This window comes from Canis lupus, chromosome X (genome assembly GCF_003254725.2).
Source record: "Canis lupus dingo isolate Sandy chromosome X, ASM325472v2, whole genome shotgun sequence".
In the NCBI taxonomy this organism is placed as follows: Eukaryota; Metazoa; Chordata; class Mammalia; order Carnivora; family Canidae; genus Canis; species Canis lupus.
Genome location: NC_064281.1, coordinates 107,197,585 through 107,324,000, shown reverse-complemented (window position 1 = coordinate 107,324,000; position 126,416 = coordinate 107,197,585). Strand labels below are relative to the sequence as shown.

General features: G+C 41.1%; 1 protein-coding gene and 1 pseudogene across 1 annotated transcript; one reads left to right on the top strand and one right to left on the bottom strand.

Moving 5' to 3' along the window:
• Positions 1-35,443: 35,443 nt before the first annotated feature.
• ADGRG4 (adhesion G protein-coupled receptor G4) lies at positions 35,444-121,107 on the bottom strand. Its single transcript, XM_049107841.1, has 22 exons — positions 121,071-121,107; positions 118,550-119,164; positions 98,179-104,040; positions 97,115-97,209; positions 95,020-95,108; positions 92,665-92,745; positions 90,666-90,826; positions 88,774-88,906; positions 87,132-87,250; positions 77,669-77,885; positions 76,405-76,567; positions 68,207-68,341; positions 63,002-63,121; positions 59,004-59,049; positions 57,346-57,449; positions 55,319-55,440; positions 52,483-52,751; positions 48,950-49,028; positions 45,848-46,128; positions 40,063-40,164; positions 38,948-39,115; positions 35,444-36,516 (listed from the first exon to the last, which is right to left on the bottom strand). The coding sequence occupies exons 1-22, from the start codon at positions 121,105-121,107 to the stop codon at positions 36,389-36,391; spliced, it is 9,126 nt and encodes a 3,041-aa protein (XP_048963798.1). The 3' UTR covers positions 35,444-36,388.
• On the top strand, positions 59,892-60,710 carry LOC112668494 (protein SET-like; annotated as a pseudogene).
• Positions 121,108-126,416: the final 5,309 nt, after the last annotated feature.

Genomic DNA, 126,416 nt, shown 5'->3' with positions numbered 1-126,416 from the left:
TCAGTCCCACCCAATTCAAGTGCAAAAGAAGCCTTTTGAACAAGAAGGAACTAATAAGGGCTTCCAGGGCCAAAACTGTAGGACCTCCAGCACACTCACTGGCACTGGAAACTTAGAAATTTGGGCTTTGCCAACTACTAAATCTCAGTACAAACCATCTTGGAAGAACAGTACATCTTAGAATTGGCCTTACGCATAGCCTGATGGACACACTGCCAAACCAAAACTGTTAACAAGATAACTAAGATTTCACACGAGATGCCCTTAATTCCCATGGGCCTTTTCTCCTGGGTGATCCCTGCCCTCCCCTGCACCTAGGGATTCCTCTCGCTTTTGCCTGTTGCTGGGTAAGAAGACCCACTGGTTAGAAGGCTCTGTGATGTTCAGGCAGAGGAAAAGAGAGTAAGTGCCTGGTCTTCAAGACACACACACACACACACACACACAGGATCTTACCTACAGGATTTTTGAATAATGCTGGGTACTCATTGTGGTGTGGGGCAGAGATTGGGGGAAAGATTAAAAGAATCAGGGCAGTTTGTCTTATAAGGGACTTATTGGGTGAAGGGAGTACACCTAGGGCTTCTGACAGTTTCTGACGTGACAGATGTAAATGGTTTGGTCAAATGTCATTTTCTAGGAGTGACTACTTAACTAAGCTCAACTCCATTTTCCTGCCAGTTCATCCATGACATTTGCTTCACCCTGCCAGGACTCTTGGAAGTATCCTTGAACATACGTGGTGCTGGTTTGCCATGTCTAGCTAAGTATGTAAAGCCCACCTGCTAGCAGGAGGGACCCTGGAAAAGAGGCACACCCAGGAGAATTTATTCAGAGTTGTTTTCAGGAATATGATGGGAGTGGGGGAAGAAGGCTAAAATACCCCAGTCCCTTAAGCTACCTCTTGAGTCAAACACTTTGTGAGGATAAAACAAAGTAACAGTGTGTGTAAAGGATTTACTACAGTGCCTGGCAGGTAGTAAGTAGAACCTTAACAAAATCTAGTTACACAATTTGGTCCACAAAGATGAGAATTACGCCACAATGATCAGCAGGTTGGACTGGGTTTACAGTGATTCTTAGTTCTCACTATGACCCAGAATCATCTGGGGGAGCATGTAAGAGATACCTATGCCTAGGCCCCAGCCCCAGAAGCTCTGAATCAATTGATCTGCTTTGGGTCCTTAGCATCTGTATTTTTAAAAATCTCACAGTGATTCCTAAAGTGCAGCAAGGGTTGAAAACAATGTTAGGGCCTGAAGATATTGCTACCGCTACAGCGAGGGGTCAGATTATTATAGCCTAGGAAGAAGGGAGCCCTGAAGGCCCTGGATATGAGCCAGAACCTTCAAAAGTAGGAGTAGGGGGATGGTAAGTGACCACATGTATCAAACCACTGGGTGTTCCCTTTTCCTTCCTTTTGTTGTGAGGTATAGCATTGTGTCAATAGAATGATACCCACAGTGTTTTTTCTCATGCTTTTCCCAGTTGAAATGCCATCTCATAAGATACTTTGGGAACCCACTGGTTAATTGAATGAATAATTCAATCTTCAGGAAATTAGAAGCAGCAAAACATCCTTTTTAAAAAAATTTCTACTTTGAGCTCAAGATGTTGCTTGGCAAATGCATTTGAGAATATCTTGTTTATTTCTGAGTCCACAGCATCTATTCTGGTGACTTACACAGAGCAGGTTCTCAGTAATTATTTATTGAACAAATGAATGAATGAATGAATGAATGAAATGAACATGGCTCCCATGCTGATCAATGGAATTGAGCTTATCTGCTAAGACATATTCTAGTTTAGAAATGCATACATGAGAGGCAGGTCTCTTGTCTTTCTATTAGAGAGCTACTGTTACTTTAAAATAAGTTATTGCAACAAAGAATTCTCATGTGTGCTGCCTCCCTCAGAAGACTTGAGTGAAGAGGAGGTAGAATTATGACTCTGAGCTGGTCTATCAATAGTTCTGATACTTCCTCCTTGAATATGTGCCACTAGATCTGTGCAAGCTTGCATATTGATTATTGAAAAACTACTTGGGTCAGAGTGTATACAAAATACCAAGGAATTAATGAAGAAAGCTTGTAAGATTATTGAGTTAGTAAGGTTGCAGGATATGAGATCAACACGCAAGATTCCTTCACATCCTTATGTGGTAGCAACATACATGTGGAATTAAATTTAAAATATAATACCATTTTTAATCACCCCAAAGAAAGGCAATACTTAGATGTAAATCTAACAAAATGTGTATAGGATCTCTATGCTGAAAATTATAAAGTGCTGATATAAGAAATCAAAGGCTTAAATAAATAAACATATCTTGTTCATGGATTGGAAAACAACGTAATAAAAATGTAAATTCTCCCCCTAGTTGGGCTATAGGTTTAATACATTTCCTCTTTTTCTTTTATATAGGTTCCATATCCAGGGTGGAGCTCACAACCCTGAGATCAAGACCTGAGCCAAGAACAAGAGTTGGACACTTAACCAACTGAGCCACCCAGGCACCCTACTTAATGCATTTCTTATCAAAGTCCCAGCAAGATGTTTTGTACATATAGACAAGATTATTTCAGAAATATATGTGGAAAGGCAAAGAAACTAGAATAGTTAAATTAGTTCTGAAAAAGACTAAAATGGAAGGAACCATTCTACCTAATATTAAGACTTATAGCCACAGTAACAAGACTGCATGGTATTGACAAAGAAAGAGACACATAGATCATTGGAACCAAATAAGGATCCTAGAGTAGACAAACTCCAATATGACCAATTGATATATATATATATATGATATATATATATTTATATATATATATTAAAAAATATATATTTTTATGAAGATGCAAAAGCAATCCAAAAGGGGAAAGGATAGCATTTTCAACAAATGGTGCTAGACCAATGGGAAGTCTGTATACAAAACCAAAATGGACCTCAATGTAAACCCCATGTCACATTCAAAAATTAATTCAAAGTGAATAATAGATTTAAATAAAAACATAAGATCCTTTAAACATTTTTAGAAGAAAGTATAGGAGAAAAATCTTAGGGTCTAGGAATAATAGGCCAAGAGTTTGAGACATAATGATAAAAGCATGATCTAGAAAAGGAAAAACTTAGAAAGTTGGACTTCCTCAAAATTAAACCTTTTCTCTGGAAAGACCCTGTCAAGAGAGTGAAAAGACCGGATAAAGACTGGAGAAAATATTTACAAACTGGATTCGTTTACTAAGGTTGCCATAACAAATCACTGCAGACTTGGTGGCTTAAAACAGCAGAAATTTATCATGTCACAGTTTTGGAGGCTAGAAGTCCAGGACAGAGGTGTCAGCAACTTTCTCTGAAGGATCCTTCTTTGCCTCTTCCTGACTTCTGGTGCTTGCTGGCACTCCTTGGCACTCCTTGGCTGTAGACATATTGCTCCAATCCCAGCTTCCTTTGTCACATGGTCTTCTCCTTATGTGTCTGTGCCCAAATTTCCCCCTCTTATTGGACACCCATCCTAATCCAATATGACCTCATTTTAACTTGATTATATCTGCAAAGACCCTACTTTCAAATAAGGTCACATTTATAGGTGTTGGGGCTTAAAACTTGAACATATCTTTTTGGGGAATACAATTAAGTCGATGACATAAACCATATATTCAATGAAGGGCTTATAATCATGGTATATAAAGAACTTTCAAAACTCAACAGTAAAAATGCAATGCATCCAGTTATAAAATGGGCAAAAGACATCAACAGACATTTCACCAAAGAAGAGACATGTCTGGCAAATAAATGCAGGAAAAAATGTTGAATACTACTAGCCACCTGGGAAATGAAGGTTAAAACCAAAAGGAATGATCACTACACACCTATTAAAACAGCTAAAATAAAAAATAGTCACAGTGCTAAATGCTGGTGAAGATGTGGAGAAATTGGACCACTCATGCACTGCTGGTGGGAATGTAAAATGGTACAGACACTCTGGAGAACAGTTTGTCAGTTTCTCATAAATGTATTTATTTATTTTTAAGATTTTATTTATTTATTTGATAGAGAGAGGGAGGGAGGGAGAGAGAGAGAGAGAGAGAGAGAGAGAGAGAACAGAAGGAGAAGGAGAAGCATGCTCTCTGTAGAGTGAGGAGCCTGATGTGGGGCTCAATCCCAGGACCCTGGGATCATGACCGGAGCCGAAAGCAGATGCTTAACCTACTGAGCCACCCAGGCACCCAAGTTTCTCATAAATTTGAACAGACACTTAAACCATATGACCCAGCAATCACACTTCTGGGCATAAATAAATGGAAACTTCTATCTACACACAAAAAAAGTGTGCACTATTATTCATAGCAGCTTTACTTGTAATAGTCAAATATTGGAAATGTTTAAACATTCTTCAGTGGGTGATGGTTGCACAAATTCTAGTACATCCGCACAGTGGCATACAGCAATAAAAAGAAATGAACTATTATTGATACACACAACTTGGATGGACCTCAATGGTATTTTATGTTTAGTGAAAAAAAATCTCAAAAGGGTATATGCTATCTGATTCCATTTATATAACATTTTGAAATGACAGAACTTTAGAGATGGAGAAGAAACTAATGGTTGCCACAGGACAAAGGATGGGGGTTAGATGCAAATCCACAGAGGAAGCATCAGGGAATTATTTTATAGTAATGGAAACAGTTCTGCATCTTTGTAGGAGTGGGCAGGAATCCATACTTGGGGTAATATGCACACATAAGTGAATGCAGGTTTAAAAATTCTGAAAACTGGGGCGACTGGGTGGCTCAGTCAGTTAAGCATCCGACTTTTGATTTCAGCTCAGGTCATGATCTCAGGGTTGTGAGATCAAGCCTCAAGTCCAGCTCCACGCCCAACATGGGACCTGCCTAAGAATCTCTTTCCCTCCACCTCTGCCCCTCCCCCCACTGCTCACAGGCACGTCCTCTCTCTCTCTCTCTGTCTAAAAAAATAAAAATAAAAATTGTGAAAACTGAATCAAGTCTTTAATCTAGTTAACAGTATTACACCAATGTCAATTTTCTGATTTTGATATTATACTACAGGTAGATAAGATGTCACCATTGGGGGAATCTGGGTGCACGGTATGCAGCTCTTTCTACTCTTTTTGCAACTTCCTATGAGTATATAATTACTTCAAAGTATATATATATATTTAAGGCCTGCATGCTAGGTGTGTGGATTCTATTAAAGTATCGTAATCATATTTAGCAGGGTGATCAGAGGTGTTATAAGCTCCAAGTGGTAATAATAAGGATTTACTGAGCACTTAGTATGGATGAGCCACTATGCTAAGCATTTCACACTCATCCCATTTGATCTATCCCAAAGCTGGACAAAGAAGTAGATAGCATGTCACCTGCCTTTTATAGATTAGGAAACTGTAAATCAGAGAAGTTCAGTAACTTGCCCCAGATCACAGAGTTATAATCAGCAGAACTAAGCCTTGAATCTAGGTCTATCTAATTCCAAAGCTTGTGATTAAAAATGCAATGCTATAATGACTCTGTAGTTGGGCAGTTAGGAGACCAAAATGAGGCCTCATGTGTCAAGTGCCTAGCTCCGTGTCTGGAACATAGCCAACACCCAGTGACCAGCGTATTTTTCCTATCATCATCTTCATCACTATTATTTGCTAACTGTGATCTTACCCTTAGCATTGAGGGGCATCTCTCTGGTCCTGAATAAGTGCCAGAAGAAAAGTCCAATCCTTACTGGTAAAATAATAAAAATGCCTACCACACAGGATTATTGTGCATTTTGAGTAAAATTAACTGTGATGATATATGTGAAAAGTGCTCTGTAAACAGTGAAGCTCGCTGCATGCTAGCTGCATTGCATTTTGTTCTATTACCTTACCTCTAGCTTGGCAGCTAAAAAGCTTTTTGCCTCTCAGCCATGCTGCAATTCACAAGCTCATCACCCTGCTCGCTCGCTGTGTTTCTATGGCATCAATCACCATAGTTTCTAGATTCTCTGACAGAAATATTAGGTGAAAGGCAGTTTAACAGAAGGAATCAGTGAATTTGATTCAAAGAACTCCATTCTCTCTACCTTGAAGCAGTGTTTAGCTGAGCAGCAGAGGGTCACATATTCAGTGCTTTCCCATTCACCACTTCCAGATTCCTTTTGCAAAACTTAAAAATAAAGTGATGAATTTAGAGTTATTTGTGAGGCTTTCAATAATTGATAGGTTTCTCTAAAATTAACTTTGCTCCCAGGATAGAATTTCACAATGGTTCCTTTACATCAGGGGTTGGCAAACTATGACCTATGGGTCTAATCTGGCTTGCCCTCTGTTTTTGTATGGCCCTCAAGCTGAGAGTGGTTTTTTAAAAATATTTTTTAATGTTTGGAAAAAATTTTTTTTTAAAAAAGAATCCTACTTCATAACACATGACAATTACATGAAATTCAATTTCAGTGTCCTTCCATAAAGTCACATTGGAACATAGACTCCCATTGTTCAGGCGAAACTGAGTAGTTGTAAAGCTGAAAATATTTCCTATCTGATCCTTTACATCTAAAGCTTGCTGATCATTGCTCAATAAAGAACATCAGTGACCTGATATGGAGGCCAAGAAAGGCTAAGTAGGTCTACACTCAACCTACATTAATCCTCACCCCTGCCCCTACACATCGTTCTCTTCACACACACCCACTCCCATATTTTTAAGCATACCTCTCTTCCGCACTATGCCACAAGCTCTTTGGAGGGAAGGATGCATTTTGTCTTTCATCTTTGTATCCCACAAGGTGCTCAACACAGTGTTTCACTCTTAAAGTAAAGAAGATCTATCTAAATATGCCAGAATACCCAAAACACAAAAGAAAAGTAATGCATTTGACTATACAATAAGACGGAATTTCTACATGGTAAAAACCACCTAAACAAAATCAAAAGACAAACGGGGGGGCCGGGGGGTTAATATTAGATAAAGAGCAGATTTCCCTAAAGGAATAGCTTTAACAAGTGAATAGGAAGAAGACCAACTAGCCTTACAGAAAAATAGGCGCAGGTGAATGAGTAGTTCACAGAAGAGCAAATACACATGGCTATTGACATACGAAAATGTGTTCAGCTTCAGTAATAATAAGACAAATGCAAATTTAAATTTCACAATGATACCATTTTCATCTATAACACTGACAAAGCTTAGTGGCACATTTCATTGACAAGGGTCTGGGGAGACAAGCACTCGCATGCATTGTCGGTGGAAGTATAAATTTTCTCTATATAAAAATACTCATCCCTTTTGACTCAACACCTCCATTTCTAGAAGTTTATTCTACAGAAATACTCATGTATGTGTTCAATAATTTACATACAAGGCTAATCACTGCAGCATTTTTTATAACAGCAAAATATTCGAAATGACCAAAATATAAATAAGCAGTTGGCAGGTTAAATAAATGATGTTAAATCCATACAATAAAATATTAGGCAGCCATTAAGAAGAGTAAGGGAGTGTTTTACAGACCAGGGGCAGGAAAAATGGTAGAATTTTCTCATATAATCTTTCATAAATTTGGAATTTGTTCCATGTGATGCATTACTTGTACGAAACTAAATTTATTATTTTTTTAAAGTAAATTTTTTTTTATTGGTGTTCAATTTACCAACATACAGAATAACACCCAGTGCTCATCCCGTCAAATGCCCCCCCTCAGTGCCCGTCACCCATTCACCCCCACCCCCCGCCCTCCTCCCCTTCCACCACCCCTAGTTCGCGAAACTAAATTTAATTCTTTAAATGTGTGTGGATACTTTCGGGGGTTGTTTGCCATTCCTTATGCTTATGGCATACATTTCTATCTATTCAGTAGTTAATGAAACCCATTAAAAATGTCTATTTTGAAGGGTAAGGACTTTTTTTATTCTTTTTTTTAAAGATTTTATTTATTTATTCATGAGAGAGAGAGAGAAGCAGAGACACAGGCAGAGGGAGAAGCAGGCTCCATGCAGGGAGTCTGACGTGGGACTCGATCCCGGGTCTCCAGGATCAGGCCCTGGGCCAAAGGCGGCGCTAAACTGCTGAGCCATCCGGGCTGCCCAAAGGGTAAGGATTTGTTAATTTAGGAAAGAGTGTAGACTATTGGACAAAAATGTTAGCAGATAAAAATTGAGTCTGGGGCTTTGCAATGAAAATCAAGATTTGTGGAAATATAAACACCTTTTCATTTAGTCTCAGCACTGATGAATTTAGGCAAAACCTCTCACTTATAGTGAATCATTAATTTTGACAATAGAAGTGTAAATAGGACCATAAATAGAATTTCCAATTATTCTCCTGTGCCAAATACATCAGATAGGGTTTAATTATGACATATTTATAATGAGCAATATTTCTCCCTTATTTTCTGCATCCTGTTCTGTGCAGCCTAGTATTGATCACAGGAGAATGAAGGACTCTGTCCCTCCCCACGTCTATTTGGTTTGTCATCCTTCCAGACAAATATCAAAGAAATTGGTATCATTAATGACTTCTGCATAAGCTAATGAAATGAGAAAAATTCTTTATTCTCTGAGTGTATTGTTTCTAGGGATGGCATTTAATTTAAAGCACATCTATACACATATAAAATTAACTGTTGGGGCGCCTGGGCGGCTCAGTTGGTTGAGCGACCAACTCTTGATTTCAACTCAGGTCATGATCTCAGGGTGGTGAGATGGAGCCCCACGGGGCAGCTCCACGCTGAGTGGAGAGTCTGCTTGAGATTCTCTCGGTCTGCCCCTTTCCCCACTCTGTCTCCCTCTCCCTCTCTCTCAAATAAATAAATAAAATAAAAATAAAAATTAACTGTAATAATAGTGATTAATTTTACTTATGCTGGCTACTATATCTGAACTTCCTTGAGGTCCAGTGTATGTCTCCAGTATCCAAATAATATACTACATGATTTTAAAACTCTAGGACTCACCACTGCTTTCCAAAGACACTAACAATATCACACCCCATCGTAAGTGTTGCTTCCAGTTTGCTGGGCCGCCTTCCCTACTAGTTAGTGTGCTCTATGAGAGCATGGATGGTGCATTTTGTCATCCTTTCAGCTTCCTGCTCTAAGTTCCCATAATTGTCGCCATAGGAAAGATATTCAGTTGGTTGTCACATGAATGGATAAGTACCTCCTCCCTGTTGTTTTCTGCCACATTTTAAAAAGCAAGAGTAGAGACTTTATTGTGTAGGTTTTGGGGTAGAAGTAAGGGCAGAGAGCAAGCAGGATTCACCAGGAGTGCTTTATTATGCCTTTGAGCCATTGACCAACTATGCCCTAAATCATGTGGTCTCCAACTATGGACACTCAAAAAGAATCAAGTACAGGAACCTGAAAGAATACATAAGCACTAAGTTTGAACCTCTGCACTCTTGGCTCCCACACTGATTGGTGCCTTGTTAATTTTGTTTCAGTTTCTTGCCACACTATAAACCAGAAGTGGGCAAACTGTGATGCATGCCTGGGCATGTCACTTGTCTTTGTAAGTAAAGTTTCATGGGAATGTAGACACATCCGTTTATTTATGTCCGCGGCTGTTTTCAGTTTCATTTCAAATGTTTTCATTTCAGCAGAGCTGAGTGGCTGTGACAGAGATTGTGTGGCTCACAAGCCTAAAATATGTATTATCTGGCCCTTTACAGAAAAACTTTCCTAATTCCTGATATTTCTGCATGTTCATGTAACTAAGGATCCAGAGGAGGGTACATGCCCTCAACAAATAACTAATGTTTACCTGAACTCCACTATGTGCCAGACACTAGGAATTCAAAGATGATGAAGATCCTGCGAAGTGTTTGTACAAGAGCTACTTTCAGCACCAAGGGAAGTACATATTCTCCTTCCCGATGACAAGGTAAACAATGCTGCATTTGGAATCTAAATGTTACAACGAAGAGCCACCAGACATAGGATGGAGATCTGAGGCAGACTCATCTGTTCTGCCCCTCACGGAAGCAATTACATACTTTCTAGAAACCTGGAAAATGTCACTCATTCCAGCTGAGATATACCGAACTCAACAGACCAATGTACTGGGAAGCACCTTGGACTGAAAGTGGGGAGGCTCCTAGCTCTGCAGCTAATTCATACAGCATGTGTTATATGCCAGGCACATGTATCAACTCATCCAATGCTCATAAAAGCTCTATGCATTAGGGGCTTTTTAAAAATTGAAGTTTAGGGCAGCCTCGGTGGCTCAGCGGTTTAGCGCCGCCTGCAGCCCAGGGTGTGATCCTGGAGACCCGGGATGGAGTCCCACATCAGGCTCCCTGCATGGAGCCTGCTTCTCCCTCTGCCTGTGTCTCTGCTTCTCTCTCTCCTCTCTGTGTATTCTCATGAATAAATAAATAAATAAATCTTAAAAAAATAAAAAATAAAAATAAAAATTGAAGTTTAATTCACATATGATATTATATTAGTTTCAGGCATGCAGCGTAGCAATTCAACAATGTTATACATTTCTCAGGGCTCCCCATGATAAGTGTAGTTCCCACCTGTCAACAAATAATGTTATTACAATATTATAAACTATATTCCCTGTGCACCCCCACTTCACACATAGGGAAACTGAGGTGCAGAGAAGTGAAGCAACTTGTTCAAATCACACAGCTAGTAAATGGGAGTAAGGATTTGAACTCACATCCTCTGGCTTTGAGGTCTGGGCTCTTCCCCATTGGTACTGCCTTTAACTGATTCTCTGACTTCGGACAACCTACTCCATCTCCCTGAGCCTCACTTTCCTCATCTGTAAGATGAAACTGTGGTCTTGATCGCTCAGGTGCTTATAGCTGTAGTATTTGAGGATTCTTAGTTTTAAGAGACATTTACATGTACATAACACTGTTGCAATGAAAAAGGACAGTATAAGATACACATTATCTATTCAGTGAACAATTAATGAGTCTCTACTATGTACCAAACTGTTTAAGTCATTGGGGATACAGCAGTGAACAAAACAGAAAGCCCTGCTCTTGTGGTGCTCACATTCTAGCAGAGTGCAATAATGATTCTGACAAAAGCTGGTAGACCACTGACATTGTGCTATGTCATTTACATGGATTATCCCTTTTAATCTTTACAGCAGTCATGAGCCTTATTGTATAGATGAGAAACTAGACTTGGAGAGGCTAGGTACTTAGCAGAGGTCATGGCTAGTTAGTGGCAGAGTCCAGATCTATCTTCTTGCAGAGTTCACATGCTAGCTCATGTTATGCTATCTTCCTTGTCAGGACTTCATAACAAATTAACTGGCTAACATACAGTTATAGTGAACTGGCTTAAAAAGAATCTCTTGGTGCTCTGATCATTTTTTAAAAGTGAAGCAAATAATCTGCAGAGTCACATCAGAAACTCTGAGTTGACCAGCCAGAACACAAGGATTCCTTTTTTTTTTAAAGGATTCCTATCTATAATGACCCCTGGCCTCTTGAGGGAAATCACAAAAGGGATTCAGAGATGGACAGTCCCCCTCATTAGGATTAAAATTCTGAGCTAAAGCAGGAAGGCAAAGAGTGTCCTCACCTCTGGTAGAGTGGGGTCATGCCCCAGGATGACAGGGGGGTTATGCTAAGAGAAAAGAGAGAGTAAGAAGCAAGCAAACAAGAGAAAATACTTGTGGTGATTTGGGTCTTGAGTTTGAAGTCATCAAAGAATACATTGTGACCCAAAGTGGTCTCAATCAAAGGCTTTCCAGCCCCAATCCCAGAGGAATTACAGAGTGTACTGCAAAGCAGAGAACTGGTAGTCCTGCAGTTTCAGTGGCAAAACTGTACAAGGTCTCAGAGCCCAATTTTGTGAATGTCCTCAGGTTTGGTGGGACATTAAGAAATGATGTTTACAAAACCTGAATAAATTTTATCCTTAGTGGACTTTAGGAGGTCTTTAATACTTGTAGGTCTCTAGCTAAAATAAAGCTAAAGGCTATAAAAGTATCCAGTGACTTTAAAACATTCCATTGTACAGATGTCTTAATCTATTGTTGCACAAGGGATTCAATTGGCTGGGTAGATGCTAGGATTTGGCTCTGTCAGTGGGATGTACGTGTAGGGAAGGTCATTCAGGTTTGAATCTAAGTAAGGACTCAGACATGCCTACATTCTTTGACCTCATGGAGACCTGTAATCCGCTGCTCCATTGCCTTTCCTCTCAATTCTTAGCTTTCTCTCAACCTCTCTTCTTCTGCTCAGGTTCCACGAACCATTATTATAATCTCTTCTTTACAACTTAACAACCCCTGGGTCTCGTTCTCTCTCTCTCTCTCTCTCTCCCTTTCTCTCTCTCTCTCTCTCTCTCACCCCTCCACTCCACTGTAGTGTTCATCTGGCAAAGCCCCAACTCTGATTGAACTCCGCACTTGAGCCACTAAATATTTCTGGACATAATCACAGAATTGGGATGCCTGCCTTCACTTTCAAGTCATGATCACAAAGACCGAATGTCACTTAAGCCTATCAGGTAATCCTGGTACATTTCCCTGGTAAATTAATTTTCAGACTCTCCAGAATAATTATATCATATTATATCATATCTTCTCCTCTCTTTCCTCAACCCTCCTACGCTCCTTATTCTAAGCTGGTGACCTCACTTTGTATTTCATTGAGATAATTGAAGCCATCCCGAGACATTCTTCCCTCATATTCTTATAGGTCTCTGCTCCTCAGAGAGGCCTTCTGTGGATACCCTTGAAAAAATAACCACTTCATTTCCCCATGCACACAACTACCCACTAACCCTTTGCCCTATTTTATGGCTCTTCATAATGCTTCTGTTTCTGAAATTCTATTACATATGATGTGTTTTAAATTCTTTATTATATGTCTTCTCCCTTGGAATGAAAACTCCATGCTATGAGAGTGGGGACTTTGCCTATTTCTCAGTATCCTCAGATATAGCCCCAAACAATGCGTGGTATGTGTTCATTGAATGAATGAGTCTTCTCATCACCAAATCCATGATTCTCGTCTGCAACTGACTCTCCTTCCTCTTGATATGATGAAAGACATCTCCCTCTTCCTAAAAAAAAGACTAAACTCACCACTTGTGACCTGAATCCCAACTCTTCCCACCCACTCACTCCATCTCTAGTAGCACATTCCCATTCAGCATTTGAACATACTCTATTATCTCCCTTCTTAGAAAAATCATATAACTCCACATCCCTTCCAAGATTTTCCTGCTTCCTTTCATGGCAGAAGTCCTTTAGAGTTGTCTTCACATGTGCTATCTCCAATTCCTGACCACCCACTCAGCCCATCTCATTACCCATACTCAGCCCACCCATCTCATTACGCCATTGAGACAGCCTTGAATAATTTTGTCAACAATCTTTGTGTTCCCAAATTCAATGAACACTTTAGAGTCCTCAAAGTACTTGACCTGACAGCAGCATGCAAGACCATTGACTACTCCTTGAAATTCTCTCCATTCATGATGTCTATGAGTCATATCATACTTTCTGCTTTTCCTCCTACCTTACTGGTCATTCTTTCTCAGTGTCCTTTGTAGGCTTCTTCTTGTCTATCTGACCTCTGAATGTCATGATTCCTTAGAGTTTGGACCTAGGCCCTCTTTGTCTATGCACACTCTCTGACCAGGTGATATTATTTGGTCCCATGGCTTTAGGGACCATCTACGTGTCAATGAGAGCTCTTGGAAGGCATTAGGGCTTAACATCTCCATTTTAATTTCCCCTTCGATAGGGTGTAACAACAGAACCAAAAGAGAAGAGACATCTCTTCTCCCACTGGGAAGCAGAGTAGCATAGCTTTGGTATGCTAGATGCAGTGGAAGATAGTCATGACTACTACATATTTTCTATCTGGTGCTTTTCAAGATATTGACGAGTGAAGGAGAGGCAAAATCTGTGTCTGCCTCTGACTTGCAAAAGAGCTTTTCACTACTTGCCCAGCACTACTAATAAATAGAAGAGAACATTAGTCGCTTTGCAATCATTATTTACTTGAGGAAATTTTAAGGAACATAGTCAGTTGGCAAAAAAAAATAGTTATGAGTTAGTACATTTAGTCCATTAGTTTGCAAAGCTTTCTAAACAACTCAGATATGATTAGATAATCACTCTAAATAAGTGTGGCCCTCTACTCTGATCCATTAGCAGTGGCTTGGGATTTTAAAAACTGATATTTTCAAGTAAAAGTTTCTGTAATTTTATCAAAGGACCAATTACCTGGGCCACATTGTCTTCCTTAAGACAAAGGAATAGGGCCCCTGGGTGGCTCAGTGGGTTAAGTGTATGACTCTTGATTTTGGCTCAGATCATGATCTCAGGGTCCTGAGATCAAGCCCGTGTTATGCTCTGCACTGGGCATGGAGCCTGCTTCAGATTTTCTCTCTCTCTTTCCCTCTGCCCCTCTACCCCTGCTCTCCCTCTCTCTCAAAAAGAAAAAAAAAGACAGAGGAGCAATCATGTCCAACAAAAGTCATTGCCAGTGCTATTAGATGAAAGTACAAGAGAGTATCAAAACTTTTTTTTTAAAGATTTCATTTATTTACTTGAGAGAGAGCAAGGGAGAGCACACGGGTTGGGGCGGGGGAGAGGGAAGGGGAGAAGCAGGCTCCCTGCTGAGCAAAGAGCCTAACATGGGGCTTGATCCCAGGATGCTGGGATCATCACCTGAGCCCAAGGCAGATGCTTAACTGACTAAGCCACCCAGGCACCCCGAGTATCAGACTTCTGTGCAGAAATCCAGGGGTATAGTGACAGCTCCCTTGAAACTATGGAGCCTTAAGAGATTATTAAAGTAACTCTGGCCAATGTAATAGGCATTTCCTGTTTAAGTCTACAATATTTTCTTCTGAGCTTTTTATTTATTTATTTATTTAAATTTTAGTTAACATACAGTGCAATATTGGTTTCTGGAGTAGAATTCAGTATTCATCACTTACATACAATACCTGGTGCAGAGCTTTTTAGGTATACAAGGGGTGGAGGAAGTTTGGGGACATGTTACTGATATCTTTGGGCATCCATCACTCCTGGATCATCTCTTGGGGATAATATCAGATAAATTCATGGGAATGTGATGGTCAATGGTTGTTGTCTAACTGATGTCAGTTACAGTACTAAACTTTTAAAAATAGATTTATTTATTTATTTTAGAGAGAGAGAGGGAGAGAGTGTGTGTGTGAGAGCAGGGGGAGGGGCAAATGGAAATAATCTCAAGCAAACTCCCCACTGAGCACAGAGCCTGATGTGGGGCTCCATCTCACAACCCTGAGTTCACGACCTGAGCAGAAACTTAGAGTCCAACTCGTAACCTACTGAGCCCCCCAGGCACCCCTATAGTACAGAACTTCTAAGTAGAGATGACCAATGACCTTTATACTTACTTCAATCTGTGAGATCTCAGAACTACTTGGTCTTCAGCCATCCTAATACTGGTCACCTTGGGGATAACACTTTAAGAATAGAATTGAGAATGTAGATATCAGAAAAAGCATAACGAAATGACAATGATCACAATAACAACGACAATGACAAATACTTACTGAATAGGCATTTTGTATTGGCACTGCGTGGAATGCCTCATGTGCATTGTCCTATTTCATCTCCACATCTCCTATGAGGTGAGTGCTACTTATTGACTCCATATTAGAGGAGGAGACATTAAAGCTCCAAGAGATGAAATGAGTTGAGTTCATGGGACTAATATGTGGCAGAGCCTGAATCCAAATCCAGATCTGTCTCACCCAATCCCACACTATGAGGGCACTTTTGTTTCTCCCTTATACCCCGTTCCTTGAGGACAGGGATTTTTTATCTTGTCCTATTTATCTTTGTGTGAAGTGAAGCTATTGCTCGATGTTTAATGAATGAATGAATGAATGGATCTGAATGATGGGCTAATGAATGAATGATAGAGGCAAACTGTGGCACGTAAATCTCTAAAACAGCAGATAAGACCAACTCCCCCCGACCCCTGCTCAACAAAAACCTGTTTTATTTGCACACATCTTGTTTCCCAAAAGAATTTGTTGTAGCTTGAAAGTCATGTATATTTAAATCAGGGCAAATATAAAATTAGGACGTTGCTGAAGAAGACAGCAAGTGAGTGATTTTGTTGTAACAACTAATCTCCTAGTTTAACAGTAAGAAATAAAAATCCATCTTCCAAATCCCATTTTCTGCTTTTTCATTCTTGACAGAAGCACACTAGTTTCAGCTCGGATACACAGGATACGAACACACATTGCCCTTTCCATTAAATTTTTGTTATTCCTTTCTCAGAGCTAACTGGCAGCATACATAGGTGAGAAAACAAATGGCAAGTAGAGATGAAGAAGAGAAGTGTCAAAAAGAAATAAAGACTCAAGGAAGATGAAGTAACCTTTGCCCGCTGGGATATGCTGTTGAGTGAGTCAGCTGGTTTTAAACCTAACTTCCAAACCAACTTCATTTAAACCAACTTCTAAAGAGGAGTTGAAGGGGCTTACTGTGTGTGCGTGTGTGTGTGTGTGAGACAGACACAGACACAGACACAGACACAGAAACAGACACACACATCCAGAAAATATATATCCAGATCAGTTAGAGGAAAGATAGAAGGAAACATCAGCAACTCCTTCAGGAGAGGAGGAATGGGGCAGGGACTGTAGGAAGTTACCACCACAATAATTCATAATGGCTACAAATCTCTCCTTGTCTAAAAACATGGCACTGAGAATCATCAACTCCATGAGTTGTCTCTCAGAAGGAGGACGGCTCTTTTCGAAGCCCTCCCTGACCGTGGCCAGCACCCTTTGTGAGCTGTGATGCATACCCACAGGGTTGGCTATGACCTCAGGGTGGGATGGGGGATCGAACATTGCCAGCTTCACGCTTCCCACCCACTGACCTGCCCAGCCATGGACTTTGACAAGTGGTAGATAAGAAACATACCCACGAAGAACCATATTTCTAAAGCAAAGATTAATATTTAAAATACAAACGTTTCGATTATTTACCTTGGCTTCCTTTTTAAAAACAAATTCTTGAGAATTACAGTGATGGTTTATTTCACTTCTCAATTAAGAAAACCTTTGCAGAAACAGGGCAGTAATAACTGAAATTTTCTATTTCTTAATTAACTTTCCCCATTGCCAACAACTTAAACCTAATCCCCTCCTCCCCAGAAAGACAAGTTACAGCTAATGCTTAAACACTCATCTCCCCCTCCTAATTGCTGTGTAGGAGTACTTCTGTGATTCTGGAAGGAAACTTCAGTGAATAAATGAACGACTCTCTCATTTGCTATTTGGAAGTTATAAAAATTACAAGACATCATTCCATTATATTCTCTCATTTCCTTGTCATTGGAAAAGGTTCCAACCTTTCATCATATTAAAAAGCAATTATCAAAATGTTTTATTCCATAATAAGTTTGACTACTAGGAAAGAAAGTATTCCGAAATCAAAATAAGGGGGTTCTTTTTAGCATATAAACAGGTGAGTCAACCCTCCAAATTTAAAAAAGAAAATTTCTTCGGAACTTGGTGTCTTTACTTTGGTGTCTCTCTACTGCCTGTTCCCCGTGCCACTGTGTTTGTGTTACAGACATTGTCCTCTTGCCCACTCTGCCAGCCAATGGAGTCGAGTTACACTTCCTTCCGAAGTTGGCATGCCGTGCTATTCACCGAGGTAAGCTGTGCTGCTTTAGAAAGAATGTGGAGAGGACTCGCTCCTGTAGCTCGTCAACCAGTCGTGGGCTCTGAAGCCACCTCAGGCAGGGCACCATTCTTCCGAGCCAGAGAGAATTACAAAGGGATTTAAAGATATGCCACCTAACCCCTTCGTAATAATCCTTAACATTTGTACAGAACCTTACAATTTACAAAGGGCTTTCCCCTAGGTTATCACTTTTGATCCTCACAATAAGCCAGAGAAGCCAGTACAGCAGGTCTTGCCAATCCTCATTTGATAAGTGAGGAACCAAGGCTCAGAGGGTTTATGCGTCCTGCCTGAAGTCATGAAGTGAGTAAAAAAGGAGCCAGGGCTGGAGCTCATGTCCTGTGATGAAGAGTACAGTGCTCTTTTACATCCTGCTGCTCCCTTCATATCAACAAATGCAGGGCACACATGACAGTGGCAGAGCAAAATCCAATTGTACACAGAATCATCAACCTGAGTGATGGGTCGGAAGGGAGCGAAGGACAAAGAGCGCAGCGGGCTGGGCTATCACCCATGGCCAAGGCGGCTAGACTATATGGCACCTTTGTATGAATTAGAGAAAAGGTGCTTGCTTCTGGTGGGTGCGGTCCCGGGGGTGCGAGGAGCTTCCTGAGGCTTTGCGGGTGGCAGAGACAAAGGGTAAAAGTGCCCTTTCCTTCCAACACATGTGACCAGTACCAGGGTGCAGGGCTTGGTGAGCAGGGTTCAGATTTTAACCCTCACCATCCTCCTTAGCTGGCTAACTTGGTAGCAGGCATCTCTACCTGATGGTACCTGGCAGTCCTGATTCCAATGACAAGAAGGCCTGAAGATAGGGAATGCAAGCTAAGTCTTCACTGCTCAAAGTGGGATCCTTGGGCTAACAGCATAGGGTTCGCCTGGGAGCTTGTTAGAGATGCAGACTCTCAGGTGCCCCTTCTAGATCTTTCCAGACTGCCAGCCTGAGCTGTAATAAGATCCCTAGCTGACCTATGTGCCCATGCAAGTACGGGAAGCTCTGGGCCACAGATAGACAGGAGGTAGGCCAGGAACAGGATTTCTGCGAGTTGCTGACGGGTGAAGAAGTGATTGTACAGGGAATGGCAGGCAGGTTAGTCCGGCTGCAGAAGAGGGTGCTCAGGAAAGAAAAGCCCCTGGCCCTCCGACATTTGGCTTGCAACTCTGTTCAGCATTAGCTTTTACTGGTCTCGTCACCCTGCTAGAGCCATCTTGGGTGCACTAAGCCCTGTACGTCTCATAGTCCCAGTTCTCGAGGAGGTCACTATCTCAAGATAAGAGAGAATGTCCAATCCAATGCAACGAACACCCCCAATGAAGTGTACAAAAAGCGCTGGGGGTGGGGGCACGGATGGGCAGCAAACACCTCTGCCTGTGATCTTCAAGGTGGGTGTTGAAACCTTAGGTTGCTCAGACAGAGAAGGGTATCTCTCTAGGCAGAGGTGTCCAAGGCCCCTGCTGACCTGTAGACCTTTTTGTGAGCACTTGGTTTGGGGATTGTTCACTCTCCTTCCCCAAAATCCAGGCATAGTGCTGGGGCGAAGGTGGGTGGTCAATGTTGCTGTTAACTCAATTTAGGGCTTGTTAACCCGCAGGCCAGCTGAATGAGTATCTGGCTTGGGGGGTGGGGAGGAGCCATGCAAACGTGGGCTGTGGAGAGACCTTATAATTGCCCAGGAATGAGGTAATTAAGATCTGCATTTGGGTGATGCCTGGAGAAATGAGGGAAAAGTCTAAGAAATACTGTAGGATGCCAGGATCTCTCATCTGAAAGAAAAAATGTAACAATGAGACAAAGACATTTTTAAAATACACCTTTGTTAAATCTGAATACTCCTGAACAATGAGCTGAGCGAACCGCAATCAGATCCATTCTCTCCAAATGGGTTGAGTGGAGGGCGCTGGGAAAGGCCGCTGTCAGGAATTAGACCTGCTTTTTCCAGCTCGCTGCAGGGTTCCATTTTTGCTCTGGGTGAGAGAATGGGCATTTTCTTTTTACACACCTCCATTGCACAGAACAAAGCAGGAGTCCCCTGAGTGAAGTCCAGCCATTAGTCTCCCTTTTAATGATCTGCATAATACTTCCGGGGAGGAGCGGAGGGAGGCTGTCCCAGGCCGAGGAGCCAGGGACCCAAAGGAGCTCCTCCAGGCCCTGTTAGCACAACGCGCACATTGCAGCCCACCAGTCGGGGGGCCTCCTTGTACTGAATATTCAGTAATGTAGCATAATTGGCTTGGAGCCTGCATATACTGTAGGTTGAACACAGATGGCGTTTTCTACAATATAAGAAATACATTTCAGAAATATAAGTAAGTTAGACTCTGCTCCTTAGCGTAAAAGATGATCAGACATTGGGGGAAGGCCATGTAGTTCAGTGCGGTTGCAGTCAGCAGATTTGGGGGCCGGCTGGGAGGGGCAGGAGGGACTTCGAGGGGAAAAGATGTGGAGACCCTGAATTCATCAATGATACCTGGAGAAGAAGAGGGGAGGGAGTAAGGAATCCGGAGTCATTTCAGAACTATGGAACAAATTAGATGTGGGCAGCCAAATGTTGGAGCCACCAGAGATGGACTCCCAGCTGGGGCAGAGGGGATGAAGCTAATGAGTTTGGACGTGAACACATCGAGTTTGAGGTATCTATGAGTCATTTAGGTACAGGTGTCCAAGAAAAGTTGGAAATATTGGGCTGGACTTCAGTAGAGAGCTTTGGGCTGCAGATACAGACATGAAAAATACAATCCTCTTGCCTATAAGAAAAGCCTTGGAGGTGAAGTCTCTCTCCCAGGGAGAATACACAAAGCAAGAGAATGAGAAGAAGGAGAGGGCCCTGGGAAAAGCTGAGAGAAAGCCAGGATTGAATAGTTGTCAAGGAAGCTGAGGGAGTATGATATGTCAGCATGGAGGGGTCGTCACTGGTTTGGAATGATGGGAGAGATTGGAGAGGATAGAGGCTGAGAGGGAGTCATCAGATTGGCCAATCAGTTCATAGGTACCCCATGATCTTTGCGAGAACAATTTCAGTGGTGCAGGGGACCATGGAGCTGGGTCGCAGGGGAAGGAAGAGTGGGGACTGTGAGGGGTTTGGTGTTGGCAGAAAGAAGAGGGAGCAGTGACAGGACAAGGAGCCAGGATCTGGGGAAGGATGTTTAGTGTGCCCACGCTTTGGGCCCTGTGAGCAGAGAGAGACAGACTTGCATCACAAGAGGTAGGTCGCTGAGAGGGTAATGGGAGGGTGTGTGTTAGAAAGGAAGAACTCCTTCTATTTGAAACAGGAAGGAATTGGGGCACCAGGGTGGCTCAGTGGTTGAACATCTGCCTTTGGCTCAGGTCATGATCCCAGGGTCCTGGGATGGAGTACTATGTCAAGCTCCCCACAGGGAGCCTGCTTCTCCCTCTGCCTATGTCTCTGCTTCCCTCTGTGTGTTTTTATGAATAAATAAATAAAATCTTAAAAAAAAGAAACAGGAAGGAATTCACAAATAAACACAACACAATAGAATGTGGTGTTTTGGAATACATCCTCATCATCGATAGAAATATTAGTGCCTGGAAAATTAACAGAGGAAACGTGCAATCAGACTTGGCTGTATCAAAGAATAACTAATTCAAATCACTCATGCAACTGCTCGCCAGTTATGCCTAATGAACATACGGCACCCTCACTATTCTGTGTACCCATTCGTACTCATCAGGTTCACTTTGTTTTCAGTTGTGTTTTCTTTCACAACTCACTTCTCTTCAGGACTGCACAATCTTCATAACCCATAGCTTATGTAATGTTTGTTCACCATCTTTAAAAAAAAGGTTTAGAGGGAGCATCGGCTTGGACAGAAAAAAAAGTCTCAGATGTCAGTTTACTTCTCTGGCACTTAACTTGGCAATTAGGGGATGAGAGAGGAAAAATATTGTATATACAGGAAAAAAAGGAGGCAACCTTATGGCCTTGTGATACTCAAGAGACATGCTGGCTAATAGAGAGGCTTGTCCCATTTTGAGAGAAGATTGTGTTTTCAAAAGAAGCCTTTTTCTTAGGCCTTTGGTAGTTACATATAATTACGATATCCTAGGGAACACAAATGTGATGAAAACTCAGCAGATGTGTTCTTTGGAGGTCATCTTGAGAGATGCGGTTTGATGTGCACTACAGCAAAACTTATTCTGAGATTTGTGTTTGTTTGTTTCCCTCACACAGTGACTTATCTAAGACATGAGTCTAAGACATTAAAGTCTGTATTATGTAAAAAGGTATCAGAGCATGCTTTCGATTCTAGTATAAAAAATGTAAAGATAGTAGCTGCCATTTATTGAGTACCTGCTATGTGACAGGCATGTTACATGTATTGTTTCAGTACACAAAATCTTTCTGTTGAATCTCTTAATTTTTTTTGATAACATTGAGAGAGGGGTGCCTGGATGGTTCAGTGGGTTAAGCATCTGCCTTTGGCTCAGGTCATGATCCAGGGTCCCTGGATTGAGCCCTGCATCAGGCTCCCTGCTCAGTGGAGAGTTTGCTTCTCCCCCTGCACCCTCTTCCTCATGTTCTCTCTCATTTGCTCTGCTCTCTTCTCAAATAAATAAATAAATAAATAATCTTTAAAAAAAAAACACTGAGAGATAGGCAAGATGATGAATCCTGTTTGATAGAGGAGAAAGTTAGGGCTTCGTCTGCCAGCTACCACCCATTTCTTTGTTCCTATTCACAGCACATTTGAAGAATTAAAGAGCTGTCTCTATTCTCTGTCTCCACTGTTTTTCTTTGAGCCACTCCAATTAGGTTCTTGCCTCCACTACTCCGTAAAACCTACTAGGTAAGTCACCAATAGCCTTCGCATTGCCAGCCCAGGGGCCAGTTCTCAGTCAGAGTCTTTTCTTGATCTATCGGCAGCATTTGAGATGTTGGATCACTCACTCCTTGTTGCAGTCTCTTTCCACACTGTCTTGGTTTTCTTCCAATATCTCTGACACTCTTTAGTCTCCTTTACCATTAAGGTCCCTCTTCTGACTTCTCCATGCTGTGGGGCCTCAGGACTCAGTCCCTGGGACTCTTCTCTTATTTCCACTCACTTCTAAGGTGTTCTAATCTAGTCTCAAAGTCACCTCTATACCAATGACTCCCATTTTTATCTTTCACCCTGACTTCCCACTTGAACTTGTGTATCCAACTTCCTACTCAACATTGTCTCCACTAGGATTTCCAATAGACTTCTCAGTGTGTCTGAAACACTGCCCCTGACCTTTTCCCATGATGAAAAAGTAAGAAAAAAGAAAAACCTGCTCCAAACTATACCCTTTATCAGATGTAGGCAGTATCTCCATTCTCATTGTCCAGGCCAAAAACCTTGGGTCATTCTTGGTAGCTTTCTTTTTCTTAATCACCATAACCAATCTGTCCTGAAATCGTAATGGATCCATCTTTAAAATATATCCAGAATTCAACCATTTCTTGCTGCTACCTCCTTGTTCCTTGATCTTGCCAGGAATACCTCTCCTCATCACAGGTAGCCATGTGGCTAATTCCCTTTTCTCTTTGTTCAGATGTCACCTTCTCAGTAAGACCTACCCTGGTCACCCCACTTAATAAAGCTGCCACCTGCACCCTCTCCTCAGCAACCCAATGCCCAAACATCCTTCTCACCTTCTCCTTTAGCCCACGACACCACCTTCTACCACATCACATAATTTACTTACTTAGTGTGTTAATTGTTTGTTGCCTACTTCCCCCTACTACAAAGTCTGCTCCGTGAGGGCAGGAGTTTTCATCTGTTTGGTTTGCTACCATACCCCCAAGGACCTGGAATAGTACCTTGCATATCGCAGACCCATTAATGTTTGTTGGCTCAAATTAAAAACCTTAAGTATCTTGCCTAAGGTTGGTTACATGGTGATAGGTCTCATATCTAAATTCTGGAGTCTCTGATACTAAAGCTTATGCCCTTGAGGACTCTATTCCACTATATCCCATTGCTGCCTAGAATAGTGGCTCTCAGCAGGTGTGCCCTGAACCCTTCTTGTGTGCCAAGAAAGGAACGTAGTTTTGCTACAATTGAGCATACGAAATGTTATGATGATGGCTATCCTAAAGGACATTGAGTTGAGTAGGTCAAGCAATATAGAATGAACTGGAATTCAATTTGTTGCAAGGAGGAAGATGCATAGGGCAACACCAAACAGCATTAAACAACTGTTGCAGAAAAGCATCACCTAGGTCTCCAGAAAGCTTTCATGTTTACTTATCTCCTGGGTATATAAGTAAGAGTGGCAAGGACAGAGAACTGTTCTACTCAAACTGTGACCCAAGGTTGACATGTGTTGAGAAGCACATCGATAAACATCATTATGCTTCCTCAGGCCCCGTGAGGCATTGTTATAAAGCAGAAGGGATTGCATTGTCATTATTACTGACTTGCTTAGTACACTTTTGAAACCCCTTGAAGCATGCTGTCAAAAATCCTAGTATTCAATAGTATACCATAAATTAAAAAATAAATAGTTGAGAATTAGTGCAATCAGCTAGGTTTCACTGGCTCTATGTTGACAGGTCAGGGCAGAATGCTTTTTTCCTGCTTTTATTTTTAAACTTAAGAAAAACATGAGGGAAGTAGAAATGACAGGATGGAGTTGAATTCATTGAAGAAACAAACAACAACAGCCAAACACAGGAAAATTCTCCTGAGTGGATACATATGGTCAGTAGAAGGGAGCACTGGGCTCAGGAGGCCTGGATCTAGTCTAAGTTTTGCAGCTGAGGGTGTGGCTTTGGCCTGGTCATTTCTCTTCTTGGGGACTCAGTGTCCCCATCCATAAAATAAATGGTGAGGGGAGGGGAGCCCTACATGACCTGCACACTCTTCTCCAGCTCCCTCTCCTGGGGGAGCCTGTTATTCTGGTTTGGAGATAAAGGTGTTGCTTGAAACAAAGTCTTCTGAGAGGCTAGGCGTTTGTTTCTGTATCTCTGCATTTAGTTAATGGCTTAGGTGCAGAGGGTGGAGTAAATCAAACCCAGCTCGTGACAAATTTATCATCTTTGGTATTTGGTTTTATTTATTTATTATTGCCTGTCATCCCCGAGACCCCATTTACATTCTCTCCTCTCCCTCACTGGCAACGTTTCTCTTCTGCTTAATTACTCTATTTTTGTTTGTGTGTGTTCTTACAGAGTATGTATTCTCACTTTCAGTAAATGGCTTTTTAACTTCTGTAAATGATATTGCTATATATATTATTCTGTCTCTTGCTATTTTTTTTGTTTTACCCAGCATGATGTTTTAAAAGCCTAGGCATGTTGCTCTATGGACATCGAATCCCCTGTTTCTAAATGCTGAAAACTACTCCAGAGTATGCATCTAACCACATTTTTCCTCTCCACTCTCTTGGTGATGAATACCAGATTGCCTCTGACTTCCTGTCACCATAAATAATGTTGCAATAAGAAACTTTCCAATTTAGAACAGAATTGTAGGTGTGGAAGTGAATAGGAAAGGGGCCACTTCTGAGCTGTGACCAGAATGGCAAACTGCTTCTGGTAGGACCTCCTTTGGGTGACTGGAATGACATGCAAATGCTTCAGCTAGGGAAGCAAATAGAATTGAGGGTCTTGCGGTGCCAAGAAGCTATGGGATTAGGTTTTCCGCACTGAATCTATCAATCTAGTTTGTCAGAGATTTTGACATTGGTTAGACTCTCTACCTCTATCCTTACTCCCAGGAGATGGCCTCCCATGATCCCACAAAGGACGCAGACCATGGTCCTTCACTGCAAGTGGAGCTTTAAGGAGGCCTACAGATTCTTCTGTTTCTCTCAGCGCTTCCTCCTGTTCTCCATCTTATCACTTCTCCCCACACTCTCAGCATGTTCTATCACCTCCTACTTTGTGGAGAAAATAGTAGCTATCAGATGAGAGCGCCCTTGGATTCCTTTTACCAACTCTATCGGTTTGCCTGCATCAGCACCCACCATCTCCTTCCTTCCTTCCTTCCTTCCTTCCTTCCTTCCTTCCTTCCTTCCTTCCTTCCTTCCTTCCTTCCTTCCTTCCTTCCTTCCTATAGATCCCATCCCCTCCTTCCTTGCTCTAGTGGCTAAATCACACCCTGTCTTCCTCAATATTTCAGTCTCTACACTTCTACTAGCTACTTCCCATCACCATGTCAATGTGTTCAAGTCTTTCTGATTTTAAGACTACATTTAAAAAATCTCTCTCAGGGCACCTGGCTGGCTCAGTCAGTAAAGCTTCCAACTCTTAATCTCAGGGATGAGTTTGAGCCCCACATTGGGTGTAGAGATGACTTAAAAATAAATTCTTTTTTTTATTTAAAGATTTTTGTTTATTTATTCATGAGACACACACACACACAGAGAGAGAGAGAGAGAGAGAGAGAGAGAGAGAGGCAGAGACACAGGCAGAGGGAGAAGCAGGCTCCATGCAGGGAACCCGATGTGGGACTCGATCCCGGGTCTCCAGGATCACACCCTGGGCTGAAGGCGGCGCTAAACCGCTGAGTCACCAGGGCTGCCCAAAAATAAAATCTTTTAAGCATCATATTAAAAAATCTTTCTGAAAAAAAAAATCTTTCTCAACCTCAGTCCCTTCCAGTGACCATCATCTCTACCACTAACTCCTGCAACTTAGCAACTAAATTTATTGAAAGAGCTATATTTGCCCCCAAACTCACACAACCTCCTGGATGTCACCAAAGCTCTCTTGTCACTAAATCCAGAACACACATTTCTCTGCTTATTGTATGTCCATTTGCATCAACATTTGTCACCATTGAGTACTGTGTCCATCATGAACTTCTCTTTCCTTGGCTTGCATGACACCATACTCTTGATTTTCTTCCTACCTGTCTAGCCATTCCTTCAAGGTATGCTTTGCAGGTTGATCCATTTCTGTCTGCTCCTTGATGTTCTTCATTTCTGGGCTTTGATTGCCATCCATATCACTGAATCTCGATCTCCACCCTGATCGCTCCCCTCTGCCCCATCACCTGCCTTCCAGACATCTGCATCTCAAAACCAGATGTCTGAGACTGAATTCATCATCCTTCTCACCAACTCCCCCCCCTTTCAATCACCTCACTATTATTATCTTAGTGAGTGAATGGCATCGTCAGCCATTTGATTTCCCAAGCCAGGGAAACTCATAGCACTGTATATATTGCAATCATTACCAAAAGTGTAAATTACAAAAGATATAGAAGCTTGTTATAAAAATGAAAACAGTACATAAGTATTTAAACTAAGAAGTGAAAGCCCTCACCACTTACTCTCCCCAGAGGTAAGCCTCTATTGACAAGGAGGTATGTGCCTTTATACACTTATCTTGCTGCATGTATATGGATAGCATTCACACACAGTTTTTGTTTGTACATGTACTTTATTATACTATATGTGCTGTTTGGCAACTTGCTTTTTAGCATAAAAATATATCGTGGATATCTTTATATTTTTATTCATATTGATATAATTTACACACAGAGAGAGAGGCAGAGACACAGGCAGAGGGAGAAGCAGGCTCCATGCAGGGAGTCCGATGTAGGACTCGATCCCGGGTCTCCAGGATCACACCCCGGGCTGCAGGCAGGCTAAACCACTGCGCCCCCGAGACTGCTCGATATAATTTATTCTTTTTACCAGCTGCATCCCAGATTATGTATGCCACATTTATTTACCTATTATGATATTGCTGGACTTTAGTTTATTCCCAGTTCTTACCATTTCAGGGTTTCAGTGAATGGCTTTGCCCATGGACAAAAGTAGATAAAGGGGATTAAGAGGTACAAACTTCCAGTTATAGAATTAATAAGTCATGGAGATGGAAAGTACAGCAGAGGGAAGACGGTCAATAATATTGCAATATCATTGTATAGTGACAGATGGGGACTATACTTATCATGGTGAGCACTGAATAATATAATACATAGAATTGTTAAATCACTATGTTGCATACCTGAAACTCATGTAACATCATATGCTAATTACATTCAATTTTTAAAAAAGATGAACATATAGAAAAATAAATAAAACTGAGAAAAACCTTTGTCCATTAATCTTTGTATTCCTGTGCTGGATAGAATGTTAGAAATGGGATTTCTGGGGCAAGTATATGTACATACTTTTGGATGTACATCCATTTGTATGGATACTGCAAAAGTACCCTCAAAAAAAGTGTGTGGCTTTTTTCTTCTCACTTTTCAACTGAGACAGAGCATATGCACAGTAAATGCATAAAGCGCACTTTTTAAACTGTGGAACTGGATGGACTTCTCTAAGTGTATATACCTGTGTGACCACCATGTAGATCAAGATATCCACCATTTCTAAGCACCCCAGAAGTTCCCTTTTATGCCGTCCCAGCACATATCCCTCCCCTAGAGATCACCACTGTCCTGACTTCTATAATTATCAGTTATTTTTGCTTATATATAAAATCACGCACTATATTCCCTGTTGTGTCTGGCTTCTGTGACTTGACATATAGTTTATATTTATCCATGTGGTTATGTGTATCCAGTGTCCATTCTTTTGTTACTGTTACATAGTACTCTATTGGATGAGCATCCCAGTTTGTCTCTCCCTTCACTTTTTGGTGAGTAATTTAAGTTGTTTCTACTTTCTTGGCTGTTATGAATAAAGTGGCTGCAAACCTTTGTGAGCAAGTCTTTTGGTGGACTTATGTTTACATTTTCCTAGGAGTGAAATGGCTGGCTCAGAGTGTGTTTAACTTTTTATTAGAAGCTACAAAATAGTTTTCCAAAGATGTCACACCTGTTTGTTGTCCCACGAGCTGTGTAAATTGGAACCCCCACTCATAGTGAATGAGAGTATCACACACTGGATTGTGATGCATACTTCACTTTCTGTCTCCCCGAATGATTATAGGAACTGTGTCTATCTTGTTTGGTATCTATCAGGGCAGATGCTCAATAAGTATTTGTGGAATTGAATTCATAATTAAGTGGCTACTGTGTATTATGCCTAAAGGTCTCTATCACACAATTTGAAGAGTTAACATATGTCACTGTGGACAAATTGTTACAGGTGTGGATGTGTCATTACCCTAAAGATGGTCCCAGTTTGTTATGGGTAGAACTGTGGCTTATTCACTGTTCTATCTTCTATGGCATAGAGCTGGGCGTAGAGGAAGTGCCTGTAAATGCCCAACATTCTATACGTGGTACGATAATGGGTAAAAAGAATGTCAGACCTTCCTTAAACCTTTACTCACTGTCACTTCTGGACTGGGGTTGAAAGGAGGCAGAGAGGGATCCCCTTTTACCACTCATTAACTACATAGCTACTGGCCCTCATATTGGAAATATTCCCCCCAACCTCTGGTCCACAACCTGATTTCTGTTTTTTTTTTTCCCCACATGTATAAGGTGATGTGTTGCAGCATTTATTTGAAAGAGCAGAAGTTTGGAAACCATTTTTAGGGAACCTGCTTTGAAAAGTTACGGTATAGCCATACCATGGAATACAATGCAGCCTTTGAAAAAAGGAAGCTCTTTGTGTCCTGATGTATTGTTGAATGTGACACGACAAAAACAATAACAAAAAAGTCAAGGTGCAGAAGAGTATGCCTTGTACACTACCATCTGCAATCAATAAAGGGTGGGGAGAGGACTTGGGAAGAATATTTTCTGGATGGAAGACAGCTAGAATCTGAGCCAGCTCACTGTGAGTCTTCCACAAACTCATTTCTTCAGTCCATGAAAGACCCAGATGATGCTGGCTGGGGAAGTCTGACCCACAAAGTATCCCCCTCTGTCTCTACTCCCAAAAGGGCCAGTGTATGAAGATTGGATGGAGCCTGTTACACTAGGTCTTCATTCTTCCCCTGTAACTGTTTCTAAAGTTTTCCATTCCTCTGGGAATTTGTGGGCTGAGTAATTTTTAAAATCTTTCTTGCATGAACTAGGCCTTCATCAAAATTCACTGCAACTCAGATTCATTTCCATTTCTAGTCCCATTGCTGCCTACAACCAAGCATGATGGATGAGTTGGCTAACATTTTAAAGGCAAGAATGACATCCATCTACCTGTGTATCTATCTACTTGTCTGTCTGTCTATCCATCTACCCTTCCATTTTATCCATCCATTCATCCATATAACCATCTATCCAGCCTGTCCCGACATGAGTGCCTCCACCCTGTTAATGGAGCATATCCTTCACTCTTGCCTGTTCCCCACATCTAAGTGTTATGTATGGGGTGTAAGCAAAAATCCTCAACCTCATTTTTATGATGAATACTAGGTTAAAATAAGTAAATCTTGGAAACTTGGGAATTTGCCAGTCCCAAGTTTTTGTTTAATTTACATAACTATTTGCATAGGATTGCATATGTTAAGGAAACATCTGTAGTTTTCTTATATATTTAGATGAGATGAATTTTCTCAATATTTGAAGTTACCACTTACTCATGTCTTCTGGGTCTTTTTTTTTTAAGATTTTATTTATTTATCCATGAGAGACACAGAGAGATACAGAGAGAGAGGCAGAGACACAGGCAGAGGGAGAAGCAGGCTCCATGCAGGGAGCCCAATGTGGGACTCCATCCCGGGTCTCCAGGATCATGCCCTGGGCTGAAGGCAGCGCTAAACCGCTGAGCCACCCGGGATGCCCCTGGGTCTTTTTTTTAATATTCGCACCAGAGTTCTCCAGTGCAGGGCCCTGAGTGCCATATGCCTCCCCCTTTTCTATGAACCTCACTTTGAGAATACCCTGCCAATAGTATGGTGAGCTGGAGAATGGAAGCAGGATTCCTTCTCATTTCCTTTTCAGACAACCAAGCCCTCCCTAATCAGAGCCGAAGGATCCTAGAAGTTGGGATCACAATATATTTTCAGATATATGGGGGAAATTTTAGAGAGCGATAGAGTGAAGCAGCTTTACTGAGGAATGTAATGAGTTGTGAAGTCTTCTGGAGAGATGTGGCAACAACATAGACAACCAAGCTCGGTTTTATATATTGATTTTCCTCAGAGTAAGGTCAACCTGTGTACCTAAGATCTCTTAAAGTCACCATTTATAACAGCACTCTTCTCCATCATTCTGGGATGCTTACTTTGAACTCTCAACATGTCCTGATATACCTTAGCCTTTAAAAAACAAGAGAATACATGAATGAGGCATGGCCGGGATTAGGGGGGCAGAATCTCCTCTTCCAAGCATTGTTGTACCCTCATTGAAGAAGTATGTGACTGAATGAGCCATTCACTCAAACAAAATACATTCAGTCCTGTATTGTGCATAGTGAGCAAATGTGCAATTCCCCCCTCTGCCACCTACTAGTACATTCTTAACAGCATCCTCATTTTTTTTGCAGAATGACTTTTCTCCCGCTGGGGGTGTTCTTGGTGGGATAGTAAATCCAAGCTCCTATCCTACCACTATCAAGACCAGGAGGCTTGGGACGCCTGGGTGGCTCAGCAGTTAAGTGTCTGCCTTAGGCCCAGGGCATGATCCTGGAGACCGGGGATCAAGTCCCACATCAGGCTCCCTGCATGGAACCTGTTTCTCTCTCTCTCTCTCATGAATAAATAAATACATAAAATATATTTTTTAAAAAGAATGTATGTAAAACCAAAAGTCTCCCTGAAGGTTTCTTCTGCCACATTTCTCATCTGACTGCTTAGTACAGCATAAAATTTAAGCTCAGCTGATCAGAAGCAGTCTCGTGAGACTCTGAATCTTAAACTGACAACATGAGGATAGAAGAAATTACTTTATTTTTCTCAGGTTTGATGCCCTTACAAGATGTTTGTTGGCTAGGAAGCTACCTGTATGGTTCCTGATTTGTAGACCTCTTTTTTTCAAGCCCTGTTCTTTAACCTTCCCATAAATTATATGAGTTCCCCAAACTCTTTCCACCAATTCTCTTCCCGTTGGGTAACCAGAACTGACAATATTGTCAATTTAAAGACATTTTGTTTGTTTCTGGCCACCAAAGAACCTTTAATGAAACATTGTGCCAAGCACTGACTGTATAGTAATTGACAAGGCAGACAAGGATTCTGCCCTCATGAAGCTCATGTATGAGTGGGTAACATAGGTTTACTTAGCACTAAGATAAAAAACCCTAGGGATGCCTAGGTGGCTCAGCGGTTGAGCATCTGCCTTTGGCTCAGGGCGTGATCCCAGGATCTGGGATCTAGTCCCTCATTAGGCTCCCTGTGGTGAGCCTGCTTCTCTCCCTGCCAATGTCTCTGCCTCTATCTCTCTGTGTGTCTCTCATGAACAAATAAATAAATCTTTAAGAAATATTTAAAAAAAAAAGAAATCCTAGATAAGGGTCACGTGAGTGGCTCAGTGGTTGAGTGTCTGCCTTTGGCTCAGGTTGTGATCCCAGGGTCCTGGGATCGAGTCCTACATTAGGATCCCCTCAGGGAGCCTGCTTCTCCCTTTGCCTATGTCTCTGCCTCTCTCTGTGTGTCTCTCATGAATAAATAAATAAAATCTTAAAAAAAGAGGGATCCCTGGGTGGCGCAGCGGTTTGGCGCCTGCCTTTGGCCCAGGGCGCGATCCTGGAGACCCGGGATCGAATCCCACGTCGGGCTCCCGGTGCATGGAGCCTGCTTCTCCCTCTGCCTGTGTCTCTGCCTCATTCTCTCTCTCTCTCTCTGTGACTGTCACAAATAAATAAAAATTAAAAAAAAAAAAAAAAAAAAAAAATCTTAAAAAAAGAAACCCTAGATAAGGAAGTCAGCTATTGCTTTCATATATTCTGTCATGTAGACCATTCATTCATTTATCCATGCATATGATGAATATGTATGGTGTCAGATATTCTAAGAATGAATTTAATCCATCTCTTTGTTTTGTCTAATCAACAGAAGTATAACTAGGTCTTTTCTCCGTTGCTTCAAACTCATCATGTCCCCTAAATACTTGAGGGTCAGGATCAGAAAGACATCGATTAAGCATAGGCTTGAGCCGTCAAAGATACAAGTCTTACCTCCTCTTACCCTTCCAACCAACAACCGTCCCATATTTCTGGGTTCAGGGGAGGCAGACCATCTGGACCATCACACATGGTCACCATCACCTTTGGGACTTCTGACAAAACAAGTAAAGATTCAAGTACCAGGCAGGAGCTTCCTCAAACTTGGTCCAGATAAAGTTTAGTGCTGTTTAGCATTTTTGGGCTTGCCCACAGGGTGTCTAAGACACAGCAGAGAATGAGAAGACAGAGCCCATACCCTGAAGCTCCAAAGGGCTTTTGTAGATTTTCTGGCGCCTACTTCATACAGAGCATTTGCCTGTGATATTGAGAAATGAGATCCTGCCTTACCAAAGCTGCCCCCTTCCAAACCTAGAATACTCCATGTTGGGCTGGCGAGACTGGGAACCTCAAAACGGCCACCCTAGGCTGGCAACCTCCCAATAATGCCGCCTTGCTGCCCCACCCCCATCTTCCCACCAATGCCGCCTTGCCACCCTACCCTAACTTAGTTTACAAGACCTGTAACCCTTGCCCTAATCATAATGCCGTCCTGTCCCCATCTTCCCGCTGAAAACTCTTTTTTTTCAATGTACAATTTATTTATTTATTTTTATTGGTGTTCAATTTGCCAACGTATAGCATAACACCCAGTGCTCATCCCGTCAAGTGCCCCCCTCAGTGCCCGTCACCCATTCACCCCCCACTCCACGCCCTCCTCCCCTTCCACCACCCCTAGTTCATTTCCCAGAGTTAGGAGTCTTCATGTTCTGTCTCCCTTTCTGATATTTCCTACCCATTTCTTCTCCCTTCCCTTCTATTCCCTTTCACTATTATTTATATTCCCCAAATGAATGAGACCATATAATGTTTGTCCTTCTCCGATTGACTCATTTCACTCAGCATAATACCCTCCAGGTCCATCCACGTCGAAGCAAATGGTGGGTATTTGTCATTTCTAATGGCTGAGTAATATTCCATTGTATACATAGACCACATCTTTATCCATTCATCTTTCGATGGACACCGAGGCTCCTTCCACAGTTTGGCTATTGTGGACATTGCTGCTAGAAACATCGGGGTGCAGGTGTCCCGGCGTTTCATTGCATCTGTATCTTTGGGGTAAATCCCCAGCAGTGAAAACTCTTTATAACCAACCCCCTTCGGTTTGCCTGGGCATGACTTCCCCCAGCCCAAGACTTTCCCGCTCTCTTCCTCCGCTGTGGGCTGCGGAACCTCGCCCAAGAGCGCGTCCCATTAAAAGCCTGTTTTGACCAACTTTTGCCTGGCCTCTCTATTCCATTTCACTACCAATCGGATTAAACCTGACACTCACCTTCAGCTTGACTAAACACTGCATCAGTTCCTGTCTGTGAAGCACTACTCTTCCACTGTATCCTCCCTACTTCGATCATTGTCTATTCTAGTGTGTGTATCTGGTCTCCTCAAGTGGATGGTAAGCTGCTGGAGGTAGTGACCTATGGATGACATATCTGAATCTTTCTCTCCATATTATGGCTCAATGAATACTTGGGGGTGGATTGTTGATTGAAAGCAGCACAAAGGTTCTAGGGTCTCTTTTCTATAATCATGCGGGCCTGCCTTCACACAACGTCAGCCATTTTGTGGGCCCAGGAACAGCAAACCAAAGGATGCCCAAAGGACGCTTAATCAGTGTTTCCCCTAGAATTTCAAATTGTCTAATTTGTGGAAAACCCATGCTTTACTAATTAGTAGGAGGAGTCATGACAGGAATCATGAACTTTTCTATGAAATAATTTTTCTGTTCTTGACAGCATGTCAGGTCATTAGAGACAGGCTGTATATTCATCACTCCAGCAGGAGCAGAACAGTCATGGGCACTTTCACAGCCAAAATGATTCTCCAAGTCAAAGCATTTGCAGAATGTATATATTTTTAGATCTGTTCATTATATTGAAGTCCTGTCCCTAAATTTGTTTTCAAATGAAGGTGAAAATATTGTCAGTTCAAAGACATTTTCCAACATTCAAGACACAATTTGTTCATTATTTATGTTAGTCCTTTCACACACATATGCACACTCACACACTCACCTTCTTTAACAAAAAAGTACACATATAGACCCACAGATAACAATGGTTGTGAGATTACCTCAAAAACAAAATTTCGTAGGCAAGGGAACTGACTCTGAGGCAGGTATCTGGAGGCCTAAGGGCCTGCCTACCTTTTTTTTAATGTTACTTCAGATGGTAGAGGGGACAAAGGGGAGTCTAGGAGCTTCATACCAGTGCCTGGCGCCAGTTCTCTGGTCTATTTCGTAGTCAGCATTAACTCTTGCTTACAGGATCCAATGTGATACCGCATCCAATGGGGAGATGCGGCCGGTGGGCCATGAAAGGGTGAGAGGTAAGTGGATGTGCGTTATAAAGAGAAAGTGGTTAAGATGTACTGTGTTTCACTGTGTTAGAAAATGCGTAGACTTCATGTAAGTCTCATTTGAACTTTATAATGAATGTACTATTACGTTATTTCCCTGAGTCTCAACTCTAAGAAGTGACAAAGCTGGGATTTGAACCTAGCTCTGCTGTTGCCCCAGCCCACTAGCGGTACCATATGTATTCCCAAGGATTATGGAGGATTTGATTTATGGTGTTGAAACCAAAGAGTTCACTTTTCTTTCTCATTGGAAAGGTCCAGTTTCCATATTTATGTATGTATTCATTCATTTATTGTATACATATTAATATATTCTCTCAATACAATATTCAAAGATATCAAGAGGTAGAGAGTGAAAAGTATGTCTCCCTTCTTCCCAGATACCCAGTTCCCCTTCCTGAAGGCAACCACTGATAATCAGTTGCTTGTGTATCTTTCCAAAATGTTCTTCTCCATACTTCTTGCTACCCAAGGCCAAATGTGAGCAACCTGCCTGGCTAGGAAGGCTCAGTAGCAATATTTGGGAAAGGATTAAGAAGGCCACACACTATGCTTACCCACAGAGCAAAAAGCAGGCAGAATTCATCCTCAGCGCTCACTCTGTTGCCTCTGGGTAACTCTTTTTCACTTCTATCCCGGCACTGTCCAGTTCACCCTGACTTGTCCTTTCCTCCCTAAGGAGAACCACCAGCTTCAAACAGCTCTTGTTCTGTCACATTCCTCAGAACCCTGCTTGCTGTCCCCTCAGGGACTGTCTTGGCTAAGAAATTCATCCCCACTAAGGAGTTCACTGGTGTCTATGGAATGATGAGCCACCCTTTTCACAAAACATGTTTACATGTCAACAAGGGGATTCAATCAAAGAGTGACTTGAATAATGGGGATTTCAGATGCTTTGTCATGACAGGCCAACAGGGTATTTTTTTTTTTCCAGAAGGTATGACCTTGTGACTCTTTCTACTTCCCCTGTGGGTGTCAAGCCCACTGGATATCCGAAAACTTTGGCAGCCTTATATTATTTCATTCGCAGTGCAGTGAGGACCCTGAACTTGATCCTTTTCTTTCAGGATAGGGACATTTAGAATTTTTGAAACAAAATCTCCAGTACTGTAGACATGCGTCCCATAATATATTATAACCATAAGCTCAAATCTCATCTGGAAAAAGAAAGAAACAGCTATAACAAAGAATAGGAGAAATCTTCTGACTTTAATATCCACTAAATGCTATTTCACTATGCTCCTTCCAAAATAATATTTAGAATACAAAGTTGGAGCAGATGGCTTCACAAACTCAACATTTTCCCTAATCTGGAGCTGGGGGGAGGTGGGTATCTCTGCTGGGAATTATTCAAGAAATCTCTGTTTGTGAGTGGAATTCATTTTGACTTCCACAGGTAATATTCTTCTCACATAATTAGGCACAACTTCGCAACTCAAGGGAGAGAAACAGTAGGGATCTTCATCAAAGTCACCTGCGTTAAAGAAAGAAAAAGGACATTCTCAGCAGTGGCACTGGGGACTTCACAGATAGTAGAAGCATCAGATAATTTTTACCAAAAGAAGGAGTGAATAAGAGGAATTAGGAAGTAAAGGTTGTGGTGTTTTCCTTGGGTAGTTTCTACAGATCCAGAGTAAATTCATTCATCCTGACAGCACCGTTTAGGCAATTACAAGTGCATATGTTCTTCCCGCATTGTTAATAACAGGCTGTGTTATTCATAGTAACCTTGACCTAGGGAAGGATATTCATGGACAAATGTTGAATGCCTTCAGGAAGGGACCACACAAACTGGTGACACACACATATCCACAGCCCCTGTGAATCAGATATTCTTGCTCAGAAGCCTTAGCTGTTTCTAAAGCCTGAGAGTGCCCAGTGGTACAGAAGGCACAGCTTCACTCTATGCTAATAGAAATTAAGCTGCCTGGCTCTGACTGTCTGTTGGCAACATCCAGACAGCAGATTTAGAACCTGTGGCCCAAGAGGCTAGACTACCTGCCCCACCAGCCAGGTCTTGGTCACAACTTCAGGCCCCTCAGCTCTCTGGATCTATTGCTTGGTACAACAACATTAAAATACTGGGCATGGGGACACCTGGGTGGCTCAGCTGTTGGGAGTCTGCCTTCGGCTCAGGGTGTGATCTTGGAGTCCCAGGATCTAGTCCTGGGATTGAGTCCCACATTGGGCTCCCTGCATGGAGCCTGCTTCTCCTTCTGCCTGTGTTTCTGCCTCTCTCTCTCTCTCTCTGTGTCTCTCATGAATAAATAAATAAAATCTTTTTTAAAAATCCTGGGCATAATATTAAAAACAACCCTAAAATCCTGGGCACAGGGGGCTACCATCTCCCCCCTGAGGAAAGACACGTACATTCAAGCCATATATTTGCTAATGAAACAATATCCCTCAGGGACAGCAGGAGAGCCAATACTAATTAACCCTTGTGCAAAACTAGTTCCCTATCAGCTTCAACTATTCTCTACTAAGCAGCTTCCACAACTCCTGCCCTCTGTTATATGCTATGGCTCCCCAGTGCCTCCATATGAGCAGCAGAGCATATCTGCAAGTTAGCTGGCCAGAGTGATAGACGCTTGTGGGCATGGAATGAGTCTTTCCATATGCACCAACTTCCCCATACAGAGAAGGAGCCTGAGACTGCACATAGGCCAATCAAGCCTAAACTAGGAAACAATGCTGCCCCACACAGTCCTGAAGCTGGTAGGCACTTTGGAGATTAACCATCCATCCTAGCATCCTCATGTTGAAGGTAGAGATAATGCAGCTTCGTGTAGGGGAGTGATGTGCCCTAGGTCACAGAGTTAGTGACAGAGATGGGACTTGAACCAAAGGACTTGAACCCTCATTTTTAAGAATATTTATTTATTATTATTTTTTATCATTTAAGTAATCTCTACACACAACATGGGGCTTGAACTCATGACCTTGAGATCAAGAGTCCCATGCTCTGCCAATCAAGCTGCCAGGTGTTCCTTGTTGCCTTTATTTTTTTTACTCACCATGCTGATTCCAGATTGGCCACAGCCCTTGGAAATATAACTGCTGTGTGGAATCAACATGATGTAAAATACAAGCTGATAAGGCAATTCTACCACCGGCAATGAGAAAGTGTGAGAATGACTACAGTCAGGCCACCAAAGGTGTTCTAGATGTGTGAACTGGAATCTACTTTGGTCCTTAAGAAAGGCAACCAAAGGTCACTGCACCATTGTCCAACTAGAAGTACACAACACAGAGGCATCACAACATAAGTCTGAGTTCCTAAGTCCTTGTTCCCTTTGTCTTTCTCTTCACTTCGGGCCTTTAGATCAATCCTTTCCCTACATTTTTCCCTCCCAACACCCACCTCCACCTCAACAACTGCCTCTGTACCTAAAAATCTGGCTTCCTGTGGAAGAAGCTGAGCCTCTAAGAGTGTCGTGCAGCACATTTGGTGCTCTTGGTGGTGTGTGATGTGCGCTAGCCTGAGAGCCAGGAAACCTGAGTTCTGGCCCTAGTTCTGCTGCTGATGGTGAGTGAGTGGCCATAAGGCATTTTCCTTTCCTCATTTAAGGTTCCTCCTCTGGAAAACAAGATCACACTAGACATTGTCTAAGGTTCCTTCTGGGTTTAACCATCTCTGACAACTGTTTTGAATTACACATGAATTTGTTTTGACCTTTAGTCTCTTCCCTCCTGCCCGAGTCTAATAACCCACCAGGTTTGCACATACTAAGTTCACTAGGTTCTTCTATATGCACTCTCTCAGCCAGGAATGAGCCCAGGTATATACATGCACATGTGCTTTTAGTTTTGAGGAGGAAGGATTTCCCAAGACCATGTATGTGGCCTCACATTAATTCAATATTTCTGGAATGTAAATGTAGACAATGTAGCTTTTTGCTCACCATTTGGGAAGCATATTTCCGAAAGAGTGCATTGTGCAGAGCCTAAAGATTTCAAAGTGGAACTCGTCATAGTTGACTTGAGGGATGGTGTCAACAATTTCTTCTGGAAGGTTTTCTTCAATCTCTCTTGTTTATACCCAACATGTAGCCCACACCTGCTGTCCCTGTCTGAAATGACACCAGAAAAGTTAAAACCATAAAACCCATCACATTCTACACTTAACATGGGAGAATTGTATGATGTGTAAATTTTACCTCAATAATCCTATTAAAAAATAACCTTAATGCACAGAGCATCTGTTCTAGGTACCTCAAGGAGTCAGTTTATCTATGAAGTTGTGAAAAGTAGATTCATACTGTGATGTGTGATACAGGCAGAGCTAATTCATTTACCAAAGATGCCTGCTCTCATTAGAGCCTGGCACAGGAACCAGCAGGTTATTGACATTCCCAGCATAAAGGAGGGAGATCTCTGTGCTACTTATAGCATAAAGGAGGGAGATTTCTGTGCTACTTATAAAATCTTCAAGTTCAAACATTTGCCTTCCCTAGAAGAAACAGACTGGGCTTTGCATTGAGGCTGAGAGAAGCCCTCTGAATTGTATGGAAGAGCCTTTTGACACATAGAAAATCAATTTGCCTGGACTGTAGATATTCTCAGAGGCAGCACCGGGGTTCACCACATCTCCTGCTGTGCAGGATGGTCCATCGCTCCATCCTGTAAGGCTTCTCCACTATTGCTCCTTGCTTCCCATATCCATTCAACCCACTATTGGCTATAGGCCAGAAAGCCCCTGTGACCCAGGGCCTGAAACACAGTAGGGCACTCAATCAACATTCTTTTTAATTGAGTTGAGATTGAGGTGACAGCCAGGACAAGCAATCCAAGGAATCTGGGCCAAAAGAGAAGCTTCACTAAGTTAAAATATGGCCCAAGTCACATTCCTCACTTGACTTCATTCATCTCAGCACAGAAGTACAAATCATTTTCATGACGTGGAAACAGCCTCCACTTTGATACCAATGCTCTCTGAACTCAAGTCAGGAGACAAGTTAATCAGATCAATTGTGTGAAACCTCTAAAATTCAAAACCTTACCCAAACTGGCATCTTACCAGAAGAGTTATCCAGTCGTAACCACCCACAACAGAAATGTATCTGCCACTGCTCCCGCACACTCTCCTTCATTACGCAGTAAAACATGAAAATGAGGAATCCTAAGTCAAAAGAAGGTCAGTGTGTTTCAGCTTCTTTTGCCAGTGGTCACCAATGCCCAGACCCAGGTCTACTCTTATTACCATAGATACTCCTCCTAAGGAACCCCAGGGCCATTATGGTTTTCTGAGTTCATCTTTCTAGCTTCCCTCTCAAAGGCAGTGATGATAAGAAGGTATGTATCAAGACTTCATATCAACCATAGTTTCCCCCCTGGGCTACTGTCTATCCTAAAGTTTGAGAGAGCAGCCCTGCAATGGTAGTCTACTTCTCAGATGGCTCTCAATGATCCCTACATCTTGACATTTGTATCCTTGTGTCATCTCCTCCTACACTGTATCAATAGAATATGGCAGAAGTGATGGCATGTCACTTCCAAGAATAGGTAATAAAAGACATTGTGGCTTCTCTCTATCTCTGATTACTCCCTCCAAAGGAATCCAAGTGTTATAGCTTGACGACACCCTGCAGCCCCGTGGAGAGGCTGACATGGTGAGGAAGTGAGGCTTCCAGTCCACAGCCACGTGAGTGAGGCTTCCTGGAAATGAATTCTCCAGAACCAGTCAAGTCTCTACATGAGTACAGCCTTGGCTGACAGCTTGACTGCAACTTCATAAGAGTCTCAGAGCCAGGGGGCACCTGGGCAGCTCAGTCAGTGAAGCATCTGACTCTTGATCTCAGGTCGGGTCTTGATCTCAGGGTCTTGAGATCAAGCCTTGTATTGGGCTCTGACATAGAGCCCAATTAAAAAAAAAAGAGTACCTGAGCCAGAACCACCCAGCTTAGTTGCTCCTGAATTCCCAACCCTTAGTAACTGGGTATGATAATAAGTGTTGTTGCTTTAGGCTGCTAAACTTTAGGAGTAATTTGTTACACAGCATTAAAAAACTAATACACATACTCTTTGGCACAATTACACTGTGTGGAATCCATAAATTTGGTACCTTCATTTCCCACTGCCAGCCTTGATTTTGTCCTGAAAGTGGAATAGAGAAGGGCTAAGGGTATCCACCAGCAGTGCTGGCCATTTCTCATTCCCACCCTTTAAAATATTACTCAGCTATTAGAAATGACAAATACCCACCATTTGCTTCAACATGGATGGAATTGGAGGGTATTATGCTGAGTGAAGTAAGTCAATCGGAGAAGGACAAACATTATATGGTCTCATTCATTTGGGGAATATAAATAATAGTGAAAGGGAATACAAGGGAAGGGAGAAGAAATGTGTGGGAAATATCAGAAAGGGAGACAGAACGTAAAGACTGCTAACTCTGGGAAACGAACTAGGGGTGGTAGAAGGGGAGGAGAGCGGGGGGTGGGAGTGAATGGGTGACGGACACTGGGGGTTATTCTGTATGTTGGTAAATTTAACACCAATAAAAAATAAATTAAAAAAATAAAAATAAAAAAAAATAAAAAATAAATAAATAAATAAAATAAAATATCTCCTTGGGAGAAAAAAGTAGGACTTGAGGTTTTCCTGATGACAAATGCTCTGGAGGGCCAACTGGATCTCCTGAAGTTTGAGGGTGGAATTGGCAGAAATAACTCCCATTAACAAAGCCTTTCTAGGTACCTCAAACTGAAATTCATTTTTCCCACTTCTGAGCTCCGATAGCACTCTGTTTCTTATACAACTTGCTTTTTGTGGCCACGGTCTCCGTGTGTTGCCCATCTCTCCACCCAACTGTAAAGTCTTTTCATCTTCATATCACTTTTCCCTTTGCCTCCAGTTCTATGTGTAGCAGCCCAACAGATGTTTATTGACTTGAATTCCAAGGCACTTGAGACACAAACTCTCACAGTTTTCTGCAACCTTCATATTATCTTTTTGGGCCTCAAAATCTTTCTTTTGGCCCAAGTGCAGTTTTCAACCCTTTGTTCTTTATACAAGGTTCAGCTTGCCTCCTTACTGGCCAGTTGTGCTGAAGTGAATGATTAGTAATGGATCAGAGTGGTCCTAACTCATTGCTAGTTGAGCACAAGTCATTAGTAAATGCCCCCAAAGCTCACTTCAGCTAGGGCATTCATGGAAGTCAAGAATCTTGGTTGAGGCAGGTGAGAGTCTCCTGCCATCCTGCCCCAGTTTGGCTCTTTCTCCTACCAGCACCATATTCAGTTTGGGAGGCTTGGTTTTATTTTTTTATTTTTTATTTTTTTTGAGGCTTGGTTTTAAAGTGATGATGACAAATAGAAGTATTCAAGCATAGAGAAGACTTGGAGTGGGAACACAAGGTGAGGAGATATGGTAGCTATAGTTGCAGATCTGAAAGGCCCGTCATGAAAAGGACAAATTAGGCTTGTTCTGTGTGGTGGCCAGGTTAGAACCAGGAGCAATGGCGGGGAGGGGAGCCACAGAACTACCACATGGTAACATATTGCAGCTAGTGTTTACTAAGTAATGACTATATCATAGGCATTGTGATATTAGTCTCATTTTTATAGATAAGAGACCTCAGAGTCCAAGAAGTCTAATAAATCTGACCAAGTCACAGGGTTAATATTGAGGTGCCAGTGTCAACCAAACATAGGCAGTCCAGCTGGGAAGCTCAAGGTCTTTTTTTTTTTTATAAAGGTTTTATTTATTTATTCATGATAGTCACAGAGAGAGAGGTGGGGGGCAGAGACACAGGCAGAGGGAGAAGCAGGCTCCATGCCGGGAGCCCGACGTGGGATTCGATCCAGGGTCTCCAGGATCGCGCCCTGGGCCAAAGGCCGGCGCCAAACCGCGGCACCACCCAGGGATCCCAAGCTCAAGGTCTTAAACACTGCACTATACATTCTACCCTCAGGAAAGGGTGATCCGGATAAGATGCAGAGCCGATTATAAGTTACAAGGTCTTAACCACTGCACTATACATTCTACCCTCAGGAAAGGGTGATCCGGAGATGCAGAGCCGATTATAAATTACGATATTACAATACATCAGTGTATCAAATCAACATGTTGTACGCCTTAAATTTGCACAATGTTAAATGTCAAATATATTTCAATTTAAAAAAGAGAGAAGTTGAATGCTCTGCTTTATAGAATGGTGAGCTCTCTGTCTCTGGAAAGTTTCAGGTAGAGGCATGTGACTTTCTGTCACTTGATGGAAAGTTGGATTGAAAGATCTTGGGTCCCCAGCCCCAGCCCTGAGACTCTCTGATTCTAGGTGGGAGGCAGCAATCTGGAGGCTAAATGGAATGACATGTCTCACTAACTCCCCCGAGGGCTTTATCTCCGTGTAACCAAACAACTGTGGTGATGAATCGAGCAGCACTCACTCTTTCGGAGCAGCAACCACCTGGAAGGTGGTGCAGCAACCTGGTGAGAGCAAACCCCAGTCTTGGAGCATGTAAAACTCCTCCAGCTTCAGCAGGAACAAGGGGCAACAGTGACAACAAGCACCTATTACCGTTCTGATTTCCTGCATGGAGTTTATTTTGTTCTCAGACTTAAAGGTTATTATGTGAATTCCAATGAGCTGCCTGCCAGCTCTCCTTCTCTGCCTGTCAGCTTTCCCTTTTCTTTCCAATAACAGATTGATTTGCTTACTCACTAGAACATAGGCATGAGGGAAGATGTCAGGTTTTTGTCACCTGCATTTTTATTTGTGCATCCCTCCTTCCCTGCACAGATTTTTTTCACATCTGACCATAGGGCAACCTCCTTCAGCCAAAATTGCAAACTTGCTATCTGTCTTTTAAATGGCTAATTTGTTCACTTGTTTCATTGCATTCCTGCTCTGAGTGTGCATGCACGTGTGTGTGTGTGTATGTGTGTGAGTTGAGTTTGAAACTCAAGGCTCTGCAAACCCCCTCTCTGTAAGATGGCACATTCTATCTTGTAAGGCAGGATGAGGAACTAAAAATGCTTGGTGCTTGGTTGACATAAAGCGTATCTGACAGACAGAGACAGCTTGGCTCTGTTGATGCTGGATCTGTGGGACTTTGGGCTTATTCCTCAGGAGATCCCCAGCTGGATTCTGCTTCTAAGCCATGGAGGCCTCTTGCTTAGATACTACTTCCCCTTTCCACCACAGGAATGGAGCACTTGTTGTTTTGAAGACATTCCTTCTTCCTTTGTAAGTTCTAAAACAGCTTTGCTTTCTTGTTCTTTTGTCAGCTTCCCTGTTAGCCCCTCTTTCCAGAGGGCGAGTGTGTTTCTTCTCAGAATTAGTGAATGAACTTATTGCTAAGGAAGAAGTCTGCCTGGGCATCTGGTTCCAATTCACTTCTGCACACATCCTACTCCCTGGCATTTGGTCTTTAAGCATTCCAATCAGAACATGCTTGGAAGTATCTGGTGGGGCAAAAGTTTCAGCTGATACACCTCATTGCTCTAAAATAAGATGGTTTCTTGACATGAGAGCAAAAATTGTGCCTTATTCTAGATTGTTCCCCCATCTCCCTGCAGCACCTTGCAAATGTCTGGCATCGAATAACTACATACCAATTCACATTCCCCAAGATTCCTCAGGGGTTAATAACCATACAACAAAGTGCTCTGAAGTTTTTAAAATACGAGGTTCAAATAAATTTTTAAAGGTTTTTTCCTCCCCCAGCAGAATTTCTCAGAGCTTTTACCACGATGATATGTATTGTGCCATTTTAAGAATGGGGGAATACAGTTTGCTGCATTTCCCAAACTTCTTTGACCATAGAACTCTTCTCTTGCTGGGGCATCCTATGGATCACCAGTGGACTGGAGTCTGGTAAAGAGGTTTATTGAGTGGGTAAATGGTTTGGAGTACTAAGGGAGGCCCTGATTCGATGCACTACCCAAGTTCACTCATAGCTGCCCCTGTGGCTCGAATGAACTAGGCCAAATTTGAGGACAAGAAGAACACGGAACAGAGTTTGAGACTCTCAGGAAATCATTCTGCATGTCTCTTCCTCTGAAGATTTGTAATAGGCAAAGTCAGATTAAAATGAACATCAACAATTAGTCAGAGGTATATTAACTGGACCCTTCTCTTTTACTTCTCATGACATCTTTGGCCTACCAATCAATTGCCTACCACATTACTATCATTTCCTTCTTTCACCAGAAAATGGGGATTAAATTAAAGAGCTATAGAGACATTAGTTTATGATCATCTAATCCAATCAGTTGTGGTGACTCTTCCAAGGTCAATTTGTAGCAAAACCAAGACTAGAACCTTGGCCTCTTGCCTTGACCCACTGCTCTTTACTCTTCATCTTCATTTCTTTATGACTCTCCAATTTCCTAGCCTGGCTTCTTCCCAAAATATTTGGATCTCTGTCTGATGTAGCCAAAGTCTAGGGGGTCAAAAGTTTAGTGTTTCTACTGTCCAGTAATTATTGTGTTCGACTGGATTGCGCATTTCAGAATGTCAACGTAAGTGCATATCTGTACACTTACGAGCACAATGTGGTGATTCAATAAATATTGTAGAATCACCAGTCAGTGTTTGATACAAATATTGCCAACTAACTGGAGTTGAGTTAACTCTCTGGGCTTTTCTATATATCCCAAAGTAAGAGTGAGCTCATTTAATGAAGTCCTAATATCTGGGTAATATTTCCAATGGCTGCCTGTCAATCCATTGATAGTAGAGGCCTCTTGGAGTATCTTTCCCTCCTCTCAATCCCCAAAAGGTAAGATTATTTTCCAAAGCAGCAAAGCTTTCGTGGTGGTTTGACTAGCCACAGGAAGTACAAAGAAGCAGAAGTTACCTTGCAACGTGTTGAAAATGGCAAAAAGATATAAGAAAAAGATCCTCACAGGTCCCCAGGCAAAAAAAGCAAACCCCCAGGTGAGGCCAAGTAAGAATGTCAGGCTCGTTGTGCCTTTAAGGTCATGCAGGATCATCTTCCGCCGGGTCCTGCGGCTTTGGGAGTTCATGGAATTCAGTTGAGCAAGAACAGTGCAGAACATGGAGAGATTCATTAGAAATATGAGGCAAAAATAAGCCACAACTGAGGTGTAAAAGATAGAATCATCTTTAATCCAACAACTGTAAGAGACAAAGAAGAGAAGGCCATTGTGAGATAGATAAACACAAACTTATAGTTTTCAGTCAGACACTCAAGATCACCTTGTCAGTTTTAGTTCACCTGAGAGCACCTGTTCCTAGAGAGAGGCACTGTCTTTTTTTTAAAAGATTTTTAAAATGTATTTATGAGAGAGAGAGAGAGAGAAGCAGTGGGAAGGGCAGAGAGAGAGGAAGAAGCAGACTCCCCACTGAGCAGGGAGCCCCACGTGGACATGGGGCTCAATCCCAGGACCCCGGGATCATGACCTGAGCCAAAGGCAGATGCTTAGCCATCTGAGCCCCCCAGGTGCCCCAAGAGAGGCGCTGTCTTGACAAGAGTTCACTCACACTCATTAGGGGCAGAGTGGGGCTCGAACCCCAATCTCCTGAGCCTCAGTCCAGGGTTCTTTCTAATACCAGAAATCCTAGAGGAAATGCAGAAACTTCTCCGTCCAATTCCCTAGGAGGCTATTCTGTTCCTCAACAGCATAAGAACAAATTATGTATTTTACTCCAAAGTGGCTCTCCCCCTACCCCACCCCACCACTTTACACCTGAGCTTTTGTTTGCAAGATGAATTCTGCTTTGCATGATAAATATCACAGTAAAAGGACATGAGCAATGACTGGCTTTCCTGAATGCTATATCAAACGATGAAGAGATCATCAATGTTAATGATGTATATTTTAAAACTCCCTCTGCAGCCTCAAGTTTGGAAGACAAAAGGCAACACTGACCACTGGACTCTTAATGGCTCTACTGTTTCTATTAAAGAAGAAATATGTGATGATTTATATGAACAAATACTTCATCTAATAGCATTTCCAATTACCAGGGGCATTACCTCTGAGTTTTGAACATGGACAAGCTTAACTAATTTAACTGTGTGTCAATTAGCTGAGACCTCTTTTCCAGAACAAGGAAAAGTCCTTGTGATCATATTGTTTATATTGGTGTGGATACTTTCATGTTTGTGAGTTTGTGTGTGGTTTGTGTGTATGTTGGGAGGGAGTGAGGAAAAAAAGCATTTAATTTCCCTAATAGGGATGCCTAGGTGGCTCAGTGGTTGAGTGTCTGCCTTTGGCTCAGGTCATGATCCCAGGGTCCTGGGATCAAGTCCCACATGGGGCTCCCAAAAAGTGAGCCTGCTTCTCCCTCTGTCCATGTCTCTGCCTCTCTCTGTGTGTCTCTCATGAATAAATTTTTTAAAAAATCTTTAATTTCCCTAATAGTCTAATACTTAGTATTTCCTGAATATCATCTTAAACCTTAAAGGAGGCTATAGAAGACATTTTAAAAGGGGCAGCACTATATGTTTGGATACAGAATCATCTCTAAGACACATTATTAAGTGCCAAACAGTGTATAGCTACCATGTGGATGACAGAGTGTACAGGAGAATATCTATACAAGTCTGATTGTTGGTAATAATTTCATCAAGAAAGAGAGATGGCATGGCTGGGGGTTGGGAGCAGGGCTTACTTTTCATCCTCTACCCTTTTGTGTGTTTGAATTTTGTACCACGTGCATGTATTACTTCTTCAAAATATAATTATAAAAAAAAAAGCTTTTACAGCACTCTGCCTCTTACTTAACCAATTCACATATGAAAGGGCTCTTTTCAGGAGGAGTGGAGTTGGTTCTGTTCTGGTTTTGCTTTTGATCTTGAAGTAGAATCACCAATAGATAGACACTGGGGGCCCTTTAAGTCACAGAACAGGCGAGGAGCAAGGATGGAGGAGGAGATGAGAAGCAAGGGAAGAGAAAATGGAGAGAAAGAAAGGCTAACAATAATTATAATTATAATTTTGACACCCCAGAAACTGTCATCTCAATGTAAAAGATGGAGGAGTCTGGGGGGCTGTATGTGAGACCTCCTACATTTGATTCTAGTCCAGTAGGAGAGGAAATCTGTAGTTAAAAAAACAACCCAGCTTTAGAGGCAACAATAAAGAGAATGAATCTAACAAAGTAAAAAAATAATCAGAAGCGTGAAAGGAAAGCATGCAGTCTAAAGGACTATATGGTAAATAGCTACATGCCTATAAAAGAAGGTTCTGGAAAGGCAAATGGCTACTTCTCTGTGGCTGTGGATGAGAGAACCACAGAGATGGGCTTATACATTGGGAAGAAAACAAAAGATGGTAAGCAGGGCATAACTTATAAACTTGTCCAATCACTAAGTTGGACAACCATAGCTAATGTAACATTGTGTGTCAACTGTACTCAAATAAAAATAAAAAATGTTTTAAAAAGAATAAAAAGGAGATAAGAGAAAAAGAAGAAAAGAAAAACAACAGGACAACAAAGCTGAACCAATTTACAAAGGAAAGCAGTGGAGTCTTTCAGGGGAGATGGTTGTTGACAGCTAGAAAATGTCTTCCAACTGCCTCCATATTTCCTTACAGTGATCACTACAACTCCTCCCACATCCTGCAAGCTTTCTAATCATAATCACTGCCAGTTATGTAGCCCTTACCATGGAACAGGCCACATGCTGAGCACTTTATATATGTGATGTCATTTTAATTTGCATACTACATTGAGAGCAAACATTGTCCCATTTTCCAGGGTAGGAAATGGAAGGAAGAGGTAAAGTAAGTTGTCCAAGGTCACACAGAGCCAAGGTACCTAATGAGTGCGCCCATGACTGTGTTTAGGCCAAAAACAGTGAGTCTAAGTGTCCCCTTGAGTGGTCGCCAAGACCAAGCTGCAGGTCAGGAACAACCTCTTCCCCCCCCATTCCGCAGCCTCTGATGGTCAAGAGCATCACCACCTGAGAAGCAGAGATGCCAGTACTTACAATGGAGTCGTTGAGCTCAGCGTTCCATACAGATCTTTTTTCACACTGAGTGTGATTGCCACCATGACCCCTGGGATTCCTAGAGTGGGGAAACAAGCCAAAGGAGTCCCATTAGGAAGCAGGAGAGGTCCTGATCATTGACTGTGGGCCCTGATACACCAAGACGCTGTTTTAATGAGCCACAGATGTGCGGGCATCAAAATACCATTGTTTGCAAAATGTTTGTGAATTTTTCCAAGTTAAACATTTCTAGGAATGCTCCAATCTGCTAAACTAAACAGCATGCCAAAGGCTCCAATACAACGCCCACTGATTATTAAAAATAACTCAAGTGCCAAAAAATCAACTTGGCAATAGAAATATCTAGTTCATCGGAATACAGGTTTGCATCAAGCATTTCTTTCCAGATGATGGGCTGCCAATTTTTTCTCCTTAGTTCCTAGGATCTTTTTGTCTAGGTCAACTTGGAGGAAGGGCACAGGCCATCAGCTGTAGCCTTCAGTGCTTTCTGACAGGGGGGCTGTTTCCACACTTGTTACTAGTTTGACATTTTGACTAGATCGACCAGTTAACGACCAGTCAATTCAGCCAGACTATAATAAAGCAATCAGTTTAGTCAAAGTGGTCAAACGTGATATGAGTATAGACACAGGATTTAAAAAATCCAATTTCATGTACATTTGCAAAACTTAAATGATTTCCTTATTTCTAACCAATGTATTTCTCCTAAACTAAGAGCATTGCACCTGCACACTTTTTAGGGGTTTCATAAGATGCTTTGCGAGGCTGTTCTAAACCCCAGAGTGCCAAGTCCTTGAAAAATCCTCTGCTGTCCTGTAAATAGGACAGTTCCTTTTGATCTGTATATCACACACTTAGCACAGTGCCTAGCATGATGTAGATATTTACAAGAATACCTGTTGGAAAAAAAAAACAGGAACAGACTCATAAATACAAAGAACAAACTAATGGTTGTGGTGAGAGGAGGGAGATGATGGTGGGGGGGGACATGGGTGAAGGGGTGTGGAAGTTATAGGCTTCCAGTTAATGGAATAAGTCATGAGGATGAAAAGAACGGCATAGGGAATGTCATGAATGGCACTGCAATAGGGCTCTATGGGGACAGGTGGCTGCTCACTGTGATGAGCACAGTATAGACTTGTCCAATCACTATGTTGTACACCTGAAACTAACATAACATTGAGTATTAACTAGACTTCAATTTAAAAAAAATTGCTTTAATCTGTTGGAGGCCAGAAAGGAGGGATGGAGTGAGGTATCACATTTACAGTGGAAGCTGTGAGGCAGTCCCCAAGCTGCGTTTATACTTTGGTAATTAACAAATTAATAAATTATTGATTAATAAACAAAAAGGTCCCTACTGGTTGTTAAAAAAATGTGGACCAATCTACTGCTTTGGATGGGGATTTAAATACAGGAGTAAAACCTTTTCAACAGGTTGCTTTGGCATTAGGAAGACAGAACTTCAAACATAAAGAGATGCTAAGTTTGTTTTCCTTGCAGTTGATTGCATTTGTTTAATATTTAAATGCTCCGAAAGTGCCCATAGCTGGAAAGCTCTGCAGTGGCTCCCTGGTGACCTTGCAGGTAGCCACCTAGGCAGAGCAGGTAAAGGCTTGCCCAGAATCTGATCTGAACTTGGACAGAATGTCCCAGGATCCCACAAGAGTTGGAGAAGACTGCGGGCGTGTGAGGGGTACTCTGAGGCTGTCCCCTACTCGCCTTTCCATCTCCTCCAGGAGGCCGTCAGGAGGCAGGTTCTCATCCCTCCCAGGTTCCGAGGAGGTGTGGGGCTTTGCACCTTGCTCCCCTCAGAACAGAGCTTCGGAATACGAAAATGCACAGCCTTGGCTTAGAACAGGCTCTTCAGCAGCAGGGAATCCCTCAACCCTCAGCTATCTGTTCCCTTTGTTTGGGTGTCGTTCTTTTATATTGTGTGGGACAAGGACTTGGGAGCTGGCGCCTCTAGTTACTCTTCCATTCACCATCTCCGTAAGTAAATCAAGTGAACCTGAAAGCGGCTTGTAGCATCCTGACCAGTGGAGCCAGTCAGGTTGGCCTTGGCTGTAGTGTGTACTTGACACCCCAGCCAGTGTGTGTAGAATGAGATTATCCAAGAAACAAGAAGGAAGCCCTGGGGAACACCACCGTTTAAGGAGAGAGTGAAGGAGGAGGAGTCTGAGAAGGAAGTCAAGTAAGAGAGATGAGAAGGGGGAAGGAAAGCCAGCATGGAGTGTTATCTACAGCCCCTTTCCAGTTAGCCATATGTGGGTTATCTGCTTTGGGGATTATTCATGAAGCCTCTTCCACAACATTTTTCAATCTCCCGGTTGACTTGAGAGGAGGGCTGCCAGGCACAGGAGGAGTGTACTGATTGCTTTGGGCTCTGTGTTTCTGATGGATTGTAAAGTGTGCTGAAACAGTTTTAGATTATGCTCTGCTTGGTGTTTGCCTGTCTCTGCTCCCCACATTAGCATTGGATAATAGCACTGGCTGTGGATCCAGGGAAAGCATGTGCTATGTTAATGAACTCATTAAAAGGATGAGTAGCTAATTGGGAAGCTATTGTCTTCACAAAGGCAGTGGAAGATAAAATCTATCCTCACATGGATCCTATGTGTCCCCTTTCATGTGCACCTCCTGTATATCCAACACATTCTCTGAACTCAAAATCTGTTTTGAATAGGCAAGGGGGGGCAGGGAGGCGCTGAGCTGACCAAGTTAGAAATACAGGACAGCAAACCAATGAAATAACCTTTACATGAGGAAATTTTTGTGCTGGGTTCCATTCCTGGCTTCTTCCATCAGGGAGCAGTGACAGTGACCACCATGAGGTGTGGTGGGTATCAGGGCGTCTGACCCAGCACCCCTTCACACCTTGCAAGTCCTTTCCCTGTCCCTTCAACAATATGGCCATATCGCAGAGGTCACATGCCCAAACTATGGAGCCAAATCTCTGGTTCAAATCCCAGGTGGGCCATTACTAGCTATGTGCATTTTGGCAAATTACCCAATCTCTCTGCCTCAGTGTCCTCACCATTAAATGGGATTAATGATGAAATCTTCCTCATAGAGACATTGTGAGTGCTGAATAAGTACACAGAGCACTTAGAGCAGTGTTTGGCACTTGTAAGTGCTACTACATAAGTACTACCATACACGTAAGTATTGGCTGTGATACTACTAAGTATTTGTTGGGGTTCTAACTTCTGTAGAGGGAAGGATAAAATCTGACCGGTTCCTTCCAGTAGTACTTGCGTTTAACACAGTACACAAGCAGCTGCTCAATAAATATTCGTGGACCCATTCCTCACCATAGAGTTTAAAAGTTGAATTCATAGAGCAATAGAAGCAGAAAAAGAGATGCACACCCAAACACCAGTGAGGCAATCCTTAATTCCTTACTGATGATAATAACAGAATTTGGTTCTGAATAATGTGTCTAATGAAGCTGGAATTAGAAATGCACACAGGCTCAAAACAGAGACATCAAGGACAGCAGATATACTTACCCCAACCAACTAGACAAAATTTAAGTATATAATTGGGGACATATATGTTGAAGACTCTGACAAGAGACAAATACATGTGGACCGCCTCCAGGCCCATCCAAGTCAAGGAAACGAGCAGGAAGTAATGAAGGGCCATGGCAGCTGTGACACACAGTCCAGCTTTCTGAAATGACGATGACCAGGAATTGACCAGAAAGGTCAGGTTTAACATCAGTAGTGCTGTGCACAGGTTGATCAGGATTTTGGAAGGATGATCTTTTCGAAGTTTGCTAAAAGAAAAGGCATAGCGTTGAGGTAGGCAGGGTCTCTGTTTTTTTTTTTTAAGATTTTATTTATTCATTCATAGACACACAGAGAGAGAGAGGCAGAGACACAGGCAGAGGGAGAAGCAGGCTCCATGCAGGGAGCCCGACATGGGACTCCATCCCGGGTCCCCAGGATCACACCTCAGGCCGCAGGCGGCGCCAAACCGCTGTGTCACCAGGGCTGCCCAGGGTCTCTGGTTTTAATCAAACATTGCCACATCTTATCTGCCTAATAAGTGGAGGAAAAAAAGAAGTGCCTAGGGGCACCCGGATGGCTCAGTCAGTTAAGCAGCTGACTGTGGATTTTGGCTGAGGTCATGAGATTGAGCTCCAAGTAAGACTCTACACAGTAGGGAGTCTGATTGAGGATTCTCTCTCCCTCCCCACTCTGATCCTTCCCCCCCCCCCGCTTAAAATAAATAAATAAATAAATAAATAAATAAATAAATAAATAAATAAATAAATCTTTTTTACAAAATCAAAGAAGTGCCTATTAAAATTAACTTACTCCTAAAAAAATAAAAATAAAAAAAATAAAATTAACTTACTCCTTCTATCTTACATGTACTGGATTTTTTGAGCTCCCTACCCTTTTTCCAGGTGGAGTCAGAGTATCCTAAATACAGTGACCTTCACTAACAGGAATAATAGTAGCCTCTCTGAGCTAAGCAGCATCCTTTTTTCTTTTTCCTTTTCTTTTTTAATTTTGGGGAAAAGAAAGGAAAGAGTTTTCTGGACACCACCATTATGTCATCACTCCTTCAGCAGACTCAGGGCTGGATCTACTTGTTTCTTGTGTTTTTGATTTTAGTCATTCTGACAGATGTGAGGTGATAGCTCATTGAAGTTTTGCTTGCAGTTCCCCAATGATGAGTGATGTTGAGCATCTTTTTGTGTATCTGTTGGCCACCTATATATCTTCTTCAGAGAAATGTCCGCTCATGTCTTCTACCCATTTTTAATTGGATTATCTGATTTTGGGGGTGTTGAGTTTCATCACCTTTTTACATGCATTTTTAAACTATTGAATTGTACACTTTTAAAAAGTTTATTTATTAATTTTTTTTAGCAATCTCTACCTCCAACCTGGGGCTCAAACTCATGACCCTGAGATCAAGAGTCATGTGTTCCATCGACTGAGCCAGGCCAGTGCCCCAGGTTTCTATATATCTTGGGTACTAACCCTTTATCAGATATGTCATTTGCCAATATCTTCTCTAGCGGGAATATTTTCGAATCTCAGAAGGCCCCTTCAATCTTTTCCCAATTCAATAACCTCCCCTCGCCAACACACACAGAAGTAACCAATATTCTAGCTTTTGTCCTCATAGATTTAGTTTGGCCTGTACCTAGAACTCTGTATAAGTGGAACGATGCAGTATGCTCTCCTCTTTTTCTGACTTTCTTTTTGTTCAATTCTACATCTATGTGATTTAGATGTTATGTTCTGCACTGTACAGGAGTAGTCCATTCTTTTTTACTGCTGCAAAGCATTCCATTTTATGAGTATACCACAATTTATTCATCCAGTCAACTGTTAATATACATTGGGGTTGTTCCCAAATTGGAGCCATTATGAATGAACCTGCTGTGAATATTCTTGTTATATATGTTTCAGTGGACACATGTACTCATTTCTCTCTAATAGTGAAATTCCTGGGTTAATAGCCAGATATGTATTGGTCTAATAGTGAAATTTCTGAATCAATAGCTAGATATGTACCTACCTTCGGTAGGTATTGCCAAAGAAATTTCTCAAGCATTTGTGCTATTTTACATTCCCACCACCAATGTATAAGTGTTCCAGTTGTTCCACACCCTTGTTGGCACTTGTTCTTGTCAATATTTTTTATTTTAGCCATTCTGATAGGTTCATAGACATTTAACTGTGGTTTTCATTAGCATTTCTCTGATAAGTAATGATGTTGCAAACATTATTGTATGGTTATTAGCCATTTGGGTAAGGATTAGGGTTAGGCATGAATATCCTCTTTTGTGAGATCCCTTTCAAATTCTTTGCCTAATTTTAATTTTATTGTCTATCTTTTTCATTTGTATGTGTATATGTATGTGTGTATATATATATATATATATATATATATATATATATATATATGCATAAAAGTCCTTTGTCAGATATATGCATTGAAATTATCTTCTCCCAATTTATGGTTTGCCTTTTCACTACCTTAATTGTGTCTTTTGGAGAAAAAAGTTTTTTATTTCAATGAAGTTTAATTTATCAACTTTTTCATTTATGTTAGTGTTTTGTATCCCATTAGAGAAATCTTACCATACCACAACCCTCTCACTTTTAAAAAATCCAATTACAGTCTCTGTCTTTTTTTCTCTCTCTTTTTTAGAGGAGCCTTGGTTGTTTCTTTTTTAATCTGTCCACTTCATAATCTAATGGATTTGACCTCTTCCTATTGTGATGAATAAGAGCATTTTATTAAATTAACAGGTTACAATGACAACAGCATCCATCAAACCGAATTAAACCTACTCAGAGCAAGACTTTATCAACTTACTGAAAAGCTATGTATGTCACCATTGCAACTCCCAGGAAAATGGAGGAGATTCCACATCCAATGTATGTTATAAGCACTAATATCTGTTCATTCACTGCATCCACTGCAGACCTGGATAAATCCTAGGAAATGCAAATGTGGTATTTTATACATTTGCCAGACAAGTTCATGGTAAAACACTTCCAGGGCTCACAATAGGAGGTCCTCAGGATATATATAACATCTCTGCTATAGGTCTTTTAAAGCCAGACTATGCAGATGAATATACAGTAAGACTGTATATTGTTTGTTGAATATGCCTAGTGCAACTTACTGTGTACAGGTCATGGAGAGCCATCAACAGCACTAGAAGAACATTTAGTCCTTGGCTTTATTGTCATTAACATGTTCCACACTTAAAATATAACCAAACTAATAGATGTGAATTTGGGATGCAGAGTGAATTATTATTTGAACTAAGCGTCCTAAAACACTTCACAGAACATCAAAATTTTTTTCCTTTTCCTTAGGTCTTAAATAACTTTCATAAAATTAAGAGACAAAATGGACCTTAGAGATTACATAATCCCCAAATTTCTTAACCTGTGGACCATAAAAGACCTGAAATGGGATACAAAATCATTTGAATATTTGTGTGCATTGTTCTGGGGAGAAGGTCTATAGCTTTCCTCAGATAGTTATAGAGATTCATGAATTCTAAAAGGCTAAGAAGCACTGGTCTACCCTGGTAGTTCTCAACTGGAGGCAATGTCTCCCCCTGGGACATTGGTACTGTCTGGAGACATTTTTGGTTGTCACTACTGGGGAAGGTGCTACTGGCATCTAGTGGGTAGAGAGGCCGGGGATGCTGCTAAACATCCTGTAATGCACAGAACAGTCCCCTACAACAAAAAATTATTTGGTTCAGAATATCAACAATGCCAAGCTTACCATGAGTAGGAGAAACAACTTGTGCACAACACATTCAGATGACAGTATAGAGTATATATATTAAAGTAACTCAAGACAACTAAGAAAGTACTTGGAGAGAGGTAGAAAAGAAGTAACACATTTGAAAGCCATTTTCTTTCTTTCTTTCTTTCTAAGTAAACCTTGTGCCCAACATGGAGCTTGAACTCCTGACCCCAAGATCAAGAGTCAGGTGTTCTTCTGACTGAAGTGTTCTTCAGCCAGGTGCCCCTTTGAGAGCAATTTTGAAGGAAAACTCAGCAACTCCTCGTGTTAGGGAAGGCTATAGACCACTAAAGAGATGGAAGAGTTAACTAACAATGACTGAAGCTCTAAGCCTGAATACGAGAATTGATGATCTGACTCTTGTTTGGTTAAGTACTGCAAGAATTTTAAAAATATATCTTTCTTACACTGCAATCTGACAATTAAAATATTTAGTGACCACACTCTTTGACCCAGAAACTCTGCTTCCATTAATTTATCCTACAGAAATAGTTACACCAGTGTTAGAAGAGTCATGAAAAAAAATGTGTATTACAGCATTGTTCATAATGGAGAAAAACAATAACAACTAAAATGCCTGCGTATAGGGGATTGGTTAAATTCATTGTGTTAAATCCACACAAGAGAATTCTATAAAGGTATTTTGAAAATTGAAGTAGATGGATATGTATTTGCCTGAAAGGTGTCCCATTACATTGTTAGTGCAAAGCAACCGGTAAACAGTGTGAATAATTTGATCTCGTTTTTATAAAACAAAAACATATTCATGTATTAATATACATATAGGAAAAGAATGTGAAAGAATTTACATAAAGGTGTTAAAGACAGCGATCTCTTGGGTGGGGGATTATAGGGACATTTTCTGTAATGTTTGAATTTTGAGGAGTAAGAATTACTTTTATAAGGAGAAAAATAAATATTTATTTCAATCTGCTCTACGTTGGATGAACAAAGAAGGAGCTGTTTCCTGCTCACATGCCACTTTTCCACAACAGTTCATGCATGTATTTCTGGTCTGTAATCTAATAAAATTTGCCCAAATTCTATCAAGGAATGGTTAAGGGACAACTTACCAATAAGACTCCAAAATGGGTGAGGTGGTCACACTGACAGATTGTGTGATTTTCATTTGTTTCCTTTACTTTACAGCCTGATGAATTCCATCCACCTTGCCCATCTGCAGGAGACAGAAGGGAATTTTAAAGCAATTTTGTTTTTCTCAGAAATGTTTAACTTTTCATTATATGCACCTTCCGAGCGTGTGTTATAATTAGTATGCTTTGTTAAGAGAGCAAGATAGAAGTATAGTTGAACATTGAAATAAAATTAAGCCTAATAGGTGAAATTGACTTTTTGGGGACTTTGTGCATGGCATACCTTCTGTAGCTCTCACTTCCTGTTCCTGCATGGGGAAATTCTACAGATTCCTTCTAAGATTAGGACAGACTCTAATCATCACTTCTCAGCCTTTTGGCTAAGATCAAGTGTACGACAGACTCTAATCATGAACAATAGTCCTGCCACCATGCTGAAGTGATAGGGTGAGGATTATTTTCTTAAGCAGCACAAATAAGAACAGGTGGATCTAGAACTTTCTGAAGGACATAAACTATGGAATATAGGCTGACATTTGGACCCACTTGGTGGCCCTGGAATAAACATCTGAAACAACTAGTTCAAGCCAGATCATGGTCTGTCTGTCATTCCTTAGGGCCAATTAAAGTCTCTTGTTTACTTGACACTTGCCTAGTTTCTCTCTCCTGCATTTGTTCAGGATTCTAAAACCAACTTTCATATCTCCCTGTAACCTGTAGACCTTAGATTTTAGACCACATCTAGAATAGAATCTCCAGGGTAGCACTAGACTAGAGAAGTTATCATAAAGCAGGTGGATGAATGTGGTCAAAATTGGTCCACCCAGGATAACTCCATAGATTCCAGAGGTTCTGGATCCATGGACAGATGGTGGGGGCAAAGGGTGACTTGGGAAATCGGGCCACTGACATTGATGAGCAGGTGAATCAATTTATTGAGGCTGTCAAGTAACAAGGCTCATCATTTTACAGTAATCTTATCCTGGGAGACTTGGAGAGGACCAGAAAAGGGCATGCTATCTCTCTGTTGTAGGGAAAGAGTAGTAGTCCTACATCCCAGGGAGTCAAAGAGAAGGATAAGTTCCTTTTCCTCCCAGAATTTCGAGGATACTGGAAAGGGAAAAGTTCCCAGGCAGAGGGGCACATAGCCACTCCTGGCATTCCAGGGATTCTAGGTGGGAATACTTTGAAATTTGGCAATATCCCTGGATATTCCAATGGAGAAGGCAAACCTAAGAGGAACCCAGTCAGCAATCCCTGTCCCTAACCTCTTCTCTTGCTGTCCCCAAAGACTCATACTTAACCAAGCAGGAAGGGCCCTTTGAGACCAACCAGGAAGTCTTATCCCCTCAAAAAATTTGGGTCCCCAAGAGAGTAAATGTAGTCGTTTACAAGATCACACAGTCAGTCTAGAAGAGATGAGGGAAAAAAGGAAAAAGATAGTAGATGTTGCAAATCTCCATGGGAAAACACAGATGAAATGCCTGGTGTTCATTTCTCAACTTGCTTCAAACAGCTCAAGGCTACTCTGCACTGGGTCTTCCAAATTACCTTATTCTTGATATGTACTAGGAAAATGGGGAGGGGCAAAGTATCATTGAAAACTGAACACAAAGCTTGCTAAAAGAAATACTTACTCTTACTCCCAAAATCCCAAAAGGCACAGTGTACTTGATCATAACTCTAGAAAAAAGAAAAATCAGAGGTAAATGCCTCTCCTTGTGACCATGACCACACAATGACAACTACACACAAGTGTTTTCTTCTCAATGTTTTTACAAACAGCAGACACACACACACACACACACACACACACAGCACACACCATTTGCGAGCTGATTTTAAGATTAATCCAAGTGATTTGGGGTTTATAAGTGAGAAAACACCCTGTTACTGCATGGCAGTCCACTATGTGTTCTTTAAAATATTTGGTAACAGGGGCACCTGGGTGGCTCAGTTGGTTGTCTGCCTTTGGCCCAAGTCATACTCCCAGAGTCCTGGGATCCAGCCCCGCATCGGGCTTCCTGCTCAGCAGGGAGTCTGGTTCTCCCTCTGTCTTTCCTTCCCACCCTCCTTTTTATTAAAAAAAGATTTTATTTATTTATTTATTTATTCACAAGAGACACAGAGAGAAAGAGAGGCAGAGGGAGAAGCAGGCCCCATGCAGGAAGCCTGATGTGGGACTCAATCCCAGGTCTCCAGGATCACGCCCTGGGCTGAAGGCGATGCCAAACCGCTAAGCCACCAGGGCTGCCCAACCACTAAGCCACCAGGGCTGCCCCCCTCCCACCATCCTTCATGCTCATACTGTCTCTCTCTCTCAAATAAATAAATAAAATCTTAAAAATAAATAAAAAACAAATTAATTAATTAATTAAATATTTGGTAACATCAAAGTAATTGGAGCTTCTTCCAGAAGTACATCTTCCCTTCTGTGGATTTTCCTCACAGCATGGCCCCCAAATGTCCATCTTTACTCCTGACTCAAAGAAACAGAGTCTGCCTCCTGCCTCTAAGCCAGGGAGATGTTGACCTCTCAGCTCTTGCTGAAAGGAGGAAAAGAGCAGCAAGAAGTGATTGAACATATGGATGAAGCACAAAATGAAATAGACTTAATGAACAAGTCAGTGAGGAGATTTTGAAAGTAGAACAGAAATACAACACACTCCACCGACCTTTTTTTTTTTTTTTTTTCAGAAGAGGTCAGAACTGATGGCCCAAATCCCAGATTTTGGGGTAACAACACTCGTCAACCATCCACAAGTGTCTGCACTGCTTGGGGAGGAGGATGAAGAGACGCTGTGTTCTTTGGCAAGAGTTGAAGAAACAGAATTTGAAGCTATTAACTCAGGTTACAGAATAGATTTTTATTTTGATGAAAACCCGTACTTCAAAAATAAAGTTTTCTCCAAAGAATTTCATCCGAACAAGAGTGGTGATTCATCTTCCAAACCCAGTGAAATCAAATGGAAATCCAGAAAGGATTTGATGAAACATTCAAGGCAAATGCAGAATAGAGCCAGCAGGAAGAGACAGCAGGAGGAACCAGAGAGCTTCTTCACCTGGTTTCCTGACCATTCTGATGCAGGTGCAAATGAACCAGCAGAGGTCATCAAAGATGTTATTTGGCCAAATCCCTGACCCTACAACTTGGTTCCCCATATGGACGATGAAGGGGGGAAGGAGAAGATAATGAAAAAGGATTGAAAGATACTGAAGAGGAAGGAGAAGCTGAGTAATGGAACACCAATGAATTTCAAACTTCCTTTTTAAATGTTCTACAGTCCTTGGCAGCAAGTTGCAGTCTTTTTCTCCCCTCTTTTTGTGCTCATTCGCTCTGTTTTCTCAAGTCTCTTTTCTCTCCCTCTATACCAAGGTTCTCAACTTATTTTGGGGGGAAATGTCCAGAGCAGGATGCAGTGGGAAAAGAATCTCTACCCTTTCTGTTCCAAATTCATTTTTATTCCTTCCTGTCTCAACAAGAACTTTCTGGAATCAACACCACTGTACTCTGTGGGGGGAAAAAAGGAACTCTTCTGCTCCCTTAGCTCTGCTGAAAGCTGGAGGGTGCAAGGCTACTGTGCAGTAGTGCATAGAGTTTTAGTTTTTCTCCTTTCTCTGGATATCAGGCTCAGAGATTACACTGCATCTCTATGTGAATATGGACAGTTAGCACTAACCAACATGCATCTATCTACTTTCTCTTGGTTAAGGAAAAGAAAAAAACTTAAAAATGGGGTTCTGGGGGGCTCTTGGGTGGCTCAGTGGTTGAGCATCTGCCTTTGGCTCAGGTCATGATCCCGGGGTCCTGGGATCGAGTCCTGCATCAGGGTCCTCATGTGGAGCCTGCTTCTCCCTCTGCCTATGTCTCTGCCTCTATCTCTGTGTCTCTCATGAATAAATAAATTAAATATTTTTTTAAATGGGGTTATAGAAGGTCAGCAAAGGGTGGATTTGAGATGTTTGGGTGGGTCAAGTGGGCATTTTGACAAGATGGCTTCTCTTTTGGCATGTTTAATTGTGATGTTTAATGGACATCTTTGCAGTTTAAGAAGACACTTTTAAAATAAAATTCTCTCCTAATGGTGACTTGAGCCCTGCCACTCGATGGGAGAATCAGCAGTACCTGTGCGATCATATTTGGAATTGACATTCTCTATTGTAACTTTGTTTCTATTTATTCCTAAATTTTATTTCACTGGAAAGGAAAGATGATGCTCAGGGTTTTTGTGTGTTTGTTTTTAAGATTTTATTTATTTATTTGAGAGAGAGAGCATGAACAGGGAGAGGGGCAGAGGCAGAGGGAGAAGCAGACTCCCCCCTTGAACAGGGACCCCAAGGTGGGGCTCGATCCCAGGACCCTGAGATCATGACCTGAGCCGAAGGCAGATGCTTAAACGACTTGAACCACCCAGGTCCACTTGATTCTGTTTTAAATGTTAAAAGTATACACGTTGGGGTGCCTAGGTGGCTCAAGTCATGATCCCAGGGTCCTGGAGTCCTGCATCAGGTCCCTGCTCAGTGAGGAACCTGCTTATCCTTTTCCCTCTGCCCCCCGCCCTGCCTGTGCTCTCTTGCTTTCTCTCTGTCAAATAAATGGAATCTTTTTAAAAAGGTGTATAAGTTGCTTTGTTACAATAAAACTAAATGTATATACACACACACACACACACACATAAATATTTGGCAACATTGGAATTTGCCACACCCTCTTGGTGTAAAGCCCAGAAGGAGGCTGTGGATGGTCCATGCAGGTCCAATGTAGGCAGGTGTTCTTTGCAGAACTTTGGTATTTGGGGCTCACAGCTGAGATCCGGCCTTATGGATGCAAAGTTGAGCTGCTTGCTCACTAGGCCTAGTGAGCATTCCTGGGGCCTCACCAGCTCCTACAACCTCCAGGGAACTGGAAGCATGAGAAATTGGTTGTTGGGGGATATGCTTGGAAAGCCAAGGCCCTTGCTGGAACTGAGAGATCTTAGCCATCTAACATGTTTCATTCATTTTCTAACATGTTTTTTCTTACATCCCTCTCACACTCTTCCTTCTTCCCTCCTAGAATTAAGACCTGTGAAAAATATGCTGTACCATATGGTCTTTTATATTGGGAATGAAGGAAGCTATTAAGACTTCACACTGGACATACATTAACATCAAATAATGGAATAGTAGTTCATTCTTATATTACAGCTAAATTTGATCATTTAGTAATATATACCGTATGTTATGCCATATGACTATGGTTTTAATTCTTTGGTGATAATTAATACATATTTTAATGTTCTTTGTGGCAATTCAAAAGGATCAAAATGTTCAATTATTTTAAATTGTTTGCCTCACTCAAAAACAAATTGAATTTAAATATCACTTAGTGTGATGGGACAACCAAAAGACCCACCTGCCCTAGTCACTCCTGTGCCAATCTGTAACAGTGCTAGAAGCCCACCATTAGTTACCCCTTGAAGCAATGGCATTATTTCTAGAAGGCCTCAACTACAACACACCTCTACTGCCTAGAATGGGACAATCTTCTTCAAGTCTTGGAATCACATCTGTTAACTAGCCCCTTATTTTTAACAGGAAGTTCAAGGAGGAGTTCAGAGGCCTTCCTGTTCTGAGATGAAAATGGGTATGTTACCTGGTTTCCTTCAACATGCTGCAGAGTGATTACCACTGGCTCAGCCAAGTTTTGAATGGATGTATCTGAAATGCTGGCACTCACAACGAAGGTGCTTAATGCTTTTGTGACATTTCTGGTCTGTGGATGAAACATAAGGAAGAGGAGTTCAAATCCTAAATTTCCAATTCCTTGCATGTCAATAATCAGTTCAGAATTACTAATGTATGGCAGGAAGTACAGAAATATGGAAAATCAAATCACAAGCTGAGAAGAAATGTTATTTGTATTTATTTTTAAGATTTTATTTCTTTTTAAGTAAACTCCACACCCAGCATAGGGCTCAAACTCATGACCCTGAGATCAGGGGTTGCGTGCTCTACTGACTGAGCCAGCCAGGAGCCCCTGAGAAGAACTTTTTAGAGGCCATTTGGCTTACCTCCTGTCTTCACATAAGGTCTCAATTCTACCAAGCTAGAACAATGCACTAATCCCAGCCCTACAACCATATATGTACCCAGTTGTAGCCTTTGTTGCTACAACTTGGTCGTTACTTGCTACTCAGGAGCACACTACAACAAAGTAAAACTATCCCCTACTTTCGTAACCCTGAACCCTGACATTTCACAATTTACCTTAGTTCTAACCTCAAACTATCCTTACTTACTTGTAAGAGGCCCCTCCTCATAAGAAACATAAATTCATCGTGGGTTAGTTCTAAGCCACCCCATTTCATCCTCCCTGAAGGTGGAAGCAGGTTGATAAACATCCATCTTGAAATAGGTTCCTGAGGACCATCATCTCCTCCCTAGGGGACCATGAATTGTGAGGTCAGAGCAGAGGTATTTGTGGCCTCATGTCCCCTGCATGGCCTGACATACAGCACATACTTTGTCTTACACCCAAAATGAGCCAGTTACATTGTTAAATGATTTCCACATGCACTATCTTCAGTCCTCCCTGAAACAATATAGACATTTTCCGAATAAACCAAGGGTCGGGGAGGCTGTAAGGCTCGGACAAAGATCAAACAGCTAGTGCATGATGGGGCAGGGATGCCTAATAAATGTTGATTCAAAGGAGATCAAGTAGAATGTGGCTGTTGGAGAAGGACAAACAGTGTATGTTCTCATTCATTTGGGGAATATAAATAATAGTGAAAAAGAATAGAAGGGAAGGGAGAAGAAATGTGTGGGAAATATCAGAAAGGGAGACAGAACATAAAGACTCCTAACTCTGGGAAACGAACTAGGGGTGGTGGAAGGGGAGGAGGGCGGGGGGTGGGGGTGAGTGGGTGACGGGCACTGAGGGGGACACTTGACGGGATAAGCACTGGGTGTTATTCTGTATGTTGGTAAATTGAACACCAATAAAAATTATTTTATTAAAAAAAAAGAAAAAAGAAAGAATGTGGCTGTTGGGATGTGGACCTTGCTAATTCACAGAGCCAAAGTGCTACAGGCCAAGGCCCCAGGGGGTGTGAGGCAGCTGGGAGACTGCCTCTGCTGGGGCACACATGAAGAGGCAATAGGTGAAGACAGGAGGGATGGGAAGAAAGTCCTCTGAGGACTTGCCAAGAAAGCCTAGATGAGGTGAGCCCAGATGATGTCCCTTGGAGAGCCTGCCGGGCCACTTTCAGGAGATGCCAAGTACCCATATTCCTGAGTCCTGAAGCCACTGAGAACTGGGTAATTGTGAACACAGCCTGGGGCTCCACTAGGAAGCTACTTACTTCCTGTTCTTGACCAGCTCTGTTCATCTAAAACCAGCCTGTTTGTTCAATACTGCCTTCCCAGAGCATTTTCCCTGTGGAAGCCTCATGCAGAGGTGGATCTACAACACAATATGGTGGCAAGGGCCCTGGCTGACCATCAAAAGACCAAGTGCTAGCCCAAGCCCTCTTGTTCCTTGAAAGTCTCTTCCTCTCTCTGGTACACTGACAACGGGAAGAAAAGTGGACCAGGTGATATCTAACAAACCTTTCAACTTAGTCTAAGAGATAACAGTTTTCTGGAGTGGAAATGCCAAAAGAGGGGAAACACACAGCCACCCAGGACTTAATCTGTCTTCTGGTTTTCTTACAAAATGGCGGCCATGCAGAAAAAGGAGCTATGTCATTTCTCATTCTTCTACTCTTTGGCTCAAGGCTCAAGTTTTACCTGTTTTGCTTCTGGACCTTTTAGAGAAGCTGTTCCCTTTGCCTGAAGCACTCCTCCATCCTTGCCCCTTTTCATCTCCTAGCTTCTACTCAACCTTGGGTTTCAGCAGACACCTCTCTAGGCCTTTCCTGACCTCCCAGACAAGAATGGGTGCCCTCGTCTATGCTCCCAGAGCCCCTATGCCATGTTGTACTTGCTTAATGCTTTGTCCTTCTCCTAGAGAACTGCCACTGGTGGAGGAGGAGGTATGCGTTTTCCAGTAATGGTGTCTTATCAACAACTTTTTCTTAAAGATTTTGTTTTTAAGCAATCTCTATACCCAAGGTGGCACTGGAACTCACAATCTTGAGATCAAGGGTTGCACACTCCACTGACCAAACCAGCCAGGTGCCCCTTATCAACACTTTTTAAAGTAGTATGTTGCGATAGCAGTTAAGATTTTGATCAAAAGATGTTGGAAGATGCAGCATGAAAGCAAGGCTATGAGACTTGGGACTTAGGGGAAAAGGTAGTTAGAGGATGGCATCACTTATAAGTATTCCCTCCCCAACAATCAGTGGCACAGGACCCAAGCTCAGGTCATGCCCTTCAAAGTTAGGATATGTGGGTTTCTGTTCTCCTCCACCAGACTGTAAGTTACATGAGGGGCCCACACTATGTCTGTCTTGTTCACTGTTATACCCCCATCACCCAGCACCACACAGGACACATAGCAGGATTTTGATAAGTATTTGCTGCCTGAGTAATAACTGTATGACTGAATAAATAAATTGTGTCACCTCTAGCAAGTCCCTTCCCCTTTCTGAGTCTCAATATCTTCACTGGTAACTATGAGCTACAAGGGCCCTTCCCGTTCTGAATGTGATGGCAGGCTACTTCTAATCCATTATCTGGCACTATGACGTCCGTAGGCTAATTTTGGCAAATATCTTTAATCCCCTTCAATGGAAAATGTTAGTGAATAAAAATTACTTATTAGGTGTGAAATCTATGCAAAACAAGTTTATCTTTTATTCTATGAGACAGCACAGGCTTCTAAAGAAAAGAGAGAAATTAAGACAAAAATAATGGCATGCCAGATGATACAGAGAAATTTCAAGTTTACCAAAAGGGTCAGAGTGCTATGAACCACATTCTTAATTTTTGTTAAAATTTTTGTTCACTGTCTTGTCCCAGTTATAACCAATTTATTTTCACTTAAGTACAAGGCTTAATAAATATGTATCTACTGAAAACACGTCAGGTACCTGTGCCATGAAAATAAAACATGCCTGACCCATGACATCCACCACAATCTACTTAGGGAAACCAGACTAGAAACTAGGTGGAAATGTAAGACAAGAATGCAAGCAGGGGGTGGGGATGAAAGCAGGGGCTCATGAACTCCAGGCAGGCTTTCTGGGTGGGATTTAAGCTAAACCCACAGGAACAAATATAATGTACATAGAAAGGGGAGCCACTAGGGAACTCCAGGAGAAAAAAAAAAACATCCTGCAGATATAACTGGAAACAATGTATTATATTTGAGGTGGTATGTGGCATATTTAAGTTGGCCCTTTGCAATCTCCCTGCAATAACTGAATATTTGACCATTATAAATTCCTTCCTTTGGATAGCCTCTCTAGAAAATGAAAACACACATAGCTGTTAATGTATGGACCTCTTAGATACTTGAACTATGGAGTCAGACAGCTTTGATTTGATTACTGGTTATGCCACTTCCTAGCTGCCATTTTGCTGCCTTGAGCAAAATCACTTAGCTTCTTTGTCTTAGTTCACTCGAGCTGTTAGAACAAAAAATCATCTTGAGTGGCTTATAAGTAACAGAAATTTGTCACAGCTCTGAGGGTTGGAAGTCCAAGATCAGAGTGCCTACATGGTCAGGTTCTGGTGAAGGTTTGCTTTCTGATTCATAGATGGCATCTTCTTGCCATGTCCTCACATGGAGGAAAAGTCAAGCAAGCTGTCTGGGGCCTCTTGCATAAGGGCACTCATCCCATTATGATGGCTCCACTCGCATGACCTCATCTCCTCCCAAAGCCTCCACCTCCTAATACCATCATCTTGAGGGTTAGGGTGTCAATGCATGAATTCTGAGGGACACAGACATTCAGACCACAGCACTCTCTGAGTCAAGGTTTCTCATAAGTAAATGAGATAATAAACTGTGAACCTTAACAATTAATAGTGATCATCGACCATTTCATGCTAGCTCTGACTGCTGTCTTCCCCACAGCTAGATGGGACAGAGTGGGCCGAATAAATGAATCTTTTATTAGGCAGAGCCCCCAAATAAGCAAATAATAATAGTAATGCAAACAGGTACCTGGTGCTTATTACATGCTAGGCAATGTTCTAAGCACTTTATATGTATTAACTCCTTTCATTCTTCAACAGCCCAGTGAGGTACTACTATTAACCTATTCTACATAGGAGGAAATGAAGGCCCATAGAGGCTGAGTAACCTGCCCAAGGTCACACAGGTAGACTATGGCATAGCCAGCTTTAAATTCAGCCAGTCTGGCCCCAGAATCCATGCTTATAGCCACCACATCATACTGCCTCTTTGTTTTAACAATGGGTGAGGACCAGAGGCCTTGGAGAAGGTTCTGTGGAAATGGTGGGAAAGAGCAACAAATGCTGGAGGGCAAGTGTCCTACTGGACACCACTCAGCTTCGAATGAATTGGCACAAAAGAGAGGGGATGAAGGCTTGGAGGAGCCAGGGAAGATTCAGGAGGAAAGCACCAAGAAGTTGAAACAACACTCATCAGGAGAACTTGCTGTCCTTTTCTGGTTTTAAAACATCTTAAGGCCTCTATTTGGTCACCACATGATCTTTAAGGTCCGTCGCAAAGCTGAGAAGCTGTGAAAATTAAAAACGGCAGAACATCATTAAAGAAGACGTTGAATCATGTTGAGGGCCAGAGGTTGTGCCAGGAGACTTGCAGAATAAATCAGAGAGCATATTCTAAAATAAACAGAACATCATGAAAATAGCAAGAGCTCATAATTACAATGAGTCACAACATGTCAGCTCATGGCAGTCACCAGAGGCAAGAACTTACCTTAAACAGTGAAGTTTGGCCAAAAAAATTAAACAAGATGGTCTGCAAGCTGCTAAGAGGAATTCTCTCCCTCAGTGATTGAGGCAGATAGATGGAAGCCAAAACCCTTCCCGGAGGGACTTCACCCAGGTAAATCTGCCAAGGCAAGCCGAGAAATAGTAACTGGAATAATCACCCATGAGCCTGGAGCCCTCCCTACCTCCCACCCCAGCCCCAGCTGCAACCTCAGAGCATCACGCTGGAAAGCTGAAGGCTGGGAAATAGTTCCACAAGGTATGCCACACCTTTTATGCACACACACACAGGTACATGCTCACTCAGATCATAAGACAAGATGTGACCAGGGTGCACATGTACACACACACACACACACACACACACTCCTTTTTCTTCCTAAACTTATCCCTGACTTTCTCTCCTTCTGGTCTACTTGCATCTGGGCATGCATAGAGGTGGAAAGGGAAATGACAAGTCACATGATTTGCCATGATTTTCAGAAATAAAGGCCAGTCTTTGAAAGCAGTCCTCCTTCACCCATACACCTCTGAGAGGAAAGAAAAGGAACAAAAAACCAATACAATAGCATTAGGCATTGGCCCATATTTTATGGGGCAATGCTTTTGTTGAAAAATAAGGCAGGGTGGGATGCCTGGGTGGCTCAGCAGTTGAGTATCTGCCTTTGGCTCAGAGCATGATCCCAGAGTCCTGGGATTGAGTCCTATATCAGGCTCCCCACAGAGAAGCTGCTTTTCTCTCTGCCTATGTCTCTGCCTCTCTCTGTGTCTCTCATGAATAAATAAAATCGTTAAAAAAAAGAAAAGTAAGGCAGGAAACAAGGCAGTAAGGCCTTAGGAATTCTGTTAGAGGCTCACTAGTAGGAAAATTTGTTGATTTGATTGAGAATAGTATTTTATAAGCACTAGAACATTTTTGAAAGTGAATGGGGGCCTTTAAACTGGGACCTGAACTCTCTCAGGGTATATGGGCACCCTTACATGTATTCACTCATTTAATCCCTCTATTAGCTCTGAAATGTATGTTTCATTATGATATCAGGAAATGGTGGCTCAGAGAGGTTAAGTGACTTGTCTAGAGTCACACAGTTGGGATGTAGTTGAACAAAGATATATGTAAGTTGGGCCTCCATTTTTCCCATTATCCATGTGGCCTATCAAGGAACTATCTAGCTAGCTGTAGAGGTAGAGGAGATGAGAGTTTATAATATTTCTAAAAATTATTTGTGAATCCCAAAGCCATATGGCTCTTCTGCCAGCACAAATAAAATCTGCTAAGGCAATGAAGTACCATGGAGAAGTTATGATTTAGATTCAACGTGCAAGCAGTTCGGTACTGAGAATGTGATTGGGGTTGGTTGACTTGCTTCTCCCCCTAAGTCTATAATAGAAAACCCCACATGTAACCAAACTACAATGGGAACCCAACATCTGCCTCCAGCATGACTGAGTAACTCTGAATGGACTTGACCCTCCTACCTATAACAACTACAGAAAATAACCACAACTCAAAAGCATTAGAAAATGAACAAAAGCAGGCCAATTCTGGACAAGACTAGACACTTGGGAAAAGATAACATTACAAGGTGAGTTACCTGTTTTTACAACTCTTAACCTGATAGCAAGGTGAAACTAATGTTGTGAAGAACACTGAAAACTCTGATAGAAAACCTGTAGTCTTAGTGGCATGAATAACCATAAAACAAAGGTCAGGTAACCACAGCATGTCACTAGAAAGCCAGGGCAGTGATGGTGGGGGTGGGGGGAGGTGGACAGGAAATTGTGGAAAAGAGAAAGCTATAGAGGAGGAGCCAAAATTCTTTCTTTTTTTAAAAAATTAATTTATTTGAGAGAGAATGTGCTCCATCCCAAGATCTGGAAATCATGACCTGAGCTAAAGTCAATGCTTAACCGACTGAGCCACCCAGATGTCCCATCAGGAGGAACCAAAATTCTTAGTAGAAAATCTGCCTGGCAGCCTGGGTGGCTCAGCAGTTTAGCACCGCCTTCAGCCCAGGGCGTGATTCTGGAGACCTGGGATCGAGTCCCACATCGGGCTCCCTGCATGGGGCCTGCTTCTCCCTTGGCCTATGTCTCTGCCTCTTTCTGTCACTCATGAATAAATAAATAAAAAAGAAAAGAAAGAAAAGAAAAGAAGAAAAGAAAGAAAAGAAAAGAAAAAAAGAAAAGAAAAGAAAAGAAAAGAAAAGAAAAGAAAAGAAAAGAAAAGAAAAGAAAATCTGCCTGGCCTCTGAACCACCAATGTACAGGACAGACTCCAACTAAGGATAAAGGAACTTAACTGAGCTTTAAGCTACCATCCCAGAGATGGAATCCATAGTCCAATTCCAACAGAGTCATTTGCCTGGTGTAACAAAAGCCAATAGTTTTCTGAAGAAAATAGTAGAATCCAGAATCCCCACAACATAACCTTCACAATATCCAGATCCATGACCCAGATGTTGGAATCTGCATACAAGGATTTTTAAGCAGCTAGTGGAACCACGCTCAGGTATTTAAAAGAAAATATGCTTGCAATTAATGTCAAAAGAGGAAATAACAGCAGAGAAGCAAGCAAAAAAAGGACAAAATGGAAATTCTAGAACCAAAAATACAGTATCAAAAATTTTTAGTTCCACTGAATGGGTCCAAGTGTAACATGAAGATGACAGATGTCAGTGGACTTGAAGAGAAATCAATAGATGTTATACTATCAGCAAAAGAATTAGTAAAATTATTAAAAGCATGAACATAGCCCCAGGAACCTGTGGGGTAACGTCCAAAAATCTTATATGCATGTAATTAGGGTCCCAAAAAGAGAGGAGAGAAGGAATGGTAAAGAAGCAATATTTAAAGAAATAATGATGGAAATTTCCCCAAATTTGATAAAGGATGTAAATTTACAGATTCAAGAATCTCACAAACCTCAAGCAGGATAAATGCAAAGAAAAACACACCTACACGCATAATACTGAACTGCAAAGAAACAAAGAAAAGATTGAAAGCAATCAGAGAGGAGCGCCTGGATGACTCAGTCAGTTAAGCATCTGACTCTTGATTTTGGCTCAGGTCATGATCTCAGGGTGGTGGGACTGAGCTCTGCATCAGGCTCCATGCTCTGTGGGGAATCTGCATCTCCCTCTCCCTTTGCCCTTCCCCCTGCTTGTGCTCTCTCTCTCTCTCTTTCTCTCTTTCTAAAATAAGTAAATAAACCATTTAAAAAAGGAAAAGAAAGATATTCTCAGATACATGAAAACTAAGAAAATTCATCACCATCAGACCTGTACTATGAGAAATGCTAAGTAAATCTCTTCAGGTTGAAGGGAAATATTACCAGATGGAACTCTGACCTTTAGATAAGAAAGAAGATCATTAAAAGTTATAAATATCTACATAAATATAAAAGATAAGCTTTTTATTTCAATTTCATAAGGCTCTTTAAAATAATAATGATAACATCATCTTATGGGGTTTCTAATCTTAGATATAATATATATGACAACTATAACATAAAATATAGAGGGTGTGAATGGATATGTATGGCCAAAGTTTTTGTGTTTTACATGAATTGATGCAATGTTGCCTCTAAGTAGACTGCAAAAATATTAGGACACAAATCGTAATCTCTAGAGCAACCATCAAGAAAATAATGCAAATAGATAAAATCAAAGAGTCAATAAAAATCAAAATTCAATTGTAACAAATATTAAAATAAACCAAAAGTCATCAGGGAAAGAGGAACAAAAACCAAAAGGACAAGTAGAAAATAAAATAAAATGGTAGTCCTAAATCCAACCAGATCAAAAAATAAATTAAATGTTAAAGAACTTAAATACTCCAATTCAAAGGCAGAGATTTTCAGGATGGATTAAAAAGTGAAACACAAACTCTATGCTATCTATAAGAAGTGCACTTTAAATATGAAGAAATCGGGCAGCCTGGGTGGCTCAGTGGTTTAGTGCCACCTTCAGCCCAGAGCGTGATCCTGGAGACCTGGGATTGAGTCCCCGCATGGAGCCTGCTTCTCCCTCTGCCTGTGTCTTTGCCTCTGTTTATGTGTGGTGTGTGTCTCTAGTGAATAAATAAATAGAATCTTTTTAAAAAGATGTTCACCAGACAGAGACCACCTGTGACATACAAAGCCTGAATTATTTACGACCTTTTACAGAAACCCTTTGCTGACCACCCCTATAAATCCTATAGACGTTAAGAAATAATTAGGAAATATTATGAACAACTATTGTCAACGAGCTTGGCAAGTTAGATCAAATAAAGCATTAGAAAAATATAATTAACCAAAACAGACACAAGATGAATCAGAACACCTGAATGGCTCTACATCCATTAAATTAATTGGGTTTGCTATCAAAATACTTCCCACAAAGAAATTCCAGACCCAGAGAGTTTCCTAGTGAACCCTATCAAGCTTCTGATAAAGGAATAAAACCAGTGTCACACAGATGCTTTCCAAAAGTAGAACAGTGACCATTTCTTAACTCACTTTTAAATTTGGCACAACCCTCATCTAAAGCCTGATAAAATTAGAAAAAATCCAGGCCAACAACCTTCATGAGCATAAGTGTAAAAATACTTAAAATATAAGCAGGTTGAAAATAGCATTATACAAACACGATAATTCAGATAATTCATCATGACCTGTAGGTTTTCTCCCAGAAATGCAAGATTGGCTTAACATCCTAAAATCAATGTAATTCACCATATTAGAAGGATAAAGGAGAGAAGCCAAATGATTGCTTCAAGAGATACAGAAAAAATTTGACAAAATTTGACAACCATTCACAATAAAACCTTTCAGCAAACTAGGAACAGAAGGTAACTTCCTCAATCAAATAAAGGGCATCTAAAAACAAAACAAAACAAAAATCATGCCTAACATCACAGTAATGGTAAAATAGTGAATACTTTTTCTGTGATATCAAGAACAAGACAAGGATGTCAATTTAACTACTTCAATTCAGCATTTTTTGGGAAACACTAATATCAAAAAGGCCAAAAGAAAGAAATGAAAGGAATAAAAATAAGAAAGACATTAAACTGTCTCTATTGCCAGATAATATTACATAGAATGTCCTAAGAAATCTCTAAAACAACTGCTACAACTACCAAATTCATAGGATCCAAAATTAGGTGATAGAGACATAGAATATCAACTTTATTTTCATATTTAACAAAATACATGTGATACTACTCCACTTAAACTATAAAACATTTTGATACTATTCTGCTTAAAACTACAAAACATAGGGACACCTGAGTGGCTCAGTTAACTGTCCAACTCTTGATCTCAGCTCAGGTCTCAATCTCATGGTGATGGGTCCAAGCTCCACATTGGGCTCCATGTTAGATATAAATACATAAATTTATTCCTAAATATTTTATGTTTTCTGATGTTGCTGCAAATGGAATTTTTGTTAATTTAATTTTACAATTGTTTGCAGCAAGAATATAAAAATAAAATTGATATTCTATATCTATGTCTATCTCTATCATCTAGGAGTAAGTACACTTGTGATGAGCACCAGGTGATGTATGGAAGTGCTAGATCACATTATTGTCCACCTGAAACTAATATAACACTGTATGCTAATGAGCTAGAATGAAAATTAAAACTTAAAATAATAAATAAATAAATAAATAAATAAATAAAGTACAAAATATTGCTAAGGGAAATTAAAATCAACCTAAATAAATGTTCCTGGATGAGAAGACTTAATATTCCTAAGAAATCAATTCTCCCCAAATTGATCAATAGCTTCAACTCAACCCCAATCACTCTTCACATGTTTCTTTTTTGCACACATTGATAAGCACATTTGAAAATTATTACGGACACAGGAAAGGCCTACAATAACCAAAGCTATATTGAAAAAGAACAAAGTTGAAGGGCTCACACTACCTGATTTCAAGACTACAGTAATCAGGACAGTATGATAATGGCATAAGCAACTACAAAAAAATTAATGGAACAGAGTAGAAAGTTCAGAAACAGACCTACATCTGCATGGGTATTTGATTTTTTGTCACCAAAGCAAGCCAATTGGGAAACAAAGGTCTTGAATAAATGGTGCTGGAATAAGTGGGTATCTATATGGAACAAAATGAACTTGAAACCATATGCTACACTATATCTCCTCACATCATACATAAAATTTAATTCAATTAAGTTTATAGCCCTAACCATTAAAGCTGAAACCATAGATTTTTAAAGGAAAGCATAGAATATTTTCATGACCTGCTAGTAGGCAAAGATTTCTTAGACAAGTCACAGATTGTTTATAAAAGAAAGAACTGATAAATTATACCCCATCAATGGTAAAACTTATGCTCATCGAAAGACACCACTGAAGGCGTGCCTGGGTGGCTCAGTCTGTTAAGCATCCAATTCATGACATCACCTCAGATCATGATCTCAGGGTCAGGAAGTGGAGCTCTATGTTGGGCTCTGCACTCAGCATGGAGTCTGCTTGAGATTCTCACCTTCTCTCTCTGCCCCAACCCATCCCCCTGTCTCCCAAAACAAAAAAGATAACACTGAGAAATGAATAGGCAAGTCACAGAGAAAATACTTTCAAAACATATATCTGATAAATGCCTTGTATCCAGAATATAAAAAAAATACCTACAACTCAATAAGAAGACAAACAATCCAATTTAAAAGAGGGCAAAAGATTTTAACAGATATATCACTGAAGAAAATACCCAAATGGTTAATACAAAAATGAAAAATCAAACTAAAAAAAAAAAAGAAAAAAATCAAACTAATGCAGCACTGTGTGTCAACTGTACTTTGATTTTATTTTTTTAATTTTTATTTTTTAATTTATTTTTTTTCTAAATTTTTTTAACTTTTTTTATTTATTTATGATAGTCACAGAGAGAGAGAGAGAGAGAGAGGCAGAGACACAGGCAGAGGGAGAAGCAGGCTCCATGCACCAGGAGCCTGATGTGGGATTCGATCCCAGGTCTCCAGGATCGCGCCCTGGGCCAAAGGCAGGCGCCAAACCGCTGTGCCACCCAGGGATCCCTTTTTTTAATTTTTAAAAGATATTTATTTATTTATTTATTTATTTATTTATTTATTTGACAGAGAGATAGAGCATAAGCAGGCAGAGTGGCAGGCAGAGGGAGAAGGAGAAGCAGGTTCCCCACTGAGCAGAGAGCCCAACGTGAGACTTGATGCTAGACCCTGGGACCATGACCCAAGCCAAAGGCAGATACTTAACCAACTGAGCCACCCAGGCATCCTATACTTTGATTTTTTTAAAAAGAAAAATCACTCCACAATCCACTTTAGAAAACAACCTGAAAGGTTCTTACAAATTTAAACTTATATCTTATGAGACAGCAATCCCATTCCTAGGTATTTACTCAAGATATATGAAAATATATATCCACATAGAGACATTTATATGAATGTTCATATAAATGTCTGTCACAGATATAAATATAAATAATATTTATTTATTTATTTATTTATTGTTCATGATAGCCAAAAACTGGAAACAACCCCATGGCCATCAACAGGAGACTAGACAAATAATCTTTGGTAAATCCATACAATGGAATATTATTCAGCAATAAAAAAGAATAAACTATAGAAACAAAAGAATGCTGCATGAAAGCAATCTTATATGAGACAGTACATATTATATAATTCCATTTATACAAAGTTCTAGAACAGGCAAAACTATGGTGGAAAATATCAGAACAGTGGTTGCCAGTGGAGGTAGTAGCTGTGGGGATTGTGGTGTGATGGAAAGGGCCCAGACTTTAAAGCCAGGCATAGGTTGAATCTTGGCTCAGCCATTAGGCTATGTGTCCTTGAGCATGTTACTTGACTGTTCTATCTCCTTATCTGTACAGACCGTAGCTCAGTGCTCCAACATATAATAAGTACTCCAGAAATGGTAGCTAATAATAAAGTAACGTGAGATGATTTTGGGTCATAGAGCCAAAGGTGGTGTCATTGCACACCTTGTGGACACCATTCAAACCAAAGTGTTAGCCTACTAAAGGTTCTATCTGAATCTACTCTGGGATATTTGTATTTTCATAGGGGTCCCTTGAAGACTAAAATCTTTAAAAAGTATCTCCTCTCTCTCCCAAAGAAGTTTTGCAATAGTGCTTGCCTGATTTGTTCTCAGTTCCCTGGGCTGGACTCACCTCAGGGTCTGTGCCTTCTTCATAAGAGTGAATGCTGAAGGCCATGCCTTCAAATGTGTGGTCCACCCGCAGGACGGCCAGTGCCAGCCTGGCTACCATCAGATTAGCTGTCCTCCCAGAAAACTCCATCTTGTGACCAGCACGCTCAATTATCCTCAGAATTCTGCAAGGAACCGCAGGGAGAAAAGAGCACTCCTACTGCTTTAATATAAAACCCATTCTCCTTATGAGATTTCCTCAATGTAAGACTTTTCCTTTAGGTTTATTCACTGTCTTTATATTGTTTATGAATTATTAAATAAGAGCACTGGCTTTGGAGTCAGACAACCTGAGGTCTAAATCTTAGCTCCTCTAATTTCTAACTGCATGGGCCAATAAAATAACGTGGTTGAGCTTCAGTTTCTTCACCTGCAAGCTGGAGGTACTACTAGCACTCCTCTCACAAGGTGGTTCTCAAGATTAAATGACATTGTTATATATAAAGCCAGATCCTGCATGGCCCCATAGGCCAAGAAATTTGGATTTTATTCTATGTGTAACAGAAAGCCACTGAGGGGCTTTAAAAGCAAAGGAATGACATGATCTGATATGTGCATTAAAAGATCCTTCTGGCTGCCATATAGAAGAAAGACCATAGAGAAGCAACCATAGAGGGGAAGGAGCCCAATTATGAGGTTACTGTAGGTCAGCTGAGAGGTATGAGGCTGGGGACTAGGGTGGTGGTGATGGTGGGGATGGACACAAGTAGATGGGTTCCAGGAATATTCCAGGGATTAAAAATATCACATCCAATGTCTCCTACAAGACTTGGTTTTTGGTTGGCTATGAGGTGACTTACTATTCCCAAGCTTTTTGCTTGAGCACGGGGTGGATGCATTTTATAGAAATTGGGGGACCAGGGATCCCTGGGTGGCTCAGCGGTTTAGCACCTGCCTTTGGCCCAGGGCGTGATCCTGGAGTCCCGGGATCGAGTCCCACATCGGGCTCCCGGCATGGAGCCTGCTTCTCCCTCTGCCTGTGTCTCTGCCTCTCTCTCTGTGTGTGTCTCTCATGAATAAATAAATAAAATCTTAAAAAAAAGAATTTTGTGATGCATTCTTCACAATTGAGATTTGAGTGGATGACCTCATTGCATTGTAATAACTCAGCTTTCTATGCATAGCCACCTGACCTTGAAAATTTGGTGGACTGTATGCAAAGGAATGAATAACAAATATTATACATGTTATGAAATAACTTATTTTATCAAAGTATTAGTACTTACTCATTTCTTACTTCATGCAGATCAGATGCTGAATTGTTTTGCTTTCCCAAAATAGCATTGATTATTTGTAATATAACCTGGGTTAGATTCATACTTATCTCATTACATTGTGAAACATCAGATACTTTAGAAACAATAATCTTTGTTTCTTCTTCATCCAGAAGAGGGGATTCATTTATTAAATTTAAAATGTGCTCTGCAACATCATCTGCATTCTCTGGGGAAAGAAAATTGTAATAGAAAACCTGCATTATACTTAGTTTGAGGCCATGCTGGTCTACTTCCTTCCCTTTAAAAAGTAAAGACAGTCAAATGCAAATATCTACCCAGGCAGCAAAATTTACAGTAAAAAAATGCTGGACTTCAATTTCTACAATAGGCAAGTCCCAGAAAATAGCACATAAGTCAAGTTTTTATTCATTAAATCCTTTTTAAAATACACCAGGGAAACCTTTTTGTCACTGAAGATCATCTTGCAATTAGATTCTAATTAAGTTAAGACTTTTGAGTATTGGATTGAGTTAAGTAGATCCCACCTGTACTAAAATATCAGCAAACACTCAGTCTGTGTTTTCATAATCAAGGGTGGTGATGATATTTGTCTGTCAAGAACCAGCAACCACGGGGAAAAAAAGCAAATATGGACCACATATAATAAAGAGCATCTTAATTTAGATTTTTTTAGAGAGAGTAAGAACAATAGATATTAACTCGCCCACTTTTTTCTTCACTTTTTATTATGGAAATTTTCAAACATGCACAAAAGTAGAAAGAATAGTATAATGAGTCCCCATGTACCTATGAATCACCTAGCTTCAACAAGTGTCAATGAAGAGCTAATCTTATTTTATCTACACTCTCACCCACCTTCCCCCAACCCCAGAATATTTTAAAGCAAATCCCAGACATATAATTTCATCCATAAATACTTTAGTATGCATCTCTAAAACAAAAGAACTGTTTGTCATAACCATAGTGCTAGTATTTGTTAAATTAATACAACACAAGTTAGATTCTAGTTCAATATAAGCGATATAAAGCTAAGCTCCTTGTGGTGCCCTCTTAGCTTAAAGCATTCACACTTAAGTCCAGTAATCAAAATACAATGGAAAATAATCGAGAAATAACAATGCATTGAGAAAAAGTCCAGAGAGAGATTATACTCATAACACACTTAACCCAGATTACATTACAAATAACCAAGTCTGGGGACACCTGGGTGGCTCAGTGGTTGAGCATCTGCCTTTGGCTCAGGGCATGATCCCGAATCCAGGATCGAGTCCCACATCAGGCCTCCAGCATGGAGCCTGCTTTTCCCTCTGCTTATGTCTCTGCCTTTCTCTCTCTCTGTGTCTCTCATGAATACATAAATAAAATCTTTAAAAAAAAACCCCAAAAACAAATAACAAATAACCAAGTCTATTTGAGAAAACAAAATAAATTACCAAAATAAAAAAAATTACCATAAACATCTTCCTTTTTCTCTCTCCCTTCTCCCCCCCCAAATAACTCTCTGTCCTTGTCAATGTAAATTAAGCAATCTTAACTGAAATTCTATGAATTTCCCCCCCTTAACAATTTACTTCAATCTGCCCAACAACGGCCTCCCCTAGGAACTGAGATGGAAGAAAGAGGGAGGTTGAACAAGGTTGTAATTACGTCTAAATTAATATTTTGTCCTTGTTACATCTATCTTCTGGTCAGTTAAAGAAACAGAAAACAATAAGACAGGGAATGGAAGAAAAATGTAGCATTCTCATTCACAGATCTTTCTATCACTCTCATTAAATTTTCAGGCTTTCCTGTAAATCGGAGAGCCAGAGCTGCCCACCTGGAGTATTCTTTGGGCCTCAGTGGTGTGACTTTACTTCATGCAGTCCTTGCTGTCTCAGGAGGAAAGTAAACAACAGGCCAATGGGAGACTAACTATATTGTGAAAAGTAATTGTAGAGTTACATGTTTTTTAAGTCAAATTCAGGACAAATTACTCATTGTGTAAAAATTTTAAGTCCTCAAGCAAAAGCAGTAAAAACAATCCTCCCTTATTTGCTGTAAAATAAATAGACCCCCCCATTGCTTCAAGTAGTTTCAATTAATCTGCCAATAATTGCAGCAATCAAAACAATGATACTATCTGTTATTTATTAATTTCTATGAGTCAGTATTGCAGTTGTCTACAGCTGTGTAACAAACCACCCCAAAACATCACAACTTCAAACAAGAATTCATTATTATCCCTCATGGTTCTGTGTGTTGACCAGTTTCAGCTGAGTGGTTCTGATTTACAGTCTCTCATCTGGTTGCAATCAGATGGTAGCTGGAATAAGAGTCATCTGAAGACTAGACTGGGCTGGAAGTCTGAGACAGCTCATTCATATGGCTGGCAGTTGATGCCCATGGACCAGTCAGTTGAGGCTGTTGTCCTTTGAGGGTCAATTGAGGCTGTTCCTGACACATGGCCTCTCCCAGTGGCTTAGGCTCAGTGGTATGCTGGATCCAGCCTGTGGTATACTGGAACCAGCTGCTATCAACTTGTCAGAACAAATTGTAAATTTTCAGGAATTTTGTGAGCTGGTTGTTAAACACAACCATTATTGAAAATTAAATTATATCAACTTTTAATTAAATAAATTTTATGGTAAACAATGGTGATACTCAAGAATAATCACTTCCTAATAATTCCGCTATATTTTAATAATCTATGCTTTGGTAATTATTTATATCTATGGTACCTGTGTATCTCTTACCAACTTCATGCTCAGTAATTGCATGTTGTAGTTTATATTCAGCCATCAGGGGGATATTACACCAAGGAAATCAACAAATGGAGCAAAATTACCTTTTTTGGCAGAGATGGTTGTTAACTATTTTCTAGCACACCACTGTTGAGGCTTCTTATAGCATGGTGTCTGGCTTCTGAGAGGAAGAATCCCAAATGAGAGCATACAAGAGAAAGGAAGCAGAAATTTCCAGTCCCCTTAAAAGTTAGTCCCAAAATTGGCACAGTGTCACCACTGCCAAATTCTACTGGGCTAAGTAGTCACAAGGCATCCCTGATTCAACTTCTAATTGTCAGGGAGGGAATGAATTGATGGTGGGCATTTTGGAGACAAGATACCCCAAGACATTATACATACATTCTCCAATTTAATCATCACGATAGCCTTGTGTGATGGGTACTAATATTATTCCCTTTATACAGATAAGAAATTATGACACAGAGGTTCTAACTCAGGGCTCTTTGATTCCAAAGCTGGCGTTTTTAAATATCACTTTCTACTACAGCATCTGTGCCTTTGTCCCTTTTCTCCACAGGGTTGGAACAGCTGTGCTTCCCAGTTCTCCCTGTCTTCCTTGGAATTACATCGTTCTCTCTCCACCATGCAGTCTTACCCCAGCGGCGGGATGGACACACACAAGAGACAGCTTTGTGGAAAGCTCCAGACAGCTTCATCAGAGTGTGATGCATCTTAAATATTTTGAAGGTCACAAAAACTGGGCAAAGAATCCACAGACCTTTGAAATAAGATACCTTTTTGAACTCTGTGATATTAAGGAGCTACATGAAATGGGCATTAACTGGGAAACTGACAAGTTTTTCTCCAACCAAGATATCTAATGCTTGTCAGCAAGATTGAAAGCTAAAGAAAACTTGTTACAACGTGAATGCATTTTCTTTCTCTGACATTGTACTCATTTTTCATTAACTTCCTAACTTACAAGGAGAAGCATTCCTCCAAAGTGAATAAATCTGATCACTTATTTTTTAGTTATGTACATTACAGCCACCACACGACTGTTCTCATCCTCTGCAGATTTTTTTAAATTAAGTGACTTTTGACAGTTAATTTTCTAAAAATCCTAACCCAGTGCCATGCTCCTCCTATTGTTATGGTTGTTTAACTTTTTCTCCTATGGAGAAAATTCTATTATCGTGTCTAGGAAAAATGTGTCGCTCAGAGGAGGGAGGTCAGCACAAAACACAGACCTCTCTAATTTGTTGTGCACTCACTTCACGTTGCAACCCTCCCTAGTGTCCTGACTCATGATTTCAGACCTAGAAACCATCTAGACCTGTGCTTACTTTTCTAATTCTTCTACATATTCCTTGGCAAGGATCTCAAATTTCCATCTTCTGCAAGGAAGACAAGTCCGAGGAGTTCACTGCCTCAAGGCAATTCCCTGTCCTGCAAGGCACTGGAATGCCTGCGCCTCACTTTTCAACTAGTCGTATGGCGGGCGGGGGGGAGGGGCGTTGCTTCACACGATAGAGCTATGCCTGACAAGATATGTACAGACTGAAATCCGATGAGGGAAACTTACGTACGCTTTCAAAACACTGATAAGGAAGGGCAGTACTTTAAGAATAGGACTGCAAGGGGAGGTTGGGGGAAAGTTCACGAAGCGCTATATCTATTACACTGGTCAAAATTAGCAAAGACAATCATTCAAAGTCTCTGGAGGTGGGCAGCCCAGGTGGCTCAGTGGTTTAGCGCCGCCTTCAGCCCAGGGCATGGTCCTGGAGACCCGGGATCAAGTCCCCCGTCGGGCTCCCTGCATGGAGCCTGCTTCTCCCTCTGCCTGTGTCTCTTCCTCTCTCTCTCTCTCTCTCTCTCTCTCATGAATAAATTAATAAATAATCTAAAAAAGCCCCACAAAGTCTCTGGAGGTTGATTAGAGATCTTACAACCAATTGAGATGTATTTAATCAATAAAATCTCTGGAAACTTGGTCAGTACAGTGGGAGACCATAGCATTTGAGCTAGGAACTGTGGCCGTCTCCCAGAGCTCTGCCTGGTGGAAAAAATCGCTCCATTGGGCTAGGCAGCTGAGTGGTAGTTACCATCTCCCCCAGGTCCCTGGGGTAGAAGAACTATTCTCAGTGGATTATGAGGGCCAGTGAGCATTGGAAGTTCCCATATTTCTGACTCCAGTCTATGGAAGATCCATACTGGGCAGTGGCAGCAGCTGACTGCCAGCAATTAGTCCCCATCCCCCTCACACTCACACACAGCCCCTGTTCCACAGGGAAAACCCAGGTGGAGCATCTTTTGAAGGAAACATTCATTACCCCACTATCTCCCAAGGTCTTGCCCCTTAGGACAGATATTTTTTTCACAGCAAAGGGTGAGAGAAAGCCTCAAAGACTGGCAATATTCTGTCCCTGCCAAAGGGATGGGCTATAATGGGATCAGATTCTGGAGCAACTTATGCCCCAGGGCTTTGTCAAAAACAACAGAGCCATCAAGACACCTGGGTGGATCCCAGGATCCTAGGATCAAGTCCTGCATCAGGCTTCCCACAGGGAGCCTGCTTCTCCTTCTGCCTATGTCTCTGCCTCTCTCTGTGTGTCTCTCATGAATAAATAAAGTCTCTAAAAAAAACCCAGAGCCATAAACTAGCAATTAGGAGGCTAACAGCTGGGTGTGATACTGAGACAGGTGCACCATCCAGAAGCTTAGCAGAGAGATCCAAAAACAGAGAGAACCTAGCTAGAACCACAGTCATCCCTGGCATCCAGGGAGAATGCTCACAAGCCCAAAGCTGCATCTTCTAAGGAGAAGCATCAGAAGATATACACTTCAGGGACAACAGGCTTCACTGAACTAGTCCAGACAATGGTATCTTTTGTAGAAATAGAAAAGGCAATTCTGAAATTCATATGGAACCACAAACATACACATGCACAAACCAAATAGTCAAATCAATCTTGAGAAATTCAAACAAAGACATCAAACTCCTCGATATCAAGATAAATACAAAGCTACAGTAATCAAAACAGCATAGTACTGGTATAAAGACAGACAAGGCAGCCTGGGTGGCTCAACGGTTTAGCACTGCCTTCAGCCCAGGGCATGATCCTGGGAGACCTGGGATCGAGTCCCATGTCAGGTTCCCTGTATAGAGCCTGCTTCTCCTTCTGCCTGTGTCTCTGCCTCTCTCTCTCTCATGAATAAATAAAATCTTTTTTTTTTAAAGACAGACCTATAAAACAATGGAACAGAATAGAGAAGCCAGAAACAAATCCATAATATACCATCAACTGATCTTCAATAAGAGAGCAGACGAATGCCTGGGTGGCTCAGTGGGTTAAGCATCTGCCTTCAGCTCAGGTCATGATCCTGGGGTTCTGAGATTGGGCCCCATGTTGGGCTCCCTGCTTAGTGAGGAGCTTGTTTCTTCCTCTCCTTCTGCCCCCTGCTTGTGCTCTCTCTCACTCTCTCTCTATCTCAAAAAATAAATAAAATTTTGGGGTGCCTGGGTGGCTCAGTCGGTGAAGTGTCTGCTTTCAGCTCAGATCATGATCCCAGCATCCTGGAATTGAGCCCTGTATCAGGCTCCCTGCTCAGTGGGGAGTCTGCTTCTCCCTCTCCTTTAGCCCTCTCCCTCTCCCTCCTCGTGTTCTCTCTTTCTCTCACTCTCTCTCAAATAAATAAATAAAATCTTTTTTTAAAAAAGATTTTATTTATTTATTCATGAGAGAATGAGAGAGAGAGAGAGAGGCAGAGACACAGGCAGAGGAAGAAGCAGGCTCCATGCAGGGAGCCCGACATGGGACTCGATCCTGGGACTCCAGGATCACGCCCTGGGCCGAAGGCAGGCACTAAACTGCTGAGCCATCCAGGGATCCCCCAATAAGTAAAATCTTTATTAAAAAACACAATGAGGGCGGCCCGAGTGGCTCAGCGGTTTAGTGCCGCCTTCAGCCCAGGACGTGATCCTGGAGACCTGGAATCGAGTCCCACGTTGGGCTCCCTGCATGGAGCCTGCTTCTTTCTGCCTGTATCTCTGCCTCTCCCTCTCTCTCTCTCTGTCTCTCATGAATAAATAAATAAACTCTTTTAAAAATAAAATAAAAATTAAAAACACAATGAGATATCACTTCACAACTGTCAGGATGACTATTATTAGAAAGCAAGAGATAACACATTATTGTCAAGAGTGTGGAGAAAAGGGTATCCTGGTACACTGTGTGTGAGAATGTAAATTGGTGCAGCCATTATGGAAGACAGTATGGAAGTGCCTCACAAATTATAAATGGAACTACCACATGATCCAGTAATCTCACTTGTGTATGTATATTCAGAGGAACTAAAATCACTGTCTCAAAGAGATATCTGCACTCACGTGTTCATTACAACATTATACACAATAGTCAAGATATGGAAATAATGTAAGTTTCCATCTAGAGATAAAGAAAATGTCACACACATACACACACATTGGAATATCATTCACCTTCAGAAAGGAGGAAATCCTGCCACTTGGGACAACATGGATGTACCTGGAGACACTATGCTAAGTGAAATAAGCCAGACACAGAAAGACAAATATTGCATGATCTCATTTATATGGGGAATCTAACACAGTCAAACTCCCAGAAGCATAGAGTTGAACCATGGTTGCCGGGAGCTGGCAGAGGAGAAATGGGGAGTTGCTAATCAACAGGCATAAAGTTTCAGTTAAACAAGATGAATAAGTTCTGGAGGTCAGCCTTACAACATTGTACTTTAAGAATTTGTCAAGAGGATAGATCTCATGGTAAGTGTTCTCACTACAATAAAATAAAATTAAAAGAAGAAAGAAAGTGGATTAGAGGTTTCCAGGGACTGCAGGGAGGGGGTAATGAGAGTGCCTGCTAATGTGTATGGGGTTTCTTTTTGGAGTGATCAAAATGTTCTGGAATTAGCAGTGACTGTTGCTAACAGTCTAGAGAATATGCTAAAAACCATGGAATTATACCCGTTAAGTGGGTAAAATTTTGATATGTGAATATCTTCATAAAAATTTTTAAAATGCAATGAGATATCAATTTCTACTTATCAAATCAGCAAAGATCCAAAAATCTGATAGCATACTGTGTTGATGAAGGTATCCGGAGACAGGTGCTTTCATACCTTGCAAGTGGGAGTATGAACTAGTGCAAGCATTACAGAGAGCATTTTGACGCCATCAAAGTATGACTGACCCAGCAATTCTACTTTTAGGAATTTATGTTTCAAGTATAACCCACTTTTGCAAAATGACATATGTACAATATCCATTACAGTAGTTTTGTAAGAATAAAATGTTATTAATAGCTTAAACGCCCACCCACAGGAAATAGGTTAAAGAAATAAATTGTGGCATATCCATGCAGTATAATATAATGCAGTGATAGAAAGCATGAGGAAGCTCTTTATATACTAAAATGATAATTTCTGCAATATATTGTTAACAAAAAGCAAGGTGCAGAGTACAATGGATGCCAAGCTCCACTTTGTGTACTAAGAGGGAGGAAGAATATACATGTATATGTATATGCATACATATGGTGTGCGTATGTGTAAATTTCCTCATAGATACATGAAATATTTCTTTGGATATTTATTAAATGCCTGGTGTCAGCAATAGGAAGATGTTTCACTGTATAGCCTTTTTGGTTTTGCAACATTGAACTATGTGAAGAATTACCTATTAAAATAGTTTTGAAGGATGCCTGGGTGGCTCAGCGGTTTGAGCATCCACCTTTGGCTCAGGGAGTGATCCCAGTCGGGGGATCAAGTCCCACATCGGGCTCCCTGTGAGGAACCTACTTCTCTCTCTGTCTCTGTCTCTGCTTCTCTCTTTGTCTCTCAGGAATAAATAAATAAAAATCTTCTAAAAAATAAAAATAGTTTTGGTTTTTAAAATAGATTATTTATTTATTTATTTATTTATTTATTTATTTATTTGAGAGACAGAAGGAGGGAGGGGCAGGAGGAGAGGGAGAGAACCTTCAGCAGACTCCACACGAAGCTCAGAGCCCCACTTGGGGCTCAATCTCACAACCCTGAGATCGTGACCTGAGCCAAAACCAAGAGACAGACGCTTAACGTACTGAGCCACCCAGGCACCCCAAAACTGTTTTTGTAAAGATTTATTTATTATTTAAGAGAGAGAGTGTGTGTGCAAGTGAGCAGGTAGAGGAGCTAAGGGAGAGGGAGAAAGAGAAAGAGAATCTTAAGCAGACTCTCTGCTGGGCATGGAGCCCGAGATGGGTTCTCTCTCACCACCCTGAGATCATGACCTGAGCTGAAACCAAGCATCAGATGCACTCAGGCAACCCCTATTAAAACTGTTTTAGGGCCACCTGGGTGGCCCAGTGGTTGAGCACCTGCCCTCGGCTCAGGTCATGATCTTGGGGTCCTGGGATAGAGTCTTACATGGATAAATAAATAAAATATTTTTAAAAACGGTTTTTAAATGAAAAATAATTAGCCAAAAATTATATAACAAAAAAACACTAGAAAGCAAAAAACACTGATGGTCCCAACTTAGCATGCCCCACTCCCACCAACATTAAGTACCTAGTTTCTGAAATCGGATCATTGTAAGGTAGATTTTCCTACCATGAGGCTTGCCTGTACCCTCTCGTCTCAGGTCAAGCAGACGAACTAACCAAGGTTCCATTATTTCATTAGCATGTACAGAACAGTCTTACCATCACTGATAGTAATGTTAGCAAGATCCATGATCTTATCAGGAAGTCCTTGAAGCAGTTTGCATTGTTTCAACTTTGGTTTTTCCCACTGAGATTTGCCAGTATTCATATTGATTGAGCTGAAAAAGAGAGGAGAGAGGCACAAAAAGCCTTCTCATTGGAGAATGAGGCCAGAATAGTCTTAATGTAAACAAAGAAGGGACACCATGTAGCTTTGGCATGCCTCCCCTCTGCCCACTCCCAGCCTCTGGGCTGAGATAGGGTAGGGTCTGGTCTCTGAAGTAGCTTCTCGAAACTTTGTTGTTCCAGTCTGTAAATGTAACTACATTTATTAGGCAAGGTAGAAGATGAAACCCTGTATCAACAGAACTGAATCTATTAAACCACCAAGCAAAGAGAACTTATTTGCAACTTTTGAGCCAAGCTGGATGCTAAAAGAACAGAGACAGAGGGATCCCTGGGTGGCTCAGCAGTTTGGCGCCTGCCTTCAACCCAGGGTGTGATCCTGCATTCCCGGGATCGAATCCTGTGTCGGGCTCCTTGCATGGAGCCTGCTTCTCCCTCTGCCTGTGTCTCTGCTTCTCTCCCTCTCTCTGTGTCTCTCATAAATAAATAAAATCTTAAAGAAAAAGAACAGAGATGAAGAAAGGCTCCCCTGCCCTGAAGCAGAGCAAATAGCACAAGCAGAGAAAGAGACACAAGGAGGCACCCATTAGAGTCCAGAATAGCAAATGGCCCTTTTTGGCCGGTATGCATGGTAAAAAGGGAGCTTGCAGGTCTTGAGCACTGTATTTTAGAATTTGGACTTAACACTTGGGGCAACATGGAACCAGAGCAGGGGGAAGGCGAGGAGACTGCTCTAATAGTAGACAAGGGATAAGAGTAAGAGTCTGCACTGGGGTCGTGGCAGTGGGGATGGAAAGGAAAAGCTACATGTGAGCTCTGATTGTGATCACAAAACCAGCATGATTTGCTGACTGATTAGATGTATGAAAAGAGTAGGACCCAGTCCAAGATATTGCCTTCCAACAGAGAGCTTTTAAGCCTCTGTCAAAACCTGCTGCCCTTCTGGTCTGCCTACTTAAGTTAATGGTATAAACCATTAACAGCAGAGAGTCAGAGAAGAGAGACTGATGATTTAAAGAAGGAAAATGATAAGGCAACAATAGAAGGGTGATTTAGTAAATTATTATGGCCCATCAATGAGGTAGATTCTGCGGCAATTTTTCAAAATGGTCATTAAGAAGAAGAACATAAAACATAGAAAATGTTTGATCAACTATTGAGTGAAAAGGTAAATCACATTATTGAGATGAGGATGGTGATTACTGCTACATAAAATTCCATAAAACTTAAAGGCGCACAGGGAACAGAGAGATGAAAAAATTCTGCCAACCTAAAGCCAGCTTTATTCAGGTGGCGGGATTGTAGATTACTTTTTCTCTTTTGTCTTCTGCTAAATATTTTTCTAGAATGCTCTTATGTTACCTGCGCATACTTAAGTCAGTCCAAAGGGTGAAAGAAGGCAGGATGGAGTAGAGGGGAAGGCGGGAGCCCACTCAGACAAATGACAGAAGCATGGCCCCAATTAAGTAGATCTTTGAGTCTCTGAACCAGCAATTAGAACTTGGCCAATACGTACCAGATTCTAGTAGCATTTCCATTCCTGTTTTTTATGCATCTAGTTTGGGCTGTCTCAGTAGGGTTGGTTAAGAGCCATTTATAGGTTCCTTTGTATTTAGAGACTGTCTCCTGGGCTTCACACTTTCCCGGCTCTACAGAGAAACACAAGTAAACACCAGCAAATAAAAGAGGAAACTTTTTCTACCAGGCCATTTAAACCAGGCTTCACTGAAAATACATGAAATATTGCCTTAAAATAAAAGAAGAAAGCCTCCCAGGGGGCGCCTGGGTGGTTCAGTAGGTTGAGCATTGGCCTTCCATTCAGGTCATGATTCCAGGGTCCTAGGATCCAGCCCCTCATTGGGCTCCCTGCTCAGTGGAGAGTCTGCTCCCTCTCCCTCTGCCCCTCCCCACTGCTTGTGCTTGCTCTCTCAAGTAAATAAATAAAATGTTTTAAAATATAATAAAATAAAATAAGCCTCCTGGGAAAAACTCACACTTAGCCCTTTTCATTAAAATCACAAGTTGACAGGACAGTTTTTTTGTCTTGGTTTTTTAAAATGCTACATTTGGGACACCTGGGTGACTCAGTGGTTGAGCTTCTGCCTTCGACTCAGGGTGTGATCCTGGAGTCCTGGAATTGAGTCCCACATCAGGCTCCCTGCGTGGAGCCTGCTTCTCTCTCTGCCTGTGTCTCTGCCTCTCTCTCTCTCTGTCTCTCATGAATGAATAAATAAAATCTTTTAAATAAATAAAATTAAATTAAAATGTTACATTTGCATGAAAAAAATTCAGGCCACACACAAAAAATCTAGTCCTCAACCTGCCAACTGCCCTCCTTCTGAGGTATCCACTGTTAGTGACAGGAAACCAAGGGCTGACTTCTCCTTCTGGGTAGTTCCTCCCTTCCTAATGGACTCTGGGGTGGATTTGGTTTTAGTAAACCCAATATATCTGCCATTGCCAATATTAGACACAAGAGCTCTGCTCTGCTGGTGGTGTGCCAAGGGCAAGGTTTTGCTGCCAAGTGTCACTAAGGGAGAAGTGACCTGGGCTAAGTGTGTGTTGTAAGTTTCCAGGTTCTACTGACCACCCACTGGGTTTGTGACCCTGATTCCGGAAATCTTTCCTTCAGGTATTGACAGAGTGGCCAGGAGAAGTGGCCCAGCCAGCCTAGTCTGGCCATGTCAGCTTCCTCTGAGGACAGCCATCAAAGCCATTTGCAAGGTGGGCTCTGCCTGTGGCTTCTATGTTTCTCTGCCTCCCATCTCACTGTCACTTGCGATCACAGCCTGCCCTCTGCTACCTAATCAGTTTGTTGCCAAGGATTGTGTGTTCTAATGCCTCTGTGTGTTATCTGGGTTAGCCTGATGTTTTTCCTGCAGTCCACTGGGGAAAAGTAAGAGAGCTGGCAGCCATGGGCAAGGAGATTGGAGTGGTCTAATAGCCTTCCTCTTTACCATTAAAGGAAAGAAATGCCCGTGAGACAAATTCTGGACTGTTCCCAGATCACTTTACTGGATGAATAGCCTGGCTATATCAATCAATAAATTAACAAGCATCTATTGGACAACTATCGTGTGGAATGAGGAAGCTCCCCAGGCCTCTGAGTATTTATGCGAGAGAGACAATCCTCCCACTCTGTTGATAGACTGGCCACTGCTGATAGCCAGAGCTGACCAATTGTCTCTGGTAACCCCTCCATAGTTTTCATCAGCTCTTACGGGTAGGAAGGTTGTCAGGGCAACAGAGCACTGACAGTGTGGAAAGAAACATGAAGACAATTCCTACCCCCCCCCCCCGCATCCCCCCCCCCCCCGTCAGAACTCAGAATGTATTACTATGCATGCATTATGACCTTTATAATGATGGGAGTGAATGTGTATGGAATACTACCTCCCCCAAAATTACCTAGTTTTTCCACAACGTGTTCAGATTTCACTAATAACGTTAGTTGACCTTGGGTGAAGTTTCCATGTGTGAGGTTGTCATGTATTTTACTTTTGATCCTGCTCATCAATTCGATGGCTGCTAAAGAAGAGCTGGCCTTTAGGATAGCCCGACAAACATAGCTAAAGAGCAGAGCAGAAAAGAACCATGTTGCAGTGAGTCAACAGAGTGCCACTTGGCCTGTGGTGCTGAAATTCTACACAGATGACTAAATTGAGAGTCCATAAATAGCAAACATTTTACATCTATTAAGTGGCAAATCTTAAGAAATGATGGAAGACAACATATTGAAATCTTCTGATAAATTTTCAAATGCAAAAAAACAACTCAAAACGCATTTTCAAAAGGTCAGCAACATTTGCATTATAATAAAATCAACTTGGGGCACCTACGTGGCTCAGTCAGTTAAGCCAGGCTCTTAGTTTTGGCTCAGGTCAGGATCTCAGGGTCCTGGGATCAATCCCGACTTTCAGGCTCTGCACTCAGTGGGGAGTCTGCACAATCCCTCTGCTCCTCCCCCACTCAAATAAATAAATAAATAAATCTTTAAAAAAGCAAACTAAAATGAAATAAAATGAACTAGCCATTTGTTCTCTAGGAGCTTGTGCTAATTAATAGAGAAGATGGAGTACTCAGGATTTATTACTTCGGAGAAAACCTTTTATCCTTCTGGTCTCCAATTTATCCATCATTACTGCAAGAAGGCAAATGGCACATGCTCAATTAGTCTCTAAAGATGTGTTCTGCAGAAGGCCTATTTCTATAATAGAATAATAATGGAGATAATGGTAGTGATAGTAGCTAACATTTGTAGCACTCTCGCTCCCTGTGTTTTGACTCATGTTACCTACACAACAGCCTTATGAGTAGTGCTATTAAGGTCCCCATTCCTTAGCGAAGGTCACAAATACCTAGTATATCCCTAGAGTATTCTGTCCACTAAAGGATACATTGAGAAAAAATAGGGCTGTGCTTGACCTTAACTGCTGGAGCAAGGTCCTCAGACATTCTAATTTTCTCTGCTTTTCCATTATGGAGCATTTTTAAGATTCAAATCTTAGGGACACCTGGGCGGTTCAGTTGGTTAAGTAGCTGACTGGCTCAGGTCAGGATCCTGGGATCAAGCCCTGCTTCGGGCTCCCCACTAAGCAGGGAGCCTGCTTCTCCCTCTCCCTTTGCCACTCCCCCTGCTCATGCTTTCTTTCTCTCTCAAATAAATAAAATCTTAAAAAAAAGAGTCACAAGCTTACCTAGACCTTTTCCCCATTTGTTTTTGCCAATACTTCTTTTGGAAGCACACATTTCCTACGTTTCCTACAGCTGTGTTAACTGAAAATTTCTCTTTGTCCAATCTAAGTCATGCCTCCCTCTCCACTGATTCAGGGTCAGTAGAGTCCCTGTCGCCCCACCCTTCCATATGGAGCCCATCTCTTCCCAGCTCTCATTTTGCCAATCTAAAGAGGACTCCTCACTTTTAAACCTCTCCCTTTCCTGCAACAGACTCTTTACTCTTAGAACCCTGAACATATCAGTGACCTTCCCGTGAGCCCCTCTGAGTTGCACCAAGCAGGGCAACAATAGCCAGCATTCTAGGAGGAGCCAGACCATGGGTCTGAACAGGACCAAGGTTCCTTGCCGTGTTGTTTTTCCACTTCCCTGCTCAGTATTTCGTGGACTTTTTGGATGACAACACTTTATTCCCCATCCCCAAATTATGGCCACTTTGAACCCCATCTTCTCTTCACTACAAAGAAGCAGGAGGCAGGCTGCTAGGCTGCACCATGACCAACTGAAACAACTTATTTCTTGAAGGCAAAAGCCCAATTACAGCATCTGTAAAATAACCACCAGGTACTTTGATCTCCTTCTGACAACTCTGACCGACAGGCTGAAAATACAGAATTAAATGGAAGGAAAATCAGAACTAAATGTACCAGCTATGAATAAACTCAGCTCCTACCTGGATAGTACATGGGAAATTGTAGCCATTCCTTGCCCTTCTCTCTGTTCCAAAATAATGCAAAACAAAAGTACATGGTCACTGAAATCTTTAAACAAACATCACATTTGAGTACAGGGCTTATTGTTAACAATAGCAATCATAATTATGCTTTACATTTATGTAACTCATTGCCATTTGCAAATCACCCTAAAAAATCAATGCACCTAGTCCTTATATTACCCCTGTAGTGTGGGCAATGCAGGGTTTATCACCCCATTTCCTAGATGATGAAGCTAAGTCTCAGAGAAGTTAAATGATCTGCCTAGTATCACACAACTGGCAAGTCACAGAACTGGGAGCAGAATCTGAGCTTTCTGGATCTGGACCCTAACATGATGATGATAATAGTAAACACTATCAAGCATTTACTATGTTCCTGTGTTAAGTACTTGACATAAATCATCCCATCCCATCTTTCCAACAGCCCTATGAGGAATGGTAATATTGTCATCCTCATTCTACAGGTGAGAAAACTGAGGCACAGAGTGTTTAATTAGGTTGCCCAAGGTTTCCCAGTCAGGAAGTGGAGGAACAGGGATTATAATCCGGGCATCCTGATTCTGGGGACCACGTTGTCACCAAAAGGCATTTTACACCTATTTATTTGAGAGGACTTAGGTCAAGTTATCTATAATGTGTTAAATTAAGAAATTAAGACTCAGTTCTTTATAGAAAGCATTTTAAATGCTGGCAGATTATTTGGAAGGCACTGTAGGCTTGATTGTACTTTGTGAAATCAAAATATTTATCTCATATTTAAATACCTTACTAAGTCTGTGCTTATTGATCCTTTCAGAGTCTATCACAGTAAAGCTTTGAGGCACTGGAATAAGTACTGAGTATTGGGGCAAGAATGATGGGAGATAGTTTTATCACACTCTGATTTCAAATCTATACAGATAAATGGTAGATTTATTATGTGAATGTCAGTCTTGCAAACAGTTGTGTCATTCTTGGGAGAACCAGGCTTTTGTCCAAGATGTCTACAACCAAGAAATTCCATTTGCAATTTATAATCTCCAAGTCACTCCACACTCCCATAGCCCACAAAATGTACCTCAAAAAACTGCCCTGCAGGGAGTTCAGAAAAGCAGAAGATGGTTTTCTTACTGGGTTCTTGTGCAGATGCCAAAGAAAGTAATGTAATTTGACCCTCAATGACCACAATTGAGCTTTGCTCGATGTACACTTGGGAGAAGCACTATTTTACTTACATCTACTCAGGTATTGAAGGAGTCACAGGTAGATTCATTTTGAAAATTACTTACTACAGTTTGGTCCATGGTTATTTTTCCCTCAGAAGTGCCTCTGTATCAAAAGCATAAAAAAATGGTGCCAAATACATTAGTACAAAAGCTCAGGAGAAAGACAACTGTGAGGAAGAACAAGAATTCCCCCAGCTTGGAATTCAAATACTAAGGCTTTAAGGAGACACTTCAAAAGAGCCTCGTCATTATCTGCATACCAAAATGGTAGTAAGTATTTGACTAAGCAACCCCACTTCCAGGAATCTATCCCATAACAGTACAGTAAGGGTACATACAAATATATGTGCAAGAGTGGAAATAACTGAAATGTCCCTCTCTAGGTAATTGGATATATACATTGTGGCACACCCATGCAAAAGAATCCCATGCAGTCATTAAAACGAATAAGCTAAATCTGTACATATTGGCCTGAAAAGATGTACATGATGTACTTTAAAGCAAGAAAAGAAGGCTTTAAAACAATATGTGGAGTAGAATCCTACCCTCTTAGTAAATATGTGGCAACAAATCTAGAGGTATAAACCAGAGTTCTTGGACAGGGTAGGGAAAGGCAGTTCTCTTTGTCATGACTCCTGGATACTACTCAATTCCTGCCAGTTGCACTGCAATCACCTCTCCAAATTTGTGCCCCAGGCAAGTCTTAGACTAGTCAGCATTCCTCACTTTAAACATTTCAAGTTCCCTTTGGAATTTCTAACTCCTAATGAAAGTGCATTATCGGAAAATAAAGGGTCTTATAAATCTTCACCATTGGCCATTCCTAACCTTCATCCTTTAAGGCATGCTTTTTCCCCTAAAGTCACAGAATCATAGCATTTTAAAGCTAAGAGGGGCATTAAAGGTAACTAAATCCAATTCCACCGTTTCGTCCATTTATTTTCTTCTGTTTTGTTCTCCCACTGGCTTTACACCCTACAGAGATAACAGAAATTTCTTCCTTATTCTAAAGAGAATCTATACTCAGAAGGGAAGATGCAACTCAAAATGCAGTCCCTAAATCTCAGACAGAAAAAAAAAACCAGAATGCCCTCAAACTGCCTTCCACTCACAATAGATGACACTCACATACCTGCTTTTAATTTTAATAACCAGATTAGCAACAGCAAATTCACTGTCCTGAAATATAGAATTCAACTGTAAAAGACAAAACATATCAGTTTTAGTATTTTCTCTCCTCTGTTCTAACCCAGGAAAGTTACCTGAGACAATGTCATCATTAAGTTGAATTTATTATTTTGGTTAGTTCAACATTTCCATCTGCTCCAGTCAGTTTTTCAATTTTGGGGCTGGATTGTGTCCCCCGCCAAATTCACATGTTGAGGCCCAAACCCCCTAATGTGATTATATTTGGAATTAGGGCCTTTAAAAGAGACAATCAGGCTAAATATGGTCATAGGGTGGAGCTCTAATCAGATAGGACCGGTGTTCCTATAAGAAGAGGAAGAGACCCCAAGATCTCTCCCCCCCCAATCTGTGTGTGTGTGTGTGTGTGTGTGTGTGTGTGTGTGTGTGTGTATGGTATGTGAGGACACAATGAGAAAGTGACCATCTGCAAGCAAAGGAGAGAGATCTCAGGAGAAATCAACCCTGCCGACATCTTGATCTTGGACTTCCAACCTTCAGAACTGTGAGAAAAGAAACGTCTGTTATTTAAGCTCCTCAGTGCATTGTATTTTGTTATGGCAGCCCTAGTGGACAAATATACCTGCCTATTTTCAAGCACTTATAATCATGTCATATATACTTGCAAAGAAATGCTGGTGGGGAAAGAGAGGAAACAGACATGATCATTTACTGTTGGTGGGATGCAAATTGACATCACCTGTCTGGGAGGCCACTTAGCTCTAGCTTTTAAAATGTGAAATGCTCTTGTCAAAAAAAAAAAAAAAAAAAAAAAAAGAAATGCTCTTGTCTTTTGATCTAGCAATTCCAGTTCTGGGTATTTATTCTATAGAAAAACTCAAGTGCCTCCAATATTTATTGCAAGGGTATTATTGTCAGCATTGTTTCCAAATAGAGAAAAAAAAATAAAAGCAATCCAGATGTCCACCAATGAATGGCTGGATCTAAAAAAAAAAAAAAAACAAATACTTCTGTATGTTGGCAAATTGAACACCAATAAAAAATAAATTTATTATTAAAAAAATAAAAAATAAAAAAACAAATACTACATTACAATCATCTAGTGAAATCCTCTGTATCTGTTAAAGGATATGAGGTAGGTCAGTATTTGCAGCATGAATATGCTCAAAGATATACGATTAGGGCAGCCCCGGTGGCCCAGCGGTTTAGCGCCACCTTCAGCCCAGGGTGTGATCCTGGAGACCTGGGATCGAGTCCCACATCAGGCTCCCTGCATGGATTCTGCTTCTCCCTCTGCCTGTGTCTCTGCCTCTCTCTCTGTGTGTCTCTCATGAATAAATAAATAAAATCTAAAAAAAAAGATATACAGTTAAGTGAGAAAAAGCAAGTTGCAGAATGGTATAATTATATGATTCCAGTTATTTTTGTAAAATAACATACATGAATCAGTATTATTGCAGGCATAGGAAAAAATCTGAATGAATATAACTCAGACTGTGAAGAGGAGTCAATACAAGGAATAGTATTAGAGAAAACATTTACTTTCTGGGTCTCAGATTTCAGTGTCTAAATTTTTACAGAAAGTATGTATTACTCTTATTATCAAAAAGAAGTAAAGATAAATAAAACATTTCTTGTGTAGGAGAGAAATAATTTAAAATGCAGGAAACAAACATTTGTAAATACAATAGTATAGACTTTGTTATCACTGTTCTCCTACTTTCTCCAAATAGGAAAATTTGGCAAAGGCCCAGCATTTGTGTCAGTGGAGGGAAATGTACAGTTCTAAACAAATTAAAATAATAACATCCCATAAAAGCTTTCAGCATTGGCACTGTGAAAGAGAGACCACATACATCCTTATGGTGTTACAGAGTAGATAAATTTGTGGCAAAAAAGTCAAAACCAATTAGCTGTGGAATGTGTAATGGGTAGAAGAAAGTAAAGCCTAGTTTTAACCTACTCAGTTCATATTAAATATATATATACATATCATATATATATATATATCTTCACATATTTTATATGTACCATAAATATTTAAAAGATTATTTTACCCAATTTTCTGCAAATTCATTTACAACACTGATAATAGGGATCCTTGGCTCTTCATCAAGCACAGAGAAGCTCATTTCAATATTGTAGAAGGAAACTGAAATTAAAAATGAGATTAATTTCATTCACTTAGTCCAAGAAACTTAACTTCCATAATTTTGGTCAAAATTGCTTGTCATTTTAAAGAGACTAACAATGAAGTCTCATTCTTAAATTTTGCTTAATTTAACTCCAAGGTCAAGAACCAGCACTTTTGGCTCCATATCCAAAAGCAAAACAGATGTACCATTACATTTTTGCTTTAATTATTTGGGCAGTTTCCTGATTGCTACACAGTTGATGGACATTCTGCAAATCCCCCAAATCCTCAATTTTCATTAGCCAACACATTTCCAGTCCATTTAACAGTCAAGCTGAACAATATCTCACAAGATCACCCTCAGAAAATATTTACTTCTTCCTGTGCCTTTTTTTTCCTGTGCCTTTTTTTCTGCTTCAAGTTTTTCTCTCTTTTCCTCTTTCTCTTGTCTATCCTATCAGATTTCAACTTGGGAACATTAAAAGTTGAAGGGATATCCAGTATTTGAGTTAAATGGAAGCCAAATACTCCCTGGCTATGGATCAGCATTCTAAGCTGGCAAGAAGTGGTGACTGGAGAAGCTGAGGCCTGTATAAGAGGAATTCAAAAAAGGCAGGCTAGAGTATCTCCTGGTGTTTGCTGCTATGCCATATCATTCTCTACTGGGAGAGGGTGAAGTTCCTGGTCCATGTTCACATTGCCAGAGACAGAGCATCAGGAACAAAGTGGATGGAAAGGGTGTTAAGAAATGTCATGTTGAATGAAAAGATATATTTGCATTATATTTCAATAAAGCAAAGCCAAGCAAGATGGTTAGAGAATTCTGTTTGGACAAGGTATCCACTGGACCCCACTGTCTGAAGGAGATAAGAAACATCTGTATCCTTTATCCTTTTCTGCCTTCAGAGAACTGGCCGCCTTAGAGAACACATGACCTGTTGTGCATGCATTCTGTTAGTGATTAACTGCACATGTTGTGGAACATACCTGTAGACTTAGTGGCAATAAGTGAAGTTGATGTTTCCATAGATAGAAAAGAAGATGTGGAGTCCAGCCAGGTTGTCTCAGAAGAGGAAGAAAGTAGTGAAGACACAGTTGCTGTAGAAGGATGTGTTACTCCAGTGGATGTGAGTGGAAATGAGGCTGTGGTAGCAGTAAGTGTACTGGCGGTTATATTTGGAAGGGAGTCCAGCATGGGCTTAGGAAGAACTAAAGTAGGGGATGCTGATGCAGGTGAGATTTTACTCCATGCAGATGTTACTGTGGGGCTAGGCAGAAATGTGGAACTAATAGATAGGGTGTGGTCAGTTGCAGGAGGCAGCCTACTCATTCTGCTAAAGGGTAGAGGTTGAGACACAGTCCTGGAGTTGGCAGTCACAATGGTTCTGGAAGATGCCTCAGTGAATTTGGAAATGTATGTACTGGCATCTGTGATTTTTATAGACATAGGGAGAGAAATTGGGAAGCCAGCAGTGATACTGCCCACTGTAGGTGCAGGAGTGGTTTTGGTGAGTGCTGTGCTTATGGCAGCAAAGGGTAGTGTTGTAAAGTTAGTGAATGAGTGCATTGGTGTAGTGTCAGAAGTCAGAAATGTGGACTTTGACACTTCTACCATAGAAGTTATGTGAGGACTATTGGATACAGTCACCAGTGGAGGACCCAAAGGGAGCGTAGATAAAATCCAAGCCAGTATGGGTGAACTGGTAGCCTCTGAAAGCATAGATCCTGAAGTGGCACCAGAAGGATTCAGTGTGAGTCTGGTCCCAGGAGTTACAGATGTAGCTGTCTTCTCAAAAGTGGGCTTAATGTCAGCCAACGTGATAGGAATAGATCTTGAAGATATTGATGATGAAGGGCTGTCAGACATCCCCAAGGTAGGAAGACTTCCTGGCATGGAAATTGATGATTTTGCCATAACATCTTCAGATACAAGACCAGTCTGAGAGGCTGTGAATGTCAACAAAGACCCAGGAACAAGGTATGGAGTCTCTGTTTCCATCTTGTGGGGTGTAGGTATACGAGTAGTGGCAGAAATTGGAAATTGAGAACCTTTAGCTGTGGGTGTGTCCCAGGAAGTCATAAGCAGAGATTTGGTGTTACTAGATGTGATTCTTGTGCCCAGAACTGGAAATTCAGCCATTTGGGATGTAAGAAGAAGAAAAGTCTCCGGAGTAGAGAACTTGGCTTCAGTACTATGAGGTGAAAAAAGAAACGATGTCAAAGAGGGTGGAGTTGCAATGGATGGAGTCCATAGAGGATATGAAACAGGGGTATCCACAGATGTAGCACCTTTTGTTAGTTCAGCTGCTGAAGAATTTTCTGACAAGGAAGTCATCTTTTCTGTATTTAAAGAAAGGTAAGTGGTGGCTTTGACACTTTTTGTGGGTCCAGGAATGTTCTTAGAGCTAGTCAAAGATGGAGAAACTTCAATATTCAATGAAGTATGGAGATTATCTGATGGAGTAGATGAAAGCACACTTTCAAGGGCAGCAGTTCTGGAATAAGTATTTGTGAGAGCGGTTTCTATACTACTGCTCACAGGAGATAAGGAGCCATTAGCAGTCCCAGATAACATGCCCAGAGTTGTAGTCTCATCTCTTTGTGACAACTGTTGAGTTGTTGATTGAAATGGTGAAAATGTGGTCTTTGAAATGGAAGAAATAGCTCCAGTGTTCTTAGAACTGAGTAGAGAGGAGGCAGTGGTGCCTATGGATGGAGTCACTGTCCCCACTGTAACAGTGGTTGGAATGGTTTTCACAGAGGGAAAAGTTGACTGTGTCAGAGAGGAAAAGGATGTAGGTGTGATCCTGGAGGACACCTCTGTCATTTCTGAAGTAATGGAAGTAGAGGAAAACAATGTCCTTTTTGAAGTAGGCCCAGGTGCAACATCCAATGTAGATGTCTGTAGGGCCATAGTAGTCCTAGGGGTAGTTGAAGACAATAACGAAGAGAATGAGCCAACTGTTGTGGAAGTGTCAATAGAAACAGCAGGAGGTGAGAAAGCAGAGCCATTAACTGACATTGAAGGCATCTCAGACACAGGCCCAGAAGTGGCTATGGAGGGACTTTTCAAACAGTCTGGGTGTGCTGTTTTAGAATATTTAGTTATTAGTATTGTGGGAGTGGCAGAAACTCTTTTGGAGCTGACAGCAGGGACGCTAACTGGCAGTGAGGACACCTGGTCAATAAGAGTGTGTGTTGCCACAGGGGTTTTCTCAAGAAGTGCTGTAGGTGCATTTGGAGTAGAAAGGACTATAGTGATCCCATCAGTAAAGACAATTGTAAAATCGGCATGAGACTGTCCAGTTGTGGAAAGAGACAAGGACTCAGGGGAGGTCTGCATACTTTCAGAAATGGAAGAGGCAACTGAAATCTTAGTTTGAGTTTTTGGGGAAAGCAAGTATGAAAGAGTTGTGTTGACATTTACAGGATTGGATATTCTGGTTGTCCTGGAAGTTACAGTGTCTACAAATGAGGTATCCTGGTGGTATGAGAAAAGGTGAGTCACAGAGGTGGCACTTACTATCATTTTCTCAGTTCTGGGAGTATATACTGAAAGTGTACCGATGCTTTCTTTTTCAGGAGACAAAAGTGTGGTGATTGTCAGAGCTTGTGAAGGGAGGGCTGTTTTCCCAAGACTGGTAGACATTTCTGGATTGTGAGCATTTACTGAGTGACTTAAGATAGAGGTAGGTATAGTCTGTGTGGTTCCAGAAATGGGAGATGAAGCTGAAATCCTGTCAGGTGAAGTGGCAAGTGGAAACTCTGAAGGTGAATGTGTTTGGCGACTGGAAATTGTTGTGGTCTCAGCAAATCCTGAATGTGTCATTTCCAAGGATGAAATACTCTGGGAGTCTGAAATAAAAGGATTCTCTGATGGGGACATTTCTGTCACCTCCACAGTTCTAGAGGTGTTTCCCAAGGATATGGTCATCTGCTCTTTGTCAGAAGATAAGGTAGAAACATCAGTCACTAATAGAGTGGGGACCAGTATGTTTCCAAGACGTGTTGAAGATTGAGAAATGTGACCATCTACTGTAAGCTTATTGGTAGAGGTATGTGAGGGCATGGTTTCATCAACAACAGAAGTTTCTATGGTGCTAGTAGCCAAGCTAACAATATCTCCACTGCTGTTGAGAGTGTATGGAAGGCTAAGAGCATGGGTAGAAGTCTCCTCCCTTTGAGACATGGGTTGGGTTGCTACTGGTGTAAACATAGTTGAGGTCACATGGGTGGAGGACACAACAGGAATGCTGTCGGGGAGAGATTTAGAGCAGACAAGAGTGGGTGTAAATGGGGTTACTGTGTCAGCCGAAGGGAAGAGAAAGGTGGTCTCAGCCATAGTTGCCACAGGAGTGGGAGGTCTCCACGAGAGGACCGGAGTATCTGTCAGAGAAGGAACTGTTGTGGGTGTCATCCTGACAGAGAACACTGTGGCTTCTGAAGTGGTGTGAATCGAGTGTCTGTGGGTAGGCACGGTATTCCTGGTTGTGGAAGCAGTCTGATCCAACGGTGACACCGATGTTGTGGTCACTGTAGCTGATGGTGCAGGGGTTGCTGAGGAATGGGTAGCTGTAGGCTGTGGAGGTGAGACACCAGCAGACAAGGACATGGCTATCATGTCTGTAAGGACAGTGGCAAAACTGGTCCCCAATATCCTTGTGGTAGAAGTTCCCAGGAGTTCAGGGAATGTCTGTGTGCTCCCAAAAATGGGAGATGGAGTTGGATCTCCCACAGGTGGAGCCTCTGAAGTCCAATGTGCTGTGTGGGTGTGAGTGGAATTAAAGATTTCTGTGGTTCCATCGTAGGAGTTCTTAGATGTGGTTGTCATCAATTTTGTAGAAAGCCAACTTCCTCTCACCTCAGTAGTTGTAGTTTTATTATCCAACAGGGTGGTCAACTTTTCAATGTCAGGAAAAGGGGAAGCGGTGACAGAAGCTGTTACCATTTGCGCAGATTCATCTGTTGCTTCCAGCATTGTTGCAAATGGGGAAAGCTCAGTTGTCACCGCTATAGTTGATTTTCCCTCAAGGTAATGGGAAGTTGTTTCTATCCTTATCACAGGATGACTGCACCTTTGTGTTGTTGCGGACTCTGGGACAGGGGCTATTGTCTCTCCAAATGCAACTGTGCCATTTGTCTCTATTACTGTGGTCTCAGAAGCACTCTCTTCAGTAGAAACATTTGGTTCAATGTTAGCAAGGGTAGATATTACACCTACTGGTGGAACAAACGTCTCCCTTAGCGTTGAAGGAAGTTCACTTTCAGCTGCTATGGACAGAGGGGTAGGTTTTAGTTGTAAAGTGGTAAGTTTAAACTCAGGCTGTTGGGTTATAGATGTGGTTCCCAAAATTGTGGAGAAATTAGCATACCACAAAGTAGTCAATTTGGATGCAGGTTTTGCGTATCTGTCTGTAGTAGTGCCAGCAGTAATACTAGCACCAGTGATAGTGGTAGCCTTGCTTTCTGAGGGGGCTTCTGGTGGGATAATAGGAGTGCTAGTAGTGGATGAATGTCCTGTATTAGAAGCATGGAATGCTGATGTCAACAGGGTCTGATCTGGCCTGGAAGTCTGTGTAGTTTCAATGGTGGAGAACAGATGAGTACCATCATCAGTTATTGATGTGGGACCAGACTCAGAGGCCTTGAATGTGGAAGCTGATCTAGTGGAATTCAAAGGAAGCATGTTTCCACCACCTGTGGGTGTATTCTGGGTATATATGGGCCTAGGTATTATGGGGGGAAGCAGAGTGTCAGTTGCCATGGGGGCAAGTGTGACCCCAAGAGTCAAGGCTGTATGTGTAGTCTCAGCATCAATAACTGGCTGTAAACTCAGAGTTCCAGTGAATGGGGTTGATGTCCTGAAAGAAAGGGCCACAGAAGAGGCCTTTTTTGGTATGGAGGTAGATACTGTATCCTCCATCCTGGGTGAAGAGACTTCTTGGAAATTTGTAGATGTCAATTTTGTTTCAGTTGTTCTTAGCACAGGCATCATCTCAATAGGCCTGGTTGGGAGCGTTTTTGAATGAACTGGAGATGCTATTTCCATGTTGGTTGTTGCCAACGTGGATGCTGTCTGATTTCTAGGAAATACTGAACCTTCTGGAGCAACTGTGGAGATGTGCACAGACTCAGGTATGAATGCTAATGCAGTCCCAACATGAGTGGTTGTAGCTGAAGTATGTTCCACTGTGGACCAAGGTAATGTTCCAGCAGCTGTAGAGGCAAGAAACTCCTGTCTAGCTGTGGAGATAGAAAGTGCCTCAATACCTGTGGATTTGTGTTTGAGCCAAGATGTTGGAGATATGGATGTCAACTCAGCAGATGAGAATAAAGATGTCTTCATAATGGTCGACTGAGACTCAGTCACTGAAGTTTTGGATATAATTGAATTCTTGCTAAGTCCAGATGTGTATAGAAAATTAGCAGCTGTAGTCGGATGCAAGGTCTCAGTAGCAATGGCTTCAGCCATTTTTGTCGTTCTTGTGCTGTCTGAAGATGGAGGTTTAGTTACTTTCATGGAATTGGTAGTAGTGCCTATGGAGGTACTTTTGGTAGGCAGAGTGATGGCTGCTGAAGTAGACAAAATGTCTGCTGTGAATCTGGTTGTCTCAGTTACAGGTGTTTTTAAAAATTTCGGTGCAGTTATTGCTTCCAGAGGTGGAGATGTTGTGTTGGAATATGATATGGCTGTATAATCAGCTGCAAATACAGGCATGCTTTTAAACACTGTAGAAGAGTTTATAGTTTCTTGTGGTTTTAGTCCAGTAACTTGGGATGGAGTTGTCAAATCTATTTGTTGTGAAAGAGTTGTACTCATTTCTTGAATTGTTATATTTTCAGAAACAACTGGAAAATTAGAAAGTATGTGTTACTTTGGATTTGGCTTTAGAAATCAGAGACAATTCTGTTAGAAAGAGCTCTATAATTTTTTCTCATGTTTTTAAGAGGTGATAAGTATCAGATATAATCAAGCCACTTGATTACTTGGTTTTTCTTAAGATGATTTTCTACTTTCTAAAATCTCAATATGGTTCTCAAAATGCCCTCATTATGTAACAAATAGAAGGACATCCATTTCAGGGGTGCCTGCGTGGCTCAGTTGGTTAAGTGTCCAACTCCTGATTTTGGCTCCACTCATGCTCTGAATCATGAGATTAAGCCCCACATTGGGCTCTACACTGGGCATGAAGCTTGCTTAGGATTATCTCTCTCTCTCTCTCTCCCTCTCTCTCTCCTATGCCCTTTCCAACCCCACTCGCATGCTTTCTCTCTCTCTCTCGGAAAAAAAAATGAATTTTGTGTACAGGATGGGTAGGAATGGGAAGACACTCAGATCAAGAAGATTTTTTAGGAGGCCGGTAGACTCCTCCTCCTCACCTCCCTCCCACCAACTCTGTGCCAACCCAACTTTCCATCACCTCCACACCTGCACTTGAGCAGTCAAGCACTGCTGGACACAGTCACACATATGTCTATAAATTCGTGATCCCCAACCCCAAATAAGCCTTTCATACTGCCCAGCCATCACACTACTTTTCTCTGGTCAATTTTTGCTACTACTCTCTGCAGTAACTATTTAAAACCTTCTCATTATCGAACTCTGCCCCCACATGTTTATTAAGGAATTGTGCCCCTTACTTCACAGGAAAAAACAATTGAAGTTATCAGAAACTTAGCTGTGCTACCACCTCAGTTATCCCTCACCAATAATTATCTCTCTTTTCCCTAAGGGCCTTTCCTTCCTGATTTAAACATCTTCCAGTCTCTTACAATAAAAAATAAGAGTCCCACATCTCTTCAGGCACGCCCTATCTCCCTCCTTCCCATCACATCCACTGTCTCCACCTTCCTCAGCCCCATTCTTAAATCCACACTAGTCTGGGTTTTGTCATCATTCCACTGCACAGCACCCACTAATGTCACCAATGGCCTCCATGAGGACATATACTATGGATACTTTTTCAGTCTTTGTCTTACTTGACCTCTCAACAGGCTTTGACAATGTTGACCACTCCATCCTTCTTAAAATAACTCTTTCCATTGATTTCCACGACATAGCCCACTCTTGGGCTTTCTCCTACTCCTACTCCTCTGGCCACTCTTTTTTTTCCTCTTTGCAGACCCATCCTGTTTAACCCAGTCATTAAATATTAGAGTTCCTCAATGCTTGGTCCCAGAACCTCTTCTCTTCTTACCCTATGGTTCCTGCACACCCCTCCATATTTGAGTTACACCTGTATGCAGATGAATGTCAAAGTTACATCTCTAGATCAGATCTCTTATTCTGAGTTCCACAATTGCTTACTTGACATCTCTTGGATATCTCATTAACTCCTCAAACTCAATATGCCCCAATTTGAACTCATTGTCTTCTCTCCAAACTGGGTACTCTTTCAGTGCTCTCACTCAGTGAATGGCATCATCACACATTCAATTATGCAAGCCAAAACCCTCTCCCTCAACCTCCTTCCTTTTCTGTCTCACCCGCCATAGCCAACCCATAATTTTGTCCTATGACTCTTATCTCCCAAACAGCTCTTGACTGCATCTGTTTCTCTCCATCTTGATCACTTACCGCCCTCACCAAATCATCATCAGTTTCTTACCTGGACTCTGCGTTAGCCTCCCAACTGAACTCTCTGCCTCTGCTCTTGGCTCCTCTTCCAATCTGTTCCACAATTCAATCAGGATGATCTTTTCAAAATGCAAATTTGATCATGTCACACACACGCGCGCGCGCACACACACACACACACACACACAAACTTAGCTCCCTTTAGTGGCCTTCCATTACTCCAGGATAAAAAAGTATGTGTTTCTTAGTAGAGCTTATAAAGCTATGAACTGTTTGGTCCCTACCCATCTGTCAGGCCTCACTTTGTGTGAGGTTTCTGCCTTGTTTTTTGGGCTTCAGCCCTCCATCCTCATTTCAGTCCTCTAGTACTTGGCATTCACTTTCTTACCACAAGACCACTACCTACACTGTTACCTGTACTTGGAATGTTCTTCCTGTCCCTTTTCATCTGATTAACTTCTCCTCATCCTTTAGATCTCAGCTCATGGATTGCTTCCTCAGAGAAGCCTGCTACCTTCCTTAGCTTCCATGATTGGGCAAAACCAATGTATTCTAGGCTCTTTGGACACCCCATACCTCTTCTTCATAGTAGTTGTCACAGCTGCAGGTTTACATTGGTGTATGTTTATTACTGTCTGTCTTCCCCACTATGCCGGATGCACAGGGATCCCACCTTTCTTTGATAACCAGTGTATCCTTAGTGCCTAGCATAGGGCCTGGCACACAGTATATGTCCAGTAAATATGTGCAGGCTGACTGAATAAGTGGATGATGAGAGCTTGGAATGAAATAAGAGTAGTGTGGGGATTCCTAAAGGAAGAATTGACAGGTTATGATAACAAAGAAGCTTACAAGATGAAGAAGACAGAGAAATCTCAGAAGACTCAAATTTTGCTCTTGGACGACTGGAAGAATAGCAGTGATACTCATAGGAAATAGGAAAATTAGGAAGGTGGCCTCTCTCAGGAGAAAAACATGCACTTCTGACTTGGATAAGTGGAATTTGGGGTGATAGAACATCCAAGTGAAAATTGTGCAGAGTAAAATTCAAGACTGAGTCATAGTTTTTCTCCAGGGCAGATCACCCAGAATGAAATCATGCATATTTACCACTGGGAAATTAACATTTTGAATTTATCCACCCGAGAAGCCTATTACTTAAGATGTAAAAATAATTATGGTGGTAGACAATCTACTAACTTGTTTCACTGTCGTGAGCATTAGAATTACTTTTAATTTGCATATATAGAAATTCTGAGATGTATGTAGGATGTTCTTTAGGATTTTGCAGCCATTAGCAAGTGGGATTAATGACACCCAGAAGCCTGCAACTGACTGTACAGATAGAGTTAATGAAAGTCACACATGCATAAAGTCACAACACATGTGTGTAAGGGGAAAAGTCAAAGTTATATAAGAAGTACTCCTCCACTGAATTTTACAATATAGTGTCAACAGAGGTTCACATTCTGTTAGGCCTTATCAAGAAACTGCTATATTTCTGCAGCACAAAATTTGTTTCAAGCTTTCTACCTTCAAAACTACAAGTAGAGGGAGAATTGTCAGGATTTTAGTTTCCATTTTTACAGATGGCTTTACACAGCCAACTGGCTTAGCAAACCTGTTAAAGGGTCACTTATGCCACATTTGAGGAGTATGGCATCCCAGAGCCTAAATCACTCTCCAAGAATACAATAATTCCCACTCCTTTACAAAAGATTCATGATGGAACTGCACTTAATTTTTGGAAAACAATAAAATACCAAGTGCCATAAAAGTCCAAGTTATTTTATTTAATACAATATTCAAAGAGCACTATTACAGGAGTCCTAATGAGTAACTGGAAATTCAGAACACAGAGGTTGGGAGTTAGGTATGGTATTTGTATCTAAAGATGGCTGAGTTGTGGATGTTAATTGTTATTAACATTTCCAGTAACCATCTCAAAAAGAAGCATAAAACTTAGGAAAGGAGGGACACATGGCTGTCTTAGGGAAGTGCGGGACTCTTGATTTCAGGGTTCTGAGTTCAAGCCCCACATTAGGTGTAGAGATTACTTAAAAATAAAATCTTGGGATCTCTGGGTGGCTCAGCAGTTTGGCAACTGCCTTCGGCCCAGGGCATGATCCTGGAGTCCCAGGATTGAGTCCTACATAGGGCTCCCTGCATGGAGCCTGCTTCTCCCTCTGCCTGTGTCTCTGCCTCTGTCTCTCTCTGTGTCTCTCATGAGTAAATAAAAAAAATATTAAAAAATGAAATAAAATCTTAAGGGGTGCCTGGGTGGCTCAGTTGGTTAAACATTTGACTCTTGGTTTCAGCTCAAGTCATGATTTCAGGGTCATGAGATCCAGCCTCTCATCAGGCTCCACACTCAAGACAGTTTGCTTGAGATTCTCTCCTTCTCCCCCCTCTGTCCCTCCTCCCATTCTCTCTCTCTCTCTCTGTAAAATAAATAAATAAATAAATAATAAATAAATAAATAAATAAATAAATCTTTTTTTTTAATTTTTATTTATTTATGATAGGCACACAGTGAGAGAGAGAGAGAGGCAGAGACACAGGCAGAGGGAGAAGCAGGCTCCATGCACCGGGAGCCTGACGTGGGATTCGATCCCGGGTCTCCAGGATCGCGCCCTGGGCCAAAGGCAGGCGCTAAACCGCTGCGCCACCCAGGGATCCCAAATAAAATCTTTTTTAAAAGCTTAGAAAAGGAAAAATAAATGAGTTGAACAAAATTGCCAAGCAGGTAGTATTTTAAGTACCAAGTATTTCTTAGAAAATAATGCAACTTACATTGCCTCACTTTAACCCAAAGCTTGGATTTCTCTACTTCAGCAAACCTCCCTTTGAATCTTTCAGATGAGAGGTTTTTTCCAGAGGGATTACTGTACCAAGTTTTTCCTCTAACATCTTTATTAATAAAGACTCACGTTTTTTTAGTCAAAATCACAGAATCATAGAACTAAGTTTTGGAGATTGTATTCAATCCTTTCATTTAGAGACTAGGCCCAGAGAGGTACAGTGTTGACAGGATGAGATTTCCAAAGATAAAACATGTAGAGACATAAGACAGTGTGTGCCAGTGTTTTATTTTTGATTTTTTAATTTTGTTTTTATTTTTATTCATTTTTAAATTAGAGTTCAATTTGCCAACATATAGCATAACGCCCAGTGCTCATCCCATCAAGTGCCCCCCTCAGTGCCCGTCACCCAGTCACCCCCACCCCCCACCCACCTCCCTTTCCACCACCCCTTGTTTGTTTCCCAAAGAGTCTCTCATGTTCTGTCTGTGCCAGTGTTTTAATTATCTAGTACCCATAAGTGCATGCCCTCAATTTACACAGAACCACCAAAAACCTAGGAGAAAGAAGAGACTCTACCTAAAAAAACAAGGAAAGACAAACTTAGATAATAAAAGCCAAGTTCTGCAAGTGCTGAACAGCTCAAGAATAAGTAATCATCCAACATAATGAGACATAAACCCTAGAGGAGAGTATCACGGTGATAAACCAAAATGTGAAGGTGCTCTTGCAAGCCTAGGCATCGAAACCCAATGAGGATCCCAAATTACAGCCATACACTAAAACAATATCTGCCTTGAAGAATCATTCATATCTCAAATGAAGCCAACCCAATTAAGTGTCTGTATCTTTTTAACCAAGATTTATAGGAATTGAAGATTTTTTTCAAACCCCAAGCCTGGCAATTAATTACATGGGTTAGGAAACACGTTCAACTGATACAGAAAAAGCACTTGACAAAAATCCCAAGTACAGGGATGCCTGGGTGGCTCAGCCATTGAGCATCTGCCTTCAGCTCAGGGCATGATTCTGGGATCCAGGATGGAGTCCCACATCAGGCTCCCTGTGAGGGGCCTGCTTCTCCCTCTGTCTATGTTGCCTCTCTTTCTCTGTCTCTCATGAATAAATAAATAAAATCTTTTTTTAAAAAAATCCCATGTACATCCATGATAAAATCCCTTAGCAAGTTAGGAACATGGGATATTTATGTCAATTTATAAAGATCATCACCAAGAAACCTACGTTTAAAATCAACCAGGGATGCCTGTGTGGCTCAGTCGGTTAAATGACTCGATTTCAGCTCAGGTCATGATCTCAGGGTTGTGAGTTCAAGCCGTGAGTTAAGCTCTGCACTCAGTGGGAAGTCTACTTAAGATTCTCTCTCTCCCTCTCTCTCTGCCCCTCCCCCTTTTGCTCTCCCTCTCTCTCTCAAATAAATAACTAAATCTTTTAAAAAGAGCAAAAAAATCAACCATAATGGTAAAGACTGAATGTCTTCCTTCCAAGACCGGGAACAAGGCAAGAATGCCCACTCTCACCACTTTTAGTCAACATAGTACTGGAAGTTAGAGGCATTCCAGCAGGAAAGGAAAAGAAATAAAAGTCATTGGAAGGGCGCCAGGCTGGCTCAGTCAATAGAGAGTGGAACTCTTGATTTCAGGGTTGTGAATTCAAGTCCCACATTGGGGGTAGAGTTTACTTAATAAAAAAAATTCTTCAAATCATTGCAGATTACATGATTGTCCATGTAGAAAATCCCAAGTAATCTAAAAAAAACCAACCTCTTGAAACTTAAAAGTGAGTTCAATATGGTTAGAGGGTACAAAATTAGCACTAAACAAAGAGTTCTTCGACTTGACACCAAAAGCATGATCCACAAAAAGAAAAACTGATAAATTGGACTTTACCAAAACTAAAAGATTTTGTTCCATGAAAGCCCATGTGAAAAGGATTTTATTTTTTTTATTTTTTTATTTTTATTTTTTTTTATTTTTATTTATTTATGATAGTCTCACAGAGAGAGAGAGAGAGAGAGGAGAGACACATGCAGAGGGAGAAGCAGGCTCCATGCACCGGGAGCCCGACGTGGGACTCGATCCGGGTCTCCAGGATCGCACACTGGGCCAAAGGCAAGCGCCAAACCGCTGCGCCACCCAGGGATCCCTGAAAAGGATTTTATTTTATTTTATTTTTTTTAATTTTTATTTATTTATGATAGTCACAGAGAGAGAGAGAGAGAGGCAGAGACACAGGCAGAGGGAGAAGCAGGCTCCATGCACCGGGAGCCTGACGTGGGATTCGATCCCGGGTCTCCAGGATCGCGCCCTGGGCCAAAGGCAGGCGCCAAACCGCTGCGCCACCCAGGGATCCCTGAAAAGGATTTTAAAAAGCAATCTAGAGACTAGGAGAAAATATTTGCAAAACATATATCCAACTAAGGACTAGAATATATAAAGAGCTCTCAAGACTCAACAGTAAAACAAATGCAATTAAAAAAAAAAGAGGGCAAAAACATGAATAGACAGTTTACTGAAGACGATGTACAGATGGCAAAATAATCATAGGAAAAGATATTCAGGGGCACCTGGGTGGCTCAATCCATTAAACATCTGCTTTCAGCTTAGGTCATGATCACAGGGTCCTGGGATCGAGCCCTACATTGGGCTCCCTTCTCCATGGGGAGTCTGCTTCTCCCTCTCCCTCAGCCTGCCACTCTGCCTACTTGTGTTCCATCTCTCTCTCTGTCAAATAAATAAAATCTTAAAAAAAAGAACGAAAAAGATGTTCAATGTCATTAGGCACCAAGGAAATGCAAATGAAAACCATAATGAAACAGCACTACATACTTACCAGAAAGACTAAAATAAAAAGTAGTGGCAACATAAAATGCTGGCAAGGATGGAGAGAAACTGGATCACTCATCTGTTGCTAATGGGAATATAAGAAGGTACAACCACAGCCTGACAGTTTCATATAAAACTAAATGCAACTACCATACAGCTCAGCAATTGCATTCCTGGGTCTTTATCCCAGAGAAATGAAGATTTCTGTCTATACCAAAACCTATACACAAAGATTCATAACATAATGTGGGTTTCTTTTAGGGAGAGGGAGTGGATATAGCCCCAAATTGGAATCAATCCAAATGTCCTTTGACAAGTGAATGTCTAAACAAACTGTGGTTCATCCATACCATGGAACCCTACTCAGCAATGGAAAAGGACAAACTATGGATACATACAACTTGGATGAATCTTAAGGGAATGATGCTGAGTGAAAAGAAAAAAAGTCAATGCCAAAAGATTACATACCATCTAATTCCATTTACTAACATTTTTGAAATAACAGACTTTTAGAAATGGCAGACAGATTAGTGGTCGTCAAGAGTTAGAGATGTGGGGAGCAAAGGGAAGTGGAGAGAAAGAGCAGGGGGAGGTGCTTGTGTTTATAAAGGGCAACAGGAGGGAAAAGTATTTTTTTTTAATTTTATTTATTTATGATAGGCACACAGTGAGAGAGAGAGAGAGAGAGGCAGAGACACAGGCAGATGGAGAAGCAGGCTCCATGCACCGGGAGCCCGACATGGGATTCGATCCTGGGTCTCCAGGATCGCGCCCTGGGCCACAGGCAGGCGCTAAACCGCTGCGCCACCCAGGGATCCCCAGGAGGGAAAAGTATTGAAAGTGTTCACTTCCTTGACTGTGGAGGTAGATGCACAAATCGATACAGGTGATAGAATTATATATAGGTGATAGAATTATATATACAGGTATATAGAATTATATACAGGTGATAGAATTATATAGAATTTAATACACACATACAAATAAGTACAAGTAAATCTGAATAAGATTGGTGAGTTGTATCAATATCAATATTCTGATAGCTATACTATAGTTTTGTGAAATGTTAGTCTTGGAGGAAACTGGACAAATTGTACAGGGATCTCTAGCCACATGTGAATCTACAATGATCTCAATTAAAAAATAGGCAAGTGCAAAAGCCCACATCATGAAAGTAGTTGAGTGATAACTGAATGTCCATCCCTACTGGAGGGACCACAGAAACTATAGAGTCTGGCCTCCATCTTTGAAGGACTTGCAAACATGTTTTGCCACATTCATTCTGTTCCCATTTGTGAACACGTGATCATTTGCACAAATGATTTGCATGAGCTTTGCTATCTCTGTATTTTAAAGTGGGGATAATCCATGCTAATTCACAGGGGCCTGTGGGCTTAATTGCCATTTGCTCCTTCACTCTAGACAAAATTGTATTATTGTAATCATTGGGAGCTGGAGAACAGAGGTATAGAGTAGCTGAATATTTATGAGGCATTTTGTTTCAGATGTACCTGCCAACAGAATATTAAGTAGAACATTTGCTAAGGTACCAAATTCTGCCTGTGATTTGGGTATATCACCTCATATTAAATCTTTGTGTTTTCCTAGCCTACATATTGCATCTGTTTTTTTCTCTCAATCACGACCTTTGGAAATATAACAGAGTGTGTTTATTAGATTTGTTAGAGATAATAGTGACCAGAAACTGCTACAGACAGATTTGCCTGTGGGGCAGAAAAAATATGAAATGAGTATCTTTAAGATGATGAGAAAAAATATATATATTTTTCAAAATGGTGTCTGTATTCTGTTTCCAGGCAAGGACATGAAAAATGAATTCTGAGATAGGAAGAGAGACAGGCTAGAGCTTCCATCTCTGAATCTATAGGAGAATGTCACCCCATGCAGAGGAATACAAATAAGGAGGTTCGAGCAAACTACAAACTGCTCCTGCTTATCTTTTGTGATAAAAAAACGAGGATAGCACAGAGAATTACATACAAGGGCCAAACCAAATTACCTTTTACCTAGTAGAGCTCATCGTTATGGAACCTTTCCTATCAGAGCTGATAATTGCTTGGAGGGCTTCCTAGTGGGCCAAACAAAGGCCTTAGAAAGTGCATAAACTATATAATCAATCTCTCCATATTTGAAGAATGGTTAGTTCATAAAGTAATCCAAAGCAGCTGGAGCATGAGATCAATTAATAAATCTTAGCAAATCAATAGCTCCACAGATACAGGGACCTGGGTTTTGATACAGTGCAGATTTCCCAGGATGGACTCAGTTCATGTCATTTCATTCTTTCCAAAGGGGATTTCTCAAATGCATAACTAGGAGTCATTTCACCTGCATATCTTTAGGAAGACTTCGTCTTCATATATCCATAAGTCAGAACAAATCCTTTGTTGGATCATGTGTCTGAGCTAAGATTAGGCAATTATGCTCAACATACCTAGAGAGGAATTTTAGCTTGTGATTGATCAGTCCCTAATGGTCACTTCAAGAAATTCTTGTCACCATTCATTTATTTTCAAAATACTGTAGACTTTTGATGCAGCTAAAACCTGGAAACAACTTAAATATCCTTCAAAGGGAGCTCACTGAATAAATTATAAGATTATAATAAATAATAATCAGGAAGTTCTATTTTCTGTACTTTCTGATATGAGAATGCCTCAAAAATATATTATTAGATGAATAAAAAAAAGACTTTGTGTGTAATGATGATCCCAACTTTGAAAAAGAAAAACAAAGACTATTTTCACGTAAACCCAAGTTTTAAATTGTTCCTGCAACGATACATAAGAAATTGTTAACAATCATCACTTTTATGGAGAGGTGCTTAGGGTAAGAGATTGGATGAGAAAGGAGGCTTTTACTTTTAATTTATATCTTTAAGCATTGCTTGAATTTTTACCAGCATATCTATTATTTTTACTTTAAAAAATCCATTTTAATGAATAGAGTAACAAAATAACAAAAATGATAAATCAATTTATTTTTTTAAGATTTTATTTAGTCATGAGAGACACAGAGAGAGAGAGGCAGAGAGGCAGAGGCACAGGCAGAGGGAGAAGCAGGCTCCATGCAGGGAGCCCGACACGGGACTCGATTCCAGGTCTCCAGGATCACCCTGGGCTGAAGGTGGCGCTAAACCGCCGAGCCACCCGGGGTGCCCTTGATTTTATATTCTAGTAAACTCTGTATAATAAACAACCATGATGTATTGCACTTGGAATTTTTTTAAGATTTTTTTTAAGATTGATTGATTGATTGATTGATTGATTCATGAGAGAGAGAGAGAGACAGAGACACAGGAGGAGGGAGAAGCAGGCTCCATGCCGGGAGCCCAACGTGGGACTCAATCCCGGGACTCCAGGATCGTGCCCTGGGCCAAAGGCAGGCGCTAAACCGCTGAGCCACCCAGGGATCCCCAAGATTTTATTTTTTGAAGGGGCACCTGGGTGGCTCAGTTGGTTAAGCATCTGTGTTTGGCCCAGGTCATGATCTCAGGATCCTGGGATAGAGCCCTATATAGGTCTCCCCATTCAGCAGGGAGTTTGCTTGTCCTTCTCAAGCTCCCTGTGCCCCTCCCCAAAGTGGTGAGCACTCTCTATCTCAAATAAGTAAATAAAATATATTTTAAAAGATTTTTTTTCTTTTAGGTAGGCTCTACACCCAACTTAAGGATTGAATACATGACCCTGAAATCAAGAGTCACATGCTCCACTGACTGAGCTAGCCAGGAGGCCCTAAAGATTTTGTCTTCAAGTAATCTCCACACCCAATGCGTACACCAAATTTACAACCCTGAGATCAAGAGTCACATGCTCCACTGACTGAGCCAGCCAGGCACCCCCTGCATTTGTAAGTTGTAAAAATAAAGAAAAGATGCTTAAAAACAACTCCAAAACTAAATTACTAATGACTGGTAACTTTGCTGTTGTTATTATTTATCACTGTGTTGCTTAAATATTCCTGAGACATCTCCAACTATAGTGAATACTTGTTTATTAAATCCAGGTAGGGTTCATGGTTTTCAGCAAATGTTCCCCAAAAGCCTTGTTCTCATGAATATATAAATATATACATATATAATTTACGTGTAAATAGTTTTATTGAGATTTGTAACCTAGCAATGTGCTCATTAAAATTTATTTTTAAAGGTCATAATCCTTCTATGGACCATAAATACCAATTTATTAGGCAAAAGCTGAAGCTAGACATGTTGTAATCACTCCTATTTATTTATGTAATTGCCCCCTTTTCCCCAGATGTCACAAGGCTAGGCTAGGACTGTGATAGAAGAAATTCTGTGGTGTTACAGCTCCTTCAGTTGTGAGCAAGCAGTGACTGCAGCTGGTAGCCTAATTTCCCCAGGTGGGTTATTAGCACCAGCAAATCCCTTCAAAGGAAGCTTCTAAAACAGTGGTCATAATCTTTTGGGGGCCACAGATCCCTAGAGGTAGTCCTGCATGGTGTGGGGGTTCAAAGAACATGAGCTTTGCAACTGGACAAATCTTTGCTCAAATCCTAGCTCCACTGCTTATTTAATAGGTGACATTAAGCAATTTACTTAACCTTGTGGAGCCTTTCTTTCCTCATCTATAAAATGCCTGGCATGCAGCGAGAACTTCATAAAAGGTAGCAATTACCATATTATTTTTGAATATGATGGAAACTGTAGACGCTGTCCTCAGAGAAAAGAATCCATCTTGCATTTTTAGTATGTTGCATGCAATTTCAAGGGCTTTGAACACCGATCAAGGCCATTCTGGACCAAAGGTTAGAAACCCCTGGTCTACGGTTTAGAACGAACATATGAAGAAACCTGAACAGTAAAAATAATATTTTCTACTCCTTTTGCTGGTTGTCATTTTAGGTTGTGTTTTCTTTTCCTTTTTGCCATGTTGGATTATTTGTGTGTTATGCCTACCGGGTCCCAATCAGACCAAGAGGATACATTGTACATTTAAAGAGTGTACAAAAGAGCAAAGTAAATGAGGGTTGTCTAGCACTTTAACACATCAGTTAGTTACCAGCAAAGTAGTAGGAAAGGCCAAGGCAATTCACTGGCCAGATTAGGTTTTCAAAGACCACTGCTAAGCATGTGGATTTAATAGAGCCATGCTTCCGGTTCTTTAGATCAAAGATAAAGTTACTTTAAACTGCTTTGGGTGAGCTTTTCAGGCTTAGCCTACTAGTCCCTAGCTCCGTTTTGTAATCAGAGCCAGCTAGGACTATTCTCTTTTATTTTCAAGGCTTCAGAAAAGAGAAAAACCAAATGCCTTTAGGTAGTTGCTCAAAGGAATAGCTTTCTTGTTCCTTTGCATTAGTCTGATCTCAAAGAAACACAGAAACCCCCTGGAATCTACCTTTGCCATTAATTCAAACATCACCCAGACTGCTGGTGAAAATGTATCTCCATAGTCTGTGGGAGCCTATTAGGCATGGATCTAGCCCTCATTTTTTCGATAACCACCCCCCAAATCCATAAAACCTAAGAATGAGTGAACATTTCAGGAAATGAGAAAAAAAATCCCATCTTGATGATATTATCACTGACTTTACCCATGCTCAGGACTGCTGATGCTGAGGGTGGAAAAGATTGGATTTGAGGACAGAACAGGGTTGTACAGAGAAAACCAATCCTATATTTTCCTGTTGAAATTGGAAAGAAGGAGAAAAATACATGTGTCATTCCAAAGAGCCAGTTTTCTTATAAGAACTCCATCCCAAACAGTTCCTAACATCATCATTGCTCATGAAAGAAAAATGAATTGGTTTATAAATCCCATTCCTTGCTAAAAGGAACCAGAACTCTCTGGTAAAATTGTTGATTCTTGTGCCAAGAAGAAAAAGTACAAGATGAACCTATAACATCTTATGCTAAAAGTAAGGGGGTACTCAAAAAATGATGTGAATGTGTCAAAAGGACACTAGAGCCAGTTGGAAGGACTCCCACTGGCCCAAACTGGGCCAATTTGAACATCAGAATAAATGATAGCAACATATTGTAACCCATGGAATAAGGTAGGACTCCATGAGTTCATGCTGGTATAAACACATAAACAACTGAAGGAATATAGAAGTAAATGTGGAAGAAGAAAACACTCTTCCTTGCAATAGAATACTAACTAATAAATGCTGAAAACTGATGGAGTTTTTTTTTTTAAATCAACATTTTGTGACCATTGTGTAAGCCATTGAGGCAAGTATCATCAATAGATGAAAAACTTCTGGGTGAAAGTTTGATAACAACAGGGTATTTACATAGCTTCCAAATACCTCCCCAGAAATTAGTTCTTTTCTAAATATTGATTCATTTATCTAGGAAAAAGAGAAAGAAAGTGAATGGGGAGGGGCAGAGGGAGAGAATCCTCCTGCAAACTCCTGGATGAGCACAGAGCTCAACACAGAGCACAGTCCCATGACTCATGAGATCATGACCTGATCTGAAACCAAGAGTAGGACGCTTAATCGACTGAGCTCCCCCATGCACTCCTTCCCAGAAATTCGTTATTTTTTAAGATTTTATTTATTTATTTTAGATAAAGAGTGAGAGATAGAGAGCATGATGGGGGGGTGTAAAGGAAGAGGGAGAAGCAGACTCCCTGCTGAACAGGGAGCCCGATGCGGGACTTGATCCCAGGACCCCGGGATTATACTACAGTAAGAGAATGTCCTTATTCTAAGGAAATACTCACTGAGATATGTAGGGGTAACGAGACATTATGCCCACAACTTACTCTATATATATGTGTGTGTGTGTGTGTGTGTGTGTGTGTGTGTGTGTGTGTGTCTGTGTGTGTAGGGAGGAGGAAAGAGAGAGAGAGGAAGACTACTAAAATGCAGGGAAAATGTAACAGTCGGTGAACCCAGGTAAAAACATGTAGAAGTTCCTTGTCCTGTTGTAATTTTTCTGCAAATTTTACATCATATCAAAATAAAAGAAAGAAAAGAAAAAGAAAATGGTATTTGCTCTACATTAAAAAGCAGATGACAAAACTGGCAACCTTGGGCCCCTCTGAGGAAGACAGAGCCTTGGACCACAATGAGTTATCCAGAGTAGAGAGCAGAAGACCACATCAGGGACAACCCTTGCCAAGGAGGACAATTCAGAAGTTACTCACAGCAGCGCAGTCTCATGTCAACAGTTGGAATGATCTTGTTGATGAGCCAAACATCTTCTTCCCAACTAACAACATTTCCACCCAAACACTTCATAAACTCCTCATTTTCCACGATGTGGTCCCAAAGTTGAAAGTAGTACAAGCTGCCAGTGAAGCCAGGCAGTGCACTTTCAACCTGGCTGTCCCAGTTCATAAAAGAATGTCCTAGAATCAGAGTCCCATTAGGTGTCAGGTTTTGTGGTTGATCCATCATTACAAGTATCCTTTCTGTATTCAGGAAGAGCTCTAATCTGCCCTTCACACCATCCCACATCAAACAGACTGTATACCATTGAAACGGAGTCAGGTGGTAACGGATATAAAAGGTCTTGCCCAAGTTGTGCAGTATTAGCTGCTGATGGTCTCCTCCAAGTCCAAGGTTTATGTCTTCTCTGCCCAGGAAGGCATTATTGGTAATATAGGAGAAGGCCATCCAATTACTTGATTTGTCATCCACGAATACCAGGTCAATGCATGCTGTGAATCGAGTGAGTTCAGGAATCGTGTTGGTCAGGCTCACGTACATGTCAGCTCTTCCATAAAAATCCAGTCTTTTTCCTTTTAGCGAAAGTGCATCTGTCCAAATTTGGAGAAGGGGAAAGAGAAAGCAAATGAAATTTCAGTAACAAAAATTCAATTTTATATCATCTTCTTTAGCCACATAGTCAATTCCGGATTACACAATGCTATCATGAGTCAATACTGGTGCAAAACAAAAAAAAGCCCAAATACTGGATATACACAAATCATCTCTATTTGACATTGGCATGTGACATTTTCTGGCAGAAGAGTTTCTTCCTAATTATATTTTGCCTGGGCTAATATTAAAAGTCAGATTAGTGTTCCCAGAGCACACACCAGCTGGACAGTTTGGGGAGGCAGTTAGAAGTGTGTAGCTAGTTGGCAGGGAGGAGGCCAAGGAAAAGGCAGCTTGGACTTAAAATCTGCTGCACATAATCTTCACTTGTGTAATCAAAAGATAGCTATTTCCATCCACCTAACTGCCTTATTATATTCATGGTGCAACAGCAATTTATTTCTCCAATGCCTTTTCCTGAGCCAAATTACTTGATTTATTCTGTCTCTGGAGACTGCTTCTCACTGAAGGCACCAACAGGGACCTGGGGGATGACCAGTTGGACAATAGTGAAGCTGCAAGGCTTCTGTTTGCACTCAGGAACGGGAGGAATGGAAAAAAAAAAAAAAAGGAACAGGAGGAATGGCACTGCCCTGAGTGTACCCGATTCCTTCCTTCCAACGCCTTACTAAGGGAGCTGTATGTCTTTAAGAGTTTCTAGGTGGCAGGTTTCTGGGTGGCTCAGCTGATTGAACATCTGACTCTTGACTTTGGTTCAGGTCGCGTGATCTCAGGGTCCTGAGATTGAGCCCCACATCGGCTTCCCACCCAGCGGGGAATCGGTTTGTTTCCCCTCCATTTGCCCCTCCCCCTGCTCATGCTCTCTCTCTCTCTCTCTCTCTCTCTGAAATAAAAAAAAAAGATTCCGGTGGCCATGGACCCAGTGGTAACCAGCTCTGAAGTCAAAGAGCCTGCGTTGAAACCTCAGCTCTGACATTCGTCAGCTGTGTAACTTTGATCAAGTAGCTTAATCTCCCCATGCCTCAACGTCTGCTTCAGTATGCACACACAACTCAGAGGATCACTATTTATATTATAATTTATACCAGATAATAGCCCTATCTACTGATCATACAAGACTGTTTGAAAAATAAGTGAGATGATGCATGCAAAACCCTCTCAAACGTTGCTGAAGAACATGCCCATCAGTACAGTCATTTGGTGGGCAATTTGGCAATATCTATGAAAATTTAAATTGGGGCAGCCCGGGTGGCTCAGCGGTTTAGCGCCACCTTCGGCCCAGGACGTGATCCTGGAGACCTGGGATCGAGTCCCACATCCGGCTACCCGCATGGGGCCTGCTTCTCCCTCTGCCTGTGTCTCTGCCTCTCTGTGTGTGTGTGTGTGTGTCTCTCTCATGAATAAATAAAATCTTAAAAAAAAAGAAAATTTAAATTGAGTACACCCTTTGTTTAAATAGGAAGCTATTGGTGAATAGTGATACAATCATCATGACAAACCTCACTCAAGGCCCCTAGGCAAATATCTGAGAACTGCTGAACATCAGCCTAATTCCAGCGCCAGTTCAACCCAAGACAAACCAAAAAGAGCTTTATGACGGAACGGAATTCCAACCTCCCTCTAAATTAGGGGTGTGACATTGGGACCACCACTATAAAACTGATAGCCAGACAGCACGCTACAAAGGCCGGCAGGAAGTGACCACTTCCCTGCTTCTGAGAGATATCCCCAGGTGCAAGCTTCTAGATATTCTCTAGCCCTACAATATTCTCTCCCTCATTCCTCCACTGAATATCTTTCAAAGGCAAGCAAGTACATGCCTGCCCACACACACGCATGCGTGTGCATGCACAACCCCCCCCCCCCATGTGCTGGAGCCCTTACCATCCACCTGCCAGGGAGCTATTTCTGAACTGTCCATGGTAGATGAGCAAATGTTTATTTCTGTCCCTGGCTTATGTGATTATATTATCTTATCATCTTTCATGTGGCTAATAAATCAAAAGGTAACCCCACAAGGTGATAATCACTAAGAAACCCAATATCGATCATGGTTGGCTAACTGCTTTTCTGTTCAGCCCTCCAAAATGACGTCAAATACAATGTTTAAGAGCAAGATTCATGGTGAGCATAAAATACAACGTTTAAGAACAAGTTTTATGGTGAGCATCAATCTCCAGGGCTTATTTGTCCCTTAAAAGAGAATGTATCATAATCCCATGTTGTCTACTGGGTTTCTCCTCTCTGTAATACACTAATATAAAGCCAGTTGCCAAAGGACACAAACAAGCAGCTTACTAAATGAGAAATACAAAAAGATGGCCTCTTGCTATTTTTAAAACACAAGTTACAATGAGATACTATTTTTACGTTTTGAAATTATAGCATTTTAGACGGAGAATACCCAGCATGGACAAGCTTGTGAGGAAACAAGTCATTTTAATACACTGTGGGAAGACCAATTAGTACAGTCTCTTTTTTAAAACCTTATTTATTTACTTTTTAGTCTTCTCCACACCCAATGTGGGGCTCAGACCCCTGAGATCAAGAGTCACGTGCTTCACCGACTGCACCAGCCAGGCACCCCAGTAGTCTTTTTTCTGAAGGGCAATCTGTCAGTGTCTATGAAACATTTTCATTGTGTATGGCTGTGTATATGCTTTTTTTAAAAAAATATTTTATTTATTTATTCATGAGAGACACACAGAGAGAAGCAGAGACACAGGCAGAGGGAGAAGCAGGTTCCATGCAGGGAGCCCGACGTGGGACTTGATCCCGGGTCTCCAGGTTCTCGCCCTGGGCTGAAGGCGGCACTAAACCATTGAGCCACCTGGGCTGCCCTGTGTATATGCTTTTGACTTAGCAATTCTATTCCTTATCAATTTATTCTAGACAAATCTACATGTATACAAAGATGCAAGTACAAGGATATTCATTGCAGTATTGTTTGTAATTGAGCAAAAGGAAGAAGATCTGTATGTCCATCCATAAGTGACTAGTTAAGCAATCCTTACCTCTATATAATGGACAATTAAAACATATAAGGTAGATCTATATAGTCATGAAGAGATTTCCAAGGCTTGATGCTACATGAAATGGGAGTTACATAAGTGTAGATATAGTATTATCCTGCTTTTTATCAATAGAGAAAAATATGTGCATTAGCATGCATAGAAAAAATCTAGAAGAACACATATCAGGCAGTTAAGAATGAGTATCCTTAGATGTGAGATTTAGGGGGACTTTTGCTTTCTATATTATTTCAGTAATATTTGCACTTTTTGTACAATCCTGTGTTAAATTTATAATCAGAAAAATAAGGATGGATGGATGGATAGAACCACTTGTGGCCATATATGAGATTCTGTGGGCAGAGCTAATTTCTACATAGATGTGAGCAGAAGTGTGAGGTAGTGGAATCCAAAAAGCTGCCTTTGAGTCCTGGTTCTGCAGCTTACTAGCTGCATCAACATGGGCAATTAGTGCACAAGAAAGCTTCTAGGACAGTGGCATTTAGTGAGCACTGTATGAAAAATAAACCCACGTCACTTCTCTGTGTCTCGTTCCTCCATGCTAAGATAGGAATACTAATTACCTTCCTGGCGGGGCCATCATGAAAGATGAGGCTGTAATACAACTGCCATTTATGTTATGTATGTGAAACATTTATAAACTGTGAAGCCCCAGGTAAATGTCAGCTGGCATGTTCACTATCACGATTAGAAGTCTCTTTCTTCTCCCACAACCTCTTTTGTACCCTTACACAGCCAAGCACATCTGCATTGAGCTCTGCTGCAGCCCTCGGGGGCCCCCAGCAGGGCTCAGAGGGGGCCAGGCTGTGACAAGGCAGGACAAGGGCTTTGCCCTTCTGTTTGGCCAGGCAAGCAGCGTTCTCTGCTGGGCCTCTCAAGGGCCTGCTTCAAAGGCCACTTGTGTCTTTGCATATGATTTAACTATCCATTGCAGATGTCTCCTTGGACGTTGCCATCTGTTTCCTGGCAATTTTCAAGTCCAAATTGCATGATTGCTCCCCTGAAGCGTGTTCTCTCTTGATTTGGCTCCTCTGTGTCTCCTTGCCTCTATCCTGCTTCCTTTTATTTTAAATTACATTTATTGTTGTCCTCGCTTTAAAAAAAAGTGTTTCTTCCATTATAAAAGTGATACTGTACATGATTTTTTTAAAAAAGGAAAATATTGGAAAAGTAAAAAGATGAGAACAAAGTCAGCCAGAGTCCTACCACCCATAGACAAAATTTTGGTAAATTTCCTTTGGCGTTTCTTTTCTTCCGGGCATGGGTTTTGTTTGTTTCTATGTGGCTGAGACCATATTGTATGGAAAATTTGGTACCCTGCTTTAATCACTTAACGTGATGACATAAGTGTTTTCTATGTTAGGAAAAACTTATAAGCCTCATTCAAATGGCTATGCTACAGCCCTCAGAGTGCCAGGCACCATTTGATTTGCACTGAGAAAGTTCACATAACACAAAATTCACCATTTTAATCATTTTAAGGTATACAATTCAGTGGAATTTAGTAGATTCATGATGGTGTATGACCATCACCATTATCTAGTTCCAAAACATTTTCATCATCCCAAAAGGAAGCACCATATTCATTAAGCAGCAGCGGCCCTTCCCCCCACCCTCCCACCGGCAACCACTAATCTACTTTCTGTCTGTATGGATTTGAGTATTCTAGACATTTCATATAAATGGAAACTTACAAGTAACCTTTTGTTTCTAGTTTCATTCACTTCACATAATGTTTCCAAATTCATCCATGTTTTAGCACGCATCAGTACATTATTTTTTTAAGATCTTATTTTTAAGTAACCTCTATAACCAACATGGGACTCAAACTAACAACCTTGAGATCAAGAGTTGCATGCTTTACCAACTGAGCCATCCAGCCACCCCAGTACATCATTATTTTTAATGGCTGGATGATATTCCATTGTGTGGATAGACTATATTTTGTTTACTGACTGATCTGTTAATGGACATTTAGTTTTTCTCTACCTTTTGGCTATTACAAACAGTGCTGCTGTGGACATTTGTGCTATTTGTTTTGTTTGAACATACTTTCACTTCTTTGGGGTATATATCTAGGACAGGTCATTTAGTAATTCTGTATTTCACTTACTGAGTAACAGCCACTGTTTTCCATAGGAGCCATTCAATATTCCCACCAACAGTTTATAAGGATTCTAATTTCTCTATCTCTTCACCAACAGTTGTATTCCATTTGTTAACTTATTATTATAACCATCATAGAGGGTGTCGAGTGGTATGGCATCATGGTTTTGATTTGAATTTCCCTAATGACTAATGACATTGAACATCTTTTCATGTGCGTGTTGGCCATCTGCATATCTCCTTTGAAGAAATGTCTATTCAAGCAAGTCCTTTGCCTATTTCTAAATTGTGTTGCTCAGGATGCCTGAGCGTCTGCCTTTGGCTCAGGGTGTCATCCTGGGTCTGGGAATCAAGTCCCACATTGGGCTCCCTGTGAGGAGCCTGCTTCTCCCTCTGTCTCTGTCTCTGACTCTCTCTGTGTGTCTCTCATGAATAAATAAATAAAATCTTTTAAAAAATAAATAAATAAATAAATAAATAAATAAATAAATAAATAAATAGTGTTGTTCATGTTTTTGTTGTTGAGTTGTAAACACTCTTTATATATTCTAGATACTAGGACCTTATAAGACATGTGAACTGAAAATACTTTCTCCCATTCTCTAGGCTGCTTTTTCACTGTCTTGATGGTGTCTTTTGATGCACACATCTTTAATTTTGATAAAACCCAATTGATCTATTTGTTCTTTTGCTGCTTATTCTTTTATTTTTATTTTTATTTTTTATTTTTTATTTTTTTTAATTTTTTTATTGGTGTTCAATTTACCAACATACAGAATAACCCCCAGTGCCCGTCACCCAATCACTCCCACCCCCCGCCCTCCTCCCCTACCACCCCTAGTTCGTTTCCCAGAGTTAGCATGTGTCTGTGCTTTCTTCTCATTTCTATAGATGTAGTTCTTATATTTAGTTCTTTATATTTCATTGATTTTTACTTAATTTTTGTACGTGGTATAAAGAGGGAGTCCAACTTCATTCTTTTTATGTGTTTACATGTATATGCATGTATACATGTGTACATGGATATGTATTTACACGTCCAGTTGGGCCAGCACCATTTGTTGAAGAGACTATTTCTTCCCATGGAACGTTCTTGGCACCCTTGTGGAAAATTAATTGGCCATACATATATGCATGAGTTTCTTTCTGGACTCTCAATTCTGTCCCATTAATCTACATCTATCCCTATGCCAATAACACAGTTTTGATTATTATAGCTTTGTAGTAAGCTTTGAAATCTAGACATGTGATTTCTCCAACTTTGTTCTTTTTCAAGATTATTTTGGCTATTCAGGGACCCTTGCAATTCCATATGAATTGCACATCACCCTTTCCATATCTGTAAAGAAAGCCATTGGATTTTGATATGGTTTGCATTTGAATCTGTAGATCTCTTTGGAGGAATATTGACATTTTAATATTAAAATTGTTATCTTTTATTAAACCCGTGAACACAGGATCTTTTCCATTTACTTAGGTCTTCTTTAATTTCTGTCAGCAATGTTGGTAATTTGAGTGTAGACGTCTTTCAACTACTTGGTTAAATTTATTCCTAGGTATTTTATTCTTTTAAAGGTTATTGTAAATGAAATTGTTTTCTTAACTTTATTTCAGATTGTTTGTTGCCAGTGCATAGAAATGCCACTAATTGTTGTATTGATCTTGTATCTTACAACTTTGCCAAATGTATTTATTAACTTAAATATCTTTATCAAGGGGATTCTTTAGGATGTTCTATATGTAAGATCATATCATCTACAAATAGAGATAGTATACTTTTTCTTTCTAGTTTGGATGCCTTTTATATCTTCTTTTTGCCCAAGCACTCTGGCTAGAACTTCCAATATAATGTTGAATGCAAGTGGTGAATATGGGTGTTCTGGTCTCATGCCTGATCTTAGGGGAAAGCTTTCAGTTTTTCACCATTAAGAATGATGTTTACTGTGGGTTTTTCATAGATGCTCTTACCAGACTGAAGAAGGTCCCTTCCATTTCTTTTTAAAAAATTTTTTTAAATTTATTCATTCATGAGAGACACACACAAAGAGGCAGAGACACAGGCAGAGGGAGAAGCAGGCTCCATGCAGGAAGC

Coding starts and splice junctions, on each gene's coding strand:
- ADGRG4 (XM_049107841.1), bottom strand. CDS start 121,107: ATGGACAGTTCAGAAATAGCTCCCTGGCAGGTGGATG. Junction 90,827..92,664: donor ATTTCCCATGTACTATCCAG/GTAGGAGCTGAG, acceptor TCTGCTCTTTAG/CTATGTTTGTCGGGCTATCC. Junction 77,886..87,131: donor TAACATTACTATCAGTGATG/GTAAGACTGTTC, acceptor TTCTTTCCCCAG/AGAATGCAGATGATGTTGCA.